General features: G+C 40.0%; 13 protein-coding genes, 2 long non-coding RNA genes and 3 other non-coding genes across 34 annotated transcripts; 10 read left to right on the top strand and 8 right to left on the bottom strand.

Moving 5' to 3' along the window:
- Positions 1-13303: 13303 nt before the first annotated feature.
- Positions 13304-17043, bottom strand: odam (odontogenic, ameloblast associated). 7 transcript variants are annotated; one of them, XM_069530301.1, is made up of 12 exons: positions 16855-17043; positions 16260-16335; positions 15506-15608; positions 15344-15418; positions 15219-15254; positions 15094-15141; positions 14691-14939; positions 14552-14608; positions 14338-14460; positions 13788-13820; positions 13608-13691; positions 13304-13487 (listed from the first exon to the last, which is right to left on the bottom strand). In XM_069530301.1, exons 4-12 carry the CDS (start codon positions 15401-15403, stop codon positions 13452-13454), a joined length of 726 nt encoding a protein of 241 aa, XP_069386402.1. In that variant the 5' UTR covers positions 15404-15418; positions 15506-15608; positions 16260-16335; positions 16855-17043; the 3' UTR covers positions 13304-13451. The 7 variants fall into 7 exon arrangements, with proteins under 7 accessions (XP_069386402.1, XP_019955909.1, XP_019955910.1 ...); XM_020100350.2 differs by having other exon boundaries at positions 15344-15425; positions 15506-15667; positions 16855-17041; XM_020100351.2 differs by having other exon boundaries at positions 15344-15425; positions 16855-17041.
- Positions 17044-18302: 1259 nt separating this feature from the next.
- On the bottom strand, positions 18303-19614 carry scpp9 (secretory calcium-binding phosphoprotein 9). The gene is made up of 6 exons (XM_069530813.1): positions 19417-19614; positions 19002-19076; positions 18851-18910; positions 18698-18763; positions 18563-18613; positions 18303-18478 (listed from the first exon to the last, which is right to left on the bottom strand). Exons 1-6 carry the CDS (start codon positions 19552-19554, stop codon positions 18410-18412), a joined length of 459 nt encoding a protein of 152 aa, XP_069386914.1. The 5' UTR covers positions 19555-19614; the 3' UTR covers positions 18303-18409.
- A 3868-nt stretch (positions 19615-23482) lies between these two features.
- sparcl1 (SPARC-like 1) lies at positions 23483-29250 on the bottom strand. 2 transcript variants are annotated; one of them, XM_020100273.2, is made up of 11 exons: positions 29078-29250; positions 28124-28179; positions 27971-28036; positions 26821-27894; positions 26206-26314; positions 25735-25856; positions 25522-25642; positions 25276-25412; positions 24641-24789; positions 24263-24411; positions 23483-24120 (listed from the first exon to the last, which is right to left on the bottom strand). In XM_020100273.2, exons 2-11 carry the CDS (start codon positions 28175-28177, stop codon positions 24092-24094), a joined length of 2010 nt encoding a protein of 669 aa, XP_019955832.1. In that variant the 5' UTR covers positions 28178-28179; positions 29078-29250; the 3' UTR covers positions 23483-24091. The 2 variants fall into 2 exon arrangements, with proteins under 2 accessions (XP_019955832.1, XP_069386827.1); XM_069530726.1 differs by lacking the exon at positions 29078-29250 and adding an exon at positions 28272-28394.
- Positions 29251-31382: 2132 nt separating this feature from the next.
- On the top strand, positions 31383-34488 carry scpp1 (secretory calcium-binding phosphoprotein 1). The gene is made up of 9 exons (XM_020100275.2): positions 31383-31673; positions 31863-31920; positions 32319-32366; positions 32678-32728; positions 32846-32872; positions 32979-33020; positions 33161-33202; positions 33314-33373; positions 33788-34488. The coding sequence occupies exons 2-9, from the start codon at positions 31867-31869 to the stop codon at positions 34259-34261; spliced, it is 798 nt and encodes a 265-aa protein (XP_019955834.2). The 5' UTR covers positions 31383-31673; positions 31863-31866; the 3' UTR covers positions 34262-34488.
- LOC138411259 (uncharacterized) lies at positions 33755-35676 on the bottom strand. Its single transcript, XR_011243909.1, has 2 exons — positions 35040-35676; positions 33755-34771 (listed from the first exon to the last, which is right to left on the bottom strand). It is a non-coding gene; the product is annotated as an uncharacterized lncRNA (long non-coding RNA).
- Positions 35677-36266: 590 nt separating this feature from the next.
- Positions 36267-36340, top strand: trnai-aau (transfer RNA isoleucine (anticodon AAU)). The gene has a single exon. It is a non-coding gene; the product is annotated as a tRNA-Ile (tRNA).
- Positions 36341-37932: 1592 nt separating this feature from the next.
- Positions 37933-40914, bottom strand: aptx (aprataxin). Of its 4 annotated transcripts, none has more exons than XM_020100442.2 (7): positions 40753-40914; positions 39877-39923; positions 39364-39636; positions 39215-39274; positions 38894-39120; positions 38446-38549; positions 37933-38360 (listed from the first exon to the last, which is right to left on the bottom strand). In XM_020100442.2, the coding sequence occupies exons 1-7, from the start codon at positions 40880-40882 to the stop codon at positions 38206-38208; spliced, it is 996 nt and encodes a 331-aa protein (XP_019956001.2). In that variant the 5' UTR covers positions 40883-40914; the 3' UTR covers positions 37933-38205. The 4 variants fall into 4 exon arrangements, with proteins under 4 accessions (XP_019956001.2, XP_019956003.2, XP_019956002.2 ...); XM_020100444.2 differs by having other exon boundaries at positions 39364-39513; XM_020100443.2 differs by lacking the exon at positions 39877-39923.
- A 24-nt stretch (positions 40915-40938) lies between these two features.
- On the top strand, positions 40939-46552 carry dnaja1 (DnaJ heat shock protein family (Hsp40) member A1). Of its 4 annotated transcripts, XM_020100438.2 has the most exons (10): positions 41220-41264; positions 41354-41446; positions 41953-42105; positions 42408-42594; positions 42979-43083; positions 43325-43552; positions 43650-43764; positions 44084-44199; positions 44443-44543; positions 44746-46552. In XM_020100438.2, the coding sequence occupies exons 3-10, from the start codon at positions 41974-41976 to the stop codon at positions 44977-44979; spliced, it is 1218 nt and encodes a 405-aa protein (XP_019955997.1). In that variant the 5' UTR covers positions 41220-41264; positions 41354-41446; positions 41953-41973; the 3' UTR covers positions 44980-46552. The 4 variants fall into 4 exon arrangements, with proteins under 4 accessions (XP_019955999.1, XP_019956000.1, XP_019955998.1 ...); XM_020100440.2 differs by lacking the exons at positions 41220-41264; positions 41354-41446 and adding an exon at positions 40939-41077; XM_020100441.2 differs by lacking the exons at positions 41220-41264; positions 41354-41446 and adding an exon at positions 40963-41046.
- A 571-nt stretch (positions 46553-47123) lies between these two features.
- Positions 47124-55183, bottom strand: LOC109637784 (WD40 repeat-containing protein SMU1-like). The gene is made up of 12 exons (XM_069529311.1): positions 54385-55183; positions 53031-53241; positions 52783-52935; positions 52581-52697; positions 52122-52244; positions 51418-51537; positions 51125-51241; positions 50800-50927; positions 49239-49365; positions 48964-49125; positions 48583-48735; positions 47124-48394 (listed from the first exon to the last, which is right to left on the bottom strand). Exons 1-12 carry the CDS (start codon positions 54753-54755, stop codon positions 48287-48289), a joined length of 1890 nt encoding a protein of 629 aa, XP_069385412.1. The 5' UTR covers positions 54756-55183; the 3' UTR covers positions 47124-48286.
- A 1020-nt stretch (positions 55184-56203) lies between these two features.
- On the top strand, positions 56204-56285 carry trnas-cga (transfer RNA serine (anticodon CGA)). Its single transcript has one exon. It is a non-coding gene; the product is annotated as a tRNA-Ser (tRNA).
- A 714-nt stretch (positions 56286-56999) lies between these two features.
- On the top strand, positions 57000-57081 carry trnas-uga (transfer RNA serine (anticodon UGA)). The gene has a single exon. It is a non-coding gene; the product is annotated as a tRNA-Ser (tRNA).
- A 622-nt stretch (positions 57082-57703) lies between these two features.
- Positions 57704-61869, top strand: LOC109637778 (perilipin-2-like). Of its 4 annotated transcripts, none has more exons than XM_020100339.2 (6): positions 57704-57921; positions 58562-58766; positions 59428-59510; positions 59604-59853; positions 60497-60645; positions 61459-61869. In XM_020100339.2, the coding sequence occupies exons 1-6, from the start codon at positions 57901-57903 to the stop codon at positions 61732-61734; spliced, it is 984 nt and encodes a 327-aa protein (XP_019955898.2). In that variant the 5' UTR covers positions 57704-57900; the 3' UTR covers positions 61735-61869. The 4 variants fall into 4 exon arrangements, with proteins under 4 accessions (XP_019955898.2, XP_019955899.2, XP_069385411.1 ...); XM_020100340.2 differs by having other exon boundaries at positions 60497-60652; XM_069529310.1 differs by having other exon boundaries at positions 57705-57921; positions 60503-60645.
- A 653-nt stretch (positions 61870-62522) lies between these two features.
- On the bottom strand, positions 62523-66959 carry rps6 (ribosomal protein S6). Its single transcript, XM_020100492.2, has 6 exons — positions 66822-66959; positions 66088-66219; positions 64530-64740; positions 63982-64128; positions 62999-63156; positions 62523-62654 (listed from the first exon to the last, which is right to left on the bottom strand). Exons 1-6 carry the CDS (start codon positions 66825-66827, stop codon positions 62559-62561), a joined length of 750 nt encoding a protein of 249 aa, XP_019956051.1. The 5' UTR covers positions 66828-66959; the 3' UTR covers positions 62523-62558.
- A 34-nt stretch (positions 66960-66993) lies between these two features.
- On the top strand, positions 66994-69112 carry LOC109637862 (uncharacterized). Its single transcript, XR_011243886.1, has 3 exons — positions 66994-67196; positions 67569-67699; positions 68708-69112. It is a non-coding gene; the product is annotated as an uncharacterized lncRNA (long non-coding RNA).
- Positions 69113-69461: 349 nt separating this feature from the next.
- acer2 (alkaline ceramidase 2) lies at positions 69462-83345 on the top strand. The gene is made up of 6 exons (XM_020100498.2): positions 69462-69922; positions 70314-70428; positions 73429-73570; positions 74204-74341; positions 79480-79617; positions 80431-83345. The coding sequence occupies exons 1-6, from the start codon at positions 69809-69811 to the stop codon at positions 80615-80617; spliced, it is 834 nt and encodes a 277-aa protein (XP_019956057.1). The 5' UTR covers positions 69462-69808; the 3' UTR covers positions 80618-83345.
- A 1058-nt stretch (positions 83346-84403) lies between these two features.
- Positions 84404-93614, top strand: LOC109637867 (tetraspanin-5). Its single transcript, XM_020100501.2, has 10 exons — positions 84404-84845; positions 86063-86113; positions 87518-87664; positions 87745-87915; positions 88021-88146; positions 89894-89941; positions 90550-90666; positions 90757-90818; positions 91041-91093; positions 91197-93614. Exons 1-9 carry the CDS (start codon positions 84762-84764, stop codon positions 91051-91053), a joined length of 819 nt encoding a protein of 272 aa, XP_019956060.1. The 5' UTR covers positions 84404-84761; the 3' UTR covers positions 91054-91093; positions 91197-93614.
- A 2717-nt stretch (positions 93615-96331) lies between these two features.
- Positions 96332-107990, top strand: mttp (microsomal triglyceride transfer protein). Its single transcript, XM_020100490.2, has 19 exons — positions 96332-96401; positions 96853-96927; positions 98042-98229; positions 98413-98556; positions 100610-100717; positions 100799-100915; positions 101445-101584; positions 101667-101817; positions 102482-102639; positions 102798-102966; positions 103216-103323; positions 103551-103763; positions 103875-104086; positions 104223-104320; positions 104956-105077; positions 105201-105428; positions 105713-105837; positions 107157-107327; positions 107424-107990. Exons 2-19 carry the CDS (start codon positions 96867-96869, stop codon positions 107569-107571), a joined length of 2661 nt encoding a protein of 886 aa, XP_019956049.2. The 5' UTR covers positions 96332-96401; positions 96853-96866; the 3' UTR covers positions 107572-107990.
- Positions 107991-111496: 3506 nt separating this feature from the next.
- On the bottom strand, positions 111497-120421 carry cunh4orf54 (chromosome unknown C4orf54 homolog). Its single transcript, XM_020100285.2, has 2 exons — positions 116181-120421; positions 111497-113335 (listed from the first exon to the last, which is right to left on the bottom strand). The coding sequence occupies exon 1, from the start codon at positions 120303-120305 to the stop codon at positions 116205-116207; it is 4101 nt and encodes a 1366-aa protein (XP_019955844.2). The 5' UTR covers positions 120306-120421; the 3' UTR covers positions 111497-113335; positions 116181-116204.
- Positions 120422-128190: the final 7769 nt, after the last annotated feature.

Here is a 128190-nt window from a genome sequence, read left to right as displayed (position 1 = left end):
TAATGAAAAAGAAGAAAAAAGGAAGCTATTTAAGCATTTTATTCTAATATGTATTTGTATTTATTACTCTGTTCAAATGATTATATTTCTTGCCATTGTATGATTGTATAGAAAATAAATACTGACCTCTTCACTTGAGCTTGAGCTTGAGCTTGAGCGCTTTTCAATCACATGGGAAGGTTTGGCCTTTAAAAGCAAGAGAAAAACATTTTGGTGAATTAATGCTGCGATCAAAGAGTTAAACACCTAAAAGACAAAGAGTGTGTCTTACCAAAGAGCTGGAGACCAGCATCATGATGACAGCAAGAGCGACAACCTTCATTCCGAATACCTTCATCTAAAAAGATCAAAATCAGTTTGACATTTGAAATGCAAAGATCTTATCTATTATCAATCATTCTAATTATCCTTACGTTTCTGAATGCTGGGTTCTTTCAGTCGTTGTGAACAAGCAGTGCTGCGAAGTTTGCTGACGGTGCAGAAGTAATATTCTGAGTGGCTTATATAGTGTCCGTCAGCCAATCACAGAGGATGTGACAGCAGGACATGTGTTTTGCAATGTGATTAAACAGACAAATAAAAAAAATCCTTGTGTGTCATGATTTCAAAATGATTTAAAGAATTACTGTGTTTGCCTGCTCTTCTGGTGACATACAACAACTAATGAATCATTCAAACATCTGCAACAAAAGGTGATCAACTGTTTCCAGTACTCAAGTGACTGAATGATGCACAAACAGATTGGACATCCATCATACAGATTATATTGACCCTAACCCTGGGGTGTGAAAAAGACCCTACTACTACTACTAATAATAATAATGATAATAATAATACTATTACTACTAATACTACCACTATGACTCTCATTCTATTAGCTTCCTTCTATTGCTATTAGAGATCTGGGCTACCAGTTTCTTCTGGGTGTTTTCTCATTAGAAAGACAGAGCCATGGTCCTGCAGGGTTCATGTCTTTGTTAATTGTTTATGTTTGATTGGGTTCACATTGTAATAAAGGGAGATACCCAAAGACGTTTGTATAGCTGCTTTCAGACATGCACTGGACTCTGCAGTTCCTTCGTATTTTCCTGGAGGTGAAGCATGTGTAAACACCAATGTCCGAGTGAGATGCTCCACAGTTTCTGCAGACTTTATACAAGGAGGTCATGTCTGTCATGTGTCATCATTTACATGGGCTGCATCTATAACTGGTATGTAGAGGGGTGTGGGTCTGATGTTGAGGGGCTGACAGTTTGGCTATTGTTTTGTTATTGTTTGTATTGTTTGACCTTAACTGATACAGCAGTCTTTTAGTACCCTTAACTCTGAAATGTAGGTGTGGTGCCCAGTGGCAGGAGAAACTCTTTATCAGTATATCAACCCTGTAGCTTCCCCAAACAGGAACAATTGGCAAGAGGAGTACTTTGTACAAGAATAGTTGAGCTTTATTACAAAATATTTTATATTTATTTGATAGTATTATCATGTAAAATAAAAGAGGCATGAGGTAGATTGCAAGACAATAGATTATTCCGATGGTGAACATTGGACTTTGCTCTTCTCCTAATAGGAAGGATGGGTCTGCTTGTGCACACCATCCTGCAAGACAAATGTGGGGGACAGAAGAGATGGGACAGCAAGCCTGACACAACAACATGCACTTTCAATCATTATCAACAATAAAATTCCATGCAATACACAGAAAGCAGGCAGCTGAGTCAGCACTGACCCGGCCTTGACCAGAGTCCAGCTATTGCTACAGAAGGAAGGAAAGCAACACTTAAATTGTCAGTGATCATGTCAGTCATCAACATCAGTTTTGCTCCAGTTCCCTCCGTCACAGACATGATGCTGGCAACAGGCTATCACCCTGCATGAAAGGTGGAGTCCACTGCAACAACATGCAGAGCCAAGGGGCTCTCTACTGAAACCAGTAGACTTTTTATTACTTCCTGCTTACCGGCTGGTCATGTGACTGTGTCATGTGACTATACGTGTGAGCCAGTCACCTAGATTCCAACTTAGACTTGATTTAAAAAACATTCTTATAACTTTTAAAGGGATAGTTCACCCCCCAAAAACCATAAATGGCCTCCATACTGCTCCTATAGTGTCATCCAAGTGTCTGCAGGCGCCGACATTAAAATGAAACGATCTTCGAAACGTTGTCATTTACACAATGTTTTTAGCCCAATGTCTGCTGAGATCCACACTCAAACACCACAGGAGCAGTATGGAGGCATTTTATGTCTTTGTGAATTTTCATTTTTGGGTGAACTATCCCTTTAAGGCATGTTCAGTGAACTGTGGCCCCCTTAAATGTCTACAAGCATTCTCAGATTAACAGAACAAGATAACCTGCTGGTGCTCCACACACAGTCCGAGACAAACACACTTCCACTCTAAATAACATTCAAATATGTTCAGTTCCTTTTGCTCCGAATCTGTTTTGTAAATCCCTGAAGGTGTTTTGGAAACTGGCTGCAGATGTCATAACAGGTTTTAGATATCAAGGAGTTTCACCTCTTCCCAGTTGTTGTTGCAACAGCATGAGTGGCTTAACTCAGCACTAATCCCGCAAACAAAAACTGAGTTGCGCAGTAATTGTCTGTGTTTCATTACAGGCCACAGTGAAAGACAGGAACTTTCAACCTATGTTGGTGTTTTTTCAGTAAAATAATGTTTGTGACATATTGATGATCTACTCTGAGACAAACTGACACTTTGAAACAATTTTACTTTGTCTCGTCCTAACAGCTCTGCAGCAAAGACAGGGCACTCTGCTAATAACTCTCGAGACTGGCCTCTTTCGATCGCTGTGTCTGTCTCTGCTTTGCCTCAACAACAAAGTAATCATTTGTCCATTTCTTTTGGCTTGGTACACCAGGTCCTCTCCTCTTGACAGCTTGTCAGCAATGACACTAAAGGGTAACTGTGGGGTTAAAAGGTTAAAATTACAGATCATCTGTGACAAGCATCAAGCAACTGTCACAAAAAGAAAAAGGAGATTTGCTGTAGTAAAAGTAAAATCAAGCCAGTGTGGTTCGTTTGCAGGGGGGCAGTCACATCGATGGAATAGGCCTATCTCTCAAAGTGTCATTACAGATAGAAAACTGCTGCTAAATTAAATGAAATGCTAACTGTGAAATGGTTAATAACTAAGAACCCATAACCTAATTCACAAGGAGCATGTGTAAAGGAACATTGTTGCTGCTGCAGAGGTATAAGAACCAGACACAGTGAAATGGTCTGGAACTTTGTGTCTCAAAGAACCTTTGCAAAGAATTAGGTGACCAGCAAACAAATTTACCTGTGAAACAACAGACCTAACAAAAACTGCTCAACCAGTCATATTTGTGTGGGATCACTGTGAGTTTGACATGAGGGAAGAAATTCTGTCTCAAGTCATATATCCAGTAACAAGGGCAACTGGAAAGCGGCTTACATTGAGTATGAGAACAAACTGACATCTGAATATTCGTTTTCAAAACTCCTGTAGGCATTAGGAAAGATTTCTGAACAAACAAGAAGAGTAAATGAAAGAAAAGGAACATATTTGCAAATTTTTTAATGTTTAACCACAATGTGAACTAATAAAGCTCCAAAACAGTCACAAGATCGAACCCAGGTACAACCTCCCTCTGGTTTAAAAACATCCCAAAGCTCAGTTCACTAACCCGAACCCGAAGACAAGGCAGCGAGAAGTATCGTCATCAGTTCCAGCCATCGCATCAGAGAGGTTAGAATGACATGTGTTCAGTTCTTTTGTGTTTTTGTTACTTTTACCACTTGAGACTGTTAAAAATGATGAATGATAAATGTACGACAGGGAAAATGATCAAACACAACATTTTTATGAAATCAATTGATCATTTAAATTGCATGTACTTTTATTACTGATTTGTACCTATTTATACTTTTCTTTACTTCCACCGCTCATAGTAGCCTGCACTTGTAATCCAGTCCCCAAAGACAAAAATTTTTAGTTTGAAAGTCAGGAGTTGTCACAGTGGTCCAATGCAGATGCCAGTTTCTACGTCTGGTCTGAAATACTTGCATATCCATGAGAACATTTTAAAGTATTCTGCTTCTAGGTGTCCAATGTTAGCCGTTTTCATTCTCTCCTTGTGAAATAATGATGACAGGGGATAATCTTTAAAAACCTTGTTGTCCACTGAGCGATCGTCAGTTGGAGATGTCAATGCTATCGTCTTCTAATAGTTTGTATGTGTTGATATGCAGGCATTTTTTTTCCTCAGCTCCTTCCTCCTACTTCATCCTTCAGCTAAAGTGGGTGACAACTCATCACAGTCGAACTTATGGGTGGAGATAATATTGAAACCATTTTCAAGTGAAATAGCTGCTTGCGACGATATTCAAAGTATGACTTTACCATTTTCATACCCCAACTTAAAATTAAGTGTTAAGGTACCACTTTTTTAATATTCAAAATGTTCAGAGGTTTCATTAATGTTTCTTAAAATGGATTTTCAGAAAAACAAAACAGTTTTAGTCTTTTCCATGAATGCACTTTATTCAGAAGATTCTACACAGAAAACAATGATTTTGATCCAGTTTTTTACTTGTGCCAGAACGCCCACTGTAGAAACACATTAGAAATCATTGGACTTCCTTCACTGATTGATCTCTGCTGATCAGATCTATGTAGTGGGAGCAGCAGTCGTAGTTGTAGTCGTGGTGGTGGCTGCAGTTGTAGTTGCAGCTGTAGTTGCAGGTGGGAAGAGGGTGAGTAGGAGCCTGATCAACTGCTCTGTATTCAGACTGGGCAGACCTCTGCCTGTATTGCGCTTGAAGAAAATGAGAAACGTCAGTTATGAAGCAGAAGATTTTCCAAAGACTTTTACATGAATGGTCCAGAGGACGGAGAGGACACTCACCTCATCTGAGGCAGAGGATGAGTCCGAATCAGAGCGGGCAACCCGTTTGGGGTTCTGTAAAAATTCAACAGTTAAATGTTGGATCGTAGCATAAAAATAGGAAGAATTGTTATTGAATATAAGAATGTTTCTCTCACCGGTTTAGCCAGAGTGAGGCTCAGGAGGCACCCGAGAACGAGCACGACCTTCAGCATGGTTCCAGTGATCATACCTGTAGAAAAACAAGAAATACACTCAGACTTTTATCAGCATTCCACCGGGGTCACACAGGGAATAAAGGAAAATCATATTATCAACTTAATTAATAATAACTTTATTACCGTCAAGTCTTCTTTACTTCAGTAGACTGTTGCTCAGTTGGTTGAGGAGGTTTTAGTGATGTTGGACTGAGGGGCTTCTTTTATATATGTATACAGCGGATGTTTTGTCATTTACACACACAACATTGTTGGGAAATTATAATTATTAAGAAATCTTCCTCCACCACATTTCAAGGTGTGGCCAGTCTGGAACCACACCTGCACCATGATCCATGCAACATTAATTAAAAAATAATAAGTTGGAGAATCTTTAAAGAGTCCTATTCAGCATTTAGAATCTGTACACATTTAATAATTCATTCAAAATGATGCAACTTTTCAAACATATTCACTTAAGTGCTAATAGCTCCTCAGAACGATGTTAAACCATCCATCACTAAAGCTGCAGACTGGAACTTAAACGACCACTTGTTCATGTTCAGAGGGACAAGAGGTTTCATTAATGTTTCTTAAACTTTATAGTGCAGATTCAACAAAGTGATTTTGATCCATTTGATAACTTGGACTTGAATGTGGAAAATCTGATATAACTTAAATTGCCACTTTGGACAGCTGTGTCTCAGGAGGTAGATGGTGCGGTATCTTCCACTAACCAAGAGGATGGTAGTTGGATCCCCAGCTCCTCCATTCAGAATGCTAAAGTGTCCTTTGGCAAAACACTGAACCCCAAAATGCCGCTGACGGCTGTGTAATGTGAGTGATGTGTGACGGAGACAGTGCTGCACATAGATGCATGAATGTGTGTGTGAATGGGTGAACAGTAAAACTGTACTGTAAAGCACTGTATATAAATCATACATTTACTTTTTGTTCCGAATGTTCTGAAGTTTCATTAATGTTTCTGAAACTGGATTTTAAGAAAAACAAAACATTTAGTCAACATCTCTTCCATGTATGAGCTTTATTCAGCAGATTTTACACAGAAAACAGTGATTTTGATCCATTTGTTAACAAAGTGTGGAAACACATCAGAAATCATTGGACTTCCTTCACTGATTGATCTCTGCTGATCAGATCTATGCAGTGGGAGGAGCAGCTGCAATTTCAGGTGGCACCAGTTTGAGGAGCTCGAGGAATTGCTCGACCACCTGCTCTTCAGTCAGGCTGGGCGGACTTCCGCCTGGATTGTGCTTGAAGAAAATGAGAAACAATTATCATCAGTTATGAAGCAGAGGAATTTCAAAAGACTTTTACATGAATGGTCCAGAGGACTGAGAGGACACTCACCTCTTTGGAGGTGGAATCAGAGTTAGAACCAGAGTTATGATCAGAGTGGGAAACTAGTTTGTGCGCCTTGTGCCAATGAAAAACACAACAGTTAAAAGTTGGACATTTCCTGCATCACACCATTAAATATGGGAGTAATTTATAAAGTAAGACTGTTTCTCTCACCGTTTTAGCCAGAGTAAGGCTCAGGAGGCACCCGAGAACGAGCACGACCTTCAGCATGGTTCCAGTGATCATATCTGTAGAAAAACAAGAAATACACTCAGACTTCCTCAGTTTAAACATTTGAATAATAATTTAATAATAATCTTATTACCGTCAAGTTTTCTTAACGTCAGTGGACTGTTGCTCAGTTGGTTGGGGAGGTTGTTGTAGTGATGTTGGACTGTGGAGCTTCTCTTATATACAGGTGCAGGAGCAGATGATTTGTCATTTACACAAACAGAAGGATTGTTGGAAATTTGTCATTATTAAGAAATCTTCCTCCCCCACATTTCAAGTTGTGGCCAGTCTGGAACCGCACCTGCACCATGATCCATGCAACATTAATTAAATAGCTCACATCAGAAATAAATATTAATGTGTATTGCATGGATCAAATCAATTGATGATTCATCTCTTACATCTATCTCTTACAATCGCAAACGCATGTATTAATATGCTGACATTTTGTTTCTCAGCTCCTTCCTTGAATCCCCCGTCAGCTGGGACAAGTGAAAACTTTTCAGCCACAGTTATAGGTGAAAATAAATCTTTAAAGTGGAAAACAAAATACATAGAAGTCGATCACTTAGCCACACATTTCTTTATTGATCATTTATTACAGTTGGACAATGTTTACAGTAAATGTGCCCTAAAGCTGCAGGTTTTCCTCAGTTGCACATTTCATTTCCCCAGGGGGAAGGAAAAGGCTAGAACTGAGGCTGCATGTAGTTCGGGATCATCTGAAAAACAAAGTGATTAAAACAAAAGCTGAAGACATAAGGAGGAATATTTTGTCAAATTCACGTGATTGTCCTGACTCTGGGATACTGCACATGTCCAGATACTGACCTCATCACTGTCGTCTGAGCGTTTTTTCTCGTGGAGACCTTCAAAAACACGATTTCACAACAGAAACTCGTTTAACTAAGCTCAATTGAATTTACAGGAAAAACCCAACACCACCGCAGTGCTTACAAAGCATGTGATTATTAGGCGGGTCTGATGATCCATGTTATTAGCTACTCACAGCAACGGAGGAGCTCAACATGATGAAGCAAAGAATTAAATCCAACAGTTTCATCGCTGAGAACATCTCAAATCCTTTGTTGAGCAAGAGGAAATGTCAAGATCAGCTTTTAATTGCACAGTGAGCTTTATTTCAGAAAATAAACATAATCCTGAGAGGAAAGAAATTACCTCAAACAGGAGAATTTAAAGATAGACTAAACTTGTATTATTGACCGTGTGATGTGTCTAATGCTGACGTTTTCAGTGATTCTTCATCTCTCCTAGTCCACTTTTTAAAGATACCCCCCTCACTCATCCAATCAGCTGTCAGAGTGGGCTTGATTTTGTATTTCTGTTATAGGCGTGAAATGTGATGAAACCACGGTCCTCACAGGAGCCGGACACATGCTGGCTCAGAAAGATTAGGAAACAGTTAAGGTGCTGAGACTGGACATATGATATGATACACTCAGAAATCAATACAAGTAATAATAAGTTTAAGAATCTTTAAAGAGTCCTATTCAGCATTTAGAATCTGTACACATTTAATAATTCATTCAAAATGATGCAACTTTTCAAACGTATTCACTTAAGTGCTAATAGCTCCTCAGAACGATGTTAAAGCATCCATCACTAAAGCTGCAGACTGGAACTTAAACGACCACTTGTTCATGTTCAGAGGGACAAGAGGTTTCATTAATGTTTCTTAAACTTTATAGTGCAGATTCAACAAAGTGATTTTGATCCATTTGATAACTTGGACTTGAATGTGGAAAATCTGATATAACTTAAATTGCCACTTTGGACAGCTGTGTCTCAGGAGGTAGATGGTGCGGTATCTTCCACTAACCAAGAGGTTGGTAGTTGGATCCCCAGCTCCTCCATTCAGAATGCTAAAGTGTCCTTTGGCAAAACACTGAATCCCAAAATGCCGCTGACGGCTGTGTAATGTGAGTGATGTGTGACAGAGACAGTGCTGCACATAGATGCATGAATGTGTGTGAATGGGTGAACAGTAAAACTGTACTGTAAAGCACTGTATATAAATCATACATTTACTTTTTGTTCCGAATGTTCTGAAGTTTCATTAATGTTTCTGAAACTTGATTTTAAGAAAAACAAAACATTTAGTCAACATCTCTTCCATGTATGAGCTTTATTCAGCAGATTTTACACAGAAAACAGTGATTTTGATCCATTTGTTAACAAAGTGTGGAAACACATCAGAAATCATTGGACTTCCTTCACTGATTGATCTCTGCTGATCAGATCTATGCAGTGGGAGGAGCAGCTGCAATTTCAGGTGGCACCAGTTTGAGGAGCTCGAGGAATTGCTCGACCACCTGCTCTTCAGTCAGGCTGGGCGGACTTCCTCCTGGATTGTGCTTGAAGAAAATGAGAAACAATTATCATCAGTTATGAAGCAGAGGAATTTCAAAAGACTTTTACATGAATGGTCCAGAGGACTGAGAGGACACTCACCTCTTTGGAGATGGAATTAGAGTTAGAACCAGAGTTATGACCAGAGCGGGAAACTAGTTTGTGCGCCTTGTGCCAATGAAAAACACAACAGTTAAAAGTTGGACATTTCCTGCATCACACCATTAAATATGGGAGTAATTTACAAAGTAAGACTGTTTCTCTCACCGGTTTAGCCAGAGTGAGGCTCAGGAGGCACCCGAGAACGAGCACGACCTTCAGCATGGTTCCAGTGATCATACCTGTAGAAAAACAAGAAATACACTCAGACTTCCTCAGTTTAAACATTTGAATAGTAATTTAATAATAATGTTATTACCGTCAAGTTTTCTTAACGTCAGTGGACTGTTGCTCAGTTGGTTGGGGAGGTTGTTGTAGTGATGTTGGACTGTGGAGCTTCTCTTATATACAGGTGCAGGAGCAGATGATTTGTCATTTACACAAACAGAAGGATTGTTGGAAATGTGTCATTATTAAGAAATCTTCCTCCCCCACATTTCAAGTTGTGGCCAGTCTGGAACCGCACCTGCACCATGATCCATGCAACATTAATTAAATAGCTCACATCAGCAATAAATGATCTAATCAACTGATGATTTGTCTCTTACATTTAGCTTAACATAGATGGTGCGGTATCTTCCACTAACCAAGAGGTTGGTAGTTGGATCCCCAGCTCCTCCATTCAGAATGCTAAAGTGTCCTTTGGCAAAACACTGAACTCCAAAATGCCGCTCACAGCTGTGTAATGTGAGTGATGTGTGACGGAGACAGTGCTGCACATAGATGCATGAATGTGTGTGAATGGGTGAACAGTAAAACTGTACTGTAAAGCACTGTATATAAATCATACATTTACTTTTTGTTCAGAATGTTCCGAAGTTTCATTAATGTTTCTGAAACTGGATTTTAAGAAAAACAAAACATTTAGTCAACATCTCTTCCATGTATGAGCTTTATTCAGCAGATTTTACACAGAAAACAGTGATTTTGATCCATTTGTTAACAAAGTGTGGAAACACATCAGAAATCATTGGACTTCCTTCACTGATTGATCTCTGCTGATCAGATCTATGTAGTGGGAGCAGCAGTCGTAGTTGTAGTCGTGGTGGTGGCTGCAGTTGTAGTTGCAGCTGTAGTTGCAGGTGGGAAGAGGGTGAGTAGGAGCCTGATCAACTGCTCTGTATTCAGACTGGGCAGACCTCTGCCTGTATTGCGCTTGAAGAAAATGAGAAACGTCAGTTATGAAGCAGAAGATTTTCCAAAGACTTTTACATGAATGGTCCAGAGGACGGAGAGGACACTCACCTCATCTGAGGCAGAGGATGAGTCCGAATCAGAGCGGGCAACCCGTTTGGGGTTCTGTAAAAATTCTACTGTTAAATGTTGGATCGTAGCATAAAAATAGGAAGAATTGTTATTGAATATAAGAATGTTTCTCTCACCGGTTTAGCCAGAGTGAGGCTCAGGAGGCACCCGAGAACGAGCACGACCTTCAGCATGGTTCCAGTGATCATACCTGTAGAAAAACAAGAAATACACTCAGACTTCCTCAGTTTAAACATTTGAATAATAATTTAATAATAATGTTATTACCGTCAAGTCTTCTTTACTTCAGTGGACTGTTGCTCAGTTGGTTGGGGAGGTTGTTGTAGTGATGTTGGACTGTGGAGCTTCTCTTATATACAGGTGCAGGAGCAGATGTTTTGTCATTTACAAAAACAGAAGCATTGTTGGGAAATTGTCATTATTATCCTGTTTGACATTTCAAGGTGTGGTGACTGTTCAGAGCCTGTGACCACACCTGCACCATATCATATAAAATAGCTCCTATCAGAAATAAATACACTATTGTGTTCTGGATTTGCCAAATCTGAATGTTCTAAAGTCTTGACAGATGTTTAGTTTCTTTATTCGTACGTTTTTGGTGTTGGTAAGTGAGTAAACAGATGCAGGATGTGGAAACACTTATGTTTACAAATGGAGGGGCTCAGACAGGTAACAGACAACACCCAGTCAACATGCTTTTCTGTCTGCTCACTCTTGTTCTCGGATAGTGGTTTATATGGCAGCTTAAGTTACTCATATATGCACGTAAATCACATAATGATCAGATGAAATGTTCAATTTCCATTTCATTGTTATTAATCCCTGCCTCTGTCTAACTGTTGCTAAGAAAAGAAATCGAAGTAAATTAGGGAATGATTAAAAAACAACAGGTGAAGTGCGCAGCTGCAAATACTCGAGGATGACTAAGATGTCTCGTTTTAGAAATGTCCCAATATCTGATGTCTGATCTATATTAATGCCACGTACTTGCACAATGTAGATGAGTGGACACATACATGCTATACTGGGAGTGACTCATGTTTAATGAAATGTCTGGGACTAATACATTTACATTGATGTTGTTTGACCTAAATAATATTTACAGGTTCATCAGACGCAATGAAGCTCTTCTGTGTCGCAGTTTTACTGGTGTTAGCAGCTGTGACTGCTCACGTGAGTACATAGATATATTCTTTATCATATTGTTTGTTATTAAACTACATTACACATGAATGGATTTCCAAAAACTTTGGTACAGGGGAGAACATAAATGTTAGTGTTGATTTTTCAGCACTGTTTTCCCAGGGACTAATTCATGGATCTTGATGAAAAAAAATCTGATGTATTTAGGGGTCTAGAATCTGTGAGTGTGTGAAATTTAGTGCAGCTTGATTGGATTTAAATCAACTGTTGGGCCTTGGTGCTTATTTGTGCCATTCTAGTTTGTAATAAAACAACTACATTTTGTTTAGCAGCAATCTGCTTAACAGTTGGTAAATTTAAATAACACCTGATGGTAGTGTTGATAGTGTTGATAGTGTTGATAGTGTGTGTGTGTGTTTCAGACAAAACAACCAGAAGAAGATGGAGGCATCGTTAGAGGCTTTCGACCAAGGCACGTATGTGTTTCAAGTCTTACAGTCATTCGTTGTTAGAGAGATTCCTCAGAGATTCTTCAGAGATGCCAGTGTCTCTAGATGATGAAGACAATGAAGCACAATGTAAACATGACTTGTTCCATTGCCAGTTAATGAAGGCAACAGGCTCAACTGAACTAAAGTTAGCAGCATTAAAAACCACTTCACAAGTGACAGGAAAGTAAAATATGTTCAGGAGAGGACAGGTTTTTTACTGGGGGAAAAAAACTGATGCAAAACTGTGAAACATTAATTGAAAAACAACACAGGGGTATTTTAGGTACATGTTCCCTCTGTTAACGACTGTAAGTTGATTCATTTTAATGAGTGGGTGGTAACTTACTACTGGCAAATTAATATCTGACCTAATTGTCATACTTAACACACAGTTGTATGAGTCAACTAAATCACAGACATAACACCAACACGCTTATTTCCCATATGATGAACAAATTGCTTTTTTGTACATATATATATATATATATATATATATATACTATATAGAGATCATCAAGAACGAATGTTTTCATGAGATCATCAAGACCTGCTGCCACACATTCTTGTACCAGCAACTTATTAGTCATTTACTGTACTCATCACTTTCTCTGTGCTTTACCCAGAGGGAGGTTCATTCAATTCTCAGTCCCCATGAAAACATTCGTTCTGAGCCAGACTATCTATATGAAGGTAACTGGTAAGTCAACAATTAAACAGTGATAAATATTTTCAATAGGACACATTGAAGAGGAGAAGAGTTTGTATGGGAGCATCTCTTTTGGAGCTCATGTCTGTCTTATAGCAAGTAACACCATATACGTATATATATCTGAATCTATTCTCTAATATTAGTTATCAAAATATGAATTTAACGCTTCCCATCCACATTCTTCTGCATCACTTATCAAACCATCTGAAACTTCAAAGATTTCATTTTTCGTTTTCAAGATGAACGTCAATGAGCTTGTTGGAGATGATTCAGAACTTCAATTTGATGACTAACAGTTATTGTCTCCCTCTTTAAAAAGGTTCCAAGAATGATTCTCCAACTTCGTCAAGTCTTGGACATCGTGGTTGACATTTTCCGTCTTACATTCATTTAAATCATTCATGGAATTCTTAATTTGTGCTGTAAAAGCCAAATATCTGTGTACCACAATAAAACTCTGAAACAATTATCTGTGACAAATGTCTTTATTTATATATGTTATGAAAGGGAAGCAAATTCCTGAAACAAAATAGTTTCAGTTTATTATACAAACACAAATAAATTGCATTTAGAAGACAGATAAACCCAACACATGGAAATCGGGTTTTTTTTCCTGGATCACATGTTATTTGCCAGGTGACTTTGTCTAGGGCTCAAACAGGAAAGGGAAGTTGGAGTGACCCTGGGGAAATAACAACAGAAGCAACTGTTTGATAATTGATTATTCAAGTCAGATTCTGTGCAGTAAATGGCAGTATTGTGTTTGTGAGTGTAAAACATTGTAATTGTAAAAACAACATACCTCATCAATCCCAGGACCAGACGCATCGCCACGAGGATCAGGAGGAATTGTAGTCGTCTCTTTCTGTGTCCCCAGTGGCCATGTCTGATATAAATATCAAAGTTATGAAAACACATTCATTAGAATTTACTGGTGGAGACTTTTTTTTTTGTTTTAGTTAGTATTCTGTCGTGCACTCACTCTTTCTGTTTGCACCTTTGGCAGGGTCGCTTGCTGAAATTGGAGGAAAGAAAATTAAATTACAAAATATCACATCAGTGATAAGTTTATGCATGTATTTAGCAACGAGAATACATAAATTTAATACACTAATAAAATGATATCAGTCGCACTGGGATATAAAACGTGCACGGTTGATGTACAAACAGCATCAGTTGACAGATGAGACTGGGGCCACATGATTTGTGCCACAGCTCAGACAGACAGACGACAGACACTGTGTGGTCGGTGTAGCAGACAGTTGTCATTGCACCACAGTTACCACATCCACAGTCATGACTCAACATCAGCAGCTGTGTTATTATCGTTAAGTCACGTCACTGTCATCATCGTCCACATACAAGTTCCAAAACTTAATTCAAAGTAAAAGAGATCATACAAAACTTTAGATATCTGATCTATTGACTTTTTCTCTGTGAAGATGTTTGTTGTTGGATACACATTTGACCATTTTATTGAAAACTCTCTTCTAACTTTAACCTCTCCAGTATGTCCAATTTAGATGTCTGACCTGCAGAGGGAGCTGTGGCCTTTGTGTGGATTTCTCCAGGTTCTGCTGAGCGGTGTTGGGCTGCAGCACCACAGAGTTCCTCTGCTGGGGGTATCCGTAAGAAGGCACAAAGTACCGGTAGCCCTGTGGATGATCCATTCATCACATTGATTTAAATCTAAAGCTAAATGGCGAGATGGACATTTGCAAACAAAACAATATGTCTGACTCATACCGGCTGTCTAGGAAACTGAGGGAATCCATACGCAGGGTACTGAAACTGTGGAAACATCTAAAGGAGATTTAAAATATATATTTAACAACTTTACACGACAACGAGGAGATGTGTAACTGTGAAAGGTGCCTTGTCGTACCTGCACAGGGTTTTGGGCCTGCTGAGGGACATTAGGAGCATTGGGGTCCTGTGGGGGCCCAAGCTGCTCTTGCTGCCCGTTGGGGACAAACATCGGTGTCAGCTGGTTGCCCTGATTGGGGAGCAGCAGCTGAGGCCCCTGGGGACCAAAAGGGCCGGTAACCTGCGGGTTAAAGTTCATCACCTGAGGAGTGAGCAGCACCTCTGGCTGCTGCTGCTGAAGCACATACTGGGGGAATAATGAAGACGCCTGGAGGAGAAGGGGTTGTTTTTCAGCTTACATATATTTTCCAAAGCAAACAGCACTTTTTATTATTTGCCTGAGGGAGACACTTATTTTAGAACTCATGGTAACAAATTGTCATATGATTTTAAAGCAGCAGCAGGTTTTTTTTTTTTTTCACCTGTGTTTGTCCAAGAGCTGCAAGAGTGAGTCCATTCAGTCTCAGGATCTGAGCACACAAAAATATTGAATCATATTTCTGAGTGTTTTAACAACAGCCATAAATGCTTAAATCAACTAGTTCACCTCATTGCTGTTGCTTGCAAGGATTCCAATCTGCATCTGTGGAAAAAAAGGAAGAAATGAATATATCTGTTATTTCAGATGCTGCAATATGAGCGATATATAGTAGAGCAACACATGTTACTCACTGGCAGAGCAACGCTCATCCCCAACAGGCCGACCAACAGAAGGGCAGTCTGTAGCTTCATGATGTTCAACAGTGTCTGAAAACTGAATTAAAAAATCATGATGGAAACATTTTACCAAGACAGAAAACTTTCAGTGAAACAAGCTCCACAAACTGGTCTCACCGTTTCTCGGGCTCTGCTTTGCCTTTCTGTGCTCCTGCCTCCTCACCGTGTCCATATCCCTTTTAAATTCTCCCCATGTGAGCTGTCATCGTCCACAGTCAACCTGTCCAGACGGCGTGTGGTCAGTGTGACAGACGTTCCTCACGGCATCAGGCTCAGACACTTGCAAAACCGGACAGCTAAGTGTGTTATTAGGTGTAAGTCATGTCTGTAAACTCCATGACACAGTCTGTGTCAAGTTATTAACAAGTCTCCGTAGATTCACAATTTACAAGTGCACTGAACCACACTCTTTATATCTAGTGTTGAGAAAAACAGCAGCTTTCCTTTAATAGACAGAACCTTTGTCTTTATGTGGCGATATTGATTTTTTAAAGAGTGGCGCCTCAGATGTTACACAGGAGATTTGTCAGAAGGGAGATGGAAGCTTAGAGATTAGACTGAGACATTTTTTTCAGACTGATGTTGACGTATCAACAGCAAATCATGGGTTTTAATGGTCGACTGTTGGGATTCATGTTGTTCATGAGACAAAAACTAAAATGGCATTCAGTGGAACTTCAAAATACTTGTCAACACTCCCCTCTCTAGATCTGGATGTTTCTATGGATCTGCACCAGATTGCACACACACATAAATCCCAATATAGTCCACTTTTAAGCAAGTTGGCCACTTTTATACCATATATAGGGAACTTTACAGTGGACTCATCATATCCCACAATGCATCGTGTAAAGTAGTGTGCGACACTAACCGAGCAATATATACCATCATGCATTGCGCTTGCAGCAGAGAGACAAGAAGACAGAGAGCAGCAGGAACAGCCCGACCTGTCGTACAAATATAAATACGAGCAGAGTATCACAGTATAAACTAAGGCAAACAAGTGTATTTATACTGTTACGTAATGGTCAGTAAATGTTTGTTTTACCTGATAATATAATATAAGTATTAATACCAAGTTTAAAATATATTACCTGTGCCGTATAGTGTCTGAAATCATTTTATTTCTTTTGCAGACAATCTCACTATATAGTCACCAAGTCACTACATAGTGAAGTAGGGTGAGTGATTTTGGACACAGTCCATGAATTATTCTCTGTTAAGTCGCAAAAATAACACAAATCCCTGTTGAAGAAAGTAAAAATACAATTCCATGAACCGCACCAGAATGTAATGGGTTCTTTCTTATCCTTTAAAATGTCATGGAAATCAGCTGAGAATGTGTTTTATGTAATCCTTCTAACAAATAAATGAATGCAGACTGTGAGGGATTTAGTTGAAAGGACCCAAAAGGAATGAAAACATGGCTGGTGAACATGAATTAAATGTGAAAACGAAAGTCTTACGGTCTCAGGTGGCAGGCATTCAGTGCACATACACCAGGTAAATCAATACGGCAGACCGAAACACAAAGCATGTGACAACAGACAAACTGAGACAAAGAGAAACACAAAGACTCATAAACACAAGGGAGAGGGACGACTGCACACAGGTGAAACACATGAGGAGCAGGTGCAGACGATCACATGGGCAGGAAACTGGACAGAGGAAGACAGGAAGTAAATGTAGAGATTCAAAAATAATATTCAGGAAACCCAACAGAGCACAAATCCAAACACAAGAGGAAAACGTCCATAATATAAGATGTCCATAGTCCAGCAGAAACATCAGTCACAATAGCTCACAGCAGTTCAGACGACAGAATCATGAAACAGGTGAAAACATACGCTCGTTGGTGATGTGATGAATTTAGATTCCTCACAGAAAACATGTAGATATATATATGAATGTAAATGTATGTTATTGTCTGTTTTTAATGCATTTCAAAGCTTTTGGAGTTTTCTGTTCATTAGTTTCAGTTACACATTTTATGTACATTTGTTTTATGAACATTTGAAACTGAAATGTGTGCAATGGGCCTTTTTCACAGCAAACATTTTGACTTACAGATCTCCTGTTCACGAAGGTGTTCGACCACTAGCTTCTGTATCCCTGTTATGATTTTACCACTATTGTACTGTTTTATCTCTCCTCTTCTTCTTATCTGTATTTTTACTACTATTATTTTACTTTGATTGTTAAAGCACTTTGTTACTTGTATTGAAATTTGCTGTACAAATAAAGTTATCATTATTATAATTATTATTATTTTGTGTCCTTGGTTTGTTTTATTTTTATTTCCTAACTTTCCAAAGCTGCCTATAACTAATAAAACAGTTCTGATGATTATCATTATTGGGAATAATTCAAAACATTAAAAATACTGTGAGCCAGTCTGAACAATTCAAGGATACCAACAATGAGGCTTTTAATGGAGTTCATCAACATGTGCTTTTCCTGCACTAACAGATGAACATTTCTGTCCATGAAAATGGCCTTTGTCTAACAGATTGTCCAGACTTTTTTTTTTAAGTCAACAAGACTGTTTCATAAAAAAGTATTTCTGACCAAACTTAGAAACCTTGAAAACCTTTTCTATGTTTAACCCTAAAAGTCTCAAGCTTTCATACAGCACAATTATGTATAACTGTACATTTGTGATATATTTATTATCACATATTCATTTTTACTTCATGCATATAGCGCACCCACCCATACTTAATAATTTTATACTATGTATATGTATTACATGTAATTGGAGTTGTGATTTATTGTACAGTTTGTTTTATCATCATTAGCCTTTAGGTGGCAGTAGAGATCAACTGTAAATTGCAGGTTATAGTTGACTAATGAACTTTTCTCGTTGTATAATGAGCTGGTGTGAAATCAGAAGTATTGAACAAACAAGTTTTGATTTTAGGAAGATGAAATCTTTATTGTGCAGTCAGAGATTCATATGAGTGTTAGTTTATGAATCAATCACAAGTCAAGCTTTTTTGAACACTATATTCCAGTGCCATCTTAAATATCCTCATGTTGATCATGGTCATCACACAGAGCTGCCGTTGCTTTGTCAGTCGGAGCTGGAATCTGAGAAAATAAAAAGCACAGGGTTGGTGAATGAGAAAACACTGAAATGAACCTTGTTCTTCAGTGAAATATACAATCTTATACCTGAGTATCCATAGTGGTCTTCATGTTGTCGTCCTGTTTCATAATCTGACGCTGGAAATTCAGAGAACAGCAATTAGCCTGAGCTGTTTTCTTTCAGCCCAGAGCAGATGTAAATGCAGATTATTTATTTCTTACCCTGAATCTTCTGAGGGGATCAGGCTGAAGAGGAGGCTGCTGTGGCATGGCTCCTCCAGGACTCCCCTACAGAAGACAGCAAGATGCAGTGATTTGTTAAATTTCTACCTATCATAATATAACCTGTGATAAAAGCCAGAGTAGAGTGTTAACCATGAGAGGCTGCTGAGCAGGATTCATCTGTGGCATTTGAGGGACTCCCATGAAAGGAAACTGAAAGAAGGATTAAAAAAGACACATAAAACATTTTTGTCTGGTTTTCTGAAAGCAATGAAACTTGATGTGTGTTATTGACGCCACTGACCGCATTGACTGCAGGGACGGGGTACATGTTGGGAACAGGAGCCGGTAAAGCAAAGGCAGGAACTCGTGGAACAAACTTGGGAGACAGGTAAAGTAGAATTGTGAATCTCATCATATCAGACAAAATCTCACTTAACAGCAATCTGAATTCAAACTGTTCAGTTTACAGGATGGCAAATTAAGAAATGCACACACAAAGAGAACATGCAAACTCCACAAGCTGGGATTTAAACCAGTCATCAGATGTTTCTAGAGGTTTTTTCCAGTTAACGAGGGTTTTTTCTCTCCATGGTCACCAGAGTGCTGCCCATTATGGGAACTGTTGGGTTTCTCCTTAATGTTAACGTATTGAGATAATGGATGTTATGATTTGGCGCTATACAAATTAAGTTAAGTTGAAAACCTGATTGACTGACCTGTGCAAACTGAGGCTGCCCGACGAAGCCCAACCCTCCACCTGTCACCATGGCCGGGTTCAGGCCTCCAGCCATCATCATAGGGTTTAATCCATTTCCCATTCCACCGTACATACCAGGTATCATCCCTGCATTCATGGCTGCAATCAGCCTCTGTGTCTGCAGGGACAAAGAGCGGGGCTGTTATTAATGACTGATCACTATTAACTATTAATTATTGGAATATTGTGCTAATCACTTAGCAATTAATTAATTAATTACCTTTCCTGCACTGACCTGTAGAAGCAAGGAGACAAAACGTTAGATCATTAGATAGATAGACAGATAGACAGATAGATAGATAGATAGATAGATAGATAGATAGATAGATAGATAGATAGATAGATAGATAGATAGATAGATAGATAGACAGACAGATAGATAGATAGATAGAAAGACAGATAGATAGATTGATAGATAGCTAGATAGATAGATAGATAGATAGATAGATAGACAGACAGACAGATAGAGAGAGAGAGAGAGAGATCGTTAGATAGATAGATAGATAGATACTCACATAGCAGATGGTGGCTATAAGTGCTGTTTTGAGGAGTAGAAGCTTCATCTCGAGGTCTAAATACCTTTAAAAAAGACCAGAGTATATTCAGCTTATTTATAAATTCTGTAGATTTTTAGTAACATGCGTGTTATGTTAGTTAGAAAATGTCTATTTCAGTATTTGTATCATTTTAAATCTTAAATCTCATACCTTTTATTTTGGTTCTTCCTTCAAAAGTTATGTGCCGAGAAGGACTACACAGCAGTTGTTCTGTGATCTTTTTATCAGTCCCTCAGATTATCATGAGCCAATTAGAGCAAAGAAAAACGGACTTGTTGACAAACTGTATTTGTCACCTGTGTGTCACGGGTGAACTCCTGATATGACATCTTCTTTCTCTAGAATATGAGATTTAAAGAAATGAAGCACAGTGAGGTGTCTATTTTCTAAAGACTCTTCGACCCTGTTCTACATTGTCCTCGATGCAGTTGAGTGACCACAAACAATAACAGAGTGATTCAGTGTCTTGTGGAGGGTTTGTGGAGGTTTTCTGGAAGCTGCTAAACTTAAACCTGGTAGAGCTCGCGGCTTGTGGCCCCGAGGCAAACAACTGACATCATTATGGAGTGCTTTGGTCCACGTGTGTACCCTTAAATTTAACTACACATTTGATTTATTTTGTTGTTTGATCTTCATTTAAGATCTCTTTTTCAAGAGGGATTAAGAAATATGCACTGACACAAACAGGACCACAAACAGGAATGACACAGCAAGGAATTCATAAAAACAAATACAACAATCTTGGAGAGAATCTTAAACGGTTAACAAAGAGGAATGACTTAGAGGGTGGATTGTTGCTAAGTCCAATTAGACGGTGTGTGATACCTGAAACCTGATCTGCTAATGCTTGTGCAAACATGAGTGAAAGGCTTAAACTTTTACTGGATCATGTAATCACTATGTAATGAAGGTTTGAATGCAGGAGAGAAATGTGAGGTAGATAGGAAGCTTCATTTTGAGAATTTAGAATTCTAATATTTAAACATTTAAACATTTAGCCATTTTAACATTTGGACATTTTAACAATTAAACATTTAACATTTTGACATTTTGACATTTTAACAATCAAATGTTTTTACAATTTAACATTTTGATATTTTAACATTTTGCCATTCTACCCCACAAGCAGCTTAATGGTTAGTGACTTGAGAAAAACAGCTCTTTAAGAATGAGAGTGCACATTTCATGTTTCCTGCTCTTCTAGGAGTAGCAGCTGTAATTTATGATTTGTCTCAAACAGAACTTTACTCGTCCCAGACCAAAAAATAAAACTATTTATATAGTCCACCCGTCTCACCCCTGATGACCCCAGGACCCCTTTTAAATTTATAAAACCCTTGTTTATGTGTGTGTGTCATATATCATCAGCACAATTTCTCATGTTGTTTGGAGTCGTCCCTGCTGCGGCTGGCTGGGCATGTTGTCACATTACTGAGGCCGTCTGGGGAGGACTTGTTCTTTTTTGCTGCAGCAGCTGCTGACTCGACAGACCACAGCAGAGCAGGTAAACAGCTTCTGTGGAAGTCTGGCCTGCAGCTTTAGGCTAATTACACGCTGTCATTCTGTTTCAATTAAGACTCATAATCTTCCTGTTTGCAGTTTATGTCAGGACAAATGACCTTTCCTAATAACTACATGTAAATTGCATGAGTTTTTTTTAACATCAGAGTTTAAACACACACAGACATACACACGATCATTACAGGATAAGATGCACATGAAACCAATAAAGTGAGTGAGCTTACACATTAGCATCTCTCTCTCTCTCTCTCTATCTTTCTATCTCTATATTTCTCTATCTCTCTATCTATCCATCTTGGCATAACTTTTGAAGGAAGAACAAAAACATAAGGTATAGATTTCTAAATTAAAATTTGGAATTTATAAATATATTGTATCTATTCTGGTAGAGTGTGTATATCTATATATCTATTTATTTATCCATCCATCCATCCATCCATATCTATTCATCCATCTATAGACGCTGTGTACATAAAAAGTGCGCAGTAGGAATTCTGCCATGATGTTAGTGATGGGATGTTTTTCACATCCAGACCTAAATCACCATGTTGTAACGAGCGTATTGTAAATATATATTTACACTTTTAACCACACTGTCACACAGAAATAACATCAGCATCAGAGGAGCCACACCCATAAGGTTTTATGTTTTTTTTGCTCATACTTGTGACATATTTTGAGCTGCAGGGTGTCAAATATGAGGTGTTACTTTATTGAGAATAAAAACAAAACAAAGTGTGAACAGTTAACTTCGATTTTTATTTATTGTTCATTTGTCACCGTGACAGTGATTTATAAAATTAACATTCAGGCTTGAAGAGATTGTGAGACAGGCCGTGGACATAGGAATGAATCATGAGATGGATGTGATGTCTGTGTGGTCTCATTTCGCTTGTTTCTCCTCCATCCCAGAGCACTCTTCCTCCTCCTCTTCCTCCTCTTCTGCTGCGTTCACCTTCCTCACCGGAGACTGTGTCCCCCTGAGGCGAGCTGCCACTGAGCGCTGAAACCTCACTCTGCCGGCTGCATTCCCACCAGCTGGAACCTGCCTCTGCTGGTTGTTCAGGCCGGCCAGCGAGATCAGCTGCACTTGGCCGGGGGTCAACACGGCGCCCTGTGGGTCTCCCCCTGCGTTTCTCTGTGACAGCACGGTGAACAGTTGGAGTGGGCCCCCCCTCACAGCCTGGGTCTGCACCTGCCCCTGTGGGTTCACATTCACTCCCCCTGTCTGCCCCACAGGAAATGCTCCACCTTGTTGAAGAGCTCCAGTGGGAACGAGCTGCTGCAGAGGTGCCTGACCTAGTTGGTTCCCGACTGGCTGGATGAAAAACGTCCCACCAAGTTGGACTAAACGCACCAGGAGCGGGTCACCGTTCAGCAGGACTCCATTTTGGGCCCCGGGGTTGGCATTGTTACCCGCAGCTGCTGCTCCTCCATTATTATTCACTCCCCCGTTAGCCTCAGCACTCCCTGAGGACACACCACCCTCCACCACAACAGCCCAGGCCTGGAAGATCACCCACAGTAAGCAGAACATGTTTTATCTCAGTGACAGCAGTCTACAGGTGCAACACTGCTTCTCTGCTCACTTATATAGAGAGCATCAGATTCTGTGAGGAGACGTCCAATCAGAGTCCTGCACTTTATCTCATAACAACAAGTCCCTGTAATCATCATGACCGTGCTGCAGGCTATTTTTTGCTTTGTTTCCCTACAGAGGGCCATTTTTCAGGATTATGTGGCAAACCCAAACCAGGTATCAGTGGCCATCATTCTCTTAACCATGAGGTGGTATTGTCATGTCCTTGTCAGGAAAACGAATGATATTAAAGCGTAAACCGATGTGTCCCTGGGGGGTTTGGGTGCGTTCCACCAATGATGGAATGATGAATACGAATAACTTTATTTCAGGACTGTTAAGAATCATTAACACTAACAACAGGGTGATACTGTGAAGACCTCTGCTGTCCATAAAGCTTTAATCAGAGATACAGTGAAAAAGACAAACATTTACAGATTTTGCTACTAAGTTAAGCAACACACATTGATTTACATTTACTAGCACAACACCAAGGCATGGGATTCAACTTAACTTTGAATTAAAGAGTAATTCTGCACTTAATCACTCTAACATACTAACCAAAGTTCTTATGAGGCCTTGCACTTTAAACTGTACAAGACCTTTTCTACCAGTCAGCTGTTGTAAACTTCTCCCCATGTTCGGAATGCATTAGAAAACAGTTTCTGGATAAACACGACTCTTATACTCTAAAAGGCAGCTGAGTCTAAACCCCAGTACAACTACACAACCTTAGCCTGACCCAAAATAACAGCACTGAGGACCAACACTTGCTCTCTATATAGCAGGAGGTAAAAGAGTTTATGTCATGCGTGTCAGAATCTTAACATTTCGACCTGACAAAATAAAAGGAGCTGAGTGGTTCACGGAGGCGTCTCTCTCTCTCTCTCTCTCTCTCTCTCTCCCTCTCTCTCTCATTCTGCTCTGTCAGAAGAGCCTCCTCAGGCTCGTGCAGCAGATGATGTTTAAGACGAAGCTCAGAAAAGCAGGTTGGCATCCATGTCCTCTGTGGAGAGAATACATTGAGTTTAAAGGTACATTAAAATAAGTACATAAAAGAAGGTTCCCCACAAAACAAATGTACAGCCTGACTTTATAATATTTCTGAGGTATCTGTGTGAACAAGTCAATGATGCTGCTGCTCTCACCGCTCTTGATGCCAAAGCAGGAAGTCCACTCTTTAAAGGACACCTGCTTGTCCTTGTCAGCGTCACACTCCTGGAAGAAGCGGGAGGTGCAGTGCTCCATCGGCACCAGAGGGACCCTGAGCGGGGCCAGCTCCGAGTGGGACAACACTCTGCACAGAGCAAAACATTGTCAGACTTTCATCTTTGTAATCAGACCGTAACCACGTTTTTATGATTTGACCCCAGGGGTTTGTTTAATATTTGTCAATAGGTGTGATAAGATCTGTCTTCCAGTTTAAATTGTCTATATTAATAATTCTATGAACATTTTGCAATGTGAATTTAATTCTTTAATAATTATAAGTAGAGTAGGGGACGAGGAGGAATGGGAAGGTGAACCTGTCAGACGGGTGCTGGTCGAGTTGAGCAAACTGCCAGTGCACTGGGTAAATGTACATGTTGTAGTTCTTCTCGAAGTCCTGAGCAAGAAGCTCAACCGAGTGATCACCAGCATGAAGACGCCTCTCGCTCTCAAAGATTTTCTTCACCTACAGAAAACAGGACAACGCAGAGTGATTTACCTGAAGTATAGATTTACTCACTCACTGACAAATTCATTGGATACAGAAACAACAAATTGCAGTTGAATTTTGCAGTAGTTTAAAATAACATAACATAACTCACTCTAACTCCTTAATAATTATATTGTGTCACTTTTGCTGTTGACTGTATGTTTTATGATGATTGTATGATTTATTGCTGTTGATGTTATCTGATGTAAGGTGACCTTGAGTGTATTATTATTAGTGGATCTGTCTCTTAATGCACAACTGCTCCAAAATGTAATGTAATGGGGTCTTTCCAGACTCTGGCCCCATCCCTCCACCAAGTTTGGTGGAAATCAGTTCAGTATTTTTGACACAATCCTGCTAAAACCTAAACCAATCAGCAGACCAAGAGGCACTGGTGAGAACATAACCTCCTTGGCTTTGGCAATAATGTTAATGAGCCTGATTTTCATCACTGTGACTTACTCTAAAACGTTGTTTGGGGGTGAGGAAGCCAGGGGACATGGAGTCGTGCTCATAGAGCTGCAGCAGCACGTTTTTCAGCCAGTCTCTCATCCGCAGAGGAAACTGCACCAGCTCAGTGTCCACACACTGAGGAATCACTGACAGAGAGGAGGGCAGAGAGAGGCGCAAAGAGCAGGGTCAAATGATTTCTTCTCACACTGTAATGAAATGATCAACCATTCAGTCTGTGCAGTGGTAACTTCTCACATTTGCATGGTCCGGTGTAGTCCAGGTGAAGCTTGTGCCCTCTCTTGGTGCCCTCCAGGTTACATTTATTAGCAAAGAGCTCACATGACGTATCGTATGTTTGGTTGTCTGTTCCACAAACCTTCATGGAACACGAACATCACAATCACATGAAAACGGTGGCTGAAGATTGCAGTTTATACCCAGTAACAGGTTATATATATATATACTCACATGATCGAACTCATTCACACTGGGAGGACACTGTGACGCCTCTTGACACACACAGCCTGGTTTATTATCGGCGTCGAGTTTACACATCTTACCACGCTTGCAGCGGAAATTGCCACACGGATCTAGAAGGAAAGACAAACGCTGGAATAACAATCAATTTATACTTTATCTGAATTTTAATAATATATTGTCTTTTTCCTTTCATTTTACAGTGTGAGGAGCATTAACCACCACACATCACCCCCTGCATTCCACAGCCATTTGAGTTTGCTCAAGGATTAAATTCAACTTGATCTCTCTTATTCACTCCTTAAGCCTGCAGAGCTGTGTTATGGTAGTGAAGGACCGTGAAGCAGGGTGGTACCATTCATGTGGAAGTTTGAGCAAAAATGTTTAGCAGTCAGCAGATTCCCCTATGAGACAGTTGGGTTAGGGCATTAGTCAGTTTGGCGAACAGTGATTTAAACTGACCTGCAGGGGATTCTGGGTGATGTGCGCCTCCAGTGAGAGAAGGCCTGGAGCTGGGGTAAAGATCCACTGTGGCTCTTATCTGCACTGGATTCATTCCTACCAATGGACCCTGGAAAAGCAAGTGCAACTTCATGAGATATGGGACAGATGACGAATGTTTCAACCACTTATTTATATCAAACTGCAGCTTAGCACCAAACGTAACTGTCACATTTCTATATTTAGAACAAGCAATAACTGATTTTTTGGGGTAACTTGGGGGCATCAGAAACAACACTTTAAGCAAACTATTATGATAAGAGGAGAAAACAGGTAAGAAAAGATAAGATGATATACTATAAGATAAGATAGTCAAAACAAGGTTGACGAGAGAACAAGTGAAAGTATAAAATAGGACAAATTCACAGCAACTCTATGTTTCATTTGGAGCCATGTTTCTGGTGAATGTAAACTCCATATTTAATCTTCTTTTAGCTCTTTTCTGGTCTCCACCACCTCCTGTCTCCTATCTACTGATTAGATACCATGCAGTGGCTTTTGAGCCTCTTTACTAAAAACAGCTGCCTAAAGTGAAGTTGCTGACCACAACAGGAAGTGCATGTACAGATTGTTTACCCATTTTCCCGCCCTCCTCCTCTTCGCCTTTTGCACTGTGTTGTCAGTGCTGCTTCCGACAGACTCCTGAGGATCTTGTTGGCTCAGTTCTTGTCCCGACTGTGTTTCCTCTCGTTGAGGAGAGTGCTTCCTCGCCCTCTGGTTCTTCTTCTGCTTCCTCGTCTTTCCCTTGCCGTGACTCGTGCTGTCATTCTTGCTCCTCTCTTCCTCCTTTCCGGCGGCGCGGCTCGACCCTGACTCGAGCTCCCTGCTGCTCTTCGCCTCTTGCAGTTTCACGTCTTGATCCATTTCTTTAGATTTAGCTTCTTTGTCGTCTTGCAGCTTGTCCACATCGGACACCTCCTCACTGTCCACTGCCTCAGTGTTTTGTACGTCTTGGTCATAGTCCTCGTTGATGGTGGGCAGCTCTTCCTCACTGACCTCTTTCTCAGTGACATCTGGAACATCTGTTTTTGAGGGAGGCTGGGTGTCATCAGTGTGGGGTTCCATCTTAGCTGATATCATCTGCAGAGGTTGTAAGACGCCGCTATCAGCAGCGTAGTCGAGATCGACTGGGATGTCCAACTCTGTGCTGCCGTCTGCTTCCTCCAACAACTGCTCTTCTCTGTCGGCCATTTTGCCAACAGACTCTTCCTTCTCATCCTTGTGAGGCATCCTCTCCACCTCCTCCACCACTTCCTCTTCCGCCTCCTCTTCCTTCACCTTCCCGTAATCTTCCCCTACTTCCGAGTTGTCTTCTAACTTCTCCTCTTCCTTATCCTGACTGGCCTCCGCAGCCTTGCCAGACTCCACCTTGCCTTTGTCCGACTCCACTTCCATTTCCTCCATCTCTCTTTCATCCACTTCTTCCTCTGCTGCTTCTTTCTTCAGGAGGTCCACCAGCTCCTCCTCACTCAACAGGACCGCAGTGCTTTTATCTCTCCTCTCAGTCGCCTCAATCTCTCCATCCTCCTTGTTAGCATTAGCGTTGCCCTCTGAGCTCAACTCCTCTTCCTCCTGATCCTGGCTCTTGGCCTCGAATGTGACTAAAGTGGGTAAGATCTGTGGCTTGTTGGCCTCCTCTGTGAGAGCATCCTTAATAAGAAAGAAGAAAATAATTATTTGAAAGAAATCATCTGACTGAAATAAAACTTCAGATGTCCCACTTTACCATTTCTTTGGCTGTTTGTGACATTTTATGCAATCCACGACGTTTTCCATGATGTTTACTTTTTACCTGGACAAAACAAGTATGATCAACGATGGTCAAATAATTTAAATATCACATTTTACTTGAAGAATTAATAATAACTTTGTTACTCACAGACAGGGCAAGTGTGGCTGCCAGTAAACAAAGGAAAAGTAAGCAGGCCCTCATACCTGAAACATGGAAATTAACAGTTTAAGCACAGAAAAAAATATAAAATAGATCATATGAAATTTAAATTAACGTGAAGTTCATCATAACCAACACATTATATCTTGACTTCAAAACTGGTCACAACAAAGACATGAACTTGGCACATCTTTCAAAGTCAAATAACATGAGTGCATCAGTATGCTGCCAACACGCTCATGACAAGCAGGGCCGAGGCTATTCGTCTCCACTGTTGTCACGGCAACAGGCCTTTGAGATGCGCCTCTCTCTCTCAAAGTCACATTCAGAGCTAAAGTAAACATCAGAAGCTACCAGACTGGAAAAAACTTGTCTAAGTCCACAAACTTTTTGTCTGTGTGAACGGAAACAAAACAGACATTGCTGGGCCTGCCAGGGGGAACAATAGCTCTGTGGATCAAATAACTGGGTGCAGGTGGGAGGGGTGCCTGTATGAACATTCACTGAAAATAATAAGTTGTTAGTTTAATGATGTTGCAAAGGACACATGCAGATATTTCATTTTCTATTTCCTCTACAATATGATTTAGAATGTATTTCATATCACAAATCACAAAACTCCACAACATATTGGGTATATATATATATACATATATGTAAAAGTGAAAATACAGGTAAGTAAACAACATTTTAGTTTGTCTGTACATGCAATATTAGTATAGGTACATTATAGTAGACAGTTGAATAATACTCACTATGTCTTGATACATATAAAAAGAATCAAAAGCAGTCATCCCCAAAGAGGCTACAATATTGCCAAGCCATGCGTCGTTTAACGTGGAACAAATATAATCGAAAACCTTTTTTTTTTTTTTACATCAAACTCTGTGTTCATTATGTCATGTCAAACATGTGTAAAAGTGTCAGTAATAAGGATTTTACCTGAGGCTGGCTGTTGCAAAAGAAAGTAGAATCCAGCACAAACACCAGAATGTGTCTGTGTTGAACCTGTGAAGATGGCCCCTGATTTTTCTGGGTCTGTGGCGCTAATGCCAACTTTGGACTTTGGGAGTGTCTTTGGGCCACGGGGGGGGGGGGGGGGCAGGGACCCCACACTTTGATGTTCTGCCAGAAAAAAAATATAAAGAACTATATGGTAATTATTCATGAAAAAGAGGAAAAGGGGGAAAAACAGCATCTGACAGATTTAATCAAATTCACTTTCATTACTGAAGATAAACTTGTAACTTAAAAAACAGGGTTCATTCATACATGTTGTGTTTTCCTCTTTTAGCCGTTGTTTCGTGAACAACTGTATAATTGTATTACATATGTATATGTATATTTGTTTATGACAGAATAAAATCAGATCACACTTGTGTGTCACATGAAAGATGGTTTCAAGACACAAGTAAAACATAATATAGACCACTAGATGTCACTGTGTTACAAGTCTGTGTTTCTGAAGCTACAGAGAAACTGAGTAACAACTTCTGTCAGCAGCTTCTTCAGCAGGGTAATTCAAATAGTGTTCATGGCGGATTTCAATTGTTGTGTTCATTCAAATTTGCAAAGTTTGATTGGTTGCCCTCATGTTTTCTCTGTCTGTGCCACAACAGAGCCAGAGAGATCCAAACACCACCTGTTCAACCTGCTGTCCTCTGGAGGGCAGCACAGGTGTATCAAAATCCAGACTGGCAGATCTAAGAACAGTTCCTTTCTTTAGTTTTCATAGTATTTGTTGCATCACAAATTCATACTAGGTGCAATATTTTATTTTATTCACATTAGCTTCACCACTTGTGTCTCCATCACCAATCAACACTGTCACAATAACATGTTTGGTTGATACCTGGAGCCTTTATTTCTCTCACACTGTCCTCAAATTCAATCAACTTATCTCATGACACTATACGCCGGTTCCATTTTGTGATGAAGATCATGTGATGTGGTCAATAGTTCCAGGGGGCGCTGAGATTGTTTTCCCAACTATTTCCAGGTTGAACATAAACTCTGAACCTCATTTACATGATGTGACTTTTGGTAATACAAACTGAATATTTGTATCATTGGTTTTTGTTTAGTTTTTTCTAACTTTGCCAAGCAGGTTTTGCTTTCACCTCTGTCTGTAGGTTTGTTTGTTTGTTTGTCTGCAGGACTGCGTAAAAACTATGCGCTGACCTGAATGCCACTCCAATTATTATAGAAACTGTACAGGTCCACTCACACGTGTTATAGAACTTCTAATCCATTCTAATTTCTAATCCATATTTGGCTCATATGGCTCAGACAATTGAAAATCTACAGCACATTGGCCCTTGAGGACCAGATTTGAAGTCCTGCTGTAAATATCTATTGCCGTTTAAGAAAATCAATAACTTAGATGCACAACTGAAAGAGTTAATACATCCTAAAAACTAAAATAACCTACAGAGTGAATGTGAGGACATTGCTGACTGCCGGTCTGTTTGCTTCAACAAGCCTAAATCATCGTCTCCTCACTCCCCCCATCGCTGCAGCAGGATCTTACAACTGCTGGTAGCTGTGGTTTTTGGCAAACAGCTCCAGACTGGTGAACATCCAGTCTAATTACACGTTTCTTTTGCATGGTTGGAATCCGAACTGAGGTTAAACAAAGAATTCTCTAATCTTATTTTGGGCCTGACCATATAAGGACATCCAGGAAACAGTTACGGGCCTCAGGAGGGAAAACGTAGAAGTCTTTATATTGCTTTCTAAACCTATTTCCAAGAACAAGGCCTATTTTCAATAACATTGTGTAACGGTGAGAAGGTTAGGTTACAAAACATGCTTGTCTTTAGTTTAAAGTATCATTAGTGAGTTAAGTCTTGATGCAAATGTTTGAAACCGTCAGAAGCCTGTTGAAGATGCCAAAAGGTAAATTTTCTCTATTTATTTTTTAAGTTTCTCCAAGTATTTTGCATCTACCCTTGAGCAAGGCTCTACATCCCACATGCACCTTGTCGCAACATTTAAAAATAGACCTGTTGGGTGACTAGATAGTAAATTAAAAACATCAATTTCCACACCGGAAACAGGCATGTCCCTGTCTGGCTGTCCTTCCCCCTCTGAGTGGGTGAGTTTGTTTTTTCTACAGGCCACAAACCCTATGGTTTCCTATGCTGAATTATATTTCACTAAGGACTTGAGAGGGCGTGGAGAAAATGTAGTGACTGCATGAAACAGCTCTGTGTGTGTGTGTTTGCGTGTGTTGTGTCATCATGTGTATGTTTTCAGCTCGTTCTCCGGAAACAAACACACCTTTTGCGTGTCGACGGGAGAGGGAGTGAGAGAAAGAGAGAGACAAATCCGGAAGGAAGTGATGCAATCATCTTAATTGAAGTTGCTTATATACAGAGGAGGTTGAAGTTTCCTCCAGCAGATCCACACATCACGCTTCTACTGCCTAAAGCACCAGCTTCCATACGTGAACAGACACTGGGTTCTCTTCCTGTTTGCTGCTGACGGACGACTAACTTCATCCCTTCATCGCTCTCCATCCAACAGACAAAGACAGGTAATTTATCGGCTGATTATGACATATTGATTGTTTTCACCAAAGCTCATTTTCTGTTTATGACTCATATTTTTTATCCATGCACTGATTTCTAGCTCTTTTCTCATCGTATCTCCAAACTTGTGTTTCCTTTTCTAGCTTTGAATTAGCTTTTTCAATGTTGCTAAATTTATTTTATCATGTTTGCAGGAAAATGAAGGTCACCATCATAACATTTTGCCTCATTGGAGCAGTTTTTGCCAACCCAGTAAGTATGAATCTCTAGAAATAAAGCTCACGAAACTGGATGTTATTTATGTAATTTGATGTACGTTTGGACACATTTATAAACTTTGAAAAATGACTCTTTTAATATATTCAGTATTGATATAGTGGCTCAGTGCTAACATACTCAATACTCAAAACAATATTATAAATGTCTGCAGAACAAATATCAAATATCATCATAGTCCTGCACTGTTTCTTATATTTAGATATTTTTAAGCTAAGTAAACAAATCAATGTGGATTTGTAGGTATTTTACACGAAATAAATGCAAATGTAAAATATGTACAAATCCACAGAGATAGATCATGTGCATCTTACGGATCCACCATCTGTGGAGTCGTGTCCTCACCTCTTACCCGTGTGTGTTTCCTCTGACAGATTTCTTTCAATGCCCTTCTGGACTCAACTGAGCTTGATTCGAACTCGGTGAGTGCCGTCAGATCTGAACTCCTTTCTTCAACATGGTGGAGCTGTGCTTTACAAAACCTCCACACAGTTTATCCATAAATCATTTGACTGCAGTCAGCAGAAAAACTAACAATAGGTGCGGTTATTCGACGATTCCTCCGACCTCAAGACAATTCCCATGTCTGCACCATTTATGCAGCAACAGCTTTTGGTTCTTAAATGATGGATGAGTCTTGAATGAATGTGATGATTGTTGAGGCTGCAGTTAAAGGGTATAATTAAACATACTGGGGTGTGTGCTCACTTTTGTTTTTATTTTTTTCCCCCAGACAGAAAGTGCGTCTGTTTCACAATCGTCTGAAAATAGCACCTCAGAGCAGGTACTGTCTAAGTTTATTCCACTCATGATGAAATGATTCCTTTTGGATGCAGACTTTCAGCATCGTGTTTGACTGCTGCGCTCCACTTTAATGGATTTGTATTCCTTTGTGTTGCAGAGCTCTGAAGAAAGCACATCAAATCAAGTGAGTCACTCGGATTTTTCTATTTCCTGCGAAAAACAAATCTAATTATTCTGATATAATCGATCGGCTGAAAATGTGTCTGACGTCAATCTATGTTTGTTTGCAGAGTTCAGAGTCAGAATCCTTAGAATCCACATCAGAGGACACGGTGGGTTGAACGAGCAAATCAATCATATGACAAACCCTACTCAATAATAATAATAATAATATCAAATTAAAGTGAAAATTCAAATAAAGAAAGGAGAAATAAGTTTGTCTAATGTAATGTTTCTTTTCCTAAAAAAACAGACTTCAGAGGAGAGTGACAGTCAGTCAGATGAGTCAGATGGGGTAAGATTAAAGAAAATCTAATATTCTACCAAACCTACTTTATTCTCAAAATGTTACAACATAGTGCAAAATATTTCCACTCAGCTTAAATTATTCACTGTTTGTCCACAGAGTGACTCCATGCCTGAAACCAGAGATAACAGCATGAGCAGTGAGGAGAACTTACGAAAGGTGAGTTAAACTGTTGCTTTAAGATAAAATGCTAAGATAAGATACGAAAAGGTTAGATAAAATGAGATGTTTCTACTACTTATTTACGTCATCATATCAAATTGCAGCTTCACAGAAAAAATCATATCACATTTCTTCAATTTAAACCTGCAATAACTGTGTTAACTGTGTGTGGTAACTTGGGGGCATCAGAATCGACACAACAGGCACATAAAATAATTATTTTTTGTTGATGTAGTAAGTTTTTAGCAAATTAACAGTTAGATAAGACAAGATAAGATTATATGATAGATAAACCAAAAATGAGGTAGACAAGATAACTTACACACTTCACTACAGACAGAATATTGTGGGAAGAGAAAAAGACTGAACAGATTTTACAGTTGAGTAACTCTTTATTTTTTTCTGCATCAGAGTTGGGTTCAAGTCTATAACGTCATGCAAGACCTGAGTGACGAGGACAACAGCAGCACAGAGGTCAAGGGTCAAGGGGAGCAGCTGAGCACCCAGCAGCCCACTCACACCTCCATGATTTTCAAACAGGAGGTCGACACCACTCAACTAAACCAGCCCCTGGTGGATAGTCCCACCAGCAGCAGTGAAAGCACAGAGAACAGCGAGGCCACCGCTGCTCCCTCGGCCTCCACCAGCGAGAGCAGCAGCAGTGAAAGCAACGAGACCAGCGAGAGCAGCGAGAGCACAGAGGACAGCACCGCCAGCGACAGTGCCGAGGTGCAGAAGATGAAAGCCAGTGACTGTGTGAATGGAACCCAGAGCTGTGAAAGCGAAGAGTACTTCTTCCACGATATAGGAGACGACGCCCATCACGGTGTGGACAATCTGATGGTGCCGGACGACGACGAGAGGGAGCTGACTCTACGACGATGATCACGTGCACTTGCTTTAATTTTCCCACTATGAACTACAACACCATCATAATGACCTGACTGAGGACTCTCATGTTTACTCTTGCCCATCGCTTCTGAATGTTGATTTCTGGCCTTATACTGTTACCTGCAGCTGGTTTATTGTGTGACTAATATTATGATGTATCCGAGCATTTTACTTTTTTGGTTTTGTTTTGAAAATAATAATAAACAAATTTTATTACCGTGGTATTGGGGACTTGCACATTTTTATATATTTAGACAGGCCAAGTTAAGGAAAGTAACATAAGCAGTAATAATTACTAATTAACATCAGACTTTGTTCAATTAAAAAGAGAAAGAAAACACAGTATTTTCAATGTATTCATCATAATTGCACTATATTTCTTTTTTCTCTCATAATTATGAGATACTGACTGAGGGCTGAGTGCAGCAGCCATGGTTGAGAGACTGCACTCGAACCGCCTGTCGTTTTCAAGAGTGCAATTGAACATCTCTGGATTGTGCAGCTCTGGAATCACATACGTGCAGAATGAGAACAGGGAAACAAGGTGTCATGTTTTTCATATGGTAAAAAGCTATTGAATCATTACATCAATCGTTTCATCGGCATGAATCAACACTGATAAATTCAATCTATTTAATAATCATCTAACAGAGTGCACAACTTCAAATGTGCTTCTTTACACATTTTCAGTGGTTGTATTAATTCTGTGTTTGTAAACAATAGAACTCAAATTAATCCCATTCATAAATAAAATAAAGGATTTTAAACTCACCTTAAAGTTGAACATCTGAGTGAAGTCAGTGAAAGAAGTCGAAAATTCTGATCTGCCAGTTTGTGCTTCCTCAGTTGATAGACTAAAACTAAGCTGCTTTTCCCAAAAGGCTGCTGAGAGCTGACGGGAACATTTCAGTTTGAACGGAACTGGGACTTTTTATTTATTTATTTTTTGCAGGTGAGGCCTTGAGGTGAGGCCTTTGCAGTTTCCCTCCAAAGTGACTTCCTGATTTACTTCCTCATTTCAGAAACATTCATCTTTATTGTCTAAACCCAGAGAAGTTGAATGCATCACAGTGAAATAACGCTTTCTGTAAAATACAAGAGTCCCCTTCTTCAACAAGGGTTGTTCAACCATTGACTTTAAAATCCTCAGTAGTGACAGCAGGCTGTCGGCCTAGTCGCACAATGTTTACTACACAAAGAAACTTTTCATGTTGAATCAACAAACATTTATCCTTCAGATACAGAACAATATGAACTCAAACAAAAAAACATGCTTTCCCTCCACTAGTGAAACATCTCAAACAAATGTCAGAAGAACAAGAAGTGAAGTGACTGTTGGACTCACCGGATGTTCAGAGACAGAGCTGCTACTGGACCAGCTGCTGTGCGGCCATCTCTCCACAGGGCGGCGCCATCATGACTTCTACTTCACACATCAATTAAAAAGTGTTGAAAGGAAAGATTGGAGACTTTCTGTCTTTGATATTATTTTTACTATATTGATTATCCATCTAATACTCACTCCTATCTGTGGAATTCAGTGGCTAATGTGCAATGCATTCCACTGTATATATTCAGTTTCAATTGTATATAGGATTTCTATTAAATTTCTATTTTATAATTTAAATAAATACATCCTTCTTAGTAGCACTTAGTGTAATAAAAACACCTGAAAATAACAAAATGTTATTTCAATTGTACATAATTGGGGACTTTTTACAGACTTAATAAATTAACTCTATATTGGCCCATTTAAAAAAAATTATAAATTACGGACATGTACTGCGCATGCGCTCACGGAGGACGGATCCCCATCTTGTCTGCAGCCAGGTACTCTTGCTCTTTTTATAGTAATGAGATACTGAGTCTTTATCATGAGAAGGTTTCTCATGATAAAGACTCAGAGGATCTTTATGTTTTTCATCACAGTAGCAGTAATGGGATTCTATGAGTTTTATATGTCACTGACATATCTGAAAACTTTTCACGGGAATCACATGGCCGGTTAGCTCAGTTGGTTAGAGCGTGGTGCTAATAACGCCAAGGTCGCGGGTTCGATCCCCGTACGGGCCACACGTTCTTTTTTTCCCACTGGCGGAGGAAGGTTTTATTTACCCGGTTCACAGACTGTGTATAAAAGGTCCAGTATGACACGAACATTAATGTTTGCAACACTGCCTGAGGCCTACCCTCTTCAACACACAGACAGTCCTGCGTTTGTGTTGACTGAATCCATTCATTTGTCTTTAACAGATTTTCATTAAGAAATATTTGCATACTGTAGAGTACTGGTGTTTATCAGAGTACACAGGAGTAGTTTTATACAAGGAAAAACTTCACAAAAGCTGTGATGAGCAGCAGTCTCTCTATCTCTCTCTACCCCCCATCGCTCTTTATCTCCCTCTTTCTCCCTCGCCCTAACCCCCTCCCTCCCTAGCTGTCTCCCTCTCTATTTCTCTCTCTCTCTTCTTAGCTATCTCCCTGTCCATCTATCTCTCTCTCCCTCCCCATCTCCCTCTCTATCTATTTCTCTCTCTTTCTATCTCTCTATCTCCCTCTCTATCTTTTTGTATCTCTCTCTCTGAACCACAGTCTGTGTGAACAACCAGGACGTGCTGCTGGTGTGACCCAGGCGATAGTTGGTCTTCACAACTCTACTTTACAACATGATCGTGATATAGATACATGTCATTCAATATATTGAGTATATTATGTTTATATTGATCGATTTCTTCTTCTGTTTAAAACTGTGGTCGGATTGAATGTACCAACAGGATTGAAACATAGATTTGTTATATTCTGTGTAATGACAATAGGACTTTCTATGTCTAAAGTCTAATTGTTCAACTGATTAAAGAGAGCAAACATATTGAGGCTTATAGAGCAAAATAACACAGGAACATGCATGAGACAGGATTTGATGTAACTGCAGTCACATGTTCAACACTCTGCTCTGAGAGGCATGACCATGGTTTCAACTCCATAATGATTTCGTCATAATTTCATAACATGAGCACAAATTATCAAATTATCCTAATGAGAATTAACTGGATCATTTTACCCTGATACCTTTATGTTAGCTTGACTTAGGCCATGTTTTATGGAGCAGGGTGTCAAAGCTGTCAAAAGCTTGTTTTTTTTTTTAACTTTGGATAAAAATGTAACACCAGGTGGCGACAAAGTCAACTGTTCATGACTTTGTCGGTGAAAGCTCCTAAATTCCTCCACTGGTGTTTTCACAACAAAGAATAAGACCTCTGCTCAGTTTAAGATGAAAGTTACCAGCAGACCTGACGCTACACAGAACACTTTGTCAAACTAATAACAAATTAAGAGATGGGATATCTTCACAGCATCATATTGAGTCATCACATACAACATACATTTATTATAAAAAGTTGAATTCTGAGGTAAGATCTTCAGGTGCTGGGTCCAGAAACTAACATCACTAAAGTCCTCTCTCTAAACATATAAACATGTGACCCTAAAGCAAACTAACACTTTTTATTTCATCTTTCATTTCTGTAGCAGATGGAGGCTCATAAATATAAAAAATATAATTTACTGCTTTTTCTGCTTTTCTGAAATCTGTATTGAAGTTGAGCAGAAATTGTTTAACTAGAACACAATTGTCTTCAATTTTAAACAAAAGACATATTTAGATATAGTTCTTACAAAACATTTAATAACATATTTACATGTTTGAAAGTTAACAAGGAACAGAACTTGTCTAATGACATCCAGCATGAATGACATGCATCTTCATTAACAAATGATAAACTGAACTAAAGACATGATAATGTACATTGTGTTACAGTCACAAAGTAACAATATACAACAAGAATGTTTTACAAAACTAGAACTCATGATTAACAAGTACAAATCAAGTTTTGAACCGTTAACATGTGAGTGACTGTGTCCTCTTTGTGGAAACATTGTTATCTGGGAAAGTGAGACTTCAGGTGTTCCTTCAGAGCTGGTATAGTGGGAAGCTCTCTGCGACACATGTGACAACGAAGAGAAAGTTTCAACAACTCACTGCTGCCTTCTTTCACTGTGACCCTTCCACTGGTTTCAAGCATCCGAACGACATCTGCAGATAAAAAAAAGTGCACGTTTGCAGTAAAATGTGAGTGAGGAAGTGAGGAAAGTTCAAAACAGAGTGGAGTTACTCTCACCTTGAGACTCAATGAAATAGTCAGTAGTGAAAGAGTTCCAGTGTTTTTTGTTCTTTAAACAAGGAGAGTCAAAGTCCTGGCTAATAACATGGAGATGAACATGACTGCAAAAGAAGAGAAAAGACAAAATGTGTCAACATCAAATACAGTATCCGCTGATCCTCACCCTCATGAACTTCAGGATTTGTAGACAGCAGTGTTTTTTGGGCATTTAGCAGAAAGTACTAATAATTTAAATAAATTTCCATTTATTAAAAGTGGGTATATTCTATTTAAGTATTTTCAAATTCTTGCCATTTAGGGTAATGTTTTGATATATTCGTATATCATCAATAAATGACTTCTTATTTCTCTTTAGTATGTGATTCAAGAAGGGTTGTTTTGCCCACCCTTTCTTTTGCTCTGCATTATTTGCATGAAATGGGATAAAGCAGCAGTTATTACTGACCTCATGCTCGGGATGGCATGGTACCCTGTGCGGAAACTCAGTGAGCTAGAATCAGGGCACTGCTGAACCATCCGGTCAGCAACTTGCTGCATGTGTTTCACCAGGTCACAGTGCTCGCCACGCAGCGCCTTCAGACTGGGGATGGACTGCCATGGGAGGACCAGCCAGTGGTAGCGAGCTTTGGGGTATTTGTCTTTGATCACGACTACTTGATCATCCTTGTATACCTAGAAAATATGGAAGCAGTGACTTGGTGGGTAAACTCAATCCACTAGTGTAGGCATCGCACCAGCTGTAGATCTGTTTTTTTACAATAACTACCTGCATCTTTGGGTCTTGCATCGACGTCTTCAGACCTTGGCTCCAATGTCCAAAACTTTCCTATGATAGATTTCGGAAACAAGTTTATTTTCTATTACATACATTCACCAGCTCTGCAATATTAAGACACACACTTGTTTTGTTCTTACACTGGTGTGTGTAGCTTCTCCATGACTAACTGACACAGAGATCGTCTCTGTGGCTGCTTTCATTTTCGGAGCCTCTCTCTGGCTCTCTCTGTCCACTGAAGCCGACTCCCGAGGTCTTTTGGTGCCACTGGGGTTACCAGTGATATCCTCCTTGAAATGTACAGTATATGGATAGAGCTGATTGACAATATGAAGCTGCTGCCCAGGCTTCATTCTGACCTCATTGTCTACACCCACCACTACAGAGTCTACGGAGGTGGGATTTACACCGAGCTGTGGAAGTAAAGATATAGATGAGAGACTGAGTGTTACACAGCCTGTGCAGGAATATTCAGCGATTACTAGAACAAAAACGAATTACTCTGTAATGTGTCCAAAATAGTTAGCAATAGATAATCAAAATAACAGCAAGGACTAAAGTTATTCAATTAAATCCACAATAAGATTTAATTTATATTGTTTTCTTGATTTCACACAAAACAAAATATATATTTATTTATACATGTGTCTTACCTGCTTAACTTTGACATAACCTTTGTTGCATTCTGCTTTCAATTCAACTGGTTGGGGAGAGATACGATTTGAACAGATTGAAATGTGCTTTTAATCCTTTTAATGTTATGTACATTAATTATTTTTCTTCCAAAACACAAAAATACATAAAGAATATGAGAATGAATGTTAAAGAAACAAACACTGTATTCCATCCCAAGAAAATACCAGAGATGCTAGGATTCATAAATGTGAAGCTATATAGATAATAAATGTAAATGAGGATGGTAAAAGTTTTTGCTCAAAATGAATCTAAAGGAGCATGATCAGGAGGTTAGGGTTAGGAGTGTTACACTCATGTATATTAAATAGATATAATTATTGATGCTTCATTATGTAAGTGGCATTATAGAGCTGCACTTGAAGATCACTGTCAGTCATGATTAATAATTTGCTCAAAACAAACTGTGAATAATTTGCATCCAAATTTTACCCGAAGACCAAAGATATTCAATATACTGACATTATTATTACTATTTATAAGACAGTGTTAAAGTCTTACATTTAACAAGATGGACCCATTCATTATTTTAACTCCTGTATGAAAGGTAACCTTGAATGACAAATCCTGAATAATGTTCAGTCCATTGACGAAACAAAGAAATGTAGTTTTGGAAAGTTTGGTTTGAAACAGGGCTTTGTATTTTAAGTCATTGTAAAATCCTCTGCGTGACATGGAGGCACCAGTACAAGTACAAGTACTGCAGTTTTAAATGTACTTAGTGTCTCTCCTATCAAACAATCTCACACAACGTTTAATGGAACTTGACTTCACAGCGTCTGCTGTTTTAACGTGACGTGTTTAGCTCAATGCTAACACAGTCAGTGTACTGTTACCTTGCTGTCGGGAGCATTTCTTGTCTTTAATGGTGGTTTGTGGACCTCGACCCAGGACCACAGTCTGCAGGTGGGGCAGCTGGATGGGCCTGTGACTCCTCTCTTCACTAACGAGCCAACAAACCGGCATTTTAACATCACACTGAACTCTTCTCCTCCGCCTGGTGTTCAAAAGCCCGTCGCTGGCGGCGCCTTCACGCTTGTTTTGGTGAATCCTCCGGTCGCGCGAAAGTGACGTCACACGGAAGAATCTGGAAGCGTCGCAGCGCGAGCTGAAGTCTGCTTGTTGAACTTGTGAGGATTCTCGTCACTGACTTCTTTTAAGGTTTGAAAAGAAGAAACCACCGACACGTGTTTGTCTTCTCCTCCCGCCTCGTTTGAATTCACGTGTTTGGTGTCAGAGTAACAGGCTAGCTAGCGCGTTAGCATTAGCCGGGCTATCAGTGCTAAAGTACGTGGGGCCTGATGGACGTGGAGACTCGTTCTTGTTTTCAGCCTGAGCTCAGTAACAGGTAGTCCCTGATTCATTCTTCCATGATAAATACGAGTCTTAACATCAGTTCTCGAAACAAGCGGACCCTCTGCTTGTTGTTCCCTCCAGGGTCTGACATCCTGTTATTACACTTTATATGTGAAGTGTTCGGCCTTATTACCTCTATTTTATTGAAGACAGTTTAATTCCTGTGGCAAACAGGTAGGTAATGTTGCTGTTTCTTTAAATGTTCAAGCTTCTGTTACTCTCGATGTCAGGAACTCCCCAGACAACTGTGTCCATCCTCAGTGTAATGCTGAGAGGAGACTCCCTCCTCAGAGACGCAGGTGGACATTTAGTGTTCATTGACATGTCCACTCACTCCTCTAAAGGTCGATGCTGTTTTCTCTTTTCTTTACACACTCATAGTCTATCATCGGCCCACAGTGAGGGCCTGTGCCTTCACTCTCAACTGCTTTCACTTTCAGTTACCTGGAAAATCCAAACATATTTTGCAGTCAGCGTCGCTGACATGTGCTGATATTTGGTTAAGTGTTGACTTACTCTGCACATGTTTTATTCGTTTGAACAAAAAGTATGAATGCTTAAACATTTGAAGGTGCTGCATTTCTAGTCTTGCTTTAAAAAGCTATCAAATGTGTTTCATTTTGGTAACATTGCGTAATCAGGACTGACGATTGAAATACTGATTCTTTTGCTGTTTGAAGGTTTTACTGTTAGAAGCAAACATGGTCAAGGAAACTGGCTTCTACGACACATTGGGTGTGAAACCTAATGCTACTCCTGATGAACTGAAAAGAGCCTATCGCAAACTTGCCTTGAAGTATCACCCGGACAAAAATCCCACAGAAGGAGAGAAGGTAAGCATCTTTCATAGCGGACATAACATAAGCATCTGTATTTTGCTGTTGTGTCACAGTTTTGTTAGAGTAAGTAAAAACAGCTGTTGTGCAACTTCTAAGTTAACCAGTTATCTGGAGAAGAGATTTTTTTTTTTTTACAGATACCTAATACTTCTGTAAGCAAGTTCAGTTGGAATTACTTTAGATTTTTCTCAGTTTTTTGCGTGTGCCTTCTCTTTTTCTTTTCTTTTTGTGTATATATATAAAACACCAGAAGATGTATATGTTTTTAAATAATGGGTGTTTATATTCTGTCCCAGTTTAAGCAGATCTCACAGGCGTACGAGGTGTTGTCAGATGCCAAGAAGAGGGAGTTGTATGACCGTGGTGGTGAAAAGGCAATAAAGGAAGGAGGAACCGGTGGTGGTGGGGGGGGCTTTGCATCGCCTATGGACATCTTTGACTTGTTCTTTGGTGGAGGCAGTCGAATGCACAGAGAGCGAAAAGGTATGTTGTAATATTGAAATGATCACTGATCTTCAGTTGTACTTTGTAACCTGAGCAAACCTCCAGTATTTACTTGTCTCCCTGTAGCTGTTTTTATTCTCTCTCCATTTTATTTTTGTACATCAATCATTTTTTATTTGTGACTATGCATTTGGCCAAGAGGAAACCAACTATAGCCCAGTTTCATCTTTCAAATCATTATTCTCTTGATCACATTTATTATACAGTCTTTTTTTTATTTAAAGCTTGGGCTTTGTAGCAGAAGTTTAGGTTTATTTATATGAATAATTTAAACCATAAAGTGTAAAGAAACTAATGAAATATTTTCAACTGCAACATTAAATGATATTGTTCTCATAATATAATGTTTTTGTCTCAACCCAGGGAAGAATATTGTTCATCAGATTAGAGTGACGTTGGAAGATCTTCATAATGGAGCTACAAGAAAACTTAACCTGCAGAAGAATACTATCTGTGAGAGATGTGAAGGTACGTCTTTGACTACACATGGTACCTATATACTCTCATTAGCATCCATCACTGGACTCGTTTGGTATTCCAGGCAGGCTTTCTTAGCACATGCAGGCAGGGCATAAAAAGGCTCTTTGTCCAATAACAAAACACAACAGTCTCCCTGACCTTTCTTTCCAGGCCAACAGAGTTTATAGCTTGAAATAAGTCTAACACAAAGATAGTCTTGAACTTGTCTTTTTCTTTGTTTTCTTGTTAGGTAGAGGGAGTCGGAAAGGAGCAGCGCAGATGTGCATGACCTGCCATGGCACAGGCATGCAGGTCCGCGTGCACCAGCTATTACCAGGTATGGTCCAGCAAGTTTCCACAGTGTGCCACAGCTGTCAGGGCCAAGGACAGAGAATCAGCCACAAGGATCGCTGCAAAACATGTGCAGGCCGGAAGATCATGCGCCAGAAAAAGATCCTGGAGGTCCACATCGATAAAGGTGAGACTTTAGCAAACAATAATCTAATTGTATTTTATATATTTCTGGCTGGTTTGAGATTAAACTAAAAGCACACCTGATCATTTCATTGCAACAGGAATGAGAGATGGTCAGAAGATTGTTTTCCATGGAGAGGGTGATCAGGAGCCAGGACTTGAGTCTGGTGATATCATCATTGTCCTGGACCAGCGAGAACATCCACGTTTCACCAGGTTGAACATTCTCTCTTGTTAAATGTCTGGCACTGATATTTTCTGTGGTAGCAAGTGGAATGATGGTGATTTTATGGCAAAACGTGACAGATAAGTGATAAATGTTCCAAATACGACACAGAGGGTATAAATTCCTGATATGCAGGTGAGAGAGTAGAATGAGAAAACGTTATTAGAGGCAACATTTGACTTTGCTGCCTGTTTAAATTTGAATTAGAAGCTTCACAATCTACATTAAGCATAGCAGTACACTTTTTAAATTACCCAGCTCACCACTTAAACCACATAGTTTTGAACTGGTTCTTGCTGTCGTCATCAGGAAAGGAGAGGACCTGACCATGTCCATGGAGTTACAGCTGGTTGAAGCTTTGTGTGGTTTCAAGAAACCAGTTCAGACACTGGACAACAGAACTCTCCTCATCACGTCACATCCAGGTAAATCAAATCATTCACTGCTCAGCTCCTTAGTGATCAGAGCCAATTTCTGACAGTTACAATCATTCACCTGAATTTGAATTTGTTAGATTTTGTTCAATTGTGGCTTTTACATGACAGTCGCTGATGGCCACGAGGATTTGTAGAAGATTCCATCATCATTTAGTCGATTAGGGTCAAAATAATGTTTGCAGTTTTTCATGATTAATTTGACTCATGTGTTTGTTTGATTTGTTTTCCCAGGAGAATTGATTAAGCCTGGTGACACAAAGTGCGTCCTGAATGAAGGGATGCCCACATATCGCAGACCGTTTGAGAAGGGACGCCTCATTATTCACTTTTCAGTAAGATTTCTTTTCAGTATTCCCTTTATATAATATATTTTTTCTCCATTAAGTAATATCTTTATTGTACAGAAGTTGAATTAAAAGGAAACCATTTAACATCAGCCTCACATACACAATAAGAAGTTAGCATTTGTACACTTGTACATTAAAATGTCGAACTGTCAAGTCATGAACTGTGACCATGGTTATTTTCCATGAGGTGGTGTTCCCACAAGCCAACTTCCTCCCTGAGAACAAGCTGAAGGAGCTGGAGGGCTACCTCCCCGATAAAGTGGATGCCGAGCAGCTAGACCGTATGGACGATGACCTCTACATCTACGCCGACCTAGAGGACTGTGACTTGGAGAAAAGAAAACGGCACCACCATCAGTACTACTACATGGATGAGGACGACTACTCCAACCCAGGAGGTGTTCAGTGTCAGACGTCTTAAACTGCCACTGGCTTGTTCTTATTCCAGACACCCAAACCCTCATCTCTGAAGCAAAGCACCTTTTTTGAAAAGCTGAGCACTTTTTTTTTTCTTGAAATCACAACTGACATTTTCTTTCCAGCTGAATCGCGAATATTCTCCTGATTTATTTTCATACATAGATTTATTGAGTGGAGTCTTAAAGTTCTTAAACTGAACTTGGATGCAGGTGAGTTTGATTCCTCGTCATCTCTGGGACCTTTGTTTAAATTCATATTTTTCCCAATCACACTGTGACCGAGGGCTGGTTTTATAGAAGCAGAAGAAAAACAAGGACTGACTGCTTCTAATGCAGTTCCACTAAAATTGATGGCCAATACTCATCTGAAAATAACCTCCACTTTTTATAGTGTTACTAAATCAGTTGTTGTGAACTACTTGTTGATGACTCGTTCAATCAGTTGTGTGTATGTGTGTGTCGACCCAATCTTCAGATTGTGGTGGTGCAGAGGGATATGCATCGATACTTTACCCTTTTAAAGGGCTATTTTCTAAACAATATTGACAATGTGACAGGTTTGTAATGATTCAGGCAGGAGACTATTTAGGTTCAAGCCACTGAATTGTAGATTATTCCAACTAATATATACATTTTGTTTAATATTTGTACTTTTGAGATGCAGTTAGTTGTCGAATTGTTGTGATGCCAGGGTTGTTTTTGTTTCTGCAACATGTGTAGAAAGGGGAACATCTCATACGCTCCTACACACGGCAGGGTAGGTATTCAGAGACAATAGAACTCACTTTATTTTGAAAAAGGATTTAGGAAACTGTTCATCTACATAACTTTACTCAGACTTTCATTAGGTATTTTAAAGTAATTCTGTTGTACAGATAACCAAGATAATTAGGCTCCTATTTTTGAAATAATTTAATTTTAATTTCTCAAGTGCCAAGTTGCACCTAAGCTTAAGGAAAAAACATGTGACAGATGTTTTGGTTGTCGTTTTTATAAGACCAATGTTGAGGGTTTTTTTCCAGATATGTGATGTTAACATCTTTACAAGATGTAGATTCAGTACATTTTCTAATCTCGGTTTCAGACCAAAATCTGGAATTAAAATAGGACATTTTAATCAAGTAACTTCTTAAAGGGTTTTTGCTAGTGTCGGCCCACAAGCTATTAAGTGTCTTTTTATTCCCCCTTGATTCTAATATTAATGATAAATGCCATATTGGACTTGAAGTCGGCACAGCTGAAACCTCTCTGAAGTGTTTGCCTGTTTGAAAGCCTTATCATAACTTAACTTGAAGCGACATGATAATGCAGTTTTTCATGTTTGTTGTTTAGTTTTTTCACTGATTAATTTTGCCTTGATATTGAAAAACACATCTATGCTCACAGAGGTTCCTTACAGTTGTTTGACAGTAATTCTTCAAAACAGATGCAAACTTATGGTTCGTCAAACTGTTGAGGCTATTTAACTCTTTAAGTGTTGTCAAGGTCTTAATTTGACTGTTTGCATGTTAGGACCAATGATCCACTTGTTTGTGTTCATGTTTTCTAATTAAATGCAGTTTGATGGTCTTTCTATATTGTGGTGTTAAGATATGTCAGAGGGATTCCCCCCCAGAAAAATCTGATATTTATAAAAAGTGTTTTATTTTAAACCATAACATTAATGTTTTATTACATTAAACATTGTGCCATTGTCATTTTGCCAACCTCCAGCTGTGCAACACTACACTTGACAATATAAGTTATTATTTTATTAATACATTTGTCAAAATGATAATTGACATCTGGATTATTAATCAGCCGCCTCAGCCTCTAATAAGCTTTGGATTTGGAATATTAGTTGGACACAACAAGCTATTGGAATTGATAATTTGGCATTATTAATAGTGATGCTCAAAATATCAATCAACCATGGCAGCCCTCGTCTACACTGTCAAAAATAACTTGGCTGTTAAAGACAACATGGAAATGAGAAAAAGTTGTGAACGTTGTAAAATTAAGCATTTTTTAAAAATCTACTGTTACAAGATTTATTTATAAGAATAATGACAATATAAAGAATAGCATTGTTTTGTTGATTTAATAGATTGAATGAATGAATAATTATACACTTTAATTATAATTTCTAATATTTAGTCATTAAGAGAACAAATAGCTCAGTAAGTTGTTATGTGCAATAATGACAAATTAAGTTTTTTTATTTTATTGATAATCAGTTTATAGTTTGCTGGCAGTGTGACATACACAACCGAGATAATATAGAAAATAAAGTGCAATGACTCAACATTATTGTACAACAATGGCATTAATTACAGTGACAGGTCGAGGCAGTAGCTCTGTTTCGTGCAGGTGAACATTTTCCACCGAGTATTAACAGAGATGTGATCACGTGAAAACATTTATTACACACAGGATACAGAACACTGGAGCTCAACTGAGGTTTACCATTAGTCGTCATGCATATTTTGAAGTACTAAAAGTACTGTAGTGCCACATTCAGACAGTGAAACTGAGGTAGCATGCAAACAAATTATTACATCTGAATCATCATTGAATCAAAAATACAAAAGTATAATTATTAACCAAATGCTGACAAATCTTTTACCTGAAATTGTTTGTTTATGCCCAAACACAGTGCGGATTTTTATTATAAATATTTTCACGACAGTTCACCATCATGCATTTTCATGTCTAATAAAGACAGAAGAGATGAAAATGGGGATTTCAACTGCACTGGTGAACTTGGATCCATGAGGAAGACTCTGTACAGTATGAAGTATCAAAACAGTGCCTAAAAAAAGATTCACTTTATAAATTATTGGCAAACTTATTCATCAAGATTTAATTAAATAAGGTTCAATAGATGAGTTTTACAATTTGCAAATTGGATATTATTGATATTATATTGTTTCTGCTTATCGTCAATAAACTCTAACTTTCAAATGTCAAAATTACATTCTTGACTGTGAAAACAGCAGCTGACAAATCAAACTCACCCAAAGTTTGAAAAGCTGTTCTGGAGTTTTGGTCGTATAATGATCTGCAAATGAAGTTTCCAGAAGTTCCTCATGTGATCACAAAAACGGGAATTTTACAATTCCATGACAACTTTAGAAAATGGGTCTACTAATGAGAATCATGTGATATGATCAAAAGCTCCGGAACAGCTACTAAACGGACTATGTTGTGAGATTGTTTGTTTGTTTTATAATTTACTGATGGGTTCATATATAGAATATTAAGGTATTTACAGTTCAATTTGAAAGAATGAATTGGTCAAGAACTTCATGGCTCTCCAGGTCGTCTATGTTACGATGCAGCTGGCTTCCATAGCCTCAGGAGGCCGTCCTCACTGTATGTGGCGATCAGATTCTCGTGTGGATGGTGAGTAATGCCGATGACGTCTTTCTCATGAACCTGTGGGTGCAAAGGAACATGAATCACCACATTCTCTTTTTAGTATTTGCAGTCCTGTTTTACTTGTTAGCCCACTGCAGGGCGGCTAAACAGCAGCAGTCGGATAAATAACACTTTCACTTTTCCGTTTTCTACATTCAGGGTGTGGGGGAGCTGCCTCCTCTCACACACTGTGATAATGAGCTTACGGTCAGCGTTTTCTCCAGCCTCCCCGTCGTATAGTTGAAGCAGTACAGGACCAGGTCCTCCCCCACGCAGTAAATCCACTCCCCGCGGGGCGACAGGGTGCAACACACAAAGTCTGTGGCTTCCTTCATGTCTGAGCTGAACGTCTTCACGGTCTGAGGAGACAGAGCAGGAGACATTTCTACAGAGATCTATGGGCTCTGTGTGGGGGCTAGCAAAACTAAAAATATTTTCTGTGTATATGTAAAAACGTATATTCCTTGAAACTTTTCAATGAATATGGGACTAATTCTTGGGTTGTGAATAGAGATTTTCTTGATATAACAGTAGCTTTTAGATTTGATTGATTATTATGGACTGCTTATAGGTCACAGATCTCTCACCTGACCCTGCATGTTCATGACGACCACTTTGTTTGAGTGGCTGCAAACCACAAAGTGCTCTGGGCTTTGGGGAAGAGGAATCACGTTGTTGACGGGGACCTCCGGTGTGCGGGACAGAGATTTGAAAGTGTGGATGCATTCGCTCGTCTTTGTGTTCCAAATCTAGACAATAGACAGCGAATAATCCCACAGTGAGATGCGTCAGTATATTACAGCACATTCTCAGACCTGAATTATGGTTCAGTTCATCTTTTAATTTTCACAGCTCATTGTACCTTAACGGTGCCATCAGATGAGGCACTGATGATGTGGCATCCATCTTGAGTGAAAGATGCATCATTTACAAATGATGAATGGCCATTTAACTCCTTTAGTGTCTTTCCTGACCTCAGTTCATGGATTCTGAAAATGACACAAAAGCCAAAAAAAACATTTAATTCCAATAAAAGAGCAGCTGTGACTCACTAAGAGAATCATTTCTATTCAACTCATGAAGGATGGTTTTTTTTGAGAGAAGACAAAACGTGTTGCTGAGCTGCAGATGTTATTTTTAGCTGCTGTGGAGTGACTGGATGCAGATTAGCTAAATCATGACAAAAAGCCTAATGCTCGCTGATTCACTCCGTCTCTGGGAGGGGGATTTGTAAACAATTCTGACTCCCAGCAAGTGAAGGAACGCGACGCTGCAGCTTTGCACATGGTTTCTCTGCTACACCCACACAGCACATGTGCTCAACTCCTTGGCTATGTGAGGAGAAGACATAGAGAGAGAGAGAGAGAGAGAAAGCATTCTTCCCCTTTTTGGAAACTGCGTATTTACATTCAGATGCATGATGCATGTGCAACACGTGATATGAGGCATCCACTGCAGATGTGTGTGTAACATCTCATCAAAAACATCTGAAACCAACCACAAAATTCAACTGATATAAAAAGGTTTAGACATTTATAATTGAATTACATTGTGTATGATGAATAATATATAACTAGATAACTATTATCTAAATGATCTAAGCAACACATTAACAACACACCTTACATCATCACCCCGTGGAACTGCTCTGCAACCAAAATATCTCTAAATATAATTTATAATGACTTTCATAATAACTTGAAAACCCATCCATTAATGAACAATCTCTCTTTTAACTCCCTGAAAGGAAACTGCGAGGGACTCGACCCATCAGCGGAGATCCAGAGATGATCAGACCGTTTGAGTGAAGTATAACTTCTTTTTCAACACGATATCACAACTCAAAATGTTGGGTTAGAACCACTGCAGGGTTAAAAAACTAAATAAACTCCCAGTGGGTTTTCCCATCTACTTTTCTATTTGCCAGTTCTGTTATCTTTTGTGTGTCCTTGCTGTGGGAACGTTCTGCTCAGTCACTGTGGGCTCAGTGCCTTCTTCAGCTCAACTGACGCCCATGTGTCAACCTTTGAATCTTTTGTGAATCTTGCGTCATTTGTAAATATTGTAATTATTGTAGTTGGTATTAATCTATTTTAACCCCTTTGTGTGGCACATCCATTTTTATAAACATGTATCCCTTTTCAACAAAACCTGTGTAAGACTTTCATTTATCTCTGTTCATGGTTCAATCAAATATTATTTAAATTCAAACTATTTGCGACGCTCAACTCCGAATGCACGATTTGTTTACAGCTTCTCTGAAAGTCAAACATGGCTTAAATGAGTAATGTTATTACCGCCATTATGAGTGTAGCATGAAATTACCGTGCCGATACTTCCTATACTAAACTAATATGAGGAGGTCATGCCTCCACATTTAGTTTTCAGTTTAATGTTCTCTGTGCTGTTACTGTTGATCCCACCTGATGGTCTGATCAAATGAGGCACTGAGGATCTGGTTACTGTCCCTGGAGAAGCTCAGACTGGTCACACCTTTGCTGTGAGCGTGCTCAAACCTGCGCAGGCACAACCCGCTCTGGATCTTCCACACCTACGACCAAGACCCCCAAACACACAGATTCTCATTTTAGGGAGTGAACATCATGACTACTGGTAAGGTTTCTGCAATATTTTCCATTTCCATACTGAGTGAATTAGCATGAAAGTCAGTATAATTGTTTGCAAACAGAGAGAAATCTACAGAAAGTTATTACCCAGCAATGTTTTAGTATATAAACATGGTCCAACCTTTATTTTGCCGTTCTGAGATCCAGTTGCCAGGAGATCAGTGTCCTGGCTGAAGCACATACACAGCACAGCATCATCCATCATCATGAAACTGTCTTGTGCCTGGTACTTTAAATCCTTTTTCATTCACACACACAAACACACACACACACACCAACCGCAGAACAATCGAAAAATAAACACAAACAACATTAACAGACTTAGTATATTAACTTAATGCAGCAATGAGTTTCAGATCTAAAGTACAAGCATTCAATTCTGTAAAGATGATCAGTTTCAGTGTTTATTTTTACCTTACTAATTTTTCCAGTGTAGAAGTTCCACACCTCAATGAACCCGTCCACTGATCCGGTTATCAGGTACTTTCCATCGGGAGAGAAACGGGCACACTCCACATGTGACCGTCGTCCAAACTGTGAAAAATCACAGAGGTGACTCGTCAACACTTGACTTGTCCTCCCAGAAAACATGTTTTCCTAATCAGGTTGCAGTGAATCACCGAGAAACACGGAGAAATAGAAACACATATTATAATGAGGTGAGCTCAGGGAGAGATAAAGTTCTGCTGCTGCTGCTGTGAGGCCAGACCTCTCACACTCACGACCTTTGGCAGGGAAACACAAAGACGAGCAACTCGGGCGACTCCATCTGGATGCAAGTGATGAAAGCACAGCCGGAGTCTGAGATAAGTGCCTTCAGGTGAGTGAAGCAATTAGTTGTGTGTGTGTGTGTGTGCGTGTGTGTGTGTGTGTGTGTGTGTGTGTGTGTGTGTGTGTGTGTGTGTGTGTGTGTGTGTGTGTGTGTGTGTGTGTGTGTGTGTTTGTGTGTGTGTGTGTGTGTGTGTTGTCAGGCTGATGAACAGGGACATTAAAAATAACTGCAAACAAATCATCAATCATTCATTTACTTAAAATCTGCTGATTACAGCTGCAGTTTTAGTTAGTTGAGTTACAGGAGAACCTGTGGTTCTCTGTCCATCAGGCTCTGTGCTGTTTACCTTGATGTGCCGGTACAGCTGCGTTGGGAAGCTCTCTTTCACCACATGTCTGTCCTTGTCGCCGGACGTGTTGATGGTGTTGTCTGGGGAGAGATGACCTGGAAACTGCTGTAGTCTCAGCGACTGTGGACCAGAATGACAGAGTCAAGAGAAAGTATAGAGACGTTGTGGCTATTCAAATTCAAAACAACTTTATTTTGGCAATTATTTTACTCAGGAGCTCAGAGAGTAGACAACCAATGGTGCTGTGGTCCTGCAACAGAATCTCTCTCACTTTTCTTCTACTTTGAATGTATTTTTGACGAAGTTTCCCTGTTTGATACGTTTTTCATGTTATTTTCTTCATCACCAAGAACTTTCCCCTAAAGGTTTACTACACTGTTTGTTCAGACACCAAAAAAATGTTGTCATGTAAGTGGCAAAAGGACTTATAAGAAGAATATTGATCATTATACTCACACCAACTTGTTCCAGGAGTCCCATGAGGCGAGAAGGAGGCACCACACTCACCTCCCTCGCCAGCGCCTCAGCTATCGCCCTGCGTCGCTTCTCCTTGCTGCTCCCTTTCGGGTACGCCTGCGTTAAGAGGAGAAGAAAAGGACTTTGTTAAGCGCTTGTTAATACATGTAGTTGTTTAGGTGACAGACCTTCGTCGTCTCACCTCGCGAGGGTCAAAGTAGGAGCACGTCAGCAGGTTCTCCAGGTGGACGTATCTCTCCGGCTGAGTCTGCTTCAACATGATCATGGGGTCGGTTTGTCTGAGGAGCGAGCGAGCTGCTCCCACCTCCCTCATCTCAATCAGCTCCATCACAACCTGATGGACGGATCAGTGCTCGTCACATGCTGCCAATTTCAAGAACACAAATCCAGCCAAGAAAAACCATTAGCTGATAAAAACACGAGGCTCACCTGCTCATAGAGGTCGATCAGTGTGTTGTCTGGCAGCTTCAGGGACTCGATGGCCAGCAGGACAGAGTCCCAGTGGCCGCTGTTTATATCTGCGATGAAACTGTCGATGCTCTCCACCGTGTTCAGGGAGACGGTGGTTTCCTCCTGTAAGGTGGTCAGGGTTCGGTAGAGGTTGTTCTCCTTGAGATACTGCATTATCAGGCGGATCACGCTGCAGACACCAGAGGGAAGACTCTTACAACTCAAATGTTTGTATGAGGGGGGAACAGTAGTTGTTTCAGTGGCTGTGCTCAGGACTGACTTCTATATTTGAGCAGGAATCTGAGTATGGTTTAATTTCTTTGGAAGACAGTTACAGGGTCAATATGACACATACCATTTTCATACTCATATTTATATTTTATACCTTAACTGCCTATGTACTTATATAAATTATACTAGATACGGATTTATATTTCAATATCCCACATATTACACATAATGCACACATACACAATACAATACAATCATCCTGTGCCACTGCACTTAACTCTCTGCCATTAATACTCTTTGCAGTTGTATATCGTGTAGATATTCTTTGGCATTTTTAGTTTGTTCTTTTTTTTTTTTTTTGAGTCATGTGCTGGTTGATTCCACAACTGTCTGTTGTCTCCCAGTGAGTGACTCGAAGGATCACTGGCATTGTTTTATGACTGTAGATGAAATTCACCCACTGATGCTCTGAGCCTGTTTTTAACTATGAGAAACTAAGACAAAGTATAAACGCCACTATAGAGGTGGGGGGGGGGGGCGTATTAGATCAACAGGCACATGTGGATGAAGCAGACACTTTGTGCGCCATACAGATATCTTTGTGAGGACCATTTCAAACCTTCAACCTACAGAGTGAGGACATTTTGGGAAAGTGAGGACATGTGTCTCTGTGTGTGTGTGTGTGTGTGTGTGTGTGTGTAGTGACTGCAAACCAGCCTGCCGCCCCCCCTCAGTAACATTAGGTGAAATGACTCAACGCAACATTAGAGCAGCTCTGACCACACGTTACGCAGCGTCATCGAAAAAGACGCATATGTTTAAATTACACATTTAAGCTCATGTTGTATCCCAGTAAACATCCTCACACATTTAATATGAGAATTAACTTTTTACACTGACGCAAACATCACGTGGGAATTCAATCAGTGAAACATAAATCTTCCAACTCAATGCGTAATGCACGAATGGTTATATGAGACGCAGCTACTAACATTAAAGAAAAACTCGTGTTTTCTATTCTGCACAGTCAAACATGTGCTTTTATTGTGATTCTTCTTCTATTTTCATCACAGAAAATAAGATAAGATGAACGCGCACTCACTCTGAGGGCTCCATCTCCACGGCCATGGCGCTGGTGTTGTCTCCTGCTGTTGCAGCACCGGACTGACGGAGTGGCGGTTCGGTTCTCGCCAGAGCCACGTGAAATCCTTGTGCTGAGGACCACCCACTACACGTGCTCCTCTTGTGTCTCCAACGCTGTTCGCAGTCGCAAAGCGTGTGACTGCCGCCGCCTCCCAAAGTCTTGGAGCCGCACACCTCCTCCCTCACGCATGAGGATGTAAAGAAAGCCACATTTTGTGGGCACGTTGTGTGTCTGCGCTCTCGTGATGCTGCAGCAGCATCAGCAGCATCAGCACCACCGATAGAAGCTCGTGGCTGAGAGCGTGCGCGCCTCCAGTATCCATTGTGCATGAGCCAAAGACATTAAACGTCCTCTGACTGGAAATCACATCAGTCCTGCTCATCAGTATGCAGATACAGAGCTGGGTGCGTCTGTGCCTTTAGAACACTGTCGGTTCTCCAAGTTAATCCCGTGCCACCACTGTCTTTTCCTGTAATAACACAGCTGCACTGGGTCCTGAGTGTTTGACTCTTCTGTGAGGACATTTATTTCATCTCTCCGCCTCCATCCAGACAGGCCCAGACCTGCACATGGACCTGTTGGTGAGCAGCAGGTGCTTGTGAGAGGTGTTATCTCCTCTGCAGCTTTAAAACTGCAACTGCAACAAATCACACACATAGATTCATACTTGAGGCAAGCAAGGATGCAAATACTTTCACCAATTCTAAATACTGCAAATAAAGATACGTAGAGCACACTGGACTTAAATGTGTTAAATCAGAAAAAGATCTGAATAAATAAATCATAATCTGTGAATGTTATTAACAGATCTGAAGATGAGGATGGATTGGAACAGATATTTCTTGCTTTGACTCAGGTTGAGGTTGCCACATTGAGCCCTGTTCTGTTTCCTTCAGCTTTATTCAAATCCCGTTGGTCAGTGATTCTCGACAGTATTTAGCTGGTATACTTGCACTCAGATGTAGTGTTCGTGATCTCACTGCCTGCAGATGTTCACAGACCAGTGGTCACAGCAGCAGCAGCAGCAGCAGCAGCAGCAGCAGGAGGAGGAGGAGGATTCATTGCACCCTTGTGTTCCTTGAAGGCTGCATCATTGTTTTGGCATTATAATCAACATTCACTGTGAATCCATCCTCCAAGGTCATCTCAGTTGTCAGTATGATGTCAGTGTGCTGCAGACATTAGGTATATTGTGGTGGGGGGGGGCTCGTTTGATGCAGGAACTGAATTACAACTTAACTGATTTAGATGTGTTGGATTTGACACCTTCACCTTTCAGACCCTAATCCTCATAGAGTCGGAGTGGGATATGATCACCCTCTTTTCCATTTTGACTAGTTCAGAGCTGTGCTGGCCGAGTGGTTAAGGCATTGAATTCAAATCACACACAGTCCCAGCAATGACCTTCCCCCATATGACAAGTCAAATTTGGAAAACTGCATATTTTGTGTAGCTGCCTACAGCTGTGCCTGAAACAGCTGACAAACATAGTCTCTGCCTCCACACTGTTTATGATCCCTCACTGTATCTTCCTGACTGTATGTCACATGCTGCAGTGTTAGTAAGATATGATATTTTTCGCTTCATCGATTATTAATATTCACTTAGCCTTCACCATGGATCTTTTCTCCAAGGGCAACTCAGTGGTTATGATGAGTTTGGAGCTTTGCTTGATGCAAGTATTCCCAAAACGTCTTGGACTTGACATCTCACGTTCTCTCCCTCATATTCAGAGGAGCCCTATTTTTTATCTTTAATATTTAAGCAGAGTCACAGAGCTGTGATGGCCGAGTGGTTAAGGCGTTGGACTCGAAATCCAATGGGGTTTCCCCGCGCAGGTTCAAATCCTGCTCACAGCGATCTTAAGAATGTGGAATAACAGCAAGACAACTGTCAAGTCTGTCCCTGGTGAATCAGAATCATAATTAGAGTTATGGTGTTTATCACTCTATCAAATGAACAGTCCAGAACTGATGATCTGAAAAGTACATGTAGCTCCATGATGATGGGACATCTTGTTTGATGCAGGAGCCCACTGTCCGACTGTGGACGGACTGAAACCAGCACAGATTCCCAATCGTACCTATTGGACCTGACATCTATATCTTATGGCGACTGATCCTTCAAATATTCAAATTCCTATCCATGGACGGTTAAATTATAAAGTAAGAGTAGTCTTTGTGACTGTAAAAGGATGGTGAACAGGATAACAGCTGTGAAAACTGTAAGAACGTAGATTAATACTTAATCATTAAAGTGATCAGATTGCATTGAGGTAAGTAATGCAGATATAGATTTTGTACAGTTAAGGTGAATAAAAAATGTACAGGACCAGGTAGCAGCAGATTAATACATATAGTAGTGTATGATTAAATAAATATAGTGGATCAGTGGATGCACTATTTCGTGGACCAGGGGTTTGTTTGATGCAGGAACGTACTGACTGACTAAGAGAGCAGAGAATTAGATGTGTCGTACTTTACATCTTTATGTTTCAGTCCTTTATGAACATCCGGGACGCCTGGAACTAACACCAAGTACAGATTCAGATAGATTATGAGTCTTCTTTCAGAGCTGTGATGGCCGAGTGGTTAAGGCGTTGGACTTGAAATCCAATGGGGTTTCCCCGCGCAGGTTCAAATCCTGCTCACAGCGATGTCATTATTATAAATCAACTGTAATTTGGCAGAAAAATGACTTGGATTAGATAACTCAAGATAAACATACAGTGGATACACACAGTCAGCTCCTATAATATAATATAATACACAGAGCAAGGCATGCGACTGAACAGCATAGTGGCAGCTCTTTGGTTTCTCTATTATATTGTAAAGTCTCGACTTCAAAAAGCTGCCCTGAGATAACGTATGTGGTGTTTTTGTGCTATGTAAATAAAAAGGAATCGAACATCTGTGGAGCTTTACATTAAGAAAAGCTCTTACCTGTCTAATCTGACCAGCCTGGACTTACATCAGTATAAGAACAAAACATTTCCAATCCATTCTGACATATTCTTATGAACATATTAAAGTAGAGACCTTAAACTTAAAAATTCCCACAAACACAAACACATTTACTCATTGGAAAATGGTTTTAAAATATAAATTACTGATATATATATACTGTATATGTATACTGTATAAATACTGTATATAGTTAAGAAGAATTGTTTTTGCCCTTCTTGCAGTCGTCCAGCAGATGGTGCAATTGCCATCTCTGCACCGCCCACATTAGACCCCGCCCCATTTCGCAGACGCACTAGACGGCTGCGTGGACATATCGCGAGAACAGTTGAACAGGTGGGGACTGATTGATTGATTGACTCATCACCTTGAGTCTCAGTTGTCCTGTGAACCAGCTTTGATCTGCTGAGATCAGTATTTTATTCTCTGTGTTAAACCGATGAAGGTCACAGGGAAGTTTCAATTTCAGTCTTTAAGTCTCACGTGATTTCCTCTGTTGAAGTGTGGAAACATGCCGATGAACAACAACCAGGTGAGAGCAATGAGGAATAAAACCTCCTCTGTCATCACCTGTTTTATCTTCATGTTAAAACACCCTGTGCTCCCATTTTGTTGTAAATATTGTGTTAAATCTTATTTAGCCCACGACTTTAAATGGCTCCACTGTTGTGATACCAGCAGTAGGTGGATATTTGTTTTGTAATCTGGCTATAAGTGCACAATGCAGAACAAAACAGACAAGTAGAAATGGAAAATTATTGCACATCCAAACGATCCTGAAATTAAAACATTTATGCGGCTAACCCAATCACGTAAACATGACATATCTCCTCAGTGCCAGCTTCCCTTCTTTGGCTGCCAGGATTGTTTTTGGAGATGATTTTAGAATGCGCCTGCTGACTTCATGGCATTGCAAGTGACTGTGCTTTAAGATCTGTACCCTGAGATCTTTTTTCATTTTAAATCATCTCTAAAAGCGTGAAGTGTTTTTAGCTATAATCTTATGTTTCTTTTATCCTTTTTGCCACCACTTTTAAATGATGTCTTTGATTTAAGTTTGTATTGTTTTGCTCTTTGTCTCAGGTGTTTTCTTTGTAAAGAACTTTAACAGCTGTCTTGAAAGGTGCTAGTTAATTATTTTTAAATCTCCCTGCTGGTTCTCTTTCTTTCAGAAGACGCAGAATGCTGCTGTCAGACTCTCCAAGCTGCCTTTGGTTCACACAGCTTGTGTGACACTGTCCCTCCTGTACGCCGACACTAAACACAACCACCCAAACCTGAAGGCTGTGTGTGAGGTGCTGGAGAACACTGTGACAGTTTTATGCTCAGTAGCCAGTGAGAGGGTTTCACCTGTCATTGTTCAACTGGAGCCCCAGAGTGAGTAACCTCTGTCGTCTGTATGACACCGTACACCCACTTTCCACAGCACTAATGTGTTTGGATATAGATATAAGCCATGTGGTCATGTGTAGGGCTAAAACTATTCATCAGCATTTAATCTGTGTTTAATGCCTCCTCACCAGCAACAGCTGCTGGAGGCATTAGGTTTTTAGGTTGTCCTCCTGTGTACGTCCCCACATGTCCGTCCCATTCTTTAAATTTGGTACAAAGGGCCATTTGTGTTGATCTGGTGGTCAAAGGTCAAAGTCAAAGTTACATTGGCCTCACAAAACATGTTTTTGTCCTTTTGAACATAATATGTCAAGACATTAGGGTAAAACATGTTAATACATTTTTAAAAAGGAACTGACTGTAAATAATTATGTGACGTAGGAAGCTATGTCATGAGGTTACACTTTGTTACTAATAAGTGATCGTTTATCCTGCGAACTAAACACGAGCAGCCTATTCGTAACGATAAACACCTGTTTTTAACATTTCAATTCAAGTGCTTTTTGTACTTGATGTTGAGTGTGGACATAACAGATGCACGGGATACTTATCACTTTCTCAACATAATAGGTTCAATATATTTGCTAAATACATCCAGGAGTATCAATTTGTTGTAGTAACAAACTTATCTGGAATATTTCCACAGTTTCCAGTGCAAATGGTGTGGCTTGTAAAAGTCTGGACTGGCTGGAGACCACATTCCCTGTGCTTCACACCCCCACTGAGCAGGTACCTTTTTCTCTTCTCCGTTTCAAAACTGACCAGCTCCACAAAATGCACAGTTCTTATTAAGAGTGAAACAAATGTTCCTGCTTCCCCCAGATTGTTGCCACGGCCAAGAACAGGATGCACGAGATCCAGGAAGTGATGAGCATCGCAGCCAACGGGACCGTGGACTGCGTACAGCACACAGTCACATGGGTGATGGAGCGGATGCAGCAGGCTGGCGACGGGACCACCCACACTGTGGTGGAGAGAGCCGTCAGTGTGGCCAGTGAGGGACTGGACTCAGCTCTGAGCGTGGCGGAGGCCCTGGTGGATCAAGTACTTCCTCCAAACGAGGAAGACAAAAGTACGTAGTGTGGATTAAAGTTCCTGAAGTGAAACATCAAAATGTTACATTCAGAACCTATTATGCCTGATCAACAGTACATATACTTCCTCTGTGCGTTCCTCAAAATATCTTTTTGAAATATAAATTTGAAAAACTACTTCTGGGAGACTACTCGGGATCAGAGTAGAACAACGTCATCAGAAATATCTTGAAATATTTTATTCCATCTCTAATCATCCTACTAAACAAGTTATTTATGTACATGTTAGTATTTAACACTGACGACCAATGTTTTCTATTGCAGGTTTATCACTTCAGAAGCTTCAGAAAACATGTTTTTTGGCCCCTTGATATCTCAAGTCTGCTTTTAGGGAGTTTCCTCAAGTTTGGACCAGTTGTCACTTGGATTCAAAGTTAAACTGATCAGAACTCAGTGGTCAAAAGTCACAGTGACCTCGAGAGTCTGGGGAAACCAATGCATGTAGACTGAAACTGCACTGGTTAATAATTCTGTTATTTTATGTATTTTAAACCGTGGTTGAGGATTTTATTTAAACATGTCCCTGTGTTCTTTTTTTAACCATTTTATCAGAGCAAATATAAATGTCCATGCAAGCGAACAATAAAATTTCCCATTTGTTTCCTCTTGCTCATGTTATAGAAGCAGCAGCAGCAGCAGCAGCTCACTCGGTGCGGGGCTTCGAGGCAGCTACACTAGGGAGACGTTTCCCCGTGCGACTGGTTTCTCTCACTGTCAAACTGTGTCGGAGGACCTGCTACGTGGTGGGGGCCAAGATGCACTCAGTTCAGGTGTGCTGTGAGTACAGTTTATTGGAAGAGTTTGACATAAAAAATGCAATTACTGTATTCTTGCCTGGCGTTGACATGAGGAGATTGGAAGTGAAAACTCTCATCAGGATTGTGAAACTCCAAACATTTCACTAAACCTCTCTGGAAAACACCACAGCTTCAGACTGTTGAAATATCTCGTTAGTCTAATCTGTACAAAAATGTAGACGTGAATGATGAGGATGATCAATTGTGGCATCACAAGTTTGTTGATATATAGCAAAAAACCTTTCTCCAGTGGCTGCGTGACAACATCAGTATCAACTCTTCAGGAGTGCAAATAAGTGCATTATCCAAAATGTCAAACTTTTCTTTTTCACAAGAGGCAGAGCAGTGAGTCACATGTTGTATGTGAGCATTTACCTTCCTCATCGATGTTTATGTAGGATTTTCAATCTGTTTTGGGATTTTGTGGTCAGTTATTATGAAGTGACATGACTTATGTCTATTGTAAGGACACAAAGCGGTTTCTCCTCACATTAGTAACTTTACATAAGTTCAACATGAAGTTAATGTGAGGATGTTACTAGCAGAGAATTAGAGAATTTAGTTTTTTATTTGATTGGAACAATTTGCTGCCCTGGCTGCACACAGTGGGACTTGTCTTCTCTCAGTAAGAAAAATCCCAGATTTAACAATGACATTGTCATCAAATGTTACATTTAGCAGCTGCAGTCAATCAGCTAAATGAAATTCATTCACTTCATACCTGCACTTTTACTAGAAATATTCATTGTATCCCACTTTAGCTTCAGTACATTTTGTCTGTAACAGGTCGTGGAGACGTTGTCTTGGTCATCAGTTCTGGTTCAGGACGTTCAGATGTCGTGGCTGACTTGGGTATGGAGCCTCCGGGGGCTGCCTCAGTACCTGCAGCATCAGGCTGTGTCTGTGCTTTTCTTTATCTCTCAGATGTACAACCTAAACTTCCCAACACCAGATCAAAACCAGTCAGGTCAAATTACAAGTGATGTCAATGCAACCAAGGTCTCCTCTCTTCACAAGGACGTGGTGCAGGCCCCCTCACAGGCTTCACCCCCGACCAAATGAGGCTGACAAACATGTCTCATGTTAGGCGTGCGTCGCTGATGAATACTGTAAATATCTGTATTGTGTTTGTTTGAATTTGTCCCATAGCTCTTGGTGCAAATGAATATTGGTATAAAATAAAAGTTAGAATCAGAACTTGCTTCCTTCCCCTCATTTAATGCCACCCACTGCTGAAGAACTGTTATTCATTGTTTTGAGTGCAATGACTGAGGATGGAACTGTCTGGTTGATCATATTGCAGTCCGCTCATATGCAGACTTAACTCATCACTGTACAAGTCAGAGCAGGAAACTGAAGCTCAGCACCTGCAGATTTAAGAAACCTTAAGTTAGCTGCTTTCCCTGAGTTCACCACTTCCTGTTTTGTATAGAAAATACTTTTATTTGAGGGAACTGTGGAGCTTGAGATGCTAGTAACATAACTCAACTTTCTAGAAGCAGTAGTGGTTAAATTCAGTTTTATTTTGGCATCAATTACCAGGTTGTGGATGATTGGACAAGTCCTCTCTAAACTTCCAGGATGTGTTGGGAACTCTGCTTAGTGTAATATATAGATTTCTTCATACAAACACATCAAGGTTGAGATATTTTCCATAAACTTTAAACACAGTATGTTTTGGCTCTTTTGTATATTTATGGGTTTACTCACCAACCATATAGTAAATGTAGCATTTCAGTCCAACTAAAATATTTCAACTGGCAAACTTACAGTCTATACAGAATATTCATGGTCTATTGGTCTGAACCAAGGTGTTTAAAATGAGAATGAATCACATGACATCAGCCAAATTCAGCAAAACGTTAATTTTATTTGTCTGTGTGATTTCACTTCTGGCTGGACTCTGACTTGGATGTGGATGCTCTCAGAGAAGAAAGACGGCGCCTCTTGGCGATCTGTTCTTGGCGCTTCTCCTTGGCCTCCTGTTGGCAGAACAAACATGTCAGCAAAGTGTCTCAACACAGCAGCCATTTGCACCCAAACAATATTTAAAACAATATTCCACGTATAACTCAACTTTTTGAAGAATTTCACCTCATAAGATGTTATGATTTAGTGCAGTAGTTGCAATGTTGTGTCAACAACATCTTTACTTTCTTATCAGTGCATTTCAGCTTCAAGTTCTGGCAGCTTCTAACATGAATTCCCACTGGACTCAGTGGTAGAACAGATGTTTTTTAAATAAATATTTACTAGATCTGCTTTAGTTTGGAATGATGTCTACATGGTGGATACAAGCAGTGCTATTCAATAAGAAATGACAAACCTTCATCCTCTTGGCCAGCAGCTTGGCGTACTCAGAGGCCTCCTCTTTGTTTTTCTGGGTGCGCTGTCTCTTGAGGGAAATGCGGCGACGCTTGTGCTGCAGCACACGAGGCGTTACCAGTCTCTGGATCCTAGGAGCCTTAGTTCTGGGCTTCTTGCCTGCAGAGGACATGGAGCATGCAGTTAATCAATGGTGCAACTAAATGCCTGGTGTGGTGATGAGGTTTGGGAGACATGGAAGAATGTTCAGACAGGCAGCCATCTCCCCAACAGCTGAAGTGATCTTATAAACACAGGCGATGTGAAATACAGAAAGTCTCATGAATTTCTTTCTCATCCCAAAACACTGAGCTCATTCACAGAAGCTTTTGCCGTCATGGAATCTGGTCAGCAGTGACAATTTTACTCAACACCTGAGTACAGTAAGCCTTCATATTAACAATATCAGCAGACATCATGTGTCCAGTGTTCTATTCTTAGACGTCTGTTTGTTTAAAATGAAATCATACTGACCTACAATTGCAAATTTAATATGGAGATATTCTTAACAGATCAAGCTTCACTGGACAATATCTGTTCAGTCTTTTGTCCTGTAATGTTTGCATACACAGGTCAAAGTTCAGGTGGGTTATAAGCAATTTGATTGCATCAACATGCAAAAACCGATTCAAGTATTTTGGACTTCATAAAAGGTCAAAACACTTTTTATGTTTTCAAACTAAATGACTATACAATTCCAAAAGCCAAACCGTTTCTATGACCATTTCCACAGTTCTTTAATTGGTGCATTTAAATTTTGGTCACTTTTCTTACATCTTCATTTTAAATTGCGGTCACAACACTCAGCCTGACTAACAGGTAAGACAAGTGCCACAAAATCACTGCAAGCTTCAGTTACAGTCAAATCCAGAGTCGTACTGTCTAACTTTGGTGAACCCAAAGTACGACACTTGGAGGTAGAACTAGAAATAGGAGAACTCTTACCTTCTTTAGACAGGGGTCTCCTCACAACATACTGCCTCACATCATCTTCCTTAGCCAGGTTGAAGAGCTTGCGGATCTTGCTGGCCCTTTTAGGACCAAGACGGCGAGGGACAGTGCTGTCGGTCAGCCCGGGAATGTCCTTCTCACCTGAGAACAACCATCATGTTGATTAGACAAGTTAACTACAAACTTTACTGTTTACAGCTTGAGCATGTCTTCCTTTACTGTCATGTTTACTATAGATTATCAACTGGAAACTGCACTGGTGTAAAATAAATGAAACCAGCCAAGATTTGAACTTGATCACAGCACGTTTGAAAATAGAAAAAGTTCATAAATACATTGTGATACTTTTGGAAACAATGAGAGAGCATTGCAGTTCAACCATCCACGGTCAACGGTAAGGTTGCATCTGGAAAGCAGCTCCACAGTTACTCTGGCAACACGCTGTCCCCCCTTAATGACTACAGACCAATCAAAAAGGATCTACTGGTGTGCCATCAGCTGCACTAACACCTGGTTTTACAGGTTAACAGTGAACACCTTACCTTTCTTCACGATGACCAAGTTGAGAACGCTGAGGTTGGCATCAACGATGCAACCACGGACAGACTTGCGCTTACGCTCGCCAGTCCTGCGGGGACGGTAGCAGGAGTGGCCCTTGCTGAGCAGCAGGCGCACACGGCCATGGGTCAGCACACCCTGCTTCATGGGGAAGCCCTGCTTGTCGTTGCCTCCGCTGATGCGAACCACATAACCCTGACAAAGCAAAGAAAACAAATTCATATTTCTGTGCTTTTCCATTTAGGTGACCTGGACACGATAGCTGCTTTCAGATTTGCACTGAACTTCATAATATCTTGAAATTATCTGGAGCTGTATGTGAAACAGCAAATGTGTAAACGGGATGCCGCGGACATTGTCCAGAGTTTCTACTTCTAGCCCTCTACTGAGTGTGTCACACGTGTATTTGACACGCAGCAGAATTTATACATTAGGTCCTGCCTCCTGCATGCTATACCCAGGTGCCACCCCCCACCTTAATGTTAAGGAGATTTTCCTGTTTACGAGTTGAACTCTGTTCTCCATGTGTGAAAACACAAAACCTTTTGCAGAGATGTATAAATCTGGCTGGAGTTCCAGAGAAAATGCACCAAATCAAGTGTAAACATTTATGACAACAGTCATCAACTTTCAAGTATTATAAAGTGAACAAAAGAAGCATGAAATTGACTGCTTTGGTTCTGTGGGTTGTGAGTTACCCTTAAATTACAGAAATGGTGGTTTACTTTCCAGCTCCACTTGTCTGAAACCCAACTGCCTGATTGTCAGCCTACAACCTTGCATGGGTAGAGACTACAGAAATTTACTTTACTGAGCCGTTTTCAGCCACGACCTGCAGGTAACATCTGAAGAATTGGCTTCAGAGTTTACCAGCAGTTTGCTTTTCGGACAGCCACAACACCGCAGGAGGTTTTCTGCACAGGCGCAATCACAACAGCATGAAATCCTCAGTATTATTCATATGAGAGGTGGAGCAGGCAGGTGCAGCAGGCAGAGGTAAGGAGTGATGAATTAACCCTGCTGCAGAGATCACGTGATTTTCTTAACACACAATACATCTGTGTATTTTATGTGTATGGCACCACATTATCAAACAGAAATAGGTTCTTTATCTTTTCTTCATCGGCGTTGACACATGCACCATGTTCTGGGTTCAGTGCATGTCTGAAAGCAGCTTATACTTCAACCTACCAGGGTAACTAGACATTTAATGAAGAGTGGAAGAGAATTGACAGAGCTATGCTGTTTTGATCAGTCAGATAAAAGTGACTGGTCACATCTGGAGCAGCTCTGCAGTTAATTTTGCAACACGCTGTCCCCCCTTAATGACTATATAGAAGTCAAAAGGGTCTACTGGTGTGCCACGCTGAGTTCCACATGTACAAAATGATGTGTAGCTATACATCTGAAGTGTCTCAGTGATGCAGAGACCATAACCTGAACGATCAACAATATTCTGATAGCTTTCAAACATTTAGATTCAAACCCTCACTCCTCTCAGGTCTGACTGACACTATGGAGACATCATGCATCAGTGCTCACCTTCCACTCATCTCCCAGAGGGTCAGCAGCCACCTCAGTGGCCATACGCTTCTCATAGAAGGTTCGCAGCTTGCGCTCATCGTCGACTTCAATCAGCTTCTGGCAGCCAGTAGCGGGGAAAGAGATGTTCAGCTGGGGGGAGAGAAATCACAGTCGTTTGGTTAATGTTACTAACACTTTAAACTTAGCTCCACGTCGGCCATGCAGGTAGGTTACGCTAGCTGTGTATAACGTGTATCTAGATGCAGCTAAAGTGAAGATAGTGGCGGAAGTTTAACTAAAAGAACTGTAATGAATCATTACATAGGTGTTTGGGTTAGTTTGAATCAGAGGGTGATACAGGCTAGCGGAGGCCTGTTAGCTTCTCTACCGGCTACTAGCTAAAAGCCCGCTAACGTTAGCTCTGAAGGCTGCTAACAAGAATACAAGTTTACGATAGTTAAACGCCACCGCGGAGACTTAATCTACTGTTTAGCCGCTGAGCTCTGAGGACCGTGTTGTCTCGGTGGAGGGAGGCTCGAGCTCGGGGCACATTTCTCTCCGTGTTCCGCCATGTTTCCACCGCTCACTTGCGTTAGCTCTCTTCACAATCAAAGCTCATCCTCGGTGTCAGAGCCGGGGCTGCTCCATCACACTGACCCGATGGAAGGCTCACAATCACGGATTTAATCACACTGGACTATTTCAGATAAAGTAGCAGTGAGCAGATTAATAAAGTCAGAGAAACGCTGTACCTTCATTTTGCCAAACCGACCCTTCAACGGTCCGCCACGGAAAAGAGGCCGGATATCCGCCCCGAGCTCTCACATAGGCTGGGTGAGTTCTCGCGATATCTGACATCTTGTAGTTTTCTAGTCAGACTCAAGCTGAAGGTTATTAGACAAATTATTAACCTATAAATAACTTTCTATCTACTTTCTATATATTTATATAAATATGTACCAGAGTGAGATATTTGATGCATGTGCTCAATGATCTGGATCATTTTTAAGATAAATACATAGATAGATAGATAGATAGATACATAGATAGATAGATAGATACATAGATACATAGATAGATATGATAAGATATTACTCATACACAAGGACCATTATATTGTTGAATAAGTACTTATATCTTATATAATTTTAAATTTGGCTGATAGTATTTGTGTGTGTTTATTTAATTTGGATTCTCAAAGCAGGGTTTTTAGTTGTGGTGGAAACATTTCTCTTTGTTGTTTTAGTTTTACTCAGTTAAATATAAAGTATATAAGCGTAGCTTATAAAATTTGCAGCAGAAATACAAAAAATTACAGAAAAGACATTCCATTATTGATTCATTCTTAATTAAAATGAATATTTAATGAGAAAAAAAGATGCAAATGAGTGTATGAATAATCAGTCAAATAATGTCCACACTTATTTATTTGTTTATTGTGTTTGTGCACAGAAAAATACTATAAATGTACTTACCTGTACGTTAAATAATGTTTCTAGCTATGGATCCATCATATTCAGGAAGAGAAGTCAGGATGGCGCCGCCCTGTGGAGAGATGGCCGCACAGCAGCTGGTCCAGTAGCAGCTCTGTCTCTAAACAGCTGTTCTCAGACTCTCCTGTGAACATCCGGTGAGTCCAACAGTCACTTCACTTCTTGTTCTTCTGACATTTGTTTGAAATGTTTAACTAGTGGAGGGAAAGCTTGTTTTTTATTTGAGTGTTTGTATCTGAAGGAGGGTTCACTCTGCTCAAAGTCTGAGAAATAGAATGATTTGGTTGTTTATCCCTGAAAGTGTAATTGTCTTGTTTGTTGATCTGTGGATTGTATTATTTAGACTTTTTCTTTTCTCACTTCTTTATATTGTGATTCTGTGTGTTTACAGACAGAAATGTTTGTTGATTCAACATGAAAAGTAATTTAAAGTCAGTGAGGATTGAACAACCATTGTTGAAGAAGGGAACTATTTTTTACATAAAGGGTTTCTCACTTTGATGCATTCAACCTCTCTGGGTTTAGACAATAAAGATATTTTTTTATGAAACGTGGAAGTAAATCAGGGAGTCACTTCTGGTGGGAAACTGCAAAGGCCTCACCTGCAAAAAAATAAAATAAAAAGAAATAAAAAATGTTCCCATCAGCTCTCATCAGCCTTTTGGGAAAAGTTTTAGTCTATCAACTGAGGAAGCACAAACTGGCAGATCAAAAATGTCAACTTCTTTCACTGACTTCACTCAGATGTTCAATTTAAAGGTGAGTTTAAAATCCTTTTTTTAATTTTATTTTTGAATGGGATTCATTTGAGTTGTTACACGTAAAATCACAATCCAAAATCCACAAGCAAAATGTTGTGGAGAATTTACTTAACTCACTGTTTGATTTGCACTATTTCATCTGTTCATATATTTGATATCTTGTGGCACATTTAATTATGTTGTAAGTTAAGGTTGGTGTCAATACTTTCCCCTGAGATCATGAAATGTGTAAAGAATTATATTTTAAGTTGTTTATTCTGGTGGAAATGATTTTAATGTTTTTAATGTGTCAGTGTTGACTGATGAAATGATTAATGTAATGATTCAATATCTTTTTACAAAATGAAAAATATGACATCTTGTCTCCCTGTTGTCATTCTGCAGGTATGAGAGCTGCACAATCCAGATCTTCTACAGTGTGTTTTACATTATTATCATTGTAACCTTTCACACATTGATGCTGCTGTCATTGCTACTGTCAAATGATGTTACATTGTTGAATCTATCATTGTGCACCTGATATATGCTTCAATACAACCGTTATCTCTCATTGTCAAATGTCACAGAGAGTTCATTGAAAAAAATGTATGTGATGTTGCTGTGCTATAAAAATAAGATGCAATTAAACAGAGTGAGTGCTTGGATTATGCTGAGAAGAAGAAAAAGAAGAAGACGAATGGCGCATGGCCGCACTGTGGCCGGCCTGGCAGGCCTCTCCCCATAATTATGAGATGGTAAATCATCACAGTGGTGGAAATGGGCTTCCATGAAAATGTGGCTAAAGACTAAATAAAAATGCCATAAGCAAAACTTTTGAGGATCGTTTGTATTATCTAAAAACTTAAAACAAATTAGATTCCAAACTCTCAGTATAAGTACTTCATAGTATTTGAGGCAGTAGTCTAACTAGTAGTCCAACAATATCAGTCTCATGGAGAACTGCAATCAAGCTTTTCTATCCCTCAACAAAGATGGCAGGAGAAGCTCATTCTTGTTCTGTGGAGGGGACACAGGATTACTCAACAAGTACACAGTCTGAGTACTTTGAGGAGTCCTCTAAACCTCAGAGCCATTAGCTTACAATTGGAGCAGAGGGCACATGAAGAGAAATAACCTACGACGTAACATCAGAGGCAGCGTGGTCACGTGTGTGAGAGGAACACGGAAGCAGTGAACCATCTTGTGGTGGTTGTGGACTCTTTGCTCGGCTGACATAGCGGAGCGTCACGGTCACGACACCCGGACAGTGTGCGGAGGGACGGCGGCTCCACTATGCTGCTCAGCCTCGGTCCCTGCGGTGTCTCGCGTCGTGCAGTGTACGCTACGTGTCTGCTCTTGCGCCAGCGCGTTTAGCCGGAGCTCAACAAGCTCTACGGACAGAGGCTGGAGGGATTTTCTCCGGTGCTTTTTCATTTGTTAATCTCCGCAGTGGACGGAGGACCGCTGCCTCCTGTGCACGGTCCCTCCGACACAACAAGTCCGGACATGAGTAACGTTAATCTGATTTTCTGGGACCAGTTGCAGGCTGGCAGCTCCGATGTGGACTGGTGCGAAGGGAATTACCTTATTTACCCGAGCATCGCTGAGTTTTACAACACGGTCGGTTCTGACAGACAAAGCCAACAATGTGTGCTTTGTGTTTTTATTGTTGTTGTTGTTGTTGACAGTTTTGTTTGCAGCTTCTTCGTTTTCCTTTGTGCTGCACTGCTGCCTCACTGTTCTTCACAGATTAGCTTTAAAGCTCACTGACTAAAACATGTTATGATGCTTCTCAGCTTCAGCATCACACTGTTAGCATCAGGTTACACATTCTTCCTTTTCTGCATTTCAGCTGCACACACACACACACACACACACACACACACACACACACACACACACACACACACTGGTCAACTCCTCTGGCCAGCATGTTGTCACGTGTGAGCAACATGTATGAGATGTGTTCATGTTTTTTCTGCTCATTGCTTTCCTTTGTTTATCATTTCAGATCAGCAACATTTTGTTTTTTGTTTTGCCGCCCATACTAATGTGCTTGTTCCGCCAATATGCAACACATTTCAACAGTGGGATTTACCTCATATGGATTCTGCTTGTTGTGGTCGGTAAGTGGACTGACTGTGTTTATTGTGTGGTGACCTCTTGATCTTTATGACACTCTTTTAGGTGTATTTCTCATGAGTAGCCAAAAGATGTATTTATACTGGTTTACAGAAACATTTAATAACATATATGGTTTATAACTTAGCCAGAAACTCTCCTTTTTGCAAAGTTTCTTATGTTAAAGGTTCAGTGTGTAGGATTTAGTGACATCTAAGGGTGAAGTTGCATGTTGCAGCTGAATACCCCTCAGCTCACCCTCCCCTTCCGAACAGGAAGTTATAGGGTCGTACAATTTAGATGAAAAACACTAGTGAAAACCTCACTATGATTATTTTATATTCAATTTCTGCCAATAGAGCCCTTTCACCCAAATCTTACACACTGGACCTTTAAGATTTTGTTGACTCTGTCAGAGACATGCTATTTCAAAAATGTTTATTACTTACATCACATGTAAAGGGGCTGTTACACATGACTACATTATGTTTAGAATATATATATTTTCTGTCCTTGCTATTTACTAGAACCTGACCCATATGGATTTTAGGGAAACAATGCAAATACCAACATTAGGGAGTAGAACAAATTCCAATACAGAAGCATCGGCAGATATATATTTATATATAAATATGAAAATAATCGTTAGTTACAGCTCTACATTGAGGACTGCATATATAGGCGTTTTGGTTGCAGGCTTTGCAATCATATAACTAGATGAACGTCAACGATAAATTTCCTTCACAAACAAAATGTTTACAGCACTGAGGACCCGAGTCACATACTACATGTAAGTATTTGTGGTATGCAACAAGAAAAGTAAGATTTCAAATGGATGTCAACAAGTGAACGAACAAGGAACCTGTTTGATTCCCTCACAGTGTGATCACTGGTTTTGGGGTTAGATGTTAAACAGGATTTGAAAGGAGACGTGTGGGACCATGCAACACACTATTTCACATCTCAGCCACAGTTCAAGTGCTTGGGGCCAAGCCAGCATGCAAATTCTTTTCAGCTGGTGATCAGTATTTTCTCAACATCCACCAAGGTCAGCTCTCAGGAGCAGTTGAAAAGGATTAGCATTTAGCCACAGACACTTAAACTGGGGATCAGAAAAGAGTTAATGGATTCTCAAACTGGGATTTGTACCTTTTACGTTAAGCTTGTGTGTGCAAGTTAATGAAAGTTACACAGTCGATTTGAGAGTAAATACACTATTTTCCATCAGTGTCCATGGAGGAGTCAGTTATTCAAATTCTTATCAACTGCGGCTGAGTTTTTTTTCCCCAAGATCCACTGAGGTCACGTCTCAGGAGCAGGGGGACGTGTGTCAGGTTATCGTTGCTGACACTGCAGCCAAAGTGTTTTTTCCAAATGGTGCCAGTGTAATCTATCTGTGCTGCCATTAATTTACTTTAGCACCAGTTAGGACTGTGACAAATCAACTGAAATCTGGACAAGAGGCCTAGTCATTGGTTGGATGAAGCACAGTCACAATAAAGTCTTTTTCTTCAGGATAACCTGAAGCTGTAACTTAGAACAGCTGAGAAAACATCAGGCTCATACATGATCCAACTATACTTTAACACAAGACTATCTGTACATGCCTCATACATGTTGAAAGATTTATATCCCACACATAATATTTGGGTATTTACAGGCTAAAAGCAATGATTATTAAATTCAATTAAATGTATTGGTTTTGATAACTTCTTAGGAATCATTGCATAATATTCCCTTTTAATAAAAATATTGTCCCATGTATACATTTTCTTTACTCCCTAACATCTGCCACCAAAAATCCATATTGGTCGGGCTCTAATACTAGCAGAGGACAAAGAAAAACACATTTTTACAGATGAATGTTTAGCAAATAATTGTTTCAGTTCTTTCCATGACAGTTTTCTATAGACTTCTGTCTGTGATAAGAAGTTGAAATGTGTGACTCTGCTGCAGTGGAGCCTGTTATGAAAACAGATAACGCTGATAGTAAGACGACTGTTGGACGGTGATAACGAAGAGGCACTGACGGCTCCGTCCCTCCACAGCATTTCTCACAGTTATACGTTGAGGTCCAAGTTACTCCTTGAGATTAGTCGTTTACTTTGTGTCTCTTTGTTTTAAACAGCAGACATTTCTCAGTACTCCTCTCTGAGCTGCTTTTGTTAAGATGATGACCCGCTGCCCCTGAAGTCAGTTTTCTCTCTAAAACATTTAATCTTCCTGTGGAGGTGGCTCAGAGAGCACCCAGGTTCACCCTGGTCCCTCTCCCCTGGTTCCCCATGGTCGAATAGTTTCAGCTGGGTCAATCAGGGGAACCAGGTGATTGGCCCAGCTGAGACTAGTTGGCCAGTCAACTCTCCCTGGATTCAAAAGGCAGCAGCTGAGCTGCCAGAGCGAGACGAATATGAGCAAAGCTCATGGAGGAAAGACTGAGACAAAACAGACACTTTTCAGTTCACTTAAACTTGTCAGCACTTTCCGCTGGCTTATTGGCTTTTCAGCTCTGTCTTGACCATCTGTCCCCTTCTGTGTTCCTCCTCATGTCTCTCTGTCTCAGTGCGTCTCTTTCTGCGTTCATCCTCATGTGTCTCCCTTAGACAGCTCAGCTTCTGTATTTTGTACCAGAGGATCAATCAGCTAGCAGCCCCCGGCTGCACTGATTAATCCTCTGGTGGAGGGGCTCCCTGAATCTCCTCCGTGCCCACACTTCCTGATGTATGTTGTTTCAAGCCTGTATTCTGTTGAACTACAGTGGACATATGTACATTTTTCATTGGTTTCGTTTGTTTCCCATTTAAAAAGTGGAATTTGGAATATAAAATACAAAGTTATGACTCCTTAAACTGGATTTAAACTGCCCATTGTAAACAGGCATAGATGTTTTTCCGTTATCTTTTAAATGGATGTTGTTAAATCTCATTTATCAAGGCTCATTTACACACTGAAAAACTAGATTACATCTCTGACCAACGCTTGTTTGTTTCTGTGTCTCTTCCTTCCAGGTATTGGATCGACATATTTTCACGCCACCCTCAGCTTCCTGGGCCAGATGCTGGATGAGCTGGCCATCTTATGGGTGCTCATGTGCGCCATTGGCATGTGGTTCCCCAAGAGATACCTACCTCGGATGTTCAGGAGGGATCGGTATGTTGAGTCGTATGACATTGCATCAAAATAACCATCCTTAGAAGCTTGACACTAGCATTAAGTGTGTAAACGTGTTATCAGAGGAGGATGCATTACCATGGTTTCAAACCATGTGTACTAATGAGCAATGCACATTTGTAACAGCAGCTGATTTACGTGGATTTAAAGTGAATTCAGATGTGGACTAGAATATTAGGCCTTTTAGAGAACTCTGATGCAGTAAAACTTGATTTTACATCAGATTGTTCCATCAATTCAGTTCCACTTATAGTATGTGTTAGTGTTAGTATTGAGCAGGTTGATCTGCAGTAGCTGCCTGTTGGCCTCCACTGTGTCATATGATGTGTCCACTGCTGTGACTCTGCTGTTTAATAATAGGTCTGTCTAAGATAGCTGACACCAGAAAAAGCTGCATCACATGTCTTTACTTCTCTTTCCATTGTCGCCATGTCTGCTGTTTCACTTCAGGCTGTTGCTGAAATTCTCCACAGCTTCAGTGATTCTTGTTTGTTATCTGGATAAGTGTGTCAAAGTGATTGTTTGTGTCATACCAACATTCCTTCTGTGTTTCACAATGCACATATCAATCTTCATGGAAGTGAAGCAGATTAATTTTGCATCTCCATCTAGGTCAAGGTTCAAAGTGGTCATCGGCATCTTGTCAGGGATCACCACGGGTTTGGCCTTTGTCAAACCTGTCATCAACTCGGTGTCGCTCATGACACTGGGCATCCCCTGCACTGCACTGCTCATTACTGAGCTGAGAAGGTTGGTGGAAAGATTTCAGGCATACCACTTATCCTTCAAGGGTCACAGGGGGCTGGAGCCAATGTTTTTCTTTAGAACAGGGTTTGAGCAGCTGAGGGAGGAATCCTGATACAGGAACATCATACAACAGAGCTAGGTGTTCATCATCTTTATTTTTTATGGTTTATTATGACTTTAATGGCAGAGCAATGATTGTGTTCATATAACTTAATACACACCTTTCATTGTTTGTCTTCTCTTCATCCTGATTTGTAACGTTGTTACGTCTGTGATTGCAAGAAAGTTATTCTAATATCCAGAGTGTACAGTTTGTTGTGTAACTGCTAACTAGTTGGCTATTTAGTAAATAGATTCACAGAAAAATAGTAAAAAAAAAAGTATCAGTTACCTGAACATCTGACAGTCCATCATAAATTGTATTGCTTTACACGGAGAAAACCATGTGTTGAAACGGCATTATTATTCATGCCCTTTAGAATGAGTGGGAAATATCAGATTATGCTGTTGTCACTATTGTTATACAGTCTTTTATTCAAATATAGTTGGTTATTTAAAAAAAACAAAAAACATTTTAGATCTTCCAGTGTACTTCATCATGACACAGATGTCCACTGGATTCCGAATTACCTCTACTCCCCATTGTGAGCAGGTCTTATTTATCAATGTTAGTTCAATCAGTTCAGTTCCCTACACACAAAAATTACAACTTGATTCTATGTAAGTCTGAAGCCCTATTTGATTTGCTGACGTGCTGATCTGCACATACAGTTAAAACTAGAGTTTACATTTAAAGCACAACAGCAGCAGAGGCCAAGTTTCTGTGTCTATTTCAAGTTGTCTGTTCAGCCCATTCATCTGCTGCTGTTGATCTATGTGTCACTCTAACAAGTGTCACCGTGTAACCGTGTAACGGTGTCAACAGAATATTAATGTCATTTTTGCCCTTTTCTACTGACATGGCCTGTTGACATGTCCTCTGTTACAAGATAATTAGAGGCTGTGTGATGTGAAGGAATGTTCTGAACGCACATTCTTGCTCATGACTGTGTATGTTTGTGAGCATGTGTCTAATGCTTTCCTCCGTCCCAGCAATGTGCAGCCGTGCTGTTGTTTCCGTTTCCCACAACTCTTACTCACCACTGCCAGTCTAACCTGAAGTCATCCATTGTTCGACCTTCTAGTGACTTTTGACATTGCTGCTGGTGCCACTCGTCTATTGATGTTTTTTTGTTCTGCTAAGTGGGAGAGAATTCCTGAGGCCCTGGCTGATGGACTTTTGCCATCAGAGTGGACAGACTATTCTGTTTCTGTTTGCTTTTTCTCTTACCGTTAGTCTGTTGGCCCCTGTTCAAGGTACTTCAAGCTGGACAAAAACAACTTGTCCTGTGTTTAGGATATCCATCTCAAATATTACATAAAGCTGAAGTGTTGAAGCAATTTAACCAATGTCCTGCAGTAATTGGTTATTCATAAAGGAAAAATAAGAAACAAAACCAAGTGATTATATTTGAAAAAAGTTTTGTGATTATTACAGCAAAGTTTAATTTAACACGACCTTGGTTTTCCTGCAGCTGTCGTGGGTTCAGTTCTGACCTGCTGTGTCCTTCCCCATTCTCTCTTCCAATTTCATACTTGTCCTGAGAGTGAAGAAGAAATATCCCAAAATTATCTCCAGCATATTTTCTTATCAACTAGTGAAAGAACAGATATGGTCACATGCATAATTTAACTCTCTGCGGTTTTGCATGGCTCTTAAAAAGCCGATAAATAAAGTACAAGCAAATTAGAATACTGTATTTATAATCTTGTATAATTTCACATACACATATCTATTCATATTCACACATGTCTTCATGTGCACATACCGGCAAATATAAAGGCCATCTATTAAAAAGTCATACCTTTTCATCTGCTCAGGTTTAATACAACTTGAGTCTTATTTTCACTTCACTTTCTAAAAACATTTACATTTTTCAGTAAAGAGCTGCTGCGTCTTTGGAGTCTTCGATAAGTTTCCGGCTTTAAGACACAGATCTAATGGAGCTTGTTCCTGTCTGTTCCCCAGAGTGAGGGAAGCGTCTTAGGACATTTCCACCCACAGACAGACAGACAGGCGGGCAGACTCACAGGCAGACACAGAGAGACAGACTGACTCACAGACAGACAGGCAGGCTCACAGACAGACCTTTCCTTGACTTATCGTCACCTCCACTGGTCAAACTCTCCTTTTCACTCCCTCACTAACTGTCCGAGGAGAAGTCCCGGTTTTGTGTCGTGCTTCTTATCTCACATGTTTGGGCTGATATGGTCACAGTATTCCAGATATGCAGCCGTGAGGAGATGGTTCTGTCAGCAGGAAGAGGTGTGGGCTGACCCAGTGTGTACATGGAAACTCAGTAAGGTCAGCTCACTTTATACCTGGTGCTAAGCCAGGTCTCGCTCCCATGACCATAGAACACCTCCAGCACTTGACGTAGAATATGACAATATTGATGACACCCTAATGGTATATTTCCCTCTGGGAAGACATCATCTATTTCTGCACTTCCTGTTGCTGTTGAGTAGCCATGACACAGATTCTTCTGCTCCCTTTCTGGACCAGTTATGTAAGAAAGTTGCCTGTTTGGTTCATTTACTGACCTGACTTGACTTTAAGTAACACCATGTAAGAAGAGGAAGACCATGCAGATGTTATAGCACATTTGGTCTGTGTCCCTGGATATAGAATGTGTGCATAACTGCCAGACAGCATAGTCTGACGGTAAATGCACATATGTGAAGTACATTGAACCAAACAGTATTTATTAAGGTATCCTACAGGGTCTTCAAGGGTTTGCGTGTTTTCCTCTAGTTACCATGACTTTTGGTTACTTCGCTTTACGTAGCCATGTGCTTCTATTCCTCATGTATCTGCTCCTTATAGCTCACCACTGTTTCAATGCTTCATAGATCGCAAACATGCACTTTGCAATATAGATGTCAAAGGATTTATCTTATGCTTCATAGATCACAAATTTGTGTTCAGATATACACACCTGCCAAGAAGGTAGCCGACGATTACATGTCAATTTTAAACATCTGATGTGGTTCAGTGCGAAGCTGTAAACCATTTTACTACAATTTTCACTGAACGATAACTTGGCAAATATGTAACTGGAGACAAACCGTTTTGGAAGCTAGAGAAGTCTCATATTATTGAAGGACTGTTTAAAATTTCAAACATGTAGCATCAGAAGTTATGAATCACACATTCATTAAGGACACAACTCGCTTTTTTAAAACGAAGATTTAAGCAGGACATTTTTTGTACAATTAAACTGAAGTATGACAGGGCCTCTGTGGATTTGACACGGAATGACCTTCCACACAGTGGTATCGTTTTCTCTTAAAAAACAACCCCCCCTGAGCTAACAGTCTACATTGCCATCATTAGCCAGAGGTGATTTACTGCTGTCTGTGACATTGACTCGTAACATGTCTTTATCAGTAGTAAGTGTTTTCTAGCTGGAGGCACTGGAACCAGTTTTCACATTTCAGTCCCATGCAGTGAGATGCTCACTGTGTCCCAGAGAGCAGCAGCTGTACCTGCATGCTGAGGTGGACAAAGAGAGTTCAGCAGAGAAAGAGTCAGATTTATTTTAGCTTCCATTCACATATCCTGGATCAGCTTGTGTTGTGTGGGATTCGCAATGATGTCTCTTTTATCAGTGTCTTAAATGGCCGGTGTAACGTAAAGGTGGTTGTTCTTAGTGACAAACTCAGAATTACCAGCCAGCACTGCAGTTCTCCTCAGCTCAACAGAGCATTTCAACTTTTTAGGTCTTTTTCCAAGCTTTGTCTGAGAGGAGTTCCCAGGAGTCTGACTTAAAAACCATTTGCTTGAAGCTATAGATTTAAGAAGCTTTAAGATTTGTTTGTCTGTATCTTATTGTGCTGTAAGTGCTCTCTGGGAAGTGTTTGTGCTGTCTCTACATTCCTTTCCCCTTGAAACAATGGTGACCCAAATTAAAGGCTGCTGAAATGGTATGACTTCATCAAATGCTTTCTTAAGGGGACAAACTGCGTCACGGTGACTACTCCTCTGCTGCATCGTCACTCAGTTTAGTCCCTGTCTTTCTTTTGGCACTCACGTTCGCCTCAGCTGTCCCCCGTGCGTAAGGAGGACATGACTAAGAATAGTTTATCAGCAGCAGCCAGGATTAGCTCGTGTATCTGCAGGTCAGAGCGCCGTCCACTTGGAGATATTTTGGATGTCAACATGAATACTTGTCACTCACAAATCTTTCAGGTCCCTAAAAAGAACGATCTCTTCTAAAGATAAATGTGCTACAACTACAACTTCACACACTGGTATGGACATCTCAGGTGAAAATAATAAAAGCTCCCCTTACGCACAGTGGAAAATAGTTGGTAAACATTTGTTCTCCATCACAAGTGAATAAAAAGTGTATTCTGGAAGAGACCATCCACACCCTATACGTTAGGAAGGCTCCCAATGCAATTTAAAACCTAAAATTGTTGTTTTATTGCATCTCAATTTTTATTTTATTATATTTTAAATTCTCAAAAGATAGTAGTTATTATTGTTATAGGGTTAAAGGTATAAAATGTATAAATGTTATATGTATGTTTAACAGTTAAGCTACTTAAAGTAGTTCAGCATGAACTTCTGGAGAGATAAAATACAAACATTCACCAAGTTCAAATCACATCTTCAAATTAAAGATAATTTTGCTCTGTATCTACTGGATGTTGAAGAGGCAAATCTTTAAGTTAAAAACGTAATGCATATATTTATAGCCGATTAATCAGTTTTGGTTTTTCATTGACATATTTATATTTCAATGTTTTATTGTAAAAAAAAATATATTTTTGTTATCTATTTCTTCAGTTTCATAGTCCTGCATACACAGATTACACATTTTTAAAGGTCAGCATCCACAAGATTAATCACATTCAGTAAACTCAGATGTTTAAGTACAGAAAGTGTGTACTGTGTGTGCTGATGGTGCATTTTGATGATAAAAAGGCTGCAGGACAACAAAGAGCAGACTTGCATATATTGCTGCATTATGTGTGTGTATGTGCGTTTTCAGAGTTGTACACAGTTCTCAGTGTTCTCTCCTCGACCACTGCAGGTGTGAAAACCCTCGTGTGTTCAAGCTGGGCTTGATCTCAGGGATCTGGTGGGCGCTGGCTCTGCTCTGCTGGATCAGTGACAGGATCTTCTGTGAAATGTGGTCATCTGTCAACTTTCCCTACTTACACTGTGCTTGGTAAGTTCACGGCCATCTCAGCACTGTGTGGGACATTACCAGGGTTATGATTGTTTACCAACCATGAATGCACTCTTTTGACTATGAAATGGAAATTAATACACATTTTTAATTTTTAGAAATTTTATTTACTTGAAATACAAAAGCTGAAATAGTAATATTTTTACAACAATGTTTCAAGAATATTTTATGAATGAGAATATATGTGAGGTTGATGCTGTAGAATCAAAAAAAAAGAAACCAAATTTAATAAAATAGAAAATTTAGCTAAATACTACAAATAAGGGATTTTGTTTTAGAAAGATGCAGAAATATTATTTCACTGGGAATTTTTTTTCTTGTTTTCAAAACCCTCAGTTTAAAATCATATTTTAAACATGTCTGTGTTTTTTTGTTTTTTTTAAAGACATATAGCAAAATGAAGTAAATAAGCAGTTCATGTCAGGCGTACTATTTCCACCTTTGTGTACCTGTGTTACATTTATCTTTACTTTTTTCCTCATCAGAGTGTTCAGTTTGAACTTGTATGTCTGATTTATTCCCATGTTACCATTGTGTAGTGGACAGTAGCATAGTTGCAGTTTGTGTGTTTCATGAGCAGTGTGACTTAAGAGGGAGATGAATATGTAATTGAGAGGAACAAAGATGAGTCCTCAGGGTTCAACAAGAGACTAAACACAGACTAAAATAACCTGATAAGAAGGAGATTTATTCTGTAGACACACTAAATCTGACACCTGCAGACACACAGGTATATTTAGCAAATCATTTCTCACACAGTCTGGTTCATTCAAACTCCTCTTGCTCTTACAGGCACATCCTCATATGTCTGGCCTCTTACTTGGGTTGCGTTTGCTTCGCCTACTTTGACGTCGCGACTGAGGCCCCAGAGCGAGGCCCCGTCATCATGTTCTGGCCCAACGAGAAGTGGGCCTTCATTGGCGTGCCCTACGTCTCCCTGCTCTCTGTCCACAAGAAGTGTGCTGTCAAGGTGACATAAAGTGAGTCTGCAGCTCAGCTGGTTGGGCTCCCACACTTCTCAACAGGATGTCTTCAAAACAGCAAGACGACACGATACATCCATACATCCAGCACGTCTGTGAGTAGCCTGACATCCACGGGGCTCTGGTGACTGGATGATGTAGGTAAATCACATGTGGGCCAACTGAGAGGATTCATTGTTTCATTGGTCTGGTCTTCATTACACAGCAGTGTTTATGCAACTCAAAGAGCAACAGGTGTCACAAAATAGCTGTTTTCAGACATGAACTCCGGAGGACGTTGGCACAATTGGTTTCGGACTTTCTTCAGAGGTTTCCTTGCACACGAATAACGCAGCAGGTTTTACAACAACAGAAAGACGTAACATTAACTTTGCTGCAGAGATCACACATTAATGTTAACAGCACACCGACGTCGGCCCTTATCACCAAAAACTCTTCTTCAGCGTCTTCTATGTGTGGCACCAATTGTTCTTCGGAGCTATTTGTATTCTGTTTATTTTATTTTTGCATCTGTCGGGTGTTAGAAACGTCACCAACGCACTTACCCGCTCGCCGTGAAACCTGCGGAGGATCTCATTTACTTTTTACCAGGGGGACTGGACAGAGAAACTCTGGAGAAAGTCTAAAGTCCTCTCACTCTGACATTTGCATTCTCACACACAGCCCCTCTGGAGAATGTCCGGAGATTACCCGGAGTTCAGTGCATGTCTGAAAGCAGCTAATGACACACAGTCACATTCTACACAACACAATATCAAAGCCAAGAAACCTTTACAGTGTTCAACATGCTCAGGCTCTGCAGGAGACATTTTGTACATTTTTGTATTAACTCACAAAACCTCTTTATAAAGCGTTAGTTTGCCTTTATGAACATAAATATAGCATCTCATAGGTGCAGTCAGGCCATAATGAAATCAAAATCAGAAACAATATAACACTGGATTCAGTGACTGTGATAAATGCATAATGCATTAAAACTCAAAGTGTCAACAGGCCAGTTCTCAAGATGTTACAGAAGTGTTATGAAAAGGTTATTCACACAAAGCCGAATGTATTTCTGATACATAATGGATTCATGCTGGTAAACCTGCCCTTTGTGTCGACTGGCATTTTCATGGAAAAAGTCAGAAACACAAAAGGCTTCTCTCTAGTCTGGGTGTTTTTTTCTTCCAGCATGCCACAGTTAATGTTTGAGATAGTATATGAGAAATGTTTAATATATTCCTATATATAAATATATTTTATTAACTAATAATGTAATATGCAATTATTTTCCTATGAAAAGCATATTATTGATGTATTACTCAATCATTAGGTACCCACTGATATTGGCCAAAATCTAAAAGAACCAGAATGTGAAATCAGAATGTATTAAAAAAGAATTGACAAATCAAGTAACAAATTACTTATTCTGCACAAAATAAAGAGTGATTTTCAAAGCCTCTGGCTAAGTTGCAATAAAGAACAGGATCATTACAGATATTTACTCAAAGATAAGATTGCTATTGTACAGATTTGAATGTTAATTCCCCCCCCCAGACATCTCACCTCTTCAACTGCTCTTCAGGGTTCTTTTTTTTTTGTTGACATTTTGCTAAATGTCATTGAAACGATGTAAAATGTGCAAAAAGCCTTAATCAATCGGGACAATGGATTACTGGCAAGTGAAGTTTTTAGTCTAAGAGGTGAAATACAGTGTATGGTTACATTAAAGCACTTTGTTTGTGAACCACTGTGTAACTTAGATTTTGAAAAGTGTTCTATAAATAAACGTATTATTAAGTAGTACATGGATGTGGCATGTAGCTCATGGCAAGTCAAATAATAAAGATAAGCTTTTATTACCTCTGACCCTAAAACTAAAACATTGTAGTTGGGCTAAAAAGTGAATAGAGTCTGTATGTGGAGTTATAAAGGGAAAAACATGTTTGGATGATTCAAAGCAAAACAGGGCTCACTGACGCTTTTCCACCTCAAACCATTGTTGTACATGTTGTTCTTAAAAACTGCCTCAAGCTGTTAAACTAATATTTTTTCACTCCTGTCGCCCTGCTGAGGCTTCTGGGAGTCCAGACCACTAAAATAATTTGTGCTTACATAAAGGATTATTATTACAACTTACAAAGAAAACAACCATTTTTCTTTTTTTTCTGAAGTGACATTTCGTGAAGTCCAAAGCAACTTATATTTTTCTAATTGAGGTGCAGCCAAAATCAAAGCAGCGGCCTAAATGGTGAATTATTTTGATATTGTACTATTACTACCTTTGTATTGCCAAACATTGTTACAGGGTTTCTTTTTATATTGTATCTTTTTGGACAATATTGACAATGTGAACTAAATAGGTGTAGTGCCCGAGAATAGTTATTGTGCTGCAAATCATGCATCTGATCCGTGTTGGTGTTTTTTTGTATGCTAATATAAACAAGTTGAGAGTTAAGTTAGAAAAGACTTGGTGTGTTGAGACGTGTCTCTTTAATGCTCCCACTGCATTGTGATGTTTGTCTTGGCATGAGGTATGATCATGATCACATAACAATGAGTCGTCTTTTTCTATGGACTTGTGTGTTCAAGCAAATTTTTTTTCTGCTTGCATTGACAGTACAGACAAACTGCACAAAGTATTTATTTTTATAATTTATCCTGTTTTATAAACAAGTATTTGTAATAGACTAGAACATTAGTTATTTTATTTTATGCAATAAACGTATATACTCAAACTGATTAATGGCGTTTACTTTACAAATCCAACACAATATCAAAATAATCATAATACATGCTTCAATAATTTTCACAATGAATTTTATAGCTTAATGAATTTGCACGACAGACTCACTATGGTGCAGCTGACTGGTTTTCCCACTAGGGTGCAGTTTTTTCACTGACTATCATCATGCAGAGCCAGAAACACAATGAACAGTACAAGTGTGTATACACAGCCCTACACAGCAGACTGTCTCTGGAATCACACAAAATAACTTACATTTATACAGACTTTTACCATATACTGTAAATATGGACATACATTTGACAAATGAGAAGATATACTGTGTGAAAATGTCCCTTTAAACTCGATTCTTTGAGGTTTGACACCCACTTTCCAAAACCCCAGAAACACTGACAGATTTTAGTTTTTAAATTTATTTGCACATGGACACCATAATTAATATCAAAGCAGACATAAACATTAAATCCCTTCATTATTGATATAACTATTTCCAAGTTAAAATGCAATGTTTTCAAATTAACGAATTAAATATTGACGCTCAAATGAATCAATAAAAATATCTACCCATGATATAATCCAATGTTTAGTTTGACTGTGGACAGAGCAGTGACAAATATAGAAGCAGACATTAACATTAAATCACATTTTTTCTTTTTTCTCAGACGCTCATTATCTAATTACAATTTCAGTGTTGGTATCTATTACTTTTTCATTTAGCTTATAGATATTATTTAATAATACAAATATTCAATTATATTTTTGTACTGTATACATTATATATGCAATATAGGGTATACATAATCAATATAGACTATACCACAGGTTTGCTCTTCATTGTTTAACAGGCATAATAATATAATTTAATACTCCTTTTTTTCCTCATATAAGCTTAATTGATTAGTCCTCTATGAATTAATTATATAGTCTAATTAATTAAATATCATGACGTGGTTTATTTTGAGATTATTTGCGGTCCCTGTGCTAGAGGAAGTCCCGCCTCCCCTGACCCACCGGAGACCCCTGATTGGCTCAACGAACGTGTCGCTCAAATAACAGCCATGTCTGTATTATGGCTCAGATGCGGGAGAGGGGACCTTCGGCTTGACTCGGTTTGACTTCGGGGGATTAATCTCACGGTTTTACCTCTGGAGAGCGGAGCTGGGATCAGCTGGTGCATCCTCGGAGGAGCTCGGGCCGCGGAGCCTCTTCATCAGCGGACAATCACGATGAGGAAGATGAAGATAATGATGTTTGTTGTCGGAAGCTGAGACGGCTGTTTGCTTTCACTCGAGCCCTCACAAATAAAGAGGGGGTTTCTCGCAGGAGGAGAAAAGGCGGTCGGACCCTCAGAGGATCATAGGTGCGATTCATTTCCCCCAGAGGTTAGACGATCCCAATAACAAAGCGTCCAGATGATGTCAGGGAAGCATTTCAAGGCTCATGAGGTGAGCTGCTGCATCAAGTATTTCATCTTCGGATTCAACATCATATTCTGGGTGAGTCAGGCCTGCATGTGGATCCTCAGCTCCTCTTTCTGAAATGACAGCTTGTTTTCTTTTTGTTCTCCATCTGCAGCAGCTTTGATGTCTTTGATTTAATCCTCGGACATCAGTGTTTTTTTTTATTATTCGTTTGATTTCCTGCTGTGTGAACACGGATGTTTTCCTCCCCTGCTCCTGATGTGCACTTGCTCCATGCATCAGCTGCTTTTGTTTCTTGCACCGTGTTGTTTGTGTTGTCAGCAGCTTCAGGGTTTAAGTGAAGCTCTGATGAAGGGCTGTGTAATTCCCTCTGGGCTGTGAGATAACACCCTATATCACCCCTCATCTGTTCATGTGAGGACATTTCAGTGTCAGTGGTGTTTGGGTGGAGGCCGCAGAGACAGAGCAGACATGATCACTCTGTGTTGAGGAAAAAGAGAAAACATCTCCTGTGGTTTGGACTCACCACTGACCTCGAGAGGAATTTCTGAAAGGCCCATTTTTCACCAGACCAGCTTCTTCTTTAATTTACTGAGCAGCAGAAGTGGGGTCAGACATAATGGCTCGAGGAATGTCATTAATTAACGATACAGACTGGATATCAGGGTTGGGAACTGAGGGCAACTCAAGATATGATACATGATCGTAATCAGGTTTAAATTACAGCCCTGATATGGATAAGGGCTGATTATGGCTGTAAATAGCCCACTACATTCTTTAATGATGACTGTTCTAACAATTCTGTTTAACTTATAAAATGTGAGCAAACAAATGACTAAAATAAAGTATTAAATGACAAATTTATGATCAGTTTATTGTAATTTTTCATGGTTGTTATTATATAATTGTTCAGTTGACTTGTGCTTCAGTTGTTCTGTTTGGGTGCCTTGACATAATGTGATTTACAGCGAAAGAAATACAATTTTATTGAACATTCAGCCAGTAGTGAAATGTCCTCAATGCCCCGAATCCTGACTTGAATTGTGGTCTCGAACTCTTCCACTGTAGGTGGAAACTCGTACTAATCCGCTCGGGCCGTTTAAAGATGCTTTCTAATGTGGGAGTCTCCAGCTGGCTGCAGACTGAGCTGAGAAATATTTAGTAATGGACCAGAGCCAGGAAAATCTCTCTGTGGTTTGTCTGTGTCCGTGCTTCTGTGTGATGACTACATGTTTCAATAATCCCGCTCTCTCCTCTCTGTCTCGTCTCTCTCTCATCTTCCTCTCTGTCAGTTCCTTGGAGTGGCGTTTCTGGGCATTGGCTTGTGGGCATGGAGCGAGAAGGTGAGTCTTATGAACAATTTTAATTTCTTCACTTAAAGACATGTGCAAATAATTAAATCCATAAACTAAGTGGTATCATTTACCTTCACCACTGGTCATTCACTCATTTGTCTGCACAGAATGGAAGCAGTGGCTTGACTGAATCAGAAAGGAATGTCATGATTTCCGGAGGGACAACCCTGTGAACAATAGGCTCTGAATGGATCTGATGCATTTTCCAGATTCATTCATTGTGTGTCTCAGTAGTGGTGGTTTAACAAGTGGACACATAGTCCAGGGAAAGTGTCTTGGATTTCACTGAAGAGCTTCCAGATAGAGCCCGTCTGATTCATCAGTTTAGCCAGTCAAAGTTCACAGAGCTTAACCATTCACAGACATATTGGTATCAGTGTATTTCTTTCACAATACGCACCAATGAAAACTTTTATTTAACAGATTGAAAAATGCTATATTTTGTGTAACAAAAGTCAAATAATGTATTTTATGATATGCTTCTATATTTTATATATTTCTACATATTTTGGTTGTTTGTCTTTTCATTGTATTTATAGCAGATTTAATTGTTAAACTGCAATGTATAAACCCTACATTACATTTCTTTGTCTAAAGGGTTTGATAAAAACATCTGTATATCTGCTAATTCTGAATTGGTATGTGAACAGTTTATGCCCTAATATTGGCATCAGCTTCCAAAAGTCAACATCAGTCTGGCTCTACTTTAGATTTTTTTTAGATGAATGCTTAACACATGACTGAAACTAATGATTGTGTTAATTTTTGATCAATCTGATGATTAACAGTTTTACTCTCACATCAAAGGAAAAACATGTATTCTTGCCAAGAGTTGGTTGATAAGAAAAGCGTCACTAAGCTTGGCTCTGTCCAAAAGTTACAAAATCCACCTGTCAGCACTTTTAGAACTCACTTATCAACACAATATATGGGTCGTTTTGTTTTAAACACAAACTGAAGTCCAATGGGTGTGGGATGTGCTGAGGTCTCTCTTAGCCAAGAGCTAACCAGGAAGCTGCTAATTTAAAATCATTAATCTTCATTTCAACAGTTTTTATGTGGATTAAACAAACAGCTGCAATGTATGAGTTTAAGGCCTTTAGAGATTCTGGCAGACAGATTTTGTTAAATCTGGACAGATCCAGGTTAGATGTTTTTCCCTGTTTCCGGTATTTATGCTGGCTGGTTCCTTTTCCATATTAACTGTACAGATGTGATAGTAGTTTCAGGTTGATTCTATTTATCAACCAATCATGTTAATGTTACATTATTCAAGGGTGTATAAGCGTGGAAGATTCGATTTTCCTTTTCATTTCTTTCATGTGATTTCGAACCATTTCTCTTTCAGTGGCGTGACCCTTCTATCCATTCACTGTTTTACCTCCTCACCAGGGCGTTCTCTCCAACATCTCGTCCATCACGGATCTGGGGGGTTTCGACCCTGTGTGGCTCTTCCTCGTGGTGGGTGGCGTGATGTTCATCCTGGGATTTGCCGGTTGCATCGGAGCGCTGCGGGAAAACTCTTTCCTCCTCAAGTTTGTACGTTCCCTAAAGCCTCCATTGGTGTCATAATATTATTAGTGAAATTCAGAGAGCTGTGAATGTTTGTGTATTTTCAGTTCTCCGTGTTCCTGGGTATCATCTTCTTCCTGGAGCTGACTGCAGGAGTCCTGGCCTTTGTCTTCAAAGACTGGATCAAGGACCAGCTTAACTTTTTCATTAACAACAACATACGCGCGTACAGGGACGACATTGACCTGCAGAACCTGATAGACTTCACCCAGGAATATGTGAGCATGATCTTTCCTTATGCCGAGTATTGATTTCACCTCAGTGTTGTTTTTACTTTGTGAGGATCATAAATATGAGCTGTTGTTGTCTTTTTAAACTCACAGTGGGAATGTTGTGGAGCTTTTGGAGCAGATGACTGGAATTTGAACATATACTTCAACTGCACTGATTCGAACCCGAGTCGAGAGAAATGTGGAGTGCCATTTTCTTGCTGCACCAAAGATCCAGCGGTATGTGTCACCAAAAAACACAAGTCAATCCAAAGTTATTAAAATCACAAATTTGCCTCAATAGGCTTTGCAATCTGTGCAGCATTATGACACAATCTGTGCTCAGACCCTCAAACGGAGAAAAAGTTTTGGACAAAACATGACCTCATCTCCTCCAGGAAACAAACGCAAAGAGGGGGACAGAGAGAGATAAGGAGGCTGATCCTGGAGGATAAAGATCCAGATCTAAAACATCTGGAATGAGTCACTGAAAGCCAGGAGAGGGAGAGAGGTCTTAGGAAGGCCGAAGGTCCAGCAGCAGAAAACTTGATGGAAGAGAAAGGACAGACAGAGGAACACCAGGGGATAGGGAGGGAGAGAGAGAGGGACATCTTGGATGTTTATGTGTTTGAGGGAATAAATAACAGATGTTAGTTTACAGTCATCTCACCTGTAGGACTTGTACTTGTACTACACTAGTTTTAATAGTTAATACAATTACTGACAGGAGAATGATGACAGATAAGAGGCATGAAAAAAAAAAAGATTTAACTGGAGGTCTTTCTAATTCACAACCAGTAAATAATTTTTATGGTAAAACACTCAAACCCCTGGGTGTAATTTGATGTTCTTGTTTCTCTTAGGTAGAATTTAATCTCAGTAGGTCTCTGTTAAATATGTTGAAACATGTATGCTGTCTGCTGTTGGAGGGGAAATTGTGAAGGTCCTCCCTGTGACAGGACAGCCTGGTTATCCGCATCCTCCAGCTGCCTGACTGACGTTGTTGGCTTCCAACAGGATGTCCAGGCCTCAGTGTCCTCTTTGACACTGCCAGCACAGCAAAGCGGCTGGGAGGAGTTAACTTAAACTGAGGCACTTTTTTTGGCAGAAAACTGCTGCACAGAGAAAAGCAGTGACAGCAGCAGACTCACTTCACTGTAATGGAGGTTTCACAAGAGCCTGTTTTCATGCTGAAATAAGGACATGCGGTTCCAAAGAGGTCAGCCTCTTACAGGGGAAACACCTCATGATGATTTGCATCAACAGGAAATGAAAAAAACACCATGTTCCTAGATGTTAACACTTGCACTGGACACTGACTTCTGTATCTGCCAAACATGAGACACACCTTAGCATCTTTAGGCCAGGTTTTATTACAAGACCCATTTTTATGATTTCATATCACTTGTTGATGAATGCAGTTTATGTAAAGAACATTAATTTTCCATGCAAATAAATGTGCAACATAAGTAATATAAAGCATTGAATTTAGGTAATTGAGGCCACGTCTTCACAGGCAGATTTTAAGACAGTTAATGAGACAAAGTTAAGGCTGGAATGTTGGTCTGTCTTTCGTTGAATGCCATACAAAGTTAAAAACCAGACGTCAATCGTGATGTTTCACCTCTTTTAAAAAACAATCTAATAACTAATTAAAAACAAAGGTATCAGGAATTTGAAAACTCGAACATACAGTGATAAAAAAATACGTAACGTGTACTTTGACATTTTAGTTTGGTCCATGTCCCAACCATTAACATAGAGGAGGCGAGATTTATGACCATAATGCAGCCAGCCATCAGGAGGCGATTAAGATGCTTTAGCTTCACTTTTGAGGAGTGATCACGTCCAACTTTATTTACAGTCTGTGATCTTGACACTGACAAAAGTGACAAAATCATCATTACAAAAGAAAAGAAAATGAAATCCATGTTGAAACTGTATATTTTCTGTAAATATCTTGACTTGAACTGAATTCTCTTCACAGGAGGACGTCATCAACACTCAGTGTGGATACGACATCCGAGCAAAAACGGTGAGATAACAGAACCTGAGACCCTCCCCTTGTCTGAAACCACGCTGGGGCCATAAAACAGCACGAGTGTGAATGCTCTCACTTATTTTACCTCAGTGAAAGTTATATGTCCGCATGAGGTCATTAGGTTCCCCACCCTGGGCACAATGTTGCTCTTTCACTGTGTTTCCCCCAAAACTCCCCATTCCCCCAAAATGCAGCAGCTGGCTCTCCATCAGCATGCTGGCTCCTGTGGTATTACTCATGCTGCAGCAATGCAATGGGGATTGAAACCCCCTCCCCCCTCATCATTAGCTTTGGCTGTACTCCACAGAAGCATAATGTAAGGAAAAGGCTGTGTTTGTTTTCTCGCCTTTAAAAAAAGGCAGAGTGGAGCAGATTTAATGAGTCAGAGCAGGAAAACAGTGAGCGGAGTGTGTGTGTTAACAACCAGGTAATGAAAATAAGAATAAAGAAGAAAAAAAATCTTCATAAGAAATGTCAGCTGCACTGTAATTCTAAGATTTCAGGCTTTTTAAGGATTAATAAAAGTAAAAGCCACAATGTTTCATCTGCATGTGATTATCAGGCTGTAGTATTGGTCTGACTTGTGTGTTCTGTTCTTCCAGGACTCCGAACAGCGAACTTTCATTTATATCAAAGGCTGCGTCCCTCAGTTTGAGAAGTGGCTTCAAGACAACCTGACGGTAGTGGCAGGCATCTTTATTGGGATTGCGTTACTACAGGTGAGGAACAGTGTCAGCGGTTTACTCTGACATCTGATCCCTGTCAAATTCACATCAATCTGACTCGTCGGTTTGTTTCTTTGGTTTCAGATTTTCGGCATTTGTTTGGCACAGAATCTTGTGAGTGACATTGAAGCCGTGAGAGAGAGTTGGTGAGTATCAACAGGAGGGATAACCCTGAGCTACAAAGAAGAGTTTAAAATCTCAACCTTCACTCAGGAACAAAATTTTGCCTTTAAAACTAAAACAAGAAACAATAATAATAATAATGCTTTAGCCTCAGTACGGCCTCAAAGATCTGTTAGCAAGTCTTGTTCTGTATCTGTGCATTTTATTACTTGATTGTTCTTAAATCTGCCGTCTGTTTTATGCAGTTTGTTCACCTAAGACCTCCACAGAGTCACCAAAGGCAAGACGGATGTACCAGGTTCGTAATATTCTGTTTCATCATTAACATTTCAGAATGAACTAATCGAGCCCATCCCTCCCCTGTGGATTGTCTTTATGCTGAAAGTTTATTTCTTCTGCAGGACTCAGCAGTTTGGACACCAACTCTGAACGGAAATCAAATCAATCAGTTAATGTGTCCAGCAAAGACGAGCCTCTTTCATATGTACATAGTAAATTTTAGAGTTATTTTTAGAGTTATCCGTGGCCTGTTTTTGAATGAAGAGCAACCTCTGAAATGTACTGTAGCTCTTTATACAATATTAATGCAGTATTGGCAGGTGTGATGTCATGCAGTGTGGTAGACGAGCCTGTGATGATTAAGGATCTCTGGACATGTAAAGGTATATTGGTCATTTTCTCTGAGGTAGCACTTCATTTATAAAAGGCTCGTGGTTTTATACGTCTCACAGCTGCAGGTTTTTAACACTGCATGTAAGGGTTGTGTACAGAGCTGAAGTGATTCTGGAAATGCACTGCATGCCTTTTGTCTACTTGTAGGACATTGGCTCTCTTAACTGTATTTCATTGATGTAAAGTATTTTAAAATATATTTGGTTAGCACTTTGTTGAATGTTTAATTAGGGAAATATACTTAAAGCTACGGAGAGTTTACTTTAAAATTTTCTTTGCATATTTGGATTGATCACACTCATCATACAGATATATACAGTTTTGTGGGGCTGAGGTAGAAATCATGGATGTCGTAGGTTTGTAAAATTGCAGTTTGTATGAGTTTGGCAGTGACGTCAAATCTTTAAATATACTGAAAGAAACCAGAAGATGTGGCATGTAAATAATAAGTTAAAAAAGAACTCAGCCTTATGCACTTTAATCTTCATATGAAGTGATGATGCTCATTGCAGCCACTCAGCTTTTGTCATGACTGACTGTTAGTCACGCAACGGCCACTGGAGGGGGAACTTTCCTTACAAAAACAACTTTGAAACTGCATCTGCAACTTTATGGTGCTTTATATTTGTCAGATCCATCTTGTTCAAAAGCAGCCTGACAGAAAAAAAATGTTTCAGCACATTTTAAGTGTTGTGCCGTTCCTTGCACATTTACCTTTATCCTTATTATCAGTGTTCACTCTTTCATTTTTCTAAATTTTTAAGATTGTTGTTGATTTGTTTCTTTGATGAAATCTGCCTAATGATGATGTCGTTTTTGTTGTGGCATTTCCCCCCCCCCCCATTTTGATCTTTAAGTTTTCACTGGAAAATAACAATACAAGCTAATTCTAAGGCTCATAAAGAAAGATGTGCTGGTAGCTCCTGATGAACATAGAAATCATTTATAAATACATCTTGTTGTACTTGAAATCAGAGCACACGGACGCTCGCACCAGCATCATTTTTAAATGAAAACTTGGAAACTAAGATACAATTTATATGTTTAGATTTTTAAACATTATAATCTGCAGTATAACAGAACTAGGCGTGTTCTCATACCAGCATCTAAAATGCCTCAGATAATACCGGGTCAGGCATCGACACTGAGTGCGCAAATCCATGTAGCGATGCCACATCTTTAAAGTATATTTATTTCACTCAGAAAAAAGTGCTAATTTCTTTTCCTTAAAATGTAAATAGCTTGAATCTGAAGTCCTGCATTTGGTAAACATTGCAGTTGTACAGTGTGAAGATATTTTCTGGCCAACGCTACACTACTGGATTTCATTTTGTCATTCATGCCCAATACAACAACCTTGTGTTGTGCTGCCTTGCTGGGAAGTACTGTTTTAAGAGCGAGAGAAGGAGTGATTTTGGGTGTAGCATAGCGTTAGCCAGAGCTAGCTTATGTCAGCAATTTGGCAATATTTCACACTGGAAAGTTGTAAAAGGTTTAACGGCGACATGTATCATATGCAGGAGATCAGTTTTGAGCTGTTTATGCCCTGATTTATTTGTTTGTGTTCTTTTACTCTAATAAAATAAGTTCTATGTTATTTAATTCTCTCTAAGCCAGGCCATACAACAATGAGAGCCATCATTACTTTCATACAGGGTTAGTAGAATATATATAGAAAATACGTTTATAAGTTGTTTTTTTAATGCACTGGTATTAGATCGGTGCTCGGTAAGTCCAGGTATCATAATATTTGTCGTTAAGGGTAAAATTGCAGAACATCTCTAAACAGAACAGCATAGCATGGAAGAGAAAACATCCTTTTCTTGAATTAAGTGAAGGGGACCTTGCAGCAGGTTACGCAGCTTTTCCTGAACATACACAAAAGATGTTAACCAGTATACAGTATGCAGTTTGAAATCTTCTGATCAATGTATAAAGCAGCCATATGTCAAATATCTTTATTTCCCCACTTAAAAGCTTGATATGATTGTTGGTGTTTACTGATCTCACTCTTTCTTACCACTCAGTGCCATACTTGTACCTTCTACATACTCCTGATGATTTTGTTTCATGTGTAATCCTGATACTTGTAAATGGACAGTGACAAGTTGTAAATATATATCTTAATAAATGTGTTTCTTTCTATATTTTGGTCCATGTTGCAATGTGTTGTTTTTTTGTTATGCTCTGTCAAACTTTAACATTCAACAGCATTTTTTCTAATAATTCAAAAAAAACAGTTAAGTAAAGCCTTTTACCCAGGAGCCCAAGGGATCAGGGGGCTGCATGGATCTTTCAGTAATGATAACAGGACAAACAGTGGAGGGTTTACTGTGGACAAAAGTCACTTACGTCTAATCAAACACACCCAAACCAAAGAGGTTATTGTCCCTTTACAGCCAGTGTCAAACAAACATATCATTCATATCCTTTCACATCCAAAACAACAACGGGCTGTAAATAAAGATGGACGGCATGGCAGCTCCCTGAAAGTGAAGCCAAATGGTCTTGATTTGGTGGCTGGCTGCAAAGTCCTCCTCAAATATTTTATTCTCAAAGATGATTTGAGGTAGTTCATATAACACTGACTGATGTTAGTTCAAGTGCTAATTTTTCCTCTAAGTTTGGTTGATTAGTGAAGTTTGGTTTTAGTTAGTTACTTGATGCTATAACAACCTGGTGAAACTTCATGATTGGTCAAGCGTGTATATTGGTGGAAACCTCGCTGCTGAACAGACTCTGACTCCAAATACACAAGATGGAAGCTTTTGGGTTCAATATGTTTCGGCTTCATGTCTGGGGCGTGGGAGGAAGTGGAGACACGTCATCAGTGTATAGTTTATATACATTACATGGTCCCATCTCATCAAGAAACACACACTCTTTTCTTTCAACACATCACAGGTAATTAGCTATTTAAAGTAGATAGACAGCTTTGATACGTGTGTGTTTGCTGTGTTATCAGCGACTGATTACAAACCTCTGGTCTGACCTTTGACCAGATACCTCAGAGTTACTTCCAGCTCTTTTCTAAACTCTATAGAAAAACAACATCAGACTCACTGCTGCTGATACAGTCAAGCTTCCTCTCAAACGCATTCACTCACTCTGCAGTTTTTGATCATCCAGACGCCATAACCGTTGTTTGAAATATAACCCATGAACTGAATTCATGTGTGTGCAGGTGTCTCATCCAGATGTTAGATGTGTTCGAACTAAACACTACAGTTGATTTTAATGATCGTCACACAACCAGAGAAGTTGCTATAGTAACGTGTCTCCTGAAAATGTCTTTCACACAGTAGAAATCAGCTGACTCCCTGTCCTGACAGCCCCCAGTGGACATGTACTTGCAATTTACCTTTTCATTTTTTTAATAATGTCACTGCCCTCTACTGGCTCCCACTGAGTTTGAGAACTGAGTGTTGAAATATGAAGTTAATATTGCCCCATCTTAGAATAGTGACCTCATTTGCTTCATAGAAACTTGTGACTGGAGGTCATTATGAGAAAATGGGTCCCTGGGCACACACAAAAGCGCTCCCTGGCTGAAGGCTCCCTCTGAGATCATTGTGTGGTCATGTTCTGTCACTGTGTAGCTGTGTTGTGTCTCATCATGGTCAAACACTGACATCCACTGGATGGATTTAGTTTTGCTATATATTCCAAATCTACTCTGTAAAAATTGTTCTTAAAGAGAATTATAAGATTATAAAATTGTTCTTGAGTATTTTCAGTTTTCCTATCACCTCAGTTAAATGAGAGATTTAATATTTGACTCTCTACTTTAACTATATCTTTTAGACATGAGATTCAACCAGCAAAATATGTGATCAGATTAATAACTAATAATACAAGTATTAAATAATAATAATAATAGTAAATTTCATTTATATTACACCTATACCCAAGGCAAATTTAAAAAGTAGGGAAATGAAAAATAACAATGAAACAAAACAAGGACAGAAAGTAAGTAAAAAACTAAAACTGATTTTTTAAAAATTGGCTGAGGGGCTTTAGGTTGCTTAAGGACTGAACTTTTTTTTCACATCAAATAAGATGAAGATGGGCCGTAAAATCAGATTTACTAACAGACAAGTTTTGTAAACCACAGTTTACAGCCCAGAAATATAAAGGGCTTTATACAAGGTTTAAAAGGCATAATGACAATAATGAGACAACTAAAATGGTGCTCAGACACATATCACATCCACTCAAGTTTCATTGTTGTCTGTCAGTACTTTTTGAACACAAACCTGCTAAATAACAGACAAAAAACAAACACACAAACCAACCAACAAACACATTTAGAGGAGTGAAAACAAAACCTCCCTGGCAGAGATAATAAAAAAAGCACATGGAGTGTAATTAAACTGAGTTAGAGAATTGAATAAAATAAAATAATAAGAAATAAAAGTTAAGTAAAAACAGTGCAGTGTAAGAAACAGGTGAGAATGATACAATACTGAGTGAGTGTTTGGTCTATTCTATCTGAATAAAGACAGTTGAGTAGGTGTGAAGATGAGTTTCTTGTCCTGGTGATGAAAAATGATTAATGGTAAAACGAGGGAAACTTTAACGGATCCTTTCAGGTGATGGGGCCTTTGATCAGCCCTCATCCATCCATTCACATGGTGATGAGGAACAGCACTGCAATATCACAGGGTGGTTGCAATCTTCCATCTTCCACATCTGGCAATTTTGTTTGTGAACTCCAAGGACATTCATGGTGAGAAAATATTCATTTTCTGTGACTGAAATCTGCTAAACCTTAGGTCCTCCTCAGCTGCTGCAATATGAGCTGGAGGGCTGGTTCCACAGTGAGACTGCCCACTTCCTCCACCAAGACTCAATGACAAAGTATTGACTGTTCATCCTGGGGAGGAAGTAGGTGAAAGGTTCTGAACATGAGGACGTCTCTCCGCCACCTCCTGGTAAATATACATGTTTCTTTATGAATTCTATCAAAAATAACATGACCCATTATCTGTTGACATCTGCCTCTGGAGACTTTAACATCCAGACATCAAGTCTTGATTATTGATAAGCTGAATGATCAGATAATCCCATTTCATTGATCAATCAATCAATCAATCAATCAATCACAGCCGGCCCACTGTATTAAAAGAGGGCACCTGGTTGCATCTGCCAATAGCAGAGGTCCCTGTGGAATCAGTGCGGGCCCAGTTAATGATTCGCTGGTTATCTCGTACTTAGTACTTGAGCGTGGAGTTTGGAGTCTGCCCTCCTCTGTGATAAAACCTAACAGGAGAAGCTCGGACTTGCTTTGCCTTTCTTTTTTGGCCCTCTGCTGCTACTGACACTGACTCTTCTCCTCTCTGTGTGTGTGTGTGTGTGCGTCGGTTTTGATCCATCTGGCTGCAGAGAGAGGACACACAATGTTACCTCTTGTTGTGTTCTTGCTTTGTACAGTCGCCTCTGTCTCAGCTTCTGCCAAAGGTGAGTGGATGACTTATTGTGACTTTTTTCTGTGTGCTTATTTACTTGGGATGTTTAGAGGTGAGGGGATCCTTTCAGTAAATCTCTTATAATGAAGCTCCAAAATAATCTACGTCAAAAACAGGTATCGTTCAAAACAGCAGTAACAGTCAAAGAAAATAATGAAACCAAAAAGTTGGCAGGTTGTTTTTGCTTCTTGATATATCTAATTCTGTGTTTGATAGAAGACAAACTGATCCAGATTCATTCATTCATTTATTTGTTGAATTCAGCTCCACGTTCCTCAGAGACTGGTGATGAAATCTAATACTGACACGTCAGTCTGTCTTCCCTCGTGGGCCTAATGCCCTATCAGCCTGTCGTTAATTGTTCAGAGGAGAGATTTTTATCTACACCACACTGTGAACACACCTAGTGATTGAATCACTTCAGTAGTGCCTCCTGGGAGGGTCTTCCTGAAAAGCAAATGAAAAGAGGATGAGAAATAGAGAAGTGTGTTTAGTGGAGGTCAAATTTAGAAAAATACAAAAGTTAGGAGATTATTTGACCTGATATTATCTGTTGAGATATTGGAGAAAATGATCTGTTTATACTCTATACAGACTTTGTGTACAGAATGCAGTACAGCCTTGTCTCAAGATAATTCAAACTTATAGCTGTTTCCAAATATTTCTTCTACAATTCACAAGGAGAGAGAGGTGCGACAAGACATTTAGCAAGTCATACTTGAGACTTAAGGGAGATAAAGAGAGCCATTAATACATTGAGCAAGGTATCTCCCTTAAGTCTCCGTGTATCTCCCTTAAGTCTCACGTATGACTCGCTAAATGTCTCGTCTCACCTCTTACTCCTTGTGAATTTTAGGAGAACAACATGAGAAACAAGTCAGACGAAATAGATATTAAAGTGAATTCAAATATGAGGATACAGCTAAGACTAAAATGAAAACATTTTAAGGTGCTGACGTGATATGAAACATTAAAAAATAAAACCTAGGTTAATGAATCTGCACAATCAGACCTTATAATATAACAGCTGAGAGTCCCTCTTCAGATGACTCTGACTTCCTCCGCTCATGTTTCCTCACCATCGTGTGTGTCCTGTGTTTCTTCAGGTGGAGCTGCAGGACCCCGGCTCAACAACGACCAGCTGTACAAATTCAGCTACACCACAGAGGTGCTGGTGGACAAGGCCCGGGGGTCGAGAGAGGGCAGCGTCGGATACAGGATTTCAAGTGATGTGGACGCCAACCTGGTGTGGAGAGATCCGAGCAGCAAGGACAACCAGCTGATCCAACTGACGGTATGAAGAGAGACAACAGGACATCATTATGTTGTGCATTTACTTAACTTTTAATTAAGTGACTTGTAACTGTGAACACAAAGTTGAGTATGCTCACTCCCCTTTCCTCAGAGTAACTGATAGTTTGTTGAAATGTCTGAAAAAAGCTTTGAATGATGAGGTGAATGAATCTCCGTTGAATAGATCTCAAATGTGAGGCTGGAGCCTTTGTCCCATCGATCTGAGAAGAAGAGTGTCCTCCATGGATCAACAGTCGAAAGTGTTTTGGGGAAAACCAAACTGGCAGCTCTGACAAAACCTTTCATGTTGCATCTTAGAAATGGAAAGGTGAGTTAACTGACTGTATATTCATTTTCATTATTTTCTTATCAGTGCAAATGTCAAAATGACATTGAAATAACAGAAGGTATCATCTGTACAAGCTCTTATTGTTTAAGATGTTTCTCTTATTTTAATATGCTGTCAAAGTTGTTCGCCTTTACCGTAGTGGAGGGGATATTGTCAGTACTATGGTCTGCATTGATTTATAGTACTAATTGTTTTATACATAATATAATGTATACCCAGCCCTAACCCTAATTAAGAGTCTTAAACATATGAGGGGTATTTACATAAGGGACATAAGTTCAGTAGCCAATTGTAATGGATGTCTTCAGTGAATTATTGAATTTTACTTTTGCTGTGCTGGAGTGATGATGCTGGCAGGGGAAATCCCATATGTGTGTGTGTGTGTGCAAAGGTCGGCAGGTTCAGGCTCTTGGCTCATGTTATTTGTGACATGTTTGAGCTTCAGCCAAACTTATCTTCTGTTCTCATGTCATATCATCCGATAATAATTTAGCAATAAGCTGGCTGTAAGATATGTCATTTAAAACCTTGGGAGAAGAATAATATGATGGTATATATTGCTGAGGAAACTGTTTGAAAGAGTATATCTCTTTACCAAATACAAACGACTTTGAATTAATGTTGGTCTAGAAATCCAGTAAAATGATCAAGCAACCTACAGTGGAGCAATAAAAATACTTCAACATCTTACTGAATATATTGCACATTCCTACTACTCACTGGAGGGATGTAGAAGAACCCATTCAAATATGGTGCAGATGTACGTTAAGGGACAGATCCAGGATGTTTTGTTTTACACACTCTCTTTAACTGTTTTATGACAACATGAATTATTTACAAATTTCAAACCACTTCCTCTTTTTCTTCATATTTCTCGTTTGGCCCTAGTGGAGGTATGAGCTCCACTAAGTGTCATTCTAATTCTGAGAAATAGTAGTTTCTTTTCTCCAGATGAGAAACAATATTTTAAATTCGCTAAGATAAAGCAGCACTTACATTTTGGCTAAAATTTCACCTATTAGGCTTAATGTTGTTTCAGTGTGGACGAATGAACTGTTGTTTTGTGTGTGTGTGTGTTGTGTGTTGTGTGTGTGTGTGCGTGTGTGTGTGTGTGAGAAACACGATAGATCAGTGTCTCCCCTGGTGTTGTTGGTTATTTATAACAGTGGCAGGCTGTGGCAGATACACAGAGCAGCAGTGGACAATCTATTTCTGGTGCTCCTATCTGATGTTGTGGTTGAGCGCCACAGATAAATTACATACTGTATAGGCGACAGTGTGGGATGATGTAACACGCCACTTTCTACACTCATGACCAGGACACAGAATCCATTATTCAACCAAAGTGAAATGTCACAGGAGAACTTTGCGGTGGGATGTGAATCTTATTTATCAGACGATAACCGAAAAACAAATAAAAATTGTGCGAAATTAACAGGTCAGGGCTGTGTATTCATGTTTTATTATTAATAAGCTACTTTTAGGCCCGACTGATACAATAGCATGACCCATGATATATTTTAGCTTGTCATTAATATAAGTCATATCATTATCATAGTCAGCCTTTTACTTTATTTAATAAGGAATAATTATCATAAATGTTTATTTATATTATATATTTATGTTGAAAACTAAATTGGTTGATATATCATTACAAGATTTTTCTTCAACCTATTAATTATCATCATCTGCCACAATAATCCAGCATTAGTCAGATTCTAGTTTATGTTTGGGATGTGTTCCTGCTCTAAAAGCAATGTGCTAATGCCAAAGTATTTCTGCTTTGTTTTTGATCTGTGCTTCATAGAATATATGTCACTTTTATAAGTAATGATCTGTAAATAGGACCTGATGTCATGTGTCATGTGCACAAGTGTGCAGGGAAAGCTGACACCCTGAAAGCCTTTGTGGGATGCAGCACGTAGGTACAGGGCTGCATCAGCTGCTTCACCTACAGTGCATGTAACACTTCCATAGTTAAAGCATAAAATTCTGTTTAACATGTTGCTTTCTTTTCACACATCTGCTGTAGGCTAAAGCATTTTATTCCTACTGGGCTGAACCTGTAACCATCAAAAACCTTAAGAGAGGGCTGGCCAGCTTACTGCAACTACAGCTCAGTACTGGGAAGGTTATCGAGGTAAATGACCCAAGCCTCTCATCACATTTGTGTATTTTATATTGTAAGACATGTAACATCTTGAATTGTGTCTTTGAACAGAACGATGTGTCTGGACGGTGTAAAGTCGAGTACAAGGCAGCTCAAGGTCAAGTGACGAGAACCAAGAACCTGGAGACGTGTAAGACGGCAGAGACTGGGTTCACCACACACAGTCAGGTCAGTCAGCGTCCAGAACATAGACTGTATATCGAAATAGACGATGTGTCCCCCCTTCCTAACACTGTCCAGAAATGAAGCCTTAATATTCCTGATACAAACGCAGCCATCTTGAAATCATTTGGATTCAAAGTCTTACGACCTGATGTTCTATTTACTTATTCGAGACCTTATATCAGAGTGTCAAGGTCAATCTCACCTGTCAATCATGACATTTTAGAGTTTCAGATAACTAATTAAAACCAAACTAGAAAGCATCAGTGTGATAAGAACTATCCAAAATGACAGAAAAAATTTGACTTGGCTTTTCATTTGGTCAGTGTTCTATCCACTAACATGGTAGAGGCAGGGTTTATGACTTGTACTGCAGTAAGCCACCAGGGGGCGATTGAGACATTTTGGCTTCTCTTCTCTTTTGGGGAGCAGTCATGTCATCCATCTTTATATAGAGTCTCTGATCAGACCAACACATTAAATTGTGCTAAAATATGAATTTTGCTGAATCACGTGTCAACATGTCCCCCTTCAGGTCTTGGGTGTGAACAGGAAGTCCAGCTCTGTCACAGTGTTCACTCTTGAGGATGGTTTCATCCGCTCTGCCGTGGCTGAAGAAATCCACTTCCTGGGCGTTAACGCCCGCAGAGCTGTGGCAGCTAAAGTCGTGTCCAGGTTAATAGCTTATCAGCAAATAAATCTGCTGTTCTGTGTCTCACATGAGCAGATTGTACATTTGAATTTTCTCGTCTTCCAGGCAATCCCTCACGCTTACAGGCATGGGGGCTGGACCTCTGGAAGCTGCTGGGAAAGACGTCGCAGGGGTCGTCAAGTCAATCGATGCCAAACTGGCAGCTGTTGGTATCGTGGCTGAGAAGTTCAAACCCCAGTGCAAGGGTTGTCCATCAGTGAGTTCACACCTTCACTTTCATGCTTATACACAAACACGGTTCTGTCTTGCCACCATGGACAGACGCCATATATTCTGTCTGTGCAAACACAACAATAACACAGACACAACTCAAACCAAATAGATTTTGAAACTCCTTCCTGCAACTCTGAAGAATAATTCTGGCAATTCTGGGTCTTATTTTTATCATTTTATCAAAGAGGATCATTCAGGTTTTAAACAAGGTGCTTTGAGTTTGGCTCAACCGAATTATTTTTGTAAACCTGTCTCATTGTCTTATCACTGGTCTTTCTTGACAAGTCTGACTTATTCTTAACAATATCACTACATGACTCCACCTCGTTTTTTCCACAGGCAACCAGAGGGGTGCAAATGTGCACAACAAGTGCAGTGAGGGAAAAATGAGAAATGTGCCGGTTACTATTAATAAATGTATAAGTTATAGGATATGAAGTCTTTCATATGCAGTTTCAATAAGACAAAACAATTATTGAATCTGTAAAATGTAAATTTCATTCTCTTTTGATTTTCTTCTGAATATTATTACAAAATTACTCTTAAAAAGCACAATTATTAAACAGATACTGTTTATTACTGTCCAGAAATGATTGACTAACGATGATCTGTCTTCTAATCCCCTCTCCCGTGTTTGTCCTTTTTAGCTTTTCGAACATTGGCAGACTGAACAGAAGCAGCTGGAGCCAGCTAGTCTGTCCAAATCCATGGCTCCACGCAGCTTCCTGGCCCTCATCCAGAGCATTCGGAAGGCGTCCAAGGACGAGATCCTTAAAGTCCTGAAGAGTGCCAGCAAGACATCTCTGTAAAGCAGCCTCTCCACTTTTCCTACATCATTTACGTCCTGTTGACACCACCACTCTGCTCTTCTTTGAATTACTGTAACTCTGAAGCTTTGCAATGTCAGGACCTAAGAGGATTCACTCATTATTATTCTGTTACATGTCGTCCTGCTGTTATCAGACCTCAGGTGGTGGATGCTGTGACCTCCTCCCAAACTGCTGCGTCTCTAGATGCCATGCTTCAATTCCTCAACTTCACCGACTCCAAAGGTTTGGTCCTGCAGGAGAGATTCCTCTATGCATGCGGCTTCGCTTCACATCCCAATGAAAGGATGCTCCAGGCTCTGCTGGTGAGTGGCATGTTGTTGTCAGTAGTTAATGACGTGAATATTTTCTATTTTCATTTTTGTTTGTTGCTGTATTTTCCACTTCAGAACCACTCAACATATATGAATTTTTGCCCAAAAATATAGTAATGTTTTAAATATTTTGGGAAATGTTGAATTTTTTTTAGAATATATCATTTCAAGATATTCTTAAATTATATGCCAGCATGTTATGTTTCCTATGAATTCTAATAAGAATTGTTTCTTTTTCAGGAAATTTCTAAGGGAAAGATCGGCAGCACTGACATCAAAGAGTCTGTGGTGATCATTATGGGTGCCCTGATCCACAAACTGTGTAAGAAAGGAGAGTGCAACCTACCGGTAAGTGGAAGATGCCCTCTGAATGGATACAAATACAAGTTCATATTAAATCTAAAGCTGCAACGTTTATTTTGAAACACATGACTGTTTTATGTCAGGTAAGATAGTGTATGTTGGATTATCAGGTTATAGTCATGGACATGAAACTTTCCTCTTTGGAAATTTGATAAAACCTCAGTGGATCCATGAGCTGACTGACAACCTTCTGCTGTACGTTTACCTCTCAGACAGTGGTGCAGGTGAAGAGGCTGATTTTGGACGGTCCTGACAGCACACAGGTGGCATCTGAGGTGCAGATGTACCTGCTGGCTCTAAAAAACTCTCTGCTCCCCGAGGCCATTCCCATCTTCACCAAATACGCAGAGTCCGAGGTCGGAGCCTACAACACCATCGCCCTCACCGCCCTGCAGAGATACGACTTAGAGCTCATGACCGATGAGGTACGTAGCAGTAAACATTTTGTTTGATCTGATGTGTGTTGATGTGAACAATATGTGGATTTAATTAGCGTGGAGCAGAAGCAGAATCCATGTATTTCCCTGTCACCTCAGGTGAAACGGACAGTGAACAGGGTTTACCACCAGAATCGACGGATCTATGAGAAGAACGTGCGAGCGGCTGCTGCTGACGTCATCCTCAGTAGCAACCCATCCTACACCGAGGTCAAGAATCTGCTCCTGTCCATCGGACACCTGCCTCATGAAATGAACAAGTACATGTTGTCTAAGATCCAGGACATTCTCCGATTCCAGATGCCTGCCAGGTGTGTAGAGGGAAATCCAGGGGTGTAACACAGATTCTATACTTTTTAAATCTAAAGTGTTTAAAAACTGACAATGATTTTCAAAAGCACTGGGTTTGAATCCTGTAACCATATGATTGTTTTCTGCATTTTTCAGCAAAATTATACGCCAAGCTATGAAGGACATGAATTCCCATAACTACAACCGGTTTGCTAAAGTTGGGTCATCATCTGCCTACTCAGGATTCATGGCTCGTAAGTAATCAACAGTTTTCTCTCAACCATAGACTATAAACAAAGATGAACGATGTGACAGTTCCCAAAAGTGAAGCTAAACCATCTTGATCGCCCCCTGGTGGCTGACTGCATTATAGGTCATACACCCCTCCTCAATGTTAGTGGGTAAGACATGGACCAAAGTAAAAAAGTCAAAGAAGAAAAAGAATTTCTGTCATTTTAGGTGTGATGTGTGTTGTCAAGTATTAATATAGCGAATAAGTTTGGTTTTAATTAGTTATTTGATAATATAACAATGAGGTTAGACATAATGATTGATAGCTGAGATGGGTGGCTCGCGATTGCTCGAGCAGGACCTCAATCACTGCCCTTACTCTCATTCCAAATGTGGTCAACAGAGCAAGATGGCGGCACCCTTATCCGAAAATGTTCAGCTGAATTATTGTACAACGGGGGGAACAGGAAATGCATCGTCTATCTTTATATAAAGTTTATGTTCTAAACCTACAAAAACAAAGATTTCCAGAAATATCGTTTAAGTATTTCCAATTACAAAATTCTTGGTGAGTCAAGAAAACGTTTTTTGCGGAATAAGACTGGTAAGATTACAGCTAATAAGCAAGTCTAACAAGCAAAAAATCAATTCTCTGCAGAATCTGCTGATGTGACGTCCACATACAGTTTGGACATCCTGTATTCAGGCTCTGGGATCCTGAGGAGAAGCAACATGAATATTTATGGTGCTAGTAAAGGAGCAATGCTACATGGACTGCAGGTGAGGAAATAAAAGAAATGATTAGATATAAATGATTGTACGATACAATTAAAATATCAGGTAGTGTAAGTGAAATTTTCCTATGCCTAAGTGAAATGTATGGATATTCCTCATGTCTTCTAGGTGGCAATTGAGGCCCAGGGTCTGGAGTCGCTGATCGCTGCTACACCCGACGAGGGAGAGGAAAACCTGGAGTCATTTGCCGGAATGTCGGCGCTGCTGTTCGATGTCCAGCTGAGGCCCGTCACATTCTTCAAGGGCTACAGTGACCTCATGTCAAAAATGTTCTCAATGACCGGGGAACCCATGAACGTAGTGAAGGGACTCATCCTGCTGACTGACCACTCTGAGGTAACAAGTTACGACCATGCACACCACCAGAGTTGGTATCTCTGGTGGTGTGAATCAGGGTTTCATTATTCATTATAACCAAATCCAAAAATGTGTTAGTGTGTCAATACTTTCTCACTTCTCTACTCTGTCTGAGGCACTGATCCCCAAATCCACTGATTCTGACAAAGACAAATCTTTTGCAATGAAATCCTGCGTAAACCTTAATTATCAGTGTTAAAACCTAGAGTGCAACATAATCAGATCTTCTCTCTTGTTTTTTCTACTCCGCTCCGGTCCTGCAGGTCATCCAGCTGCAGTCTGGTCTGAAGGCCAGTGCAGAGTTTCAAGGAGGGTTAGCCATCGATATCTCTGGAGGCATGGAGATTAGTCTGTGGTACAGAGAGTCCAAGACCAGCGTCAACAACAGGTACAGTCCAGACATGATACAGTCTGCAGCCGCAGCAGGTGGAGTCGCCTGACAAACCTTAACCTTACTGTGATGTGCTACATACTGTAGGTTGGCCACAGAGAAAAGAACAAGTGCGGAACGATTATCTCACTGGGTGCGTTGGTGAAGAACTATATGTACAGTGTGATCTAACAGAGGGCAAAGGCCGTTGTGATAGACAGACAATTCCTAGAAAACTAACCTTTGTGACTGCTGCGAATAGATTCCTGTGGATGGTGGATTCATGTGAACTTTAGAAAGGCTATAAGCGCTGTCTGATTCACTTCTTCCACCGGCACGTTGGACATAATCCAATATCGTGCCTCACACCTGTCTCATTTGTACGTTTGTTTGGACATGACATCAACTCTGTCCAGCTCCCTATTTTAAAACTTTACAGTCAATGGCAGCTGAAAACAGAACACGTCATTATGCCAGTGCCGCTTAACTTGTTGCATCTGGTGATGAAACCAGGTTTGAACAGCAATGCTGCAGGTTTTTTAATGTCCATATATGAGGAGATTCTCTGGTGCAGGACAGGACTGTCTGCACCTCAGCACTTTGTCATATTCTTGATTACAATACAATAAATATTTTTAGACCAGTGTCACAGGAAATGTTTTCTGTTTTGATGTTGTTCTGCACTTCATCACTGTTCAGAGTGAAATCTCGGGTTTGGACTTCAGAATGATTTGACCCGTGTGTGCAGGGGAATGGCAGAGGCAGGTGAATGGATCAGCATAGTTGTACCTCTTCCACTCTGATAATAGACTGGCAGGCTATCTATAGAAGCAGAACAAACCACACTGGCATCTTTGCCAAGGCATGTCTCCATGAGCAAAGTTACAGAGGTTGAATTTTTAACTGCTCTGGCACAGACTTGGAACCTAAGGAGAAGTTGGCACAAGGTGGTTAAACTCTCTTTTTGTTGGTGTTTTTGAGAACACAATCATGGCCTCAAACAAGGAAATCAAGGGGCCAGTGTCACAGAAAAGTGATTTTGAGCATATCAGGAGTAACTAAAACAAAACTAGTGTCCAGCAGCACTGACGATAAAGTAAAATAAGTCACCAAAGGGCCGTCTCTGAACCGAACCTGCAGCCACAGCAGGACGACTCAGGCCTTTGTATGCCATGTGCCTGCTAGCTCATCTGGTAGCACGGGTGATGATGCATCATTTGATCATTACTTGAGGCCTGTTTGAATCATCCAGAATTCATTGCAATTCATTCCTACCCAATATAATAAAAACATTTTGTGCAATGGATAACTTGATTTCAACCTACTTGTGGTTTCAGAGGAGCGCTCGTGGTCACTGGTAATGTTACTGTGGACATGGACTTCATGAGAACAGGTTTGGAGGTCAGCTTTGAAACCGAGGCATCGCTGGATTTCATCACCACTGTCCAGTTCTCTGAATATCCCTTCCTGGTGTGCATGCAGATGGAAAAAACTACCTTCCCCTACAGGTACTGCACGACCCTCTCAGTATAGAAAAGATTATTTGGGTTTTTATTATTGAATCAACAAAACCTAACTTGGGATTCTTAATGTTCTGCTTTCAGTGAACACCTGACCAAATATGAAAGCCTGTCATCAGGTAAAAACGTCATGACGAGTAAGAGCAAGAAGCAGCTGGTCCCCGGCTCTGAATTCCCTCTTCACCAGGAGAACTCGAACATGTGCAAGAGGATTTTTGACTCCAGCTGGTAGAGACACCACAAGCTGTGTCCAGGAGCTAATGTTCACTCAGAGCGGATTCATTGCATTCAGACAGCTATCACACCTCAGCCTCGAGCAGCAAAGAGGGAAAATTGGTGAATGTTTTTTTTTAACAACACATGCTGTGTTTACATTCCTGTGAGTATTTAAGTAATTTTAATTTGACATTTCGTTTGAAATCAGATTTCTTTGAAAATGTATTTATGACAGGCACATACTGGATGTTTTACTTGATGTGTAATACTCAGCACGAATGGTACCAATGTAATTTTCCCCAGCACAGTCACAGTGAAGATGTACAGTGCATGTAAATATCACACTGGAGATAATGAATTAACTTCCCCATGAACAAAAGTTCTCTCTTTTAGTTCACATTCCTTTGTTTTTTAATTAAATATATTTAATGTGGAGGAGCAGTTCTGTGTTTTATATATGCATGAATCATCCATCCATCCATCCATCTGTCCATCCATCCTTGCACTATTTTCGCAGATTAAAATCATATCTATAAGAATGAATCCATCAACACTTGAATATATTTTTTGTACATCGGCTGAAAATAAACATCCACTGGAAACACTTAGAAATACCTTTGACTTTCAGCTCATGGATTAAGCAAAACAGTTACCCAGTTACATATGTTGTTCCTTTTGTCTTTAAAGGGGCATTCCAATTCCTTCTTTTGGCTTAAATTCCAAAAATGTCTCATAAAAAAATTACATTAAATTACATTTTTAATATATTTTATGATCACAGACCTTAACAGAGCGTCTGTATTGATGTCACATAGCTGATAAGCAGTCAAATTTGACCCAGCAGGATATTTTTAAATTCACCTGTACTAAACAACAGCAGTATTGGTGCAATTTCATTCGGAATAGCTTAGCTCATGGCTCTCGATTCACCCCTTTGGTCCAGACCATTATATCTAATTATTTGATGGATTGTTTTATTTCTATTTACCGGGGGATGAATCGAATTTGATCCTCTTACTTTCCCTCCGACACCACTGCTTTTAATTTGTGACCAGCGAAACAAATCATTAGCCTCAACTGTGCTCTGTTTTAGTGTCGGTTAGCCATGTTAGTATGCTAATAAGGTAAACTATTATCATGAGTTTGGTTTATATAGTATAATGTCTGCTAAATCTCAGTATATTAATATATTATAATTTGTCATCAAGAGTATATTATTATTATTATGCTAACATTAAAAGCTGAAGGTACTGGCCTCACAGAGCTGGATAATGGCTGTAGACTCAGATTTGCTCATTGAAAATCAGTGATTCCTGTTTGGAAGTTCTGATGGTTTCAAGTGCAGAATGAATTGAGATATTTCAAGATAGAAAACTAAAACTGATCCTAGATTATATGACACAGATTTTGAAAGGTACGTTTTTCGTTGTACTCCGTGTTTTGAAGATTCAGTCAGTAGCATTAGCTTCACTAGTAAACAACCAGCCCCTGTGTTTATTGGTAGTTTGTGGTACGTCAGACAAAATGTTCCTAACTGTCCAAAGTGCGACTTGTTGATCCAGGTGAGGCAATCAATCTTGACTTTTCTTGTGTCACAGCGGTGACATCAGAGCCCCTGCTGGCATCCAAACACAACAACTGGGCCTTAATGTAGATTCTTTAGAAACCACCGAGAGCAGCTGTGGGCAAACCAGTGTCTGCCAGTCTCGCTGCATCCATGGCAACCAAATCAACAGCAGCAAACTGTCAGGTTAAACTTAAGCCCCAGGCCCGGGTGATGTTTCAGTGTCACCAGAAGCTAACCTTGCAGGCTGGCAGATGCCAAATGTGTACTTCTGCAGGCATAAATCTGTTTGATTGCCTTTGACCCATGTCATTTACTTTTCCGTGTTTTTTGTGGTGAAACCCTATCGGCCATGTGTCAAACCTCAGACAGCCACAATAATTAGGTCAGGGTGATCGAGGGGAAGACAATGCAAAGATATATCCGCATTAATATATTTATCAATCAATATAGGAAAGGTGAGGGAATATCCAACAGTGTTTAAGTGTTTAGGGATGGACACATGCATATATTGGTCAATGTAGCCACAGCTTTATCTTTATTGAAGAAAATGCGACATAATTTGGTTATATTTTATTTATCTTATTGTGGTAAATTTGATCAATTAATCCTCAATTAATGGCACCATGTTTTTAACCAAACATTTAGAGGATTAAGAAGTTACTACATTGGATTAATTAATAAATAATACATCATTCATTAACATTTCAAAGATCAGTTATAAACCTTTAATAATTAAGAACATAATTTGGGATCTCCATGTTGTGAAGAATCCAATCACATCTACTGTTTGATCAGCTTGTTGGTTTGAAGATTCAAAAATGATTTATTAACATTTATCAAACAATTAATTAATCAATCGATCATTCAAGATTTCTATTTTTCCAACTACCCAAATATATATACAATATACAGTATATATATATATATATATATATATATATTTAGCATGGAACAAAAAATCATGGACACAAACATGTTGAGTAGCTTGCATTTTGAATTTATTGCAAACATATGTAGGCTTGTCAGTCTACATTACACACATTCATCATAGTCATTACTCTCAAGTGAGTAAGTGCAAACACAGCACTCGCTCCTACTTTCAAGGTACCGAGCTCTTCATCCTGACCTCTATCTTTTTCGGGGGCAGCCACGCAACACAGTTGGCATCAGACATAAAACACAGTACAATGTCAAATTGACTGCGGAGCCATGAAGGCATTTCATTCAAATATGTGGCCCCCCTTTTACTTCAAACCTTTACAAACTTTATGCACTTGCCTCAAACCATCTCACCTTCACTTATCCATCTTTCTTTATATGAAAGCAAGCATTGACACAGTCAGTTTTTCATACTGAACCTCAAAGTCATCAGGTTTGTTGAAGGACACCTGGAAGAATGTTTTAACACATGATATTGTCTATATTACAGTGCATCTTTGGCCAAAATTCATCAGAAACCATCACAAATGTTTCACTTTACAATAAGTTGACATAGTGCTCCTGCTATCACCAAGATTTACAGCCATTAACTGGTGACAGAGAGAATGGTGACAATCCAAGTGCATTAAGTACATTATTATTCACAGATAAAGGTCATAAAATAAACTGATAATGATCACGAGAATTGTTTTTGTAAGTTTTATGTTCAGGACAACATTAGAATCGCTGGTTTATTGGAGCTTACAAATCAAAATATATTGTAATGATATGTAAATCTCGTAAAATAAATAATCTGAAATTAGTAAAATATGTTTATTATCTTTCACCTTTGGCAACTTGCTGTTCAAACACATATTTTAAAAACTCTATGGCAGGAGGTAGACTATCATATCTCTCAATTTGGACTTGTTCGTACAAATATAAGTTGTTCAAACGTTCTATTTTTTCGATTCTGCAAAATGTATTGTTGTTTTATTTTATTTCTTAAATGTTATTTTTTTATAAATTTAGTCATTTAATTATTTTTTATAATAAATAACTGTTTTATGTGCACTGTGCTCAACTGCCTTGAAGGCAAATTTATTTAAAACAATAGTTAAAATATTATAATTAAGAATGACAATATGTCATTAATAAAATGTTCAAATTTTGAATTAGATTTCACCTCAAAATGCATTAAATGCTGCAACAGCAATTTGCAAACCAATCTACTGCTCAACCAACAACAAATCTTCCAAATCACTGCATGAATTCATAATCAACTCACAGGGTACTTTATTTTAATAAAGTCTGTTTTCACAGAGGCATAATAACATATGTATTTTACAGAATTAAGGTACACAGACTGACCAGCAGCTCCAAATACCTTTAGTTTTGAAACATGCTAAAAACAGCAATCTATGTTTTGCATTATTCCCACATGGGATGCTGTTGAAACGGAGTCAAGTAAAGCACAATGGCCTATATGCCCCAATGTGTATTCAAAAGGAAACAGAACTACATTGTGTATAAAGCAAAACAATTTTTTTTCAATTCTTATCCGAGTGTAATCAGTTAATGTATAATATACCGAAAACCTCACTTTATGCACATTTAAGCAAAAGGTCAAGTAGTTTAAACAAGGGAAACGGACACACACAGCACATGTACAGTCTGTATACTACTGTCTACAGTGAAGTAACATGAGTCCCTGTGGTACGATCACAGAATGCTGAAATGCCATACATAACTCACACCCACACCCACAAACACACATTCACACTCCCATCTCATTACACAAAAGTGTAAAATAAACTAAGACCAGTAGAGGAAGTTATCCCCTAAATGTCTAAGCTGGTTCTGACTCATTAGGCCCAACACTACTTAATGATCTAAGTACACTGTTAAACCTGAGTCCCAGCTCTGCTACATCTGAGCAACACACTCTGTGTTTCTCTTTTCACTGTAACATACAAAATGAGTGCGTTTAGGATTAAACAAACAATTCACACAGCACATCAGTCCTGCAGGTATTAGCAGCGTTTTGTGAGTCACGACAAAGATGAACCATGGACTTTTAGTAGAATGTGAGCAACAGACTCTTACAAACATGGAAATGTTATTGTGAATGTGAAAAAATAGTGATGGGGTAGTAACATCATACACAATAATGTAACATATTTATAATTTGGCTACCGTTGACTTGGAAAACTCTACAATATATTTGTTTGAAATCCTGAAATCATTTCAAATCCTCCTCTGACTGAAGTTACAATGATAGAAAATATAATGTAATTCAACATTACTGCATATTTTTGGTTCAGTGCAGACATATGGTCCCTGTTCTTGAGAAAATTGTGTAAAACACACATTGTATTATGTAATTATTGTGATAAATTATCTTATTGTGTCGATTAATGTAAGACTACGTAACTTCCAGTGAACACATTGAATTCCCCTTTTTTTCTAAGATAGTAGTTTATTTTAAAGACAATAGCAACCTTACTCAGAACCATGAATTCATGACCAGATACTAGATGTAGATACACTGCCAATTCATTCAGCAAAAACTCCGACCAACCATTCTTACATTTTGAATCTACTGTTAACATAAATGTCCTTCTCTATAGCCTTTTTTTGTTGCATGTTTGGCCAAGAGTAATAAATTGGCAGCCATGGCAACTCACTGGGATGTATTCAGCTCTTTTTAATCCATGGTTAGAAACAGATTAAATGACACCACATGCAGGAAACAGCAAACATGTCTCCTGGTAATGTCTCCTTGAGGAAGGTTGCATGTTACAACTTGAGTAAACTTTTTCATTGGTAAGAGGAGAATGTAATTTTTTCCTTTTGAAAGTCACATATGCTTTCTTTCAAGACAGTCTAACTCATAATGTGATGAAATAATGACTTTGGCGATGATGAGTGACACTGAACTCTAATAGAAGACCTGCCTTGTTTCCTTTTGAATAGACATGATGTGGGGCCCAAACAGCATTTCAGCAGAGATACGATTTCTAAACAGCAGCTGAATGGAAAGTATTTCAAAGCTGATTTATAAAGCAACATGGCAGAGCATCAGCCAGAGGATTCGGCTGAATCCATGTACCCTACAAAGTGCTGCAATGCATAGAGAATACAGTAATGTTTGCTGCACAGATAAACAACACAACAAAGTGGGGGTATAAATTGTGGTTGGAAGTTGTCCTGGGGAGTGGATCGCAGGGTGGAGTGACTGGGGAAGTACTGCACTTACGGTGATTGAATCCAGATTCTTCTTGACAGGAGATGTCTAAAAAAAGAAGAAATTATTAATATTCAAGTATTAGTTAGACTGATGCAAAGAAAACAAAATTGTGTTTAAGAGGGAAACCGTATTTATTTTTCATTCGGTTTGCGTAAGAGGGCGATTATAATGCAGTGACTTTTCACTTTGCAGTTCCTGGTTGTGCCCAGCTGACCAGATTCAGCCAGCTCACTTCTGGGGGCACGCTACTCGATTTGTTTATGTAGGAGTGCTGGAGGTCGGCAGAGCTCTCCACCTCCTTCTCCCTGTTTAGGAAAAAGCAGAGGGGGAGGGGGCTATAAAAAGTTGACCCCATCTCAGCCCTGCAGACTTGCTTCCAAGCTGGAGCTGCAGCAGCATCTGATCTCTCCGAGCAGCTGTCCTCTCCCTGCATCAGCACAACAAATACTTTACATTGCCTGACCTTTTCCTCCTGCATCACTATCTCAGCGATGCCCCCACGTCCCTCCGCCCGAAAGACCCCCACCACTACCCCCCACGAACTACACTTGCACACACACGCACACACCCTGTGTTCCCCTTCACACCACTACTCAACCCCATGCAAGGCCCCTGCCTGCCACGCACCCAGCTGATATCTATCCCTCATGCAGTTGTATTATTGTACTGACACGTTAGCTGTGAATGGACTGTGACCAGTTGTAAGTGTGTATCTATAGGTGTATGAGAAACTGAAAGTTAATTATCAGTTTGGTGAAGAGAAGGGTTTATTTTTCTATCTTTCGGTACTTTTTATTCCCATTTAAAACTCCAATCGAGTGGGTTACAGCAATGATCTACTGTCTGCTTCACCACACACCAGCTTCAAATTGACAACTGGAAGCACATTAGTGTTTCTCTTAGCTGTCTGGAGCTCTGTGCCGGGAGACACTTGAATGTAACAGACACCTGATTAATGTCAGTAGTTACACCTGTTGTTTCTTGCAATATGAAAATGTCTGTAATAAAAAAAAACTTTTATTAAAGGTACTCTTTGTAAGTTTTCTCTGCGTCAGAACCTGTTTTCTTACCAGGAGTATGTTTTGTTCACTTGCCAAGAGCTTCAGCCATCGTTTCATTTACAAGAGCCGTGTTTATAATACACCCCCTAAGAAGTGCTAATTCTTGAGGTCAGCCCAAACGCTACAGTTACTCGCAATCGTTAATAACAAGATGAGCTGGTGGGGTCGATGCTAGCTGGTTAGCATGCTGACTTCAGCAGGAACAAAGAAGTAGAAGCAATGGAAATAGAAGCTACATTTGAGTTGACTTTGATGTTACTTCAAAAAAGAGACAGAAGAAAGATCGTTTTTGATAGCCTGGTAATTGGCTATGACGCGATAGTCGCCACAAGGCAAAGTTTGATGGAGCTTCATGTTGATAAGAGAATGAAGAGATACTGGTTTTACCTTAAGAGTCTATATCGTTAATACTGTAATATGAACATCATCACAATATCATTTAATTATCCTAAATGAGGAGTTAAGAACTTGAGCTTCTTTCCTGATAAGACCTTAAGATGTGTGAGCATGAGCAGCCTTTGCTTGTTTGGGATCTGCTTCTTGTTTGTTGCCACCATTAAGTCCCCACAACTTACATTAGTACATTGAGTTTATTGATTTAGCGCGCAAAACCTGAAGCAACCAAATTTTGTTTTACACTGGTTCAGTGGGACATTAAATGTGTAGTGGAAATAAAATAATTATTAGCATGCTAAAATGTTTCTTAAACTATATAATTTGTATTAATTATAATCACTCTTTCCAAGTGTTTCATTATTTTTTTATTTCTGTATGATTGTGTTGTAAGTTGTCATTAAGCCATCAATACATGAACAACCTCCTGTATCGTTGAAAACAGCAAATTCAACTTTATTTGTATAGCGCCAAATCATAGTCATATAAAATGCTGCTGTTATTTGTTTAAACGAACAGGCTTATAGTTTAGAAATTGTATGTTATGTTGTTTCTCTGTACTTCCAACTGTTGGCGCAGCGTTTCACGTCACGTATTTTTAAGAAAGTTTGTTCCAACACATCCAGCTGTGAGAAAGTCTCACGAGATGTCATGAAGAAGGAACAAACACATTAAAGAAGTGTAATGTTATCTGAGCAATTAAAGCATTTTACAACACCGATTATAGAATAACTTGATGGAGGTGTCACTGACTGGAATAGTTTCCTGTGACACTTTTCAGGCATGAGAATAAACCGTGTAAACAAACTCGCCGCACGCTATCAAAATAGCCCGACGGTGTGTAATGCAGAGAAAAGGGAACTCAACCAACTTGGTGTGAGCTGTGACTGAACATCCAATCTCCCAGCGAGACCGGCCTGAGCTCCGTGGAGTAAGGTTACCTGTCAAGAAGCTACAGCATGTCTATTAACACTGACATACCACTACTGCAGCGTCCACGCCAGACTTCTCATTTAGCAGCATTTACAACACAGAAATTACAAAGAAAAAGAAGTCCTGTAAAAGTTCAGTACATTTATGCAGGTATTTGTGTCTTTTTGAAAACTGTCATCTCAAAGTCATTTCATTGAGAGTTGAGATGCATATGTCTCTTTGTTTTATACTAAGTTGTTCTCAATACAACTTGTTTTACTCACACTGTACTTGAATAATATTTAACTCAATTCATTTTTCCATTGCTTATTGTGATATTTAAAAAAAATGCACACTTGCATTTCAATGGCTTACACAACTGTCCTTGTTGCACACAAATGCACCGATTCAGTGAATATCTTTCTCTAGTTCGTATTTGTCTTGATCGACTGTGTCTGTTAGAAGGAATCTACAGTTGTGTTCATCATTCACACAGTAAGTGTCAGTCTAAAAGTGGAACTTACATGTATGATGAGGTGTTTCCTTGGTCACCGATGCTCCACTACAAAGCTCATTGTTGTTCCGTCAAAGGAAGGAGGGGCGATGATTCTTGGACCTTGTTGCGTTGTGATGCTGATGACCGGCTTCCTCTCTGAGCTCGCTCCGCCTCCTCTGCTGGTCACATGTCCCAAACTCACAGGTAGCTGCAGTGGCCCCTGCGGAGCCTCTCCCATTGCACTGTAATACGCGCTCTCTGCACCTGTTGTGTTCTTTTCTAGCCTTGGACTTCTGGCATTTTTTACCTTGTCCCCGCCTGCGTCCTCAGACTGGCCCGGCACGGCCTGAGCCTGGAGAGTGGGCGAGGGGATGAAGCTTGGGTAGATCATGTAGGTGGGGGCATACGCTCCTGGGTTCAGTGTCAGGGGGGACAAGGAGAGAGGCACAGGGCTGACAGGGGCCACTGGCAAATGGGGCATGGGTACGTCCACATACTGGCCTGTCTCGGGGTCAAACAGTCGCTTGGTGGTGGCCTGTATGGGAGTGTCCACCATGTAATAATGTCCTGTTGTGGGGTCCAAAAGCATCTTGCGCTGGATCGGTGGGGCTGCCTCTCTGCTCATAGACATAGTGGGAGAGAAGCACAACACCTGTGGTTGGGTTTGCGGCCCTGTCGTCGTCGCTGCTGCAGGGTGATGGTAGATGCTCGTTGATGGGTACTCCATGATTAACGGAGACCTTTTCTGCTCAGGTGTCTTGCTGTCACCTGTGTGGGCTTGACTCCCCTCCCTCGAGAGTTTGATTTCACTTGTGTACCCCATCCCCGGGATGGTTAAATAGTTCTCGGAGTCTGTGCAGCCATGTGTGACAGTGGGATTAGTGGGAATGATTTTGACCTTTCCCTGCTGCACCTGGACGTGTTTCAGTGGCTCTATTTTCACCGACAGAGGAGCCGCCGGTGCCCTGGAGCTTTTCATAGTCGATGATGTTTGCGGAGCAGAGCTTTGTGGAATAGAGTTTCTGACTGAACTAATGCTGACACGTGGCTGTTTGCCATTGCCAAAATGAAGGACGCTTTTGTTGCTAAATATTTTCCCCTGCTGGGATTGTGTTTTAAAAGTGTCGGTGTTATATGGGACCTGGATTATATCAACAGCTCCCTCACGTTCCTGAGCTCTGCCTGTTTCTGTGGCCTGAGGGACCCTGTCGGTGTTCGTTGCCTCCAGCTGCTCTCCTCCTTGCTCCTCTCTGGCTATAAGTGAGAGCACATGGCTGTCAGTGATGGGCTGTGGAGCTTGAGATTTACGCTTCCATTCATTTCTATCAAACACATAAAGCTGCTCCATTGTTTTGACCGCAGCTTTAAGCTTTTCTATAGCAGCCTGTTTTGGTATCGTGGGCTCATTCCTCCTATCCACTGTCTCCCCTGGGACCTGCCTCTGCTTTGTCAGTTTGGTTTCAGTGTTTGATTGGATTTCTGACTGGTCAGTGTGTAGCTGTTTGGACACGACAGGTGGCACCCTGCCCGTCATGCAATGTGATGGTGCACTTTCCCTTTGGGCTGTTTCACATGGCCCTGCTTGGATCTGTGATGCCTCGGTGGCCTGTGATTTAGCATTTTTCTTCACAGAGTGACATTTAATCACAATGGGAGATGGTAATAAACGTTTCGCTGGCTCCGTTTTGCCCTTTTCCTCAAGTTTATCAGCTGCTGTGGAATATTTACTCTCAATACTGTCCAGAGAAACAAAGCGATATGAGCTTTTTACCAGTTTACGCACATCCCTGACGCGATAAATCGGCGTTTGAAACTTGCATTTGGTGTCTCTTATGTCTCTGACTGTGAAGTTTGGCATTTTATCTGTTGTAGATAGAATGTGACATTTAGCATCACCTGCTGCCCTGAATGTGTTAACAGAGTTGTAACTTATTTTAGGGGTTAACAGGCTGGCAATATTCAATGTACAGCCTTTATTTTCTTTCACACTTCTCAGGCGTATTTTTATCTCAGGTGGTTTCCCCCCCTTTCCTATTTCGTCTTTTTCAAATTTCTGCAGGCCGTCCGCTGTGGCAGGTGTGTGGCTCATGTCTTCTGCAAAACCCTTCTCTTTTGAGTGAAGCTGGTAGCTCGGAACAAAAAGCAGTTTTGTCAGCATGCTGTTGGTGTCTAATCCGTCCTTTGCAGTGTGTTGTGTGTCACTTGTGGGCTCAGCCTCCTTTACAGGTTCTGGCTCATCTGCCTTCACTGAATTGAATGCACTGCTCTGGCTGTGGCTGAGTGATACTTTTGGAGACTCATGTTGTCCCTTTTCTGACTCTTCTTGGGCTTTGTTGGTTTTCGGTTCGTCTGCAGGCCCACAGGAACTGGGTCTGCTGTCCTCCAGGTGCTGATCATCAGCAGAGTTAACACTCAGCCCTGAGCCTGACTCTGAGGTTTGTCTGTGCAAAGCTCTTCCCAGACTCCTCTGTCTGTCACGGATCTCACCCCTCTCCATTTTGCGCTCCTGCTCAAACTGCATCTTCTTGGAAATCACATTTTTCAACAAACTTGATGCAAAAATGGCCCTTTTGTGCGTGTCCCCTGTGCTCTCAGTGAGATGATACTGCATGTCACATCCTGATCTGGCCGACACTGCCCCGGTATCCTCGGTGGATCGTGAATTCTTGGAGCATTTTGGACGCCTGGTGCCTTCAGGGGCTTCAACATTACAGAGGAAATTCAGTGTCACTCCTCGCTGCTTTGGCTGAACTGGATCTTTCACGTGGATCTTTTTGCTCGAAGCTTGTTGAAAAGTTGTTCTCTTGTTCAGTGCGTACATTTTGCTTTGTGGTGATTTCGTGTCTGTAGTGGACTTACCGTCTCTCTTACTCTCCACAGTGTTATTCATTTCCACTGTTGCGCTGGAAGTCTTGTGCGCAATTACGCTGCGCTCTCCCCCACGCGATATGTTTCCATAATTCCAGTCCACGTAGGCTGACCATTTATTTAGCCCATATTCCGACATGGAGGACTCGCTGGAGGTGCTAAGATTAATGGCATCGAAGTATGGACATGCCAGACTGCGGAAAGACTTGGCGGTTAGATTACGCACCTCTTTATCAGCGTCATCCAGCTCGCTGATGGAGCTGGAGGCTCCGCTGGAATACTCATTCCGTCTCAGTTTGGTTGCAAGGTGCTGACGGCCCGGCGCGGGGATGAAATATTGAGCCCTATCGCTCAAGGGCCCCGCTCTGGCGCCGGAGCTAACGAAGGAGAAGTGGCTCCTGTCTCCAAAGTCTTTTGCGTAACCACAGGTGCTGCTCTCAGGGACACAGACCGGCTCGTTCACTGCTCTGGAGGTGGCTTTTATGGATAGATGGATTTGCCCAGTATTGGCGTCTCCGCTTTCGGTTTTGTTGCACACGCTTTCATCAGAGCTGGCGCACAGATCACTCTCCTCCTGCTCGGTGCTGACAGCCGCTCCCCCAAGATTAGCCTGCGGTTTGCCCTGACTCCTGCCCTCCAGGACCAGAGTCCCCTCCTGCGTCTCATCGCTCTCAAAAGACGCGTAATCCACAAATGAGTAAACCAGGTTGTCGTCTTCAAACTCCCAGCAGGTGCCGCGGCCCAGGTCGTAGTCGACGTCGTGGTCGAGCTCGGTCAGCTGGATCTCATGCGTCGTGATGTAGTGGGACTCGTCCTCCACGGTGTCGGAGCCGCTGTGGTCGGACAGGACGGCGCTGGTTCCGTCGTCTGACTCGGTCTTACTGTTCAGGTACATGTCGGTGTACTGGAGCTCGTCGCTCTCGCTGCGCACGTGTTCGCTGCAGTCGCTCGGGTCGAGCTCGTCCTGGAGCGGCCCCCCGTCGGTCTCTGAGCCATGATCGGAGTCTGGAAGTTGGGTCTCCACCGGGGGCTCACCCCACTCCTCCCCGGTACTCTGCTTCGAGCCGTCGCATTTGATGACAGACAGCTGGTTCCCCTCGCCGGTAAAAGTCACTTTCACAGTTTTTGCGCACTCCGGTTTCATGTCCAGATCCACATAGTTGGACTCGTGGCCTTTAATGTCCTCCACCTCCTTCTTCTTCGTGTCCTCCTTGTCCCCTGGGAGCAGCTTCCTGTGAAGTCCGGTGTCATGTAGGTAAGTGAGAGTTTCCTCCGCTGCTTCCATTTAGTCCGGTCTCACCGTCCGGTGGTCCTCGTCTACGATGTTAACCTGACACAGGACGGAAAACTCTGGAGGGACAGGGGAGGACGGAGGGCGAGGAGAGCGAGTGAGTTGGTGAGAGAGAGAGGGAGAGAGAGGGGGGGCGTGTGTGAGAGGAGGGAGGGAGAGAGACAGAAAGAGAGAGAGTGTGTGTGTGTGTGTGTGTGTGTGTGTGTGTGTGTGTGTGTGTGTGTGTGTGTGTGTGTGTGTGTGTGTGTGTGTGTGTGCGTGAGTGTGTGAGGGGAGAGAGAGACAGACATGACAGAACAGAAGGGGGGGGGGGGGGGGGGTGTGAGAGAGACAGGGAGCGAGTAAGAGAGGGATGGTGAGGAGAAAAAGAGAGAGAGAGTGTGGGTGTGTGAGAGAGAGAGTGGGAGAGAAAGAGAGAGTTAGAGAGAAAGAGAGAGAGAGAGAGAGACAGATGGGGGCGTCCCAGGGAAAATCCCATGATAATTTCTGTCTTATATTTTTTATAACTTTCAAAGTTTTATATGAAATCTGATGAAACTAAACAGAGTCAGATTCAGCACCTTTCACAGAAGAACAGCTCCTCTCTTACAATCCTTTAGTGAATTCTCACTGAAACCAGAGTCTCATTACTATCACCTTATTTACCTTCTGACGTGTTGCTTGCAATGTTTTATATTCAGCGGTTATAAACTTGAAGAACATTTGTTGTGAAAAGTGCAATATAAATAACTATTTACTTTATTCTTTGTTTCCATTCAATGCAATTCAACTAATTTAGGTTCATGTATTTATCCAGTCAAATACGATAAGATAAGAGTTGTACCTGGGTGAGCTGAGTGGTGCTGGGTGAGTAAAGTCTGGAGCTCTTCAGTTTGGGATTCCAAAATGTTCCAAACAAGTTGGAGGAATCTGAGGCTCTCAAGAAGGTGGTACTATTGAATTACATCAACAGTAAAATAGTTGTTTTTACTGTTGATATGATTCATTAGTCCAAAGAATTATTGTAATAAATGTATAGTTTTCTACATATATTGACATATACTACTTATGTGTGTATAATGTCTTAATAAAAAATAGTTTTATATAACTTATACCACTTAATTACTGTAGGCACTTTGAGTATATGTCAAGTTACACATTTTGTTTTCTGAGGATAATAAATGTACTGATACATGCTGGTTCTTCACTCAGAAGAAGGAGCAATACAATATCCAGGGAAGAAATGAATAGTGACTCAAATTGGCACAAACAGTATTTGTGGAAAGAAGAATGCATCAATGTGCTGCCCACTCACCGAACAGCTGTCCACCATTGATGGAGAGAAACATTCACCGGCTGGTGCCAGTCAGCTAAAAGAATTTACTATAACTTCATCCATTCATCAGCTTATGTAGCACAAGTTTTCTCACAGTACTTTCTCTCCACAGTCCAGCTCCACACCACCTGGCTGAAGTGGGGCTTGTTAAATGAAAGAGAAATGGATGCCATCAGGCACCATGACAATAAACATTCATACATTCATACATGTATCATGCATATTAATGATTCAGCTTCTGCAGCGCTGTCTGTGTTGAAGACACAAGTGTTGTTTCTGGACTGGGCCCCAAATTGGTGGTATGCAGCAGGGAGGGGTTGGGCCGACAGTTGCTCCGTGTGGAGGGCACACTGACAGTGATATCAAGGACAGAGGCCACCAGTATAAAGCCTTTGTCACCCTAAAATCCCTCTTTTACCCTCAGTGTCAATAACATGCTGTAACCACTTATTTATTCTGGCTGTGGTTGAAACAAGAGCAACATTGTCCTTATAGTTTAGGGATATTTATTGGTGGTTGTTTTGTTTCTTTATACTTTAAAGTAAAGTTTGTACTCAATGATACTTTGCTCTACTTTCTGAGGCAAACATTGCACTGTTTGAAAGCTGCAATAATGTCTTTGCTGTAGTTACTATATATATATTATGCAATAAAACCATCATTAGACAACTAATCAGGACCTATTGACATATTTAAGATATCTGTGAGTGAGCTGTTTAACCACAGCTTTACCGACACCGGTAACATTCCCAGTATATCACAAAGAGCAAAGATTATAGAAGTCCAGAAAAAGGTTTGAGAAGAGAGAAAAGAACCACTGGACCTAAATATAGTGAACTGTATATGAAACAGTAGAAAATATAGCACCACCTCCATCTTTTACAGCAATAAAAGGACTAATGCAAAATTTTAAATATTTTTAAAAATAATTTATAAAGCACATTTCAAGGTGCTGCACAGCATCATTAAAAAAACAACACAGACAAAATGATAAGAAATCAATTTCTAATCAGAATTCAATTAAATTAATTAAAAAAAAGTCAAACAAAATATACACTAAAATCACTTTTCTGCAGAATTAGTGCTTACTGTTCCCTTAACTAGAATTAATCTGATGTAATGGTGTTTCTACATCAGTGTATTCATACAATTAGTCAAGTTAAAGAATTGAACATTTATTCCATAACTGTTTTTGAAGCATTTATGTAAAGCTTGTAGAGCATCGACCACCGAGCAAAGACAAACAGCAATAAACTAAAGGTCATGAGTCGGACCAACTGATATTGCTATCACATTAGATGACAGTACTTTAATACTAAAATACATATATTTGTGTCAAATGTGTAGTGCTGGTATCAAATCTACAAGTGAGAAGTGAGAAAACTGGAAAAACAGTGGTATTTATTTCCTCAAAATAAAGTTTTAAATATTTCTGTGCAAAATCATGACACACACACACACACACACACACACACACACACACACACACACACACACACTCACACACACACACTCACACACACACACACACACACACACACACACACACACACACACACACACACACACACACACACAGGTTGTATTGGCTTCCTCAAAGCTGATAAAATTAGGCAGCTATTTAAAATGGGGACACCACTCAAGCACGTTGATATCAGTTTCTTACAGTGGCAGCATTAAAACAGCAGGTGTTAAATCATGACCACCATTTATCAACACCATGAGATCTCCATTTTGTCTGTTACACTCAGTTTAATTTTTCAGTGGCTGACGTGCAGACTCAGAAACAGTTGAGCTTTTACGGTTATTTAGGCTGAAAGCAGAATTGGCAGGAGCTGCAGGAGGAGGACTGAAGGTGGAGCAGGACGGGCAGCTGGCGGAGGAATCAGGGAACCAAACAGAGCAAACGTAGGTGGCATGCGACAGAGGATGACGGAGCGGAGGCAGACGGACAAGCAGGTAGCACTAGAGCATAAAATAAACTCAGCCGTAGCGTTTGTACCATCGGTGTAGGTTGAACAATGTGGTGGAGACTCTGCAGGAAGGATCTGGAGTGTAGCAGCAGTGTTGGTGAGTGATGTGCAGGTGGGAATCCGTGGGAACAGGTACCTGAAGGCCTAACCCTGACCCTCAAAGCAAGTTAACCATCAAACAGCCTTTTGAAAAAGAAAAAGAAGACTGGCCAAAGTGACCTCAGCAAGGTTTCACATAGCCCTGTGTTTTACAACCTGCTCTCTCAGCCTCACACTTCAGATGTGGATACAGATCAGTGATCACTGAGAATTGATACCTCCTCTCAAAGTCAGTGGGTGTGAAGTGAAGAGCATGCGGAGCAGTAACATGGCACATCTACCTGTGTTAACAAGTGTTGGTTTTACACCCACAGATATCCAGAGTTGACTTTAACTCAGCTTTGATAAACTCTTATATACACCACTTTACATTCAAAATGACATTTAAGTAAAAATAAAAAAGTAATAATGACAAGCACTACATATAAACTATATAAATTAATATACAGAATATGAACTTGTAGAATTACTAGTAACTATAACTCAGATAAATGTAGGAGTGACAGTAAATGTACTGAAATGGCACAAAATGCATTTGTTTATTAATTTAAATTAAATGTAAAATAATTAATTACAATTTAAAAATGACCACATAATGAGTAATTGTCTAAATGAAGAAGGTGCTGACTGAGAAGAATCTTTGTCCCAAATGAACATTTACAGTCAAACCTTGGGTTTAGTGTTAATAAAACTTGAATAGGAGCTGGAACCAGGCTGATACAGAATAAACAGTAGATGAAACTTTGAGTTTACAATCACACCGCTGTGATCAAATCACGTGATGTGTCTCTCCAATGTTCTGATATGATACCAAACATTGGCAAGGTAAGCTAAGGGTTAGAGCTACTTAAAGGCTCAGTGTGTAGAATTTAGTGACATAGAGGTGAAGTTACAGGTTGCAGCTGAATACTCCTCATCTCACCTGTGGGGAACTTCATTTGACATGAAAACTCAAAAGTTTAGTTTGTGCAGTTTGAATGACAGTAAAAAACTTGGCGGCCTCTACAGAGAGGACCCCCCTCCATGTAGATATAAAGGGTCATGCTATGGTAAAGAAAACAACAATTCATATTTTTTAATTTACATGAACACACCAGTGAAAACATCACTAGGATTATTTTATATTAAATTTCTGCCAAAAATCCCTTTCACCTAAATCTTACACACTGGACCTTTAATGGAGAAAAGAGTGAACTTGTCAAGTGATGTATAATAAGAAGGAACATTTTAATTTCATTTGAAATGTAGGGTTGTTCCCTGAGGTATAAATTACACAGGTAATATTAAACACAGACTGGCTCTTGACATGTTTGCTTTTAGAGAGGCCGCACCATCGAGCAGAGATTCGGATCCCGACCTCTGAACTCTTCTGCAGCTTCTGAGAGGGAACTGGAGAAGTCTGAGAGCTGGAGCACCTGCTGTGAAGCAGTCACCAGCAGCCAGACGCTGCACTTCTCCAGGTTACCCCCTCAACCCACAGCCCACCACCCCGACTCCATGGTTTGAAGGGTAAAAGGTCATCTTCGGATTTGAAAGTGTCAGATGTGAACTGGTTTAGTGGATGAGAGGGATTAGAGCGTCACCCGAAACCACCGATAATGACAATTCACTTAGGGACGATTAATGATCACTGTATGTTACTGAGTCCCTGCTGGTTTTTTGTGTGTCATTTATTTCATGAGGCCTAAAGGCATTTTATTGTCACATTATTGAAAACTTGAAATATTATTGTCAAAGCAGTATTTTTGTATTCAGGCCAGTCAGACATCATAAAGTTTCTACATAATGTGACCTTTCCTCTGACTACAACAGCTGGAATAAACATAATCAAAGGTCTATGAATAGATGGTCTCACACAGATTGTAAAGTCCTCAAGAATGTGCCACTTTCAAATAGAACAGTCGTCTTTTGGGTTTGTAATAAGAAATAAACCGCTTTATTAATGTTTCATTAAATCTTTAAAGATCTTTGATATTTTCATTTGACCATTTACTGTTTGAGAATGAGCTGCAGAGCCTTTAAATATACCTTAATCGTATAACTTCATACTGATTTTACAACTGCTGACTCATTGCCTTATTATCAAAGACAACTTTCTTAATGACTCATTAGTATTTATGACCACTGTCTCAATGCCTTTCTGTCAGCTAAAATAAAAATCTTTGATTGTTAAACATATTTCAAACATTTGTAACTGCATTATTAACAATTATGAAAGAATGCCTGATTACAAAATCGTACTTTTACTTTTAGGTAAATAACCAGAAGCCACCATCAGATGGCAGTAAAGTTTGAGTAGATACATCTGACACATGAAGGACTCCTAAAATATTTGTACTGTAGCTAAAGTGTAATTGTATTTGCTGGATATCAAAGTTACTGCGCACCAACCACCTAAACTGACCTGTAGACCGACGGCTTATTTGTCTTTAGTAGGAGATGGTTTCAGTTACAGCAGAGTTGTGCTCAGTAAAACTTCTCCACAGTTTGAGTTGTTTTACTCGTGTAACTGTATGAGGAGAAGATGCCGTATACACAGAATTTATCAAATGTATTTCTTTATATTTCTCTGTCATGGGGAGCCATGTGGAGTTTGACACAGCACTGGTAATTTGTCATTTGAAAGTAGCATATATAAACAATAATATGTGGTTACATGTTATTCAGAGGGAGTTTTTTCTCTCCACAGTCGCCACAGTGCTTGCTCATTGTGGGAACTGTTGGGTTTCTTTAAAATGTCTAAGGTCTTTAACTTCTATATAAAGTGCCTCGAGATAATGTATATTATGATTTGGTGCTGTACAAGACAGTATTGTGGTAGTTTATGTAAAAACAAGGCAGACTGTAAGACAAATGTCTTTTATTGCTCTGTTTTTTATTTTTCCAGCTATTTAAAAGAGAATATTTATATTTATAATGTAAGTTATTTTGAAGAGACACTGTTAAAAGATTTTGACTTAACAAAAGATTCACAACTAATTTTCATTGTTTTCATAAAGTTGTACAGACATTCAAGACATGAGCAAAATGCAATAATATGACACCGACCGTGTCAAAGGTCAAACAAGTGAAAAATCTGTACATCTGTGTTTTCCAGATCCTATATCTTCATGGTTGTCTAGAAAGAAATGGTGAGGAGATGTTTGCTGTGGCGTCATCTGGTTTCACTTTGCACGTGTCTCAAGTGTTTCAGGGAAACTCTAACCTAAAAACAGCAATGCTCCATGCGGAGCTCTTGTGAATTACGCCAGCAATGGCAGACATGTACGGTTGCTCCCTTCTGGCAATGGGTATTTGGTTTCACTCATGCTCACAGACCACTGGTCGTCCAGCAAAGGTCAGCACCTTGTTAGGGTCTGCTGCGACAACTAACAACACAATTGTTGAGTGAATTCTTCTGTCGACGAATGTTATATTGTGTTTCACTTTGAAAACAGAGAAAATGTAGTGGTGAAATTAGGCAAATAACAGACCTGTGATACACCAACTATTTTTTATTATACATTATAACTGCACAACATGCTGACGTTTTTTAAAATGCATCACTTTTGCTATGTTTATGTCTGGCATCCACAACACTCCAAAGTTTTCCAGGCCCTAAAACAAAGACATTTGGAAACGCTGCAGGCCTGGTCTTCGTTTGAAGACTTCAGAGCCTACAGGAGGTTCAGTGTGGACAGGCAGAAACTGAGACTTCTCTGAACACACACACATTTGCTTCCTGATTGCAGCTTATCAGTCTGGACTTGACCACCAGCAGTGAATGCACATCATTACTAAGACTTAGTCTAAGTACCAGTTCCACATCGTCACTGGTCCAAGAAAAGAAATCCCTGCTGTTTCTCTTAAGTATTATTTCCTGCAACCAAGCAACCAACTGTAAATAGACAACCTGCTCCATGTGTACACTGGCACCGGCACACGCATAACCAGTGTGTATGAATGGTCGCTTGAATCTGAGCTTATTTCTGATACAGAGCTCAAACACTTGGGCGTTGATTGCTTTTGTTTTAAAACTGTTTAATAATGAAACACACTAGCGTGAACGCAGCCCGTGGACGTTGTGAAGGACAGACACCTCACACCACCTGGGTGTCATGTTTACATCACTGCAGCCATCTTGATTTATAAATATGGTGAAGACCAACAGTTTTTCAGGGAGGAGCAACCGGAGGGGCCACCGAAATAAAGATCACAGCATCTGGGATCAAAACACTTACACAAGGGGAGTGTCTTCCCGCTCTGCTTTGGACACCATGACACCACTGTATCGTTCCATAGAGCATTGATGTGAAGAAACACATGTATTTACAGTGCATACTGTCTATACAGTTCAAAAAGGTTTGTATGTCACATCCAACCTCTGAGGACGGCAGCTTTGAGATATGAAAATTATTATTACACAAATCTTTCAACACACATTAGAGTACCCTATGTTATTGGGCCGGGCAAGAAAACAATATTATTAATTACCACAATATAATTTTCATCA

This window comes from Paralichthys olivaceus, chromosome 8 (assembly GCF_024713975.1).
Source record: "Paralichthys olivaceus isolate ysfri-2021 chromosome 8, ASM2471397v2, whole genome shotgun sequence".
Classification (NCBI taxonomy): domain Eukaryota; kingdom Metazoa; phylum Chordata; class Actinopteri; order Pleuronectiformes; family Paralichthyidae; genus Paralichthys; species Paralichthys olivaceus.
Note: the sequence above shows the minus strand (reverse complement) of the source record. Positions and strands in the feature narration are given on the sequence as shown.

Excerpts from the sequence above, each read along its gene's own strand:
- cunh4orf54 (XM_020100285.2), bottom strand. The coding sequence starts at position 120,305 with ATGGAAGCAGCGGAGGAAACTCTCACTTACCTACATGACACCGGACTT.
- LOC109637784 (XM_069529311.1), bottom strand. The coding sequence starts at position 54,755 with ATGCACAATGGATACTGGAGGCGCGCACGCTCTCAGCCACGAGCTTCT. Across the intron at positions 51,242-51,417 it reads ACACTGGAAAAATTAGTAAG|GATTTAAAGTACCAGGCACA; the intron begins GTAAAAATAAAC and ends TGAATGAAAAAG. Across the intron at positions 48,736-48,963 it reads TCATGAACATGCAGGGTCAG|ACCGTGAAGACGTTCAGCTC; the intron begins GTGAGAGATCTG and ends CTGTCTCCTCAG.
- LOC109637778 (XM_020100339.2), top strand. The coding sequence starts at position 57,901 with ATGCCGATGAACAACAACCAG. Across the intron at positions 58,767-59,427 it reads TGTTCAACTGGAGCCCCAGA|TTTCCAGTGCAAATGGTGTG; the intron begins GTGAGTAACCTC and ends ATATTTCCACAG. Across the intron at positions 59,511-59,603 it reads TTCACACCCCCACTGAGCAG|ATTGTTGCCACGGCCAAGAA; the intron begins GTACCTTTTTCT and ends TGCTTCCCCCAG.
- scpp9 (XM_069530813.1), bottom strand. The coding sequence starts at position 19,554 with ATGAATGCAGGGATGATACCTGGTATGTACGGTGGAATGGGAAATGGA. Across the intron at positions 19,077-19,416 it reads GGCAGCCTCAGTTTGCACAG|TTTGTTCCACGAGTTCCTGC; the intron begins GTCAGTCAATCA and ends CTGTCTCCCAAG. Across the intron at positions 18,479-18,562 it reads AGACCACTATGGATACTCAG|ATTCCAGCTCCGACTGACAA; the intron begins GTATAAGATTGT and ends TTATTTTCTCAG.
- scpp1 (XM_020100275.2), top strand. The coding sequence starts at position 31,867 with ATGAAGGTCACCATCATAACATTTTGCCTCATTGGAGCAGTTTTTGCC. Across the intron at positions 32,367-32,677 it reads CTGAGCTTGATTCGAACTCG|ACAGAAAGTGCGTCTGTTTC; the intron begins GTGAGTGCCGTC and ends TTTTTCCCCCAG. Across the intron at positions 33,021-33,160 it reads AATCCACATCAGAGGACACG|ACTTCAGAGGAGAGTGACAG; the intron begins GTGGGTTGAACG and ends CTAAAAAAACAG.
- mttp (XM_020100490.2), top strand. The coding sequence starts at position 96,867 with ATGTTACCTCTTGTTGTGTTCTTGCTTTGTACAGTCGCCTCTGTCTCA. Across the intron at positions 98,230-98,412 it reads ACCAGCTGATCCAACTGACG|ATCTCAAATGTGAGGCTGGA; the intron begins GTATGAAGAGAG and ends TCCGTTGAATAG. Across the intron at positions 105,429-105,712 it reads TGCTGACTGACCACTCTGAG|GTCATCCAGCTGCAGTCTGG; the intron begins GTAACAAGTTAC and ends CCGGTCCTGCAG.
- acer2 (XM_020100498.2), top strand. The coding sequence starts at position 69,809 with ATGAGTAACGTTAATCTGATTTTCTGGGACCAGTTGCAGGCTGGCAGC. Across the intron at positions 69,923-70,313 it reads TCGCTGAGTTTTACAACACG|ATCAGCAACATTTTGTTTTT; the intron begins GTCGGTTCTGAC and ends TTATCATTTCAG. Across the intron at positions 74,342-79,479 it reads CTCATTACTGAGCTGAGAAG|GTGTGAAAACCCTCGTGTGT; the intron begins GTTGGTGGAAAG and ends CGACCACTGCAG.
- aptx (XM_020100442.2), bottom strand. The coding sequence starts at position 40,882 with ATGCCGGTTTGTTGGCTCGTTAGTGAAGAGAGGAGTCACAGGCCCATC. Across the intron at positions 39,924-40,752 it reads GAAATGCTCCCGACAGCAAG|TTGAATTGAAAGCAGAATGC; the intron begins GTAACAGTACAC and ends CTCCCCAACCAG. Across the intron at positions 39,121-39,214 it reads TGCAAGACCCAAAGATGCAG|GTATACAAGGATGATCAAGT; the intron begins GTAGTTATTGTA and ends CATATTTTCTAG.
- sparcl1 (XM_069530726.1), bottom strand. Across the intron at positions 24,790-25,275 it reads CCCCCAAACAACGTTTTAGA|GTGAAGAAAATCTTTGAGAG; the intron begins GTAAGTCACAGT and ends TGTTTTCTGTAG. Across the intron at positions 24,121-24,262 it reads CTGCTTTGGCATCAAGAGCG|AGGACATGGATGCCAACCTG; the intron begins GTGAGAGCAGCA and ends TTCTCTCCACAG.
- rps6 (XM_020100492.2), bottom strand. Across the intron at positions 64,129-64,529 it reads CTTGGTCATCGTGAAGAAAG|GTGAGAAGGACATTCCCGGG; the intron begins GTAAGGTGTTCA and ends GGTTGTTCTCAG. Across the intron at positions 62,655-62,998 it reads TGCTGGCCAAGAGGATGAAG|GAGGCCAAGGAGAAGCGCCA; the intron begins GTTTGTCATTTC and ends TTCTGCCAACAG.
- LOC109637867 (XM_020100501.2), top strand. The coding sequence starts at position 84,762 with ATGATGTCAGGGAAGCATTTCAAGGCTCATGAGGTGAGCTGCTGCATC. Across the intron at positions 86,114-87,517 it reads TGTGGGCATGGAGCGAGAAG|GGCGTTCTCTCCAACATCTC; the intron begins GTGAGTCTTATG and ends CCTCCTCACCAG. Across the intron at positions 87,916-88,020 it reads TAGACTTCACCCAGGAATAT|TGGGAATGTTGTGGAGCTTT; the intron begins GTGAGCATGATC and ends TTAAACTCACAG.
- odam (XM_069530301.1), bottom strand. The coding sequence starts at position 15,403 with ATGAAGCTACAGACTGCCCTTCTGTTGGTCGGCCTGTTGGGGATGAGC. Across the intron at positions 13,821-14,337 it reads GGCCACAGCTCCCTCTGCAG|CAAGCGACCCTGCCAAAGGT; the intron begins GTCAGACATCTA and ends CTCCAATTTCAG. Across the intron at positions 13,692-13,787 it reads CAAAGGTGCAAACAGAAAGA|ACATGGCCACTGGGGACACA; the intron begins GTGAGTGCACGA and ends TATTTATATCAG.
- dnaja1 (XM_020100440.2), top strand. The coding sequence starts at position 41,974 with ATGGTCAAGGAAACTGGCTTCTACGACACATTGGGTGTGAAACCTAAT. Across the intron at positions 42,595-42,978 it reads AATGCACAGAGAGCGAAAAG|GGAAGAATATTGTTCATCAG; the intron begins GTATGTTGTAAT and ends GTCTCAACCCAG. Across the intron at positions 44,544-44,745 it reads GCCTCATTATTCACTTTTCA|GTGGTGTTCCCACAAGCCAA; the intron begins GTAAGATTTCTT and ends ATTTTCCATGAG.